The following is a 144179-nucleotide window of genomic DNA, read 5'->3' as shown; positions in this document are numbered from 1 at the left end:
CTGAGCTTCAAACCCTGTTACATAAACTGCTACAGGGAAGTAAAAATACAATTAAAAACTTTGTAAAACACAGGTCAAGCCTTGCTATTAAAGTTAACCTGTTCAATTCCCAGTAAAAAAATTGTAAGGATAAGAATCAGTTTACACAACAATCTGTTCTTGTGAAAAGCCAGCTCACATCTACAAAGAAAATCCCACCTGTGCAAAACACTCATTCCCCAAGAGACAAAAAATGTAAACTATGTAAAAAGAGAAAAATGTGAGAAACACATGCATTGGTCATTACCAGGTAATAAGCTGAGTTTCACTAATTTACTAATTAATTAAAGTCACACACAGTACCTTCTAACACCATATAAAAATCAACTCTAAATAAAAATTCACCTATTCTACATAAAAACCCCCACATGTCTCTGTCTATTATGACACCCAATCAGGCTAATTAACTAATTAATTACTGAGATTAATCAGGAGAGTGACGCAGGAGAGCAGAGACGTGCAGGGTGCAACCCCAACCCAGCCCAGGATCCCATCCCAGACTGGTTTGGACTGGGAGGGACCTTGGAGAGATCTTGGAGGGACAAAAAATTCCAGGCCAGGAGGAGCTCCCTGTGCCCCAAATATCCCAAACAATTCCAGGCCAGGAGGAGCTCCCTGTGCCCTGAATATCCCAAACAATTCCTGGACAGGAGGAGCTCCCTGTGCCCCAAACATCCCAAAAAATTCCAGGCCAGGAGGAGCTCCCTGTGCCCCGAATATTCCAAACAATTCCAGGCCAGGAGGAGCTCCCTGTGCCCCAAACATCCCAAACAATTCCAGGCCAGGAGGAGCTCCCTGTGCCCCAAACATCCCAAAAAATTCCAGGCCAGGAGGAGCTCCCTGTCCCCCAAACATCCCAAACAATTCCAGGCCAGGAGGAGCTCCCTGTGCCCCAAACATCCCAAACAATTCCAGGACAGGAGGAGCTCCCTGTGCCTCGAACATCCCAAACAATTCCAGGACAGGAGGAGCTCCCTCTGCAGCCTTTCCCTGCCCCAAATATCCCAAACAATTCCTGGACAGGAGGAGCTCCCTGTGCCTCGAACATCCCAAACAGTTCCAGGCCAGGAGGAGCTCCCTCTGCAGCCTCCCCCTGCCCTGAATATCCCAAACAATTCCATGGCCTGCCCCAGCAGCAACCTCTGCTCTCATTCCCCATTTAGAGCCATTCCAAAAGGAAAGGGCTGGATTAGCTTCCCCTGCAGCAGAACAAAGCTCAGAATTCCAAATTCCAGCAGCACCAGTGACAGATTTTCCCTGGATTCAGCTCTGAAATAACACTGGCATTACAGCCAGTCCATCATCTATCACTGAATTCATGTCAGAGTCCACAGGCAGGGAAATCCATCCATGGAAATGAGGAGCTGCTGGATTTCCATGGAGCCTGGAGTGCCACCTCTCCCCCCCCCCCAGCTCTCCCTGTGTGCATCCCTCATTCCTGACACCTTTCCTGAGCTGGGATGCCACCTCCAGTCTCACTGCAAACTGCTTGCAGGGATTTCTTCAATCAAAAATCCTAGGGAATTTGCTTTAGGGAGCTCTTCTAAGCAATGCATTTTCTCATAGATTGTGAAGTCAAGGTTTGGTCTGGATTTCATCTTCATGGGGGTCTGGAGTGCAGGGTGGGCAATGAGGGACACCCAAAAACCTCCTCTGGCCCAACAAATCCAAGCTGATTTGTTCCCGCTGCTACACTGTAAAACAAACCCCAAAATCCATATATAGAAATATCAAATACTATTAGAAATCCATGCGATGCTTACCTGCAGACATTCTGGGAATAAAGTTGGGTTTTTAACAAAGTCCTGGAGTCTGGAGTTGAAGGAAATTCCCATCAGGATTGAGGGGACAGCTGAGATGTCTCCTGGCTTTGGCTGCACAGGGGGACTCAGAGGGCCAGGCTGAACACGAGTTGGGAGTGCAGCACTGCAGTGACAAAGACAAATCAGACCAGGGGCTGCACCCACAGGGACACTGCCAGCAGAAATACAGATGTGATTGTCTCACTCTCCCCAGTCCTTGTTCAGATCATACCTGTCATCCTGCATCCTCTTCTGGTCCCCCACAACACAAAAAAAAAGGTGTTGATAGAGTGGAAAGGGGCCAAAGGAGGGCCACAAAAATGATCAAAGAGCTGGAGATCCTTCAGCATGAGGAAAAACTGAAGTAATTAGGTCTTTTCTTCCTGGAGAAGGCTTGGGGAGGAACCTCATCAGAGTTTTCCAGGACCTAAAGGGTCACTACAATTTAGACAGAGGCTCTCTTTACAAGGAGCCACATGGAGAGGGTACAAGTTGTAGGAGGAGAGATTTCATCTGGATATAACAAATATGTTTTTTTACAGGGAGAACAAATCAATCACTGGAATGACTCCCCTGGGATGTGGTGGAGCCTCATCGCTGGAAGTTTTCAAGATGTGACTGCACAGGGTGCCAGAGAAACTCATCTACACTCTCTGTTTCCCATGAAAGGTTGAACCAGATGATCACGGGAGGTCTCTTCCAGCCTGGGCTGTTCTGTGCTTCTGACACTGGTCCCATCTCCAGACTCCAGCTTCCCTCCAGGTCCTTGCCCCTCCTGACCCCTGTGCAGGGCCCCTCCCAGGCACTTTTCCTGCTACTCAGGGACACTGCCTCCATCCATCCCTCCCAAAATTCCCTCTCCCATCTCCTACCAGAGGGAATCATGCCTGTGCCCTGACCAGACAGCACGTGCCCTTGACCAGGAGCAGCATTGTCTCTGCTTGCAGACCCCTTTTCTGCTTCTTTTCTTCTGCAGAAGAATTCGGTCCTTTGCTTCTCCTCTCACCTCCTCCTGAAAAAGCAGAGAATGAAAGGGGAGACAAACCTGCCACTTTGTTGTCCATAATCAGAAGGGTGCAGGGAGTGGAAGAGAATGCATTTAAGAATGCACCTGAAGGGTTTTGGATATCCCACCCACATCCCCATTCAGCTCTTGGATCCAGAGTGTCATTTGTCCTAATCTGTGCCTTTGCACTTTGCAGCAATCACCCTTTGCATGAGATCACACAACTCCTACACCCACAGCAGCACACAAATCACCAGTCCCAAGCCTGTCCCAAATAAATCACAGCTAATCCACTTATTGTAGGGGAAGGGACACAAATCACCCTTAGACCAAAGGGAAGTGTAAAACATGCCCAACATGGAAACACAGACTGCAGCCACAGGGCAGCTCCCAGGACTGGAGAGGTGGTGGTGGAGGTTACCAAATGTGTGTGTACACATTCCCCCTGCCCAAAATGCCCTGCCTGAATTTGGAAACAGCCCCCTCCAGCTCAGCAAGGAACATTTCTACACTGGAGCCTCTGATCTCTGTCATACCAACAGGCACCAGATGTGGGGATATTATTCCAGATGCTTCATCCCACACTGTGGATCTGCAGATGGGATGGAGACAGAAATGTCTGATCCCAACCTGAACCAGCTGCCTCAATGGTTCAGAACAAGGTTTTGGTCTTAACCCATTACAAAAAGCTGGACAGTCCAGAGTGCCTCACCAGCCTGCTAAGGAAGCAAGTGCACCAAGGAGAGAAATATGAATCCCGTTTCTGTGCCAAAAGTGAATTCAATTTTGGAGAGAAACTGCATATTCGGTGCAGTGCATCCAGCGATCTCTCAGCTCCAGCCTGCTCTTTTCCTTCCCTAACAGGATTTTCCCAGCACTGCTTACCTCATCAGCCTTTCCTTGGGACTGAGCCAGGAATCCCAGACAATCTGTCCTGTTGCCTCCAAACAACTTTCTGTCTGTCACTAACAGGTCTGCAGCATCCATATGTCCTGCAGCCTTCAGTGCTAAAAACAGTCTTAATCTTCTTCCTCAGCACCAGTTATCAGAATATCTGAGGCAGAAATAGATACTAAATTTCAGATCATTAGCAGAAAACAGAATCAATTATGAAAAAAATAGCCAAGAGTAAGAGATCTTGCACTGGATTAAAAATAGATTGGTTTTATCCATTCTCACTGCTTCAGCTGAGCGTGCAAACTGCGGGCTTTGCAAGTTCAAAGGGGAGATGTGTCTGGCTTGGGGGCCAGCAAAGCTGCTCTGTGTGGGGACGTACTCACCTGGCTCGGGTCTGAAGCACAGAGGAAGGTTTGTGCACTCCGCAATTTTTGTTGTGGGCCTGGAATGCCTGGCAGGGGCACCTGGACAAGCCTGGCAGGGGAGTGGGCACGGTTGGCTTCTTCTCTGCTGAGCACGTGGGGCCAGAGGTCTGAGGAGGCAGCAAAAGGGGAGCAAAATTTGCTTTTCCCATGCAAATCTGTTCAACATTTTGGTCCCTGACACAGGTCATGGCCTCCTCAGGGATTTGAAATCATCTGAGAAGAAAAGCTGTCCATTAGGCTCCCCTCAGTGGTTTTGCTGCAGGAATGGAATATCCTCTGACAGCATCCTTCCCTCACACCTTGCAAAGCTTGGAGCTGAAAACCAGCACCAAAGGAGAGGCAGAACTTCTGCCACCACACATGTGCCCTTTTGATGGTACCAGCATGGCAGGCACTGACTAAACAAAAAATCTGTCCCAAAGCAGAGAGGAGGAGGAGGAGGAGGAGGGGAGGGTGCCAGCAAAGCAAGCACAAGGAGTCTCCAGGAGATGAAGTGTGCCTTCCATCTCCCTGTCAGGGGAAATTTTGAGAAAGAATGCTTTCCAGCTGTAAGGGAACACTGAAGCTCAGTGGGGCCAGGGGACAGTTTCAGCTGCTGCTGCTGTTCCCCTGCTAAGGATTTGGGCTCCAGGTTCAGCATCTGTGACCATCACCAGCCCAGGGCAGGCAGGAACCCCTGCAGCCACAGCTGGGGGACAAGCAGGGGAAAGAGTTCATCTGGACCCAAGCAAGTCAAGAGCTTCCACGTTAAGAGGGAACACTGACGTGAATATTATGTGAAGATGGATTGTTTAAATGCCTTGAGAGTTTATTTTGGCTGGGACAAGCACAAGGGCTCAGAGAAGGGAACAAAAAAAGTTATATGCAATTTCCATGAGGATTATTTGTCCTGCATCATCTCAAACAGAGTCCCAAAGCACTATTAGCACTAGGCTTAAGTTCATTTTTTGGGCTCTGTAGTGCTGCTGGGAAATGCTTGGAAGGGGGTCTACATATATACACCTCCCAAAATAAAAAGCTGGAAGATGTGAAATAAAGAGGAATATGTGAAATAAAGAGGGAATAAGAACATGGAAAGTTTGCATGAAGAAGAGTAGCTGCAGCTTGGCTACACAAGAGCTTCATCTTTTCCAAGTACAGTAAATGGAAATAAAACTCTGAGTCAAACCTCATTTGTCCTATTAATTCTGCTAAGAATAAAGTCACAACACAGAGGGGAGAAAAAGATATACAAAACAGCTTTAAAGAGCTTAAACTAAACCAAATCATTTAGCAGTACACACAATAAAAGCAATTAGCATGCAAAATATTAAGAACCTATCCTGTGTTTAAAATATCTGTGGGCCACAAACAGAGGTGCACAAAAGACAGATTATGAGCAAATCTCAACCTCTTATACATCACTTCTCAAATTAATTATCTGATAATCACCATGGCATTCATTTACAGAATAAGTATCTCATTTAAACTTAAACCTGCACATAAATAGAAAAAAAAAAAGTTAATTAACAAAACAATAAAGTACCCAGCAATGTAAAAACTCTGCTGACTCCACTCCCCAGCAGTGGCAAGAGTCTGATGGAACTTTGTGTTGAACTCTCAGATTGAGGCACTGGGGCCTACACAACTCTGACAGCAAAGCAACACATGCTGCCATAAAAAATAAGTTGCAAGTTTGTCAGTGACAAGGAAGCACAAGAAAACCTGGATCCCACTTCAGTGCAGCTTGTCCTTATTTCTACCTCCATCAAATAAAGCACATAAGCCTCCATGGAAATCACACACTTGCATCTTGAACTGAATAGGGATAAGCAAAGAACATGCTTAAATATTTTGCAGAATTAGATCCACAATCTTAATTTCATACTGCAGTAATTCATTCTCTGAAAAATCTGTTTCTATGGAAACTTATTTTGGATCCAGCAGAGAGATTTTTCCCTTTGATTCTCACTATTAGAGCCAGTCTTTTCTCTTGTCTCTTTCTCTAGAGATATTCTAAAAAAACAGATTTCCTATTTCTTTGCCTGTTTCACAGCAAACCCCTATCTTTAAGTTCCCTCATTTGTTAAGCAGAAAAAATTCTCAACTATCTTATTGTGATAGTGTGAAGTCTTTGAATGCTGTAGAAAAAGAAAGGATAATGGATAATCTAAAAGCTTCATCTTGCCTAGTGGCCTACAGATTAACATGATTTACTGTACTGAAAGGGAATTCTAATGCTTTTAAAAGCATATTTAGGAAAAAACCCAAAACTGTTTTCCAGCCCTCCCTGTGCCCTGGCTAGGTGTGCTGTCCTTTGTGGGGGAGGAGGAACAGCCCTTCATGGAAGGTGTGAATGCTCCCCAGGTGTACACAGCAGCAGAATTATCTTTTTGTCTTTATTTCCTGATAACTCACTCCTGGTTTTGCTGTCTTGGCTGTTCTGATCATCGTGCAGCTGTTACACACACCTGGCTATTCTCACATGAAGGTTTTGCTTCTGAATTACAGTGGTCAGCTCAGACCCCATCGTTTCATACCTGAAGCTAAGACTGGTTAGTTTTTGCCACCATGTCTCACTTTACAGTCACCTACACAAAAGTCATCTCCTGTTTCATTACCCAGCCACTCAGTCTCATAGCACCCCGTGAATTTCATCAGAGTCAGCCCTTGCTGCTAATGCCTTGATTAACTTAATATTATCTTTCTTTGTTTAGCAATCATCCTCTTTTCCAGCCCATTTCTGCGTTCGCAGAGCAGCACAGGTCTCATCGCTGGTGACCTCCCTTTTCTGTCAGAACCACTTACCTTCTTTTCTGCCTGGTATTTTTAACAAATAGCTCAGCCCTGCGAGGAGCTGCCAGTTTTGTCCCTCCATTACTTAGTTTCTGTAATAACCATGGACATTGTGGAGCCTCTTTTGGCTCCACACAGACTACAGCCACAAGATTTTCCCTATTTGCATGCTGACTCCTTCAAAGAACCTTACAGATTTGTGAGCCTTTTTCAATAGCCAGACCATTTCTTTGCTTAGTGCAGAGGTCAATCCTCCCTGCAGGTCCCTCAGATTTCTCATATCTGCCTGGTCAAGTGCAGCATCTTGCAGAGACATCCAAACCTCTGAGTACCCACAGGAGGCACACAACAAACTCCAGCCTCATCCTAGACCCAAAAACCTTGTGTTAGTGAAGACTATAATAAATATAAATATAATAAATATTTAGACATTAGTTCTTCAAGATAATTCAGGTCTTTCCCCAAAAGAATCTCCAGAAGATGCCATTGTCCAGTATCAGCTACCAGGCTCCCAGTCACTGCTTCTGGATTAATGACTGCATCCCCAGGAGCCTCTGGGTCTGTCCCAGAATATCTTTGTCAGTTATCTTGCTCATGTTCAATTAAATGCCCAAATGATAGCACAAAATGAACAACACCTAAATTCCCATGCCTTTGCCTCACCTGGAGAGCGCCCCAAATTGATGTTCTGAGACCAAAGAGCAGGATGCCCTTGCAGGATGTGTGCCTTCAAACGCGGGCAAGTGACACCAGGACAGCCTCCCAAGGACGGAAAGCAGGGGACACTGTGATAGCCTGCGACATCCCCCCTACCCTGGCTCCCTGTCTCTTTAGCTCTTCAGTAATTCCTCTCTGAATTGCCTGCCTCTCCCAACATTACCAGGCAGCAGCGCACGTCCCACTCCATTAAGCCTGTAAGCCACTGGCTGGATGATATCTGACTCGCATCCGCTTCCAATTTAAAATGGGCATTTGCTTCAGATCAAAGCAGCAGCGGCAGCAGGAGCAGAAATTAGCATCTCAGCCTCTCTCTCCCTGGTTTCATTGCCACAGTGTGTCTCCCTCATTACCAGGGAAATGAAATGTCTTTACAGTTCAGGCTGCCTCTCTGCCTTTTTATCCCGCGGCCGCCGCGCGAGGCATTGCCGCCGCATTGAACATCGATTGGTCATGGCCCTTCTCTTTCAAACGGGACACTGGACCTCTCCTCCCTATTAGCATCCCACGAGGGGGCTGGGAGCAGTCACAGCCCCTCCTGGTATGCCATACTGCTTCCAGCACTCACCCATTAATTCCCTCATGCTTAAAATAATGATGAAACCGGTGTTCTCCCCCCAGCAGGTCAATTTTCACACTTAGTCGACAGCCCCAGAAATGAAAGTTCCTCTCACCCCTACAAGGAGTAGGTACAGCACACTTACACACAATTATCTTGTCAGTCCCACACCACCACAGCCAGAATCTTTTCTGGGGAGTGCAGCTGGCTAAAAGGACACTGAGCTGGTTCCTCTTGCCTGCTGTGGCAGCAAACTGAGCCAGATTCCACCCTACCACCTCTCATCCATCCTTCCCACCTCTCATTCGTCCTTCCCACCTCGAGCCTCACAGCTGTGCTGCTTCTGCCCTGCAAAGCATTACTCCCTTCCAGCCCTGTGCAACTGCAACTATAACAATAATAATTACATAATGCCATATTACCCTCTGGAAGAAAAGAGGGAGGAGCAGGTGATTTGAGAAGGACCAAAAACATCCAGCAGGAGCCAGATGCAATGTAGCAGTTTCTTAACGGCTAAGGAAGGTTCAGAGTTCTGTCAGTGGTTCTGCTTTGTCTAAGTTGCCAGAGACCAAGGCCAAAGGATACACAAAACAGGCAGGGGCTGCAGGAACCAGCTGGAATGCAAATTCTACTCATGGAAAAAAATACATCCTAAACATTTAGTCAGCTAAAGGTTTGGCAGTGACCCAGCAAAGCCCAAAGAAAAAACAGGGGGAAAAGCCCACTGCTGCAAAAACACACATTCTCCTTGCAGACCCTTTCATCATGGCCCTAGGCACACTTACAAACTTAAATTAACACCTGCATGAATAGGAAGCTGCTACTTATGAGGCTCAGGTTAACTGAGCAAAAATGGCACAGAGGAAGAAAGTTGATGGAGAAACCTCCCTCTCTCTGCCAACCTTCTTCTCCCAGTCCACCAGACACAACAATCTCATATTGCAGCAGTCTGCAGCTTTTGGTTTGCAGAAAAGATCCCTCCACAGACCTACCATGGGCTCCTGAGGTGGCTGAGTGAGGGGGACAGCACAATTCTGGGGGGGTGCACCAAACCCTGGTCACTCAGAGAGCTCACACAGCTTTTGGAGATTGACCCTCACATGTGACCTCCACAGTAGGGTAGGGGCTGTCCCCAGGACTCTGGTAATGAGTAGCAGCCTAAATAATTCAGATTTTGACTAGAAAAATGGTCTTGATGAGGTTCATCCTAGGCCGCATAAAGAATGGGCTGTCAAGCCATCTATTAGTAGTTTGCTGTGTTAATATCTGAGAAGGTGTGAGATACCAAATGAGGCAAATAGGGCAAAATTATATTTAAAAAGAAGTGGAAACTGAGCACCATCTTTTTAACTTTAATCCCCATGGAGGTACAGGGACAAAGTACTTAAAAATACTAAAAAGAATGCAAGAAAAAAACGAACCCACTACTTTTCTGATTGTTTTGAACAAAACCAAAGGAGACCTACCTATCTCCCTTGCAATAAGACCGAAAACCTGGTGGGCAGGGATAAGCAGCAGGCATCACATATTCTTGACTTTACCAAGGTTTGTAGGCTCCCAGGGTATTCTTGGGCAAACTAAGGAAACAATCCAAATGAAAACCTGGATAAACAGCACAAAATTAGCAGATAAACTACGTGCATAGATTTATTGTTAACAGTTGATAGAGAAAAGCAGTTCTTTCCTTCCTTTCCCGTGCCCTTACACATGTGCATCTCCTTTCCATATCCCCTAAACACAAACCAGGCACCAGGTGGGCAGCTCACACTGCAGCCTTCCCTTGGTGACCTGCCTCCTTTCCTTCATCCACTTACCACTTTCCATGAAACCTGTAGGAGTTTAATATCCCGGGAGCATCTGCTTCTCTGTCAAACAGACGGAAACCAGCCCAAGAGTTAAAGCTCCACCGAGACAGGGCTATGACAGACAGCAGCATCTTCCACAAACTGGTGCCAAAAGCTGCTCAACACCCCCACGAAAATGGGGCTGCAGTTAGACAGGAACAGCCAACAGCCTGAGCACACAGTGGAGACACAACCTGCTAGACAGCAAACCTGCAGAGAGGGGCCTGACGGTCACGAGCCAAGCGCAAACAGCGCCGCGCCGTCACACGCCAAGAGGAAATCAAACATCCCACTGGGATGTGTAAACGGGACATAACCCATCAGGCAGGGGGGAAACCTCTGCAGAGAGCCCCACACGCAGCTCTGAGCGCTCACGCTGCGGGAGAGGCAGCTGGGGTCAGGGCAGCAAAGGGAAAAGCTGCACGGGGCCCAGAAAACATCCTGCAGGGAAAGACTGACAAAGCTGGAAGCAGCCCACACAGACAGAGGTGGCTGAACAGGGAAACAGCAGCAGATGTGTGCAAAAACTGCATTTTCAAGGGACTGAAGCACCTGCCAGTTCTTCAGGATAAAGTCAGGCAGCTTTCCTAATTGCAAAGAAAGTGAAAGAACAGGTCATCTAGAGGGGCTGTGGTGTCTCCAAATCTCTCTGTGGTCACAGGAAGCAGGTCTGTGAGTGTCTGCTGTAGTTTCTATAGAGCTGCTTTGGTCTGAGGAACGTGCTCAGAGTGTTGCCCTGATACCTGACCTTACAGCTTGCTGGGACCACATCCCATTTTGCACAATACCAGCTATTTATCAGGTAGCAGAGCTCCTCAGCCTTGAAAAGGTGAGCCCTGGATTCCAGGGTATAGAGGAGCTGCCCCACAAGCACACATATGTTTTTTTATTATATGGGACAACCTGGATGTGTCTAATACCAGATGCCAGCTGTGCAGCTTCCTGACCCACAGACAGCCCAGGTGCCAGGGGCTGGATGCTGTCTTCTCCTATAGCAGAAGCAAAGGAAGGAGCTGGAACTTTGTAGGCTCCTCTCCAAGATGGTCTGATGTCCACATCTTCCTTCTGGGATCCAAGACACCATGTCAGTCCTTTACTGGGTCAACAGGATTTGATTTTTTGTGAATGGCTGTGATTCCTCTGCTCTGGACTTTCTTCAAGCCCAGCCAGCCTTGCTCAGTCTCTCATGTTCCTGTGACAGGTTTTGATGAAGACCCATTTCATTTTGCAGAGGTGATGCTCTTTGGGCACTCTCAGGATGTGAAAACAGAGGTGTCCAAGAGCTTCCCCAGCAAAGAGTGGGCAAAGGCAAGGGTGATGACTGAAATGGGACACCAATATTCCACTTCCAGTTCTACCACTGGTTTTTAGCCTGGATACCACATAGCTTTGTCATGACACCTAAAATTAGTAGAAATGTGGTACTTTTGTGTCACAGCACAGAAAGAGCTGTGTTTTCCCTTTATTCCTGCAGAGGAATAACACCACTTCCATCCACAGTGGGAGATGCACATTGCAAGGGCCTCCAAATGTACCCCAATAAACAGAGCAGGAAATGGGTGAGTACCTAACCTAAAAGACAGAAACACTTGTTATGTAAACCCTATTTGCTTAGTAATTCTAAAGCTGCCTCATTATATCAAAAAGAAACACACAATTTCAAGGATTTATTGCAAGAGCTAATACAAAACAATAAAAAGCCCCTCTGCAAGTACTCAGTCCTCCTCAGCTGTCCAGCTCTGCTCATCCACAGACCAGCTAAGTTTTCTTGGCCTCTTCATTCCCGTCCAGTTCCATCATCCATCCAGTGATGTTGCTCTTCTTGCTTTTCCTGAATTTGCAGTACCAGCAGAAGACAGCAAGGGCCAGCAGAAGGATCAGAACCAGTGGTAAGTATAAGATGAAGTTCAGCAGTGGTGGGGATGAGCAGATCCTAGACAAAACAGTTGACTCTGAAAGAAAAAAGAAAGAAAAAGTGAGGCTCCAAGCTGGTTTGAGTTTCTCACTCCTAACTGCTGTTTTCTTAACACTTTTCCTTCAATCTTCAACAGCTACCAATTTTTAAGAATTTATACAGGCTACCTGAGGAGAAGGGAGAGAGAAACCAGGTAATTTACCTCAATTTCTTGTCTGGGGAGGTCAGATAAGGCCTGGCTTGTTCATCTGAAACATCCCAACAGAAACAGCCCAGTTCTTCTGCTAACCCATTCCAGACTGGGCTCAGTGAGGAAAAGCAACACACCCTGCCTGACACCACTGACAGCGGGATGAGGCAGAAGCCTGTCAGAGGCTGCACTGAGCAAGATGAGATAAGAGGAAAGCAAATAAAACCAGACCAAGAGGTGCCTGTCCCCCCCAGACACCTGCCCCCCCTTGTTATGCTGATCTGCTGTTGTATTTCGTCCCCAGAGAGCTGCAGGTAGCTGTGAGCACCATCCTCATCCCTGGCAGCTCCTGCAGAACAGCTCCCCAGCTGAGGGGGAGGCTGCTGGGTACTTCAAAGACACCTGCATCACTGGAGGAACACACATGCACACACATGGCCACCCAAAAAAAAAAAAGAAAAAGAAAGGGAGAAAGAAGAAACACCCAGCTAAGACTTTGCCTTTTGTGAAAACCATGAAAACCGCTTGGCAAAAACACTTATTCAAAAATTGGAGGAGAATTTACTACCAGTTACTGAGCAATTTCAGCAATGGTTTTTCCACCAGTAATGGGTAACAAGAGCTAGAGGGAGCTGATGAAGGAGAAATCTTGCATGCTAGAGAGCTGTGATGGATAACAGCAGCAACACAGCAGCAGGGGGGATGAAGTGCTGTCAGTCCTCTCTGTGCAATTAAATCCAGATTAGCTCTGCTGTAGGTGCAAAGCCATGAGAGCAGGCCTGTGCCTGGCTGTGGGAGCAGCAGGCAGAGGGGAGGGCTCTGCAGGGTCTCTCTTTCCATGCTGCTCAGCTCTGGGAATTGCTGCAGAAGCCAGAACTCGTGTAGGCACCCAGGCTGGCTTCAGGCATGGCAGCTCCAGAGCTGAAGGTGAGTACAAGTGCAGGATCCTCTCAGCTGGGTGCATCGTGATTGATCTCACAGTTTATATTTTTTCCTCCACATGGGTCATTTGAACCTCCTGTTTTCTCAAAGCAGCAACAACTCCTGCCTATTACCCTCCTAAAAATGCTGCGTGCACCTGACTGAAACCTTTGCTTTTATTTACTTAAACTTCTGTATGCAGAATCCAGTGATTCTGGATTCCTACCAGAATAGAATCCTACCTTGTGATATATATCTTATATTAAAACTATACTACAAGAATAGAAGAAAGGATTTCTTTAGAAGGCTAGCTTAGAATAGAAAATTATAACAAAGGCTTGTGACTGACCCAGACAGTCTGGACAGCTGGACTGTGATTGGCCATTAATTAGAAACAACCACATGAGACCAATCCCAGATCCACCTGTTGCATTCCACAGCAGCAGATAATCATTGTTTACATTTTGTTCCTGAGACCTCAGCTTCTCAGGAGGAAAAATCCTAAGGAAAGGATTTTCCATAAAACATGTCTGTGACACTACCTTTGCACCCAGCAGGCACCCTCACTCACCCCAAAGTGAAGTTTAGAGAGATCTCAGCCTAGCCAGACTTGCCAGAGAAGTCACAGCAAGAATTTTCCCCCCAAACCATTGAGGTCCTGGCCCCAGCATGGCTCTGTGGAGAGGAGGTGACCAGCCCCTGGCACCCAGCACTGTTACCTGGTGGGATGGTGACGAGCTGGGTGTGCCCTGAGCGTGCCAAGGCCTGCACAGCCCAGTCCTTGCCCTCGCCCTGCTGCTGCCATTGCTGCAGCTGGCAGTAATACACCCCAGCATCTCCGCTCTCCACGCTGCTCAGCGTCAGGCTGAAGTCGCGGGCGCAGGGGCGGCGCAGGAACAGCCGGGCTGCCAGGCGCCCCTCGGGGTACTGCACGGTGCCATCGCGCCGCAGGGACAGCAGGGCCCCGTCAGGGCCGCTGCCCCGCACCTGGAACCAGGTGGCTGAGAGCTGAGAGCGGGGCAGGAGGGCTCCCTGCAGCCGGCAGGGCAGCGTGGCCTCCTCGCCCTCCCGCGCGGAGATGCTGCCGTTGGCTTTCTCCATCTGCAGCTCGCGCTCTGTGCGGGGAGAGTGAGAGCACAAAGAGATGTTGTGGTGTTGTACAGCTGTAAAAACACTGCTGCCTGCACCCACAGGCTGACAGGAACCTTCTGGAGCGAAGTGTGAGGGATTGGAATGGCCTCCCACAGGCCACTTGCTGCTGTGACTCATTCTCCCTGGGTTGTTGTATCCCCACCCTGCCCATCATCTCTGGCCCCTCTGCAGTAATGCTTCCTACCCCCTCCAAATAAATGATAAAGGCATCTTTTGGACCAAAAGCTGTTTAGGAAGCTGGAATTCTCTGATGCACTTTATTTAGAGCTGGAGTAAGGCTGAGAGAGGGAAGAACTGAGCCAGGGAGACCCACCATGCACCCCAGAGGTACAGTGATTAAGGTGAGAGCAGCTGAACCTCCAGTCTTGTTCCTTAGCAGCAATGTGCTTGCTGCAGGGTAAGGAAAACCACGTGTTTTCCTTCAGGATGCTCAGCAGCACCAGGTAAGGGCAGCTTCTCGATTCACAGTGTTGCACAACCAGGTGTTGGAGGGAAAAGAAAAAGGCCAAAATTCACTTTGTTGTGAAGCATTCCACTACATCTGCCAGTAGCAAAAATAGCAGCTCGGTTGGCTTGGGAGGATGTGGTAAATCTTCCTAATTCCCTATTTCCCTTTGAGAGGCACTGACAACTCCTGCATCCCTAAGCCTCTGATCCAACACAGGAGCTGCTGCTTTTCCTAAGCCCTGCCAGCTTAGGAGAGGCCTGGCAGGGGCCTGTCATGAGTTGATCCAGCAGAACCTACACAAGGGATAACACCTGCTCACCTGAGAGTTTGAGCTTCAGCGTGGTCCTTCCCGATGTTCCCTCTCCCAGCTTGTACCAGCCATCCACCAGCCAGAGCCATTCCTCCACCACACAGTAGTAGCTGCCCTGGTCCCCCAGGTCTGCAGACAGGATCTGCAGCTGGAATAGGCTGCTGGACACCCTCTGGCTCAGGAAGCGGGACTGTTGTGCAGGAGAGCTGAATTCAGACCCGTACTCCAGCACGCTGCTGTGGTTGGCCCTGAGGATTTGCAAAGGTTTTGTGTCTGCCAGAGGAGGCAGGAGGTACCAGGTAACAGCAAACTGTGAATTTTCCTGGGCAAACACAATCCTGCACTGAATGGCAGCATTACCACTGGCAATTTCCACAGAGCTGTCTTTCGTATCAACCTGAAGCTTGTTCTCTAAAATGGAGAAACAAAACAGTCATGCCAGACGCAGCTGCCAGTACAGGGATACTGACAAGGAGGGGAATAAAGCTGAGAGAAACACACTGGAAGAGGAGTAAGGAAGAGGGTACACAGAGGAAAAAGGCTCATTAGGGGATGCTGGAGCAGAGGGAGGAGGGAAAGAGCAAATCCACACAGCCTTGTTCAAACAATAGCAGGGAATCACAGCTGGGTGTTAGTGGGCAGGACAGTAGCAGAGGAGGTGCCTTGGAGACCACGGAGCAGGAATGGGGGATGGAGGCAGCCATTGTGCTGGAGCTGGGAGGCAAAGCCTCTGTCTGAAGCAAATGTGTCTGTCTACCACTGCTCCCATCAGCAGGCTCACACATACATGACAAAAGCAGCCCACAGCTTTGGAGACTGTGAACAAATGTCTTTTATCATAGAGAGACTACAGAGCCTCTGTAGGTTTCACTAACAGTTGCCATCTCAGGTGTTTGCTGTGGTTATTAATCCAAAACCACACACCAGAGTCCTGCACACGCTCTGTGATCACACCCAGAGATTGTTCAGTGCTGTGCAGCTGAGGAGAGCAGAGGGAGGGTGCTGCCGGCAGCTCTGCCCTGGGCAGAGGGAAATCCTGATCCTGATGTGTCTGTGCTGCTCCTGCTCCAAGGGACCCTCTTCCCACAGCACATCACCTGTTGCTGGAACCTCTCCTCCAGCAGGGAAAAGGCTGCAAATCCATATCTTTAAAGGTCCTCCAGCCACCTGTATTTCCCCTCCACCCTCACCTCCATGCTCAGCAGTCAGGGGAAGGAATACACACAGGTATTACCCCCTCAGGTAGGGAGAAACTCCTCAGCAGGAGACACCATCAGGGTTTTAAGGGACTGTAGGCTGAGTTTCCATTCTTAGCCCTTTCCTTGCCTATGAGCTGAGCAGCAGGACACCCTCTGCCACAGAGGCTGGGGACAGGTGAGCTCCCTTAAGGCTCAGCCCTTAGGTGGATGCTGGTTTGGGGACAGGCAGCAGAGTTCACACTGAGATGGTCCCTCAGAATGTCTCAGACCCCTGTTCCTGTCCACAGGCTCAGCAGGGCACTCTCTTTCCCAATCCCAAGGGATGTGGTGGCAGCAGGTTGTGGAGAGGGCTTTGGAACAGGAGGGAGCTGTGGCTTCTCCTAAAGGGGGTGAGGAGTAAGGAGGCACTGCAGGAAAAAGCTTTCACATTTCCCCTTCCTTCAAGCATTTCTTCTCAAAACTCAAGAAATCCACTTCAGAGCCCTTCACTGCCTCTCTTGAGACTGGTCAAAGCAAAATATCCCAACTGCTATCTCTTTACATCCCTGTAGAGCCTCTGCCTCTGTGAAATCTGCCAACAAAACCTCCCTGCTTATCCTCTTCTCTTTGCACCCCATCACTCTTCCTTCTCTCTGCAGACACACACGTTTTCACCAAAAGTTTGCTCCACAGAGGCATTTGCACAAGTCCCAGTGTCTGCTTATTGTCTCAACTCAGTGATGAGGATTTCCACAGCAACACTCACTGGGATGAAGGGGAGGTGGATGCTCCCAAGGGATCACAGTGCTGTCCTGCATTTCACAGAGTGCATTTGCTGCTCTGAAGAAACAGGTATGGGCAAAAAGCAGAAGAGAGGGGACAGCAGTCGCCCTAATTAAGACATTGTGCAAGCTCATCAGATCCACCATGAAAACCACACAGACTTGAGCACACCTGGGAACTAGATGCAAGCTGATGTTTTAAACTTCAGTATTTAAAAGCACACTCGTCCCAGAGCTGGCTCTGTGGAAGCACAAATGTTCAGAGGGGGACACTGGAGAAACTCAGAAGCCATCTGGAGATGACTCTGGGCAGCCTGCTCTAGGTGGTCCTGCTTGCACAGGGAGTTGGACCAGGGCACCTCCAGAGGTCCCTGCCAATCTCCACCATCCTGTGTTTCTGTGACAGGTGAACTGAGCACACTGGAAAAAATAAGACACCTGATTCTGAACTTCATCTGCTCAGCACCAAGGATACCCCTCAGCAAGTCAATGAAGTGCCAGGGGATGAGGGAGCAGGCAGGGTCTTGCTGCTAGTATGACCTGGCCTGATACCCACTGGGGCAGAGAATGCTCCAGAGAAGAAAAAGCTGCTAGATCTCAGAGAGGAGGCACACAATGAGTGCTTGATTTTGATGAGGAAAATTGCTGTTACACTCTCCGAGATCACCTCAAGAGGAAGCAGAGCACTTGCTGCAAAGCCCTTTTGTTTTAACTCCAGGTCTCCTCTCTCTCTGCTGCTAAAGATCATTTACCAAAAGGGCAGAGGAGCTGCCTGCCTCTTCCTTTCTCACATAAATCCATGGTGCTGTTCTCCCTTTCATTTTCAATTTAATTAACCAAGCTGAGCACCTCACTGCCTATTTCCCTGTGAACCTTGCCTGCTGACTCTTGGCTTGAGCAGTGGAGCAGGCAGAGGGACACAGCTCATGTGGGCTGCTGGCCTGAGGGACACAAGGTGAAAATGCCCACTCCAGAGTGGGGGAAGCAGCTGCACTGAGAGGCTCATGGAGCACTAATTATGAGATCCCACCTTACATATTGGAAATGGAAAAGATCTGCCCTCCTTCCCTGTTTGCTATAATATTTCACAGATGTCCCTCCCATCTGAAGATGGTCCATAGATCACAGCAACATGTAAACTCTTAAAGCACCAACTGACATCAAGTAGTAAACAAAGTGCTGAAGCAAAAAGTCAAGACTTCCAGTATCTCTGCAGGCTCCAACTAAAAGGTTTTATATGAGGAGAAGCAGGCTGGTGATTTTCATGATTTGCAGCTTCATTTTTTGCAGCTACCCCTCAACCCTATATTGCTGCCTGAGCCAGCTTCCTCCCTAGACCTCTCTACCTTCCCAAATATCCTCCACTGGCTCATGCTGCCTTTCCAAGAGAGGTGGCATTAGAACCAACAGGAACCTCCCACTGTGCATCACCCTCTCCCAGTTCCCACCATCTTTTATGGAGTCACAGTCTCCAGCAGCAGCTGCAACACATTTGGAGCCAAATGCTGTGGTCTCACGCTGCTGCCATCTCCTCTGTGTAGATGCTCTGCAATTACACCTGCTCTTCTTAATGCCATTTACACTAGAGATGGGTGCTCAGAGATGCTGATTATTGTCACCCCTTTGCCTCAGTGCCACCCTGCCCCAGCTGGCTGTAGCTCCAGAGCATCCCAGCTCCACAGGGGTGAGGAATCAGTAACAGTGGAAGAGGAGAGAGCACCAGAGAAAAGAGCCAGACAGGGTAGGAAATGTATTACCCTATGCCACAGCAAACCCATCAGTTAAAATGCATGAAAAATGCATAATTTCAGTTCACTGGGTTGTGATTCCGAAAATCCAAGGATTTTAGAGGAAGGAACACTTATTGCAAGGGAAAAAAAAAAAAAAGAGCAAGAACTCTCCTTTGCTGGCAGAACAGACACGAGGGCAAAAATCCAAACCAGCCCATGTTCTCACGCCTGCCTGCAGGGCTCAGAGGCTTTGGCCAGGACAAACCCTGCAGCCCCAGCTGTGAGCAGGGCACGCTGGCACCGTGGTGCTGCTGGGGTGGCAGCAATCAGGCTGGCTTGGGGGGCTGGGGTCTGTCTGCTCGCAGCATCTCTCTTCCATACGAGGATGAGGCTCCCAGCGGGATGCTGGCAGGAGGGAAGGCAGCGCAACCCCTGCCTGCAGGGGTGGCCATAAAAGGGAAGCCTGGGCAGGGCCCTGGCTGTGCAGCCCAGCTGTGCCTGGCAGGAGATGCCTCCCCACGGAGTCCCTGGCACCCTGAGGCTCAGTGCTGGCTCCCAGCCCGGCAGGGAGACCTGGTGCTTTCTCAGCATACCTTCAATATATCCTGGTCAGGGAGCACAGGCATATCCCAGCATCAGCTTCAGGGGCTGGTTTCTCTCCACTGCCTCCCAGAAGCCCACACCATGGGGTGTACCTTGCACTCCAAACATTTAGCTGGGCTTCTTGAGGGGGACACTGCTTCTTTCCAGAAACCAGACTTAAAATCCTAGTGGCAAGGCTGATCCCTATATGCTTGGTATAATCTGCCAACAAATAGATACTGCTTACCAGCAATAATTTGCCAGCACCAAATTTGCCTCCAAGGTTTTGTCAGGTGCTGAGGAAGCACCAGAACAGGCAGCACCATCTCCTGCAGCCCTGGGGACACCCCAGACATCAGCAGCCCTGGTTGCCCCTGGTGACATTTGATGGATTTAAAGTTGCAGGAGAGACCTCTGCTGAAGGTTCTGCTTACCTGGCAGCACCACTCTTATTCCCACGGCATTGGAGCTGGTGCTGGCTGCTGGCTGCCGCAGGGGCAGGACGTTCCTCCTCCAGACCTCCACCTCACACTGGTACATGCCCTCGTTGGCAGGCAAGGCGCTGTGGACGTGCAGCCTGAAGGAGCTGTCAGTCTTGGCCAGCTGGGCTTTCCCCTGGAAGCGCGGCTGTGCTGTCCCCCAGAGCACAGTGCCATTGGGAAGGACCTGCACCAGCTCCTGTAAGGGACCCACAGGCGGGCTGGGCTGGAAACGCCACCGCACAGACACCGGCACCTCCTCCAGGGCGTAGCTGGCAGACACCTGGCAGAAGAGCTCAAAACTCTGCCCGTAAGTGACCGTGGCCATTCGGCTTCTCAGCGTGGCATGCAGACCCAGACCTGCCAGGGAGAAAAGAACCCTTGGCATGGGGACACAAGTCCTGCCCTGTGCCACCCCACCGCCACCCTTCCCTTCCCAAGAAGGAAGGACATGGTTGCTGCACACCACGGAGATGAGCAGCTCTGCACTCAGAGGTGAGGGCAGGAGAAGCAACCAGAGGCCAGCACCAGGGGTGTATCTCTGATCAATTCCACCAGACAACTCAGCAAGTAGCTTTGTGGAACTTAATTACTGCAAGTAATTATGCTGCTAGAACAGATATTTTGTATTCCAGCTTAAGGGGACAGGCCTGCTGAGCAAGATACTGCCCCTCAGGTCCCCCAGCATTTTAGCTGTTGTCTCCCACTGGTCTCTCCCAAAACACACCATGGAGGACTCTGGCATCCTGGTAGAAATGGGGAAATTGAAGCACTGCAGGGCCAAGTGATCAGCCCTAGATCACCCTGCAGCAGCAGCAGAGCTCAGAGCACAGCAGGCCTATATACCACTGATGTGTCCACCTGTCAGAACCCAGGAAATTCCTCTGGCTGCCCTGGAGGACTCGAGCCCCTGCCCAAGGGGCTCAGAGACCTTGGCACAGAGCCCAAGATCCCTGTGCCTTTGATCTTGACCCATGCAAAAACAATTACCAACCTTTATATGAAGAATTACAAGTCCAGAGAGTTTAAGTAGAATAATAGTTAGTTTATCATGGGGTTAAAAATAGATTTTTGAGGTTTTTAGAAAGGGGACTCGGGGTCCCAAGATGGAGAAATTTGGGTGCACCCTGTCCTCCTTCCTTCTTCTTCCTAACCCCCATGATCTGGGTGATGGTGGCACTTTTGGATTGGTTTAAGATAGAAACTCACTGTCTAACATAGGTGATAAGTATTGGGAAGTTATTGTAAATAACGTACACGTAGCTTTTAGTATAAAAGAATATAGAATAAGGAGTCGAGGGGAGTTGTAGTGGAACCATATTGTTAGTCCTGAGGTGGTTAGGAGAGCAGCAGCTGCTCCTAGGATGGGTCAGGGGCTGGGGTCTGCTATGTGATAAGAATGTGCTTGGTGTGCCATTGAGAATTAGATATTTTCTTGTAGGTAGAGGCTCAGTAGGAGCACGAAGACATAGGCTTGGATTATCGCTACTGCTACCTCTAGGATAGTTAGTAAGAAGAGAGCTAGTGAGTTAGGGGTGAAGCTGCTGGTATTGTGGAGAATAGGGCGGTTGTGGCTGTAGAGATGAGTTGGATGAGAAGGTGAGTTGGATGAGAACACCACCTGTGAGGGCAACCAGTGTGCTTCAACCCAACCTGCCAGACAGACCACAGCGGGTTGGAGAAAGAATGTTAGAGATAAGAAATAATTAACAACCTTGAGAATGAGAACAGAAGAATCCTGACTCCTCATTCAACTGCTGGGCTGGGAAAAGGAGATCCACCCACTTCTCGAACCCAGAAATGGCCGAACTCACCCATGGAGGTGACGGTCACTGCTGCCTCTCCCTTGCCTGTCCAGTTCCGGCCTCGGGCCCACTGCGTGGCTTCACACCGGTACTGCCCGCCGTCATCCTCGTCCAGCGTGCTGGGGATCACCAGGGTGAAGGTGCCAGGGCTCTCTTTCTGCACCCTGAGGCTGCCCCGAGCCCCCCCGTCCCGGTAGGCGCTGCCCAGGCTCAGGGTGCCATCCTGCTCCATGGCAGCCACCAGCTCCCTGTGCCCCGGCTGCTGCGGGGACAGGTGCCACCAGCGCAGGGACACGGGGCCGGTGGCTCCCTGCACCTCGCAGTGCAGCATTAGGGGGTCTCCTGCTGTCACCCGTGGGGTGCTGGTGGACACAGACAGGCGCAGGTGGCTCTCTGCAAAGGACAGTGACCGTGTTGGGATGCTGCGCTCCTTAGGAAATGCCAGAGATACTCTAGCGTTACATGTAAAGACCAGACAAAGCTTGATTTTGGAAAAGGAGTTGGAGTGTAGTAATTACATATCCTCTCAGCAGAGACAGACAGGGCTCTCCCAGGAAAATCCTGGGAAGCTGTTAGAAGCGGTGAGAAACTCAGAGGAAATAATTCAAACAATTAATCTCTCTTTCTGTAACTGTTGTTTATAGATATGGTTCTCCAGAATGTGCCATTCATAGGTAACCAACTCTGTGAGAGAAGATTACTGAAGGCCAATCAGGCCTTAAGTCCACCGTTGTTTCTATAAGAACTGTAGATTTCTAATAATAAGGTGTCTTTTCATGCCTTGTGATGATGGAGTCTCTGCATCACCTTTAGCTGCCCCTGATACTCCTCCAGTGATATAGGGGAATTGCCGGAAATTTTCAACCAGCCTTTTCATATAAATTTGGAGAAAGCTTTGTGGTTTCAGTTTTTTGGGTTTGGGTTTTTTTTTGTTTGTTTGTTTTCTTATTTTGTTTTGTTTTGCTTTTTTTTTCCTTTCTGTTTTATGTCTTTCTTGGGACATGGATACCTAAAGAATGAGTTAAGAAACAGAGTCCCAGCAGGCAGCCCCTGCTACATCAGAATAAACATTATCCAGCTATGACAAGGAAACCAAGAGCCTCCTACACACTTTCCTTAGAATGGTTTCTCACAAATCATGCATCCAAACAGTGAGAGCACCCTGATGGAAATGACAATGATCCCCCTCCCCAGACGTGCCTGTTCTGCTGGGTTTTCCTGTCATTTTCAGGAGCAGCAGCAGATGTTGCTCACAATTTTCAGTACCAAAGATACAGGAGGACCCAGACTCCTCAGAATTCTACCTATTTGCCCCAAAACTTACTGTGAAGAGACTGGGCTAAAGGTTTACACTTTGTTGACAGCTACTGTGTCTGCCATGCTAACATGGGCTAAAGCAAATGCTTTTCCCATTATCTATCAAAAACCCTGGCATATTTGCACTCTTGCTGCCCTTGTCAAGATGAGGCCAGACCTGAAGCACTTCCCAGTCCAGGATCCTGCAGACTTCACCCAGCAGAGCAGCTGTGAGGATTTACTAACCTGCTGGCTTCACATCCACTTGGATGCCTGATGACACAACGGTCTGGATGCTCTGCAAGCCTCCAGGAGTCTTCATTTCTGACACAGAGCACTGGTAGGTGCCCTTGTCCTGCAGCCCCACCTCAGAGATGGTGAAAACATAAACTGTGTTGCTGGGCTTGACTGCTCGCAGCTGCCCCAGCCTGGCTCTCTCCTCGTATTCTTCCTCCCAGGTCAACACCCCGTGGGGATCAAGCCTGGCCACTTCCATGCCATTGAGGAGCCAGAGCACCTTGAAGTTGCTGCTCTTTGGGGCTTCCAGCACACAGCTGAGCTGCAAGGTGTCCCCTTCAGAAAGGGAGGGTTCAGTGGCAGTGAGGTCCACGGAGAGCTCTGTGCCTGTGGGCAGCCCAAAACAAGGAGGGTGGTGGGCGGCCCTGCCCGTGCTGCCCTCCTGCCTGGCAGCACCAGTGGCCGTGCAGAGGGCAGCAGGAGGGAATTCTCTGTTAAAATGTTTGGGTTTTTTTCATAAGAAAAGTGGTCAGGATGGAAAACTTTGACCCTGGGGAGAGGGTTGCCAGCTGTGGGCACTAAGCAGCAGTTGCAGGTGGAGGGAGAGCCAGAGCCCCCGGGAGCTGAGCCCCCCCTTAAGAGCAGATAAACCCAACAGAGCACTCAGAGGGACAGCCTTGGGCCACAGCCTCCCCCTGCTCAGCTCAGGCATTGGAACTGGGCCCTGCCCTAACTCAGAGGCATCAGCTTTTGCAGGTGCTGCTCTGCCTCACCTCCTGGAGCTGTTTTATCTCATGGAACACCTATCCTGTAAGCCAAAAAGGGACACAAAGGGCTTTAATCACAGTGGCGGTTTTAACTCTGCTTGTGATAGAAAAAGGAGCATGAAGGGCCTTGTCTGAATCTACTGTGGCTCTTCCTGCATGCTGAAACCCCCGGTGGCTGCTGTGGGCAAGAGATGCTCTCCAAGCTGGAGAGGATTTGGGTTAAGTTCCTACAGAAAGCAGAAATGCCAAGACTTGTCACATCAGGCAGGAAGGAAGGAAGAGAAGGTGGATCCTGCTCCCCACACCAATTAGCAGGAGGTGCTGAGCAAAGAAGGCAGTGACAGGGGGAACTTAAAGCCATCTTCCCCTTGCAGACCCTCTGGGGCAGTCAGGCAGCTGTGTCTGAGGTAGGGACCCCATCTCTGGGTGCTGTGGTAGCATTCACCTCCCTCACTGGGCATTCAAGGCCCCTGGTTCCTGGCATCAGCCTGGCTGCACAGTGGCTGCAAGCAGGAGACCCACTGGTACCCCAAAACCCTGAGCCATGAGCCCACAAAGCACTGGAATGGCAAAAACCTGGAGGAGGGACAGAGCCCCCATTCCCTGGCTCACACCACCGTGTCCCTGGGTCACTGTGGTGCCCCCTGAGTCTCAGAACAAGGGAAAGGTTAAGTGCTGTAGTTTGGAAGGAAAACAGAGCAGCTCCCAGACCACAACTGGAAGGGCTCAAATAATTCACCTAATGCACAGTACCCTGTGAATTCAAACACTGGTTCATAAACAGTTTGTGAACAGGAATCCCAGCTGCTGCAGATATGTTTGGCATTCCTAAATATTTGCTGCAGAGTTTATAGAAGCCCCTGGAGCAGCCAGCCATGGTCACAGTGGCTGATGGCTCTCGGAGTGATGGGGTGCTCAGCCCTGGGGTCCCCCACTGGGTGCTGGAGGACAAAACCAGCCCTGCAAATTTGATGGAGGGCTTGCACACCCACTGCTGTCCCACCGTGGCAATACCAGGAGCACCAATGCTGCCACCAGAAATTCCTCTCACCACCCTTTAACACTTACCACAGGACAAATACCAAACTCTGACAAGGTTTCTAAACAATCCCATGGCACTGATGCCTGAATGCTCGCACTGCCAGTCATGCCAAGCCCTCCTCAACAAGAGGATGCACAGGAGTGCACTGACTGCCATTGCAGGCTGGGAGAGCCTTTGCTGCAAACAGTGCACAATGAGGGGAATAAAGCTTAGCCACTCAGACAGGTTTCAGGAAACAAAGTGACAAGAGAGCACAGTTCCCTCCCCCTCCTCCTGGTACCTTGCTCCCCTGAGCCACGTTCAGAGGGCTGAGTTCTCACCCGTCTGCCTCTCTGGTTTCCTGCTCTGACTCACCGCCCTCCCACGGGACACCAGTTCCCCTCGCTGCCCCAGCTCTGCTCTGAGGCCTCCTCCACCCGCCCTGAGCAGTGGGGACAGGGTACATCACCCCCACAGGCCGGGCTTCAGCGGGAGACTGATCCATTTTACTGCACCCTGTGTTAAAGGACACCCACTAGCCACAGCCTTGTCTTGGCAGCTTTGAGCTAAAGCTGACTGGTGAGAGAGAGAGAGATTCTCCCTTCCCCTGGGCACAGCTACTCACACACATCTGTGGGAAGGGCAGGGTGAGGAGCACAGCCAGCAGAGGCTGTGTCAGGAGGGATGGCAGACAGGGTGCTCAGAGGAAAGGCCTGACAAACAGCAGCCCCAGTTGCTCTGGAAACAAGCTGGTGGCAGCAGGGACAGAGAAACCACCCCCAACAAGAGCTGTGCAGCACACACAGGCCACCCCTGGGTCCCTGTGCTGAGGCACAGTGACGAGCAGCTGACTTCAAGGCCACAAGAGCCTTGAGGCAGTGTAACAACCCTGTTTGCCACACTCTGGAGTTAGCACTGCCAAGGATCCATCCAGGCCACTGTGGGCACACACTGTGCCCTCTGCTAACACCTCACACGGGTCTGTGAGGCTGTGGCCCCACAGCACTGCCAAGGATCCATCCAGGCCCCTGTGGGCACACGCTGTGCCCTCTGCTAACACCTCACACGGGTCTGTGAGGCTGTGGCCTTGCTACTGGCATCGGGATCCAGCTGCATGAGCAGCCAAAGCACCATCAGCTCCTAAGCCAGGGCTGCCATGGCCCTGAGCCCAGCCCAGCCCAGCCCACCCCTCAGTGCCCAGACCCACAGTGTGTCCCTGAGCTGTGGCACAGGCAGGTGAAGGGGCACTGAATTCTGCTGCTGTAGAGCCTGCAATGCACAGGGGAGCTGGAGCCAACAGGTGAGTTTGAGTTTGCAAAGGCCTTACCCCGGCTCAACACTGCCAGCCAAGTCCTCTGAGTTTGGTGGCGGGAGATGTCCTTCCATGTCTTGTCAGGATCCTCAATCCACTCGGCTGCCTCACAGTACAGCTGCCCCTGCTCAGATGGCTTCACTCCCCTGATGACGAGCTTGTACGTGCTGTTCCCAACCTTGTTCAGCTGCAAATCCCCCTCCAGGAACCTCTGCTCATAAGAGGGCCCTGGCTTCACGGTGAAGTCCTTGGAGAGGGTGAGGATCTCCTTGGCAGGCTGTTCTCCTGCTCCCTGAAGAAGGTACCAGCCAACGGAGAGATGGGTGTGCTGGGCAGTGGCCTTGGACACCTCACAGGTCAGCTCCACCACATCCCCTTCCATGTGACTGAGGGCCTGGGGTGCCATGGAAGCCGAGAGTGTGTCTGGAATCACTGAGCATGGGAAGAAACACAGAATTACAGAATATCCTGAATTGAAAGGGACCCACAAGGCTCACTGAGTCCAGCTCCTGTCCCTGCATAGGACAACTCCCAAGAAACTGCAACCAGGCCTAAGGGATCTGACAACACAGGAGAAAAATCTTCTGTAGCTGACTGACAAGGCTTCCATCACCTCTTGTTGAGGTGTGAAGTGACTAAAACCTCAGCAAACAAGAAAAAAAAAATTCAATCTCTTCACAGTGTCCTCTTCAGCCAGACTGCAGTCAGTAATAATTAGGCAACCCCAAGGAGATTAGAATCCATCCCCTCACTATCTCAAATGGTGATATCTATCACCAGTAGACTGGTGCGGCACCAAGATAAAAGAGAAAACAGGGCTGAACACCAAGTGGAAGCACCATACCACCATGCAGACTCTGTGGGCTCACAGCTGGGCCTTTCCCTCTGTACCTCCACCCCACTGCCTTCCCTCCCCATGGCCTGCAAGATCTGCAACCTCCCTCCATCTGAGGGTATCCCACTTGGGTCAATTCCCACACCCACAGAGCCTGGAAACTCCTGCCTTCCCAAGCGCTCAGCTGCAACACACTGGGTCTGTGTCAGGAGCTGAAGTCAGGCCATGGGAGGGCAGAGGCTTTCTTTCCCTCCCCTTGCTCTGGCTGGGAGGAAATATCCACAGAATCACAGAATAATGAGGTTGGAAGAGACCGCTAAGATCATCAAGTCCAACCTATGCCCTAACACCTCAACTAGACTACAGCACCAAGTGCTTTATTGCATTCCAGTACTTTATTATTCTTCCAGTGAAAAAATTTCTTCCTAATATCCAGCCTATACTTTCCCTGACGTAGCTTGAGACTGTGTCCTCTTATTCTGTCAGTTGCTGCCCAGTGGAAGAGACCAACTGTCCTGGATTACCAGGACCCCTGCCAGGGGGCTCAGAGACCCTGGCACAGAACTCAAGACACCAGTGACTTGGATTATGACCCATGGAAAAAGTTACCAACCTTATATGAAGATCTGCAAGCCACGAAAGTATAAGTAGAATAATAAATAGTTTGTCACGGGGTGGAAAATAGATTTTTTTGGGGCTTTTAGAATGGGGGTTCAGGGGGCAAGATGGAGGAATCTGGACATGTCCAGCCTTTTTCCTTCTTCTTCTTCTTGGCCTCCATCTTGGCACTTTTAGATTGGTTTAGAGTAGAAGTTCACTGTCTGACATAGGTGATAGGTATTGGAAAGTAACTGTAAATATTGTACACATAGTTTTCAGTATAAAAAGATAACACTGCCCTGGGGGTGGCCAGAGTGCCTCTGTCTGTCCTGCTGAGCAGACTTTGGCAGGCCAGGAGAAAGAATTTTATAGATAAGAAACAAAAAACAACCCTGAGACTGAGAACTGAAGAGCTCTGACTGCTTCTTCGAGTGCTGGGCTGGGAAAAGAGACTTTCTAACGTATCTTGGGGTCACTGTGAGCAGCTAAAGCCCCAAGAACCAACGCCCAACTGTCTACAACCTCCCTTCAGGAAGTTGTAGAGAGCAATAAGGTCACCTCTAAGCCTCCTCTTCTCCAGGCTAAACAGCCCCAGCTCCTTCAAACGTTCCTCACACCAGAGAACACACAAGGTGATGGATATCTTGACACACCTACCTCAGCCCCCACTCACCATCCCTTTCCCCAGTGTCCCTCTGACAGATGAGATGTCCCTGTGGGGACAGCAGCGACCTGTCCCACCGGGAGCAGGGCTCCCACTCAGGACCCACCTGTGAGGTTGGTCTTGGCGCTGTAGCTGCCGAAGTACCTCTCGTCGGTGTTGGGCGTGTGGCACTCGTACTGGCCGGCGTCGCGCTCCTGCAGCTCGGTGATGTGCAGCAGCACGGCGTCCCCCTGCAGCCGCTCCACGAAGATGCCGCGGCCGCGCACGCGCTGCGTGTAGATGGCGTAGGGGAACGAGGGGTCCACGGTGCTGACGATCTGCACCTCCCGCTCGGGGGCCGAGGGCAGGTAGATGGACCACTGGAAGTTCTGCTCCGCCGGGCCCTGGTAGCCGCTCACCTTGCACCACAGCGTGATGTGGGAGCCCTCTGTGCGGTACAGGGGTCCCTCCTGGACTGTCACCAGCCGCTGGGCACTGGTCAGACCTGTCAGCACACACGGTGTTTGCAGGAGGCAGTTACAAGAAAAAGCCCTGTGACAACAGAGCCCTGAACTTTCTTATCTCCTGTCACACTGAGGGTCACACGACAGAGCCCAGAGCATCGTGGCCAGAGGGCTGCCGAGCCTGTTCGTGCCTGAAGAGCCTCTCAGGCAGCACTACAGGGGAAGCAGCAACCAGGCTGAGAGCACTGGAGGAAGCTTGTGGTGTGTTAAAATGAAGAGGGCCAGGCTCACAAAGTGTGGGGGACAGGGAGCAGGGGTGCAGAGCTGATCGCTGCCAGAGGAGGAGATGCAACACAGAGGCTGAGGGACACGGGACAGTGGAGGTCAGCAGCAGGCTGGATGCTGCAGAGATGCTCCATAGGCAGAAATGGAGGAGAGCACAGGAGAGGGGGTCAGAAAGAACTCTCCTCTGAAGGCAAGGGGCACAAGGAAGGATCAAGAGCTACCTCCATTTCTGCTTGCAGAGGGTCTGGGGATTGCCACCCACAGACTCTCCCCTTCCATACAGCTCCCAGCAGTGACATTCGCTCTGTCTGGAGCTCAGCATGCACACCAAGCAGAATACCCACAGGACATGGTCCTGAGTTAAAAAACAACTGTGGTGGGTAGGGAAGAGAGCTGGTGACAGGGCTGCCGAGGAAACCTCCAGAAATTCCCTCCCAATGGGAGAGGGAGCGAGGTAACACCCTCCACACTGCAATCAGCCACTCAACGGGGACGTGCATGTCCCCTCACTGAAACCCTCTTAGGGCTTGGGCTCTTGTTTTGGAGTGAAAACACAGTGCAAAAGGAGCACATGCTGATGCACCTCTTCCCATGGCACCTGAGCCAGAGCAGCGCTGGCTGAGCCCCCCATGTCCTGCTTTCCCCACAACACTCCAAGAAAGCTCCGGCCACTGGGTAGGGCACTCACCCAGGAGGAGGAGGAAGAGGAAGGCAGCTGCCAGGCACTGTGCCAGCCCCATGGGAGTCCTCTCTGCTTGGATCCTCTCCCAGAGGGGTGCTGGTGGGTTCTCATGGGCGATGGCCAGGCCGCTGTTTAGAGAGCGGCTGGGAGGAAACTGTCTCTCAGCGGTGGTTTCCTCTGCTCAGAATGGCAGGGAGAAGTCACGGAGCAGGGTGCATCAGCAGAGCAACACCCCCTGGGAGGTGACAGCCTGCACCCTGTCCCCAGGCCACCTGGGCTAGTGTGACGATGCCCAAAGCCCCTTCTGTCACTGTGTCCATGCCAGATGCCTGCCTGTGGGCACCACTGGCTGTGGCTTTGCTGTCCAAGAGCAGCTCATGGGCTAAACCTCTGTCTCACTGCTTCCCCTTTATTGCATGGAGCAGCTTGCTGCGTGCTGACAGCGAGGAGGGGACAGGGGGCTGGGTTCCAGGAAGGGATGGAAGCAGATTTCTAGGGATGAAGGTTCCTCCAGCTATCGATTTCCCATGGCTGCAGCCAGCAGCATGATGCCTTGGGTACAGGCTAGGGTGGCACAGTGCTCCTTGAAGATGGCTGATCAAGCTCTCCCCACTGCAGTGCCCCCAGTGGGGCATCCCTCCCACAGCACCCCCACAGCCCATCCACTCCATGGTCAGGAGGATCACAGCAGCCAGTCCAGCAGCTTGTTGGTTCTTGAAGGATTCCCACAGAGCCAGGAATTGTCCAGGAACTATCCTGTATGCAGATCCCAAGGATGTGGGAGATCCTGGCCCAACATTTCTGGCAGCAGCAATGGGACCAGAGGGAGCTGCACTGGAGGGCTGAGGTCAGGAGGCTCCAGTGCAGTCCCAGGGGCTCTGGCACATCTCAGAGATAAGTGCTGTGGCTGCATCCCCTGGGACATGCTGCTGGCTCCTGCTGGCAGGTGCCAGGGGTGTCCTGGGACATGGTGGGTTATCCAGGGCCACATCCTAGGCAGGGAAAACCCAATCTCTGAGGCATGTAGCCAAAACACTAGAGATGGGCTCAGAGGCACTGCTGAAATTATTTGTTTGGTGAGGGGGTTTTTTTGTTTTGTTTTGAGGATTTTTGGGGTGGGCCTGTTTTCTTTGTTTTGGGGTTGTTGGGCTTTTTTTCCCCAGGTGGCACAAAGCATTTATCCCTGAGCCATGCTGCTCCTGCTGCTGCCAGAGGGACTGACTGAATGACTTAATTAGCTCAGGGATTCACAAGCAAAACCCAACCATAAAACAGCTCCTCTTGCTAGATCCCAGGGGGCTTCCAGAGGGAATGAGATTCATGTAACGACCCAAAACAAACACCAGGTCCCTCCTTTCCCCATTTAAAAAACCAACTCATATGATAGGCTGGGAAGTGGAGGCAGAGGCCTCTTGCTGCAAGGCTCCACCCTCCATCACCAGCTCCTCATCAGCTCCTCAGAAAACCAAATCCAGACCAGGGGATGGGCTGTGGCAGAGGCAGAGATCCCTGCAGGATCCCACCTGAGCCCTGTGGCAGCAGGACACAGCCATAACTGCATCGTAGGCTTACGTTCCGTGCTGCAGGATTAAACCTTCCCATTTCAGAACGAAAGGGATGGAGAGGTTTGCTTTCCAAGAGCAGCCCACTGCCAGCACTGCCCTGGGGGATCATCCTGTTGACAGTAAGCCAGCCCAGTTACCACTTTGGAGGAGGGAAAAGCATCAAAAGCATCTCTGCTACAATGACAGAGTAAATGGAAAGGAAACTTGGAGTTCAACCTCAGTGAGCTCCCGACAGCCAGCGTGCAGATAAACACACGCTTGGGGACAGTTTAACTCCAAGCTTGCAGCTCTAATGATGCATGAGTCGCAGTTTGCATTTGCAGTAAAGAAGCTGGGGAGAATAGGATTGCCTGGCCCAGCCCTAGCCCTGGCAATAATGGTGCTCTGTGGACAAAACCAACAGATCCCTCTTCCTGGGAATGCACAGTGTAAAACTCACTCTCTTCCTCTCTGGGAAATCAGAGCAACCAGACGTACAGCAGGGCAGGGTGAAGGGAGGGGACCAGAGAATTCTTCACAAAGACAGCATTGCTATTAGAAGCCACATCAGGGAGTCCAAATCCATGGGGAGAAAGATTCCCTTGCCCTATTTTCCCAGGCATGACACCAGACAGGAAATGACAAGGAAATATGCTTATTGGATAGCACAGAGGTCCCTGCCTGTACCTACACAGAGCAGAGGACTTTCCTCCTCTGAGCCAGGTGCTGCATGTGCCCAGGGCCCCACCTGGTGAACCGAAGTGCTGCACTGGCCCATAAGGATTAAGCACTCTTGGTCTCTGGCTCCTGGAACAGCCTGGCTACTGCCAGCACCAGAGCAGGGCCACCTCCCAGTGCACCCCAGCAGGGTACAGCTATCTCCCCCTCCAGAGCATAAAGCTGAGGATTGGGTTGCCCAGACTTTGTCTTTCACGCTGGTGATGACCATCTTGAATTGCATTCCTCCATTCTCGTTCCTCCTGCCTCTCCCTGGATCCCTTTGAAGGTGCCCTTTTAGGATGTTGCTCAGCCACTTTGGGTCAAAGCTTTGCAGAAAAATGCCACCAAAAGCACAGCATGGAAAGTTACCAAGCCCAGTACCAAGTTACCATGGAAAGTTACCAAGTGAAGTGGAGGCTCTGCTAAAAGAGCAGAGTAGCCATCAGCAGCATCCAGAGTGACTTGGAAACATCTTGGCTGGACAAGTGCTGACATTCACCTTACACACTGCAGTGAGCCTGAGGAGAGATGGAAATAAGGCAGACTCAGCCTCACATCAGGGTGGAAAGGCTGTGGAGGAAGCTGTTGAGGGTGAAGGAGGTGACTCAGTAATCAGTGTTGATTTTTGGGGGGAGGAGTCTGTTGAGACCCAGAAGGGATTAGGCAAGCACAGGGGAAAGGCTGTAGCCCAGATCCCAGTCTGGCTCCATGGCTCCCACAAGTTCCCTCACCCCATTTGGGCGCCTGGGCTTAGGGAAGCTGTGGTTTCCTGTGCCTGCAGCCATCACACTCACTGCTGGCTTCCACTGAAGTCACAACAAACGCCACCATCCAAAGGAAATCAGACCTCATGCCATGTTATAGGCAAATCCAGCTTTGCACAGGAAGGGTTTTCAGCCTGTGTGGCTGTAAACACCTCTGTGCCTTGCAAAGAGCACCTGCAGAGAGCTCCCCACATTTTAGGATGCTCTTGTGACCAAATGGGGAAGGGGAATACAGCCCAGGGGTGCAGGATGTAGGCAAGCTCTCCAAAAATGCTGCCTCTGCCTCAAAACTAATTAGATTGACAGGTCTCTGGAGCTCTGTCTCCCACCCAGAAATGCCACTGCTGTGTGCCCACAGTGATGTGGAGAGGCAAGAGGACAGGGAGGGATGGAAGCTGCAGCTCTGAAAGCAGGAGGCTGGCGCCAGGCAGGGTGGGGGGACAGGGGGAAGAGCACAGCATTAGCTGGGATAATCTGGCAGTCTTGGGGGACGCACCAGAAGCCTGCAGATAATCAGGGGAGCTGGTGCAACCGACTTTGAAGTCTGCCATCAGGTTTTCTCAGCCCGGCTCAGACATCAAAGGCAGCTGGTTGCTGCCCCCAATTACAGAGCGAGCTGGCCTGCTGCCTGCCTTCCCCAAGGCCGGCAGCTCAGCCGCGCTCCCCTGGGCACACGCTCACGGCCAGAAAGCTCCTGACGAAGCAGAAATGCCCAAATTCCCTGCAGCTCCTGCTGGAGCCAGCCTCACTTCGCTGCGAGCTCGCCTGGCTGCCACGTGGCTTTCACCTTGGGCTGTGGGAGCCAAGTGAGATCTCAGTGGATACTGATCTGCCCGCTGATGTGCTGTGGTGTTTGTCAGTCCCAGGAAAACCAGACAGCCACAAAAAAAAAAGGGGAAGACTAAAAAAGAAAAGAAAATAACCTTTTCTCATTGTGGTGGGAAGTTGCTGCCTTTAGTCAAATCTTGCATGGCCCTCATGGGACATGGCTCCAACACACGGCAAGGTCAGGATCTTCATGAGCAAAACTCCACAGCAGCACAGAGAGGCTGTTGGGGTCGGTTTGCACTGAAAAAACACAACACAGTACAGCAAGTGAAAGCAAATAATTAAAACCACAAACAAAACAAGAGAAATTGAAATCTAAGAGCAGAAGTGGCTGAAAAGCAGAGAAACACCTGTCTTGTACCAGCTGCAGCTTCTAAGGACTCTGGCCACGCTGAGTAGCAAACAGCCGAGAACACGCACAACTCTTTTTCAATGAACTGGTGTTTGCTCTTATTTGCACCGTCATTTCTACTGGGAAAAAAAACCTAAAAAACAAAACAAATCAAATCAGAGAGCAGCCTGCCCTCCATGAAGGCTGGTGATCCTCTCTGCAGCACACGCAGGGCCCGATCACGTCACGGTGAGGTCTCCAAGTGCAGCCCCCCTGCCCAGCCCGGCTCCTGCGCAGCTGAAGCAGCATCAGCATCTTTTACGCAAGCAGCATCATGAAAGGCTCTTTGAAGCACAGCAGCAGGGGGATGAGCCTGGTTGTTTCAGTTCCCCATGGACACAGCCCGGGCAGAGGCCGGGGAAGAGAGGAGGGAGGTTAACAGAGGGATAGGAGAGCAGTCGCACTGGAGTTTCTGGGGGGGAGCACAGGACGGTGTTACGTGTTGGGAGAGAAACTAGGTTTCCATATTAAGCTGCTTATTTAGGTCTCCAAGTTATGGAGATTCTGCACTTCAAAACTAATTAGATTGACAGAGCTTGGATTCGATTACAGGATTTCCAGAAGCAAGAGGGTTTGAAAAAAATGAAATTAAATAGCTGGCCTGGAAATGCTAGCAAGAGAATTAAACACCCATTGCTGCAACCAATTGTTAAATGCATCTAGGCTGGGAAAATGACAACTCCTATTCCCAAAACCCACTGCACCAGTGGCTGCAGCAGGGAGGTGCCCTCCTAACAAACCCAAGTGGAATATGGACAAAACCATGTTTCCCAGTCCTAGAGGTAGGCAGAGGGTCCCAAGGCACTTCAGGAAGCACATGCCTCTCCAGTGGCAGTGTGTGAATTGGGAAGGGTGTGGATTTTTCCCTGCCCTGAGGCTACTGCAGTGAGCAGAGCATCCAGGAGCTGTAGGCAGGCAACTGCAGGGCTGGGGCTGAAGAGGGAGGAGCTGGAGGTCCCACAGAGCAGCACTGGGGCTGGCAGGGGAAACCTCACTACATAAAACCAAACCACCTATGCAGAAATAAAGTCCCATCCTTACCAGCTAGGACACCAAAGGGTTTTCTGCACCAGAGAAAACTGGCCCACCACTGCCAACAACGTGGGACCATCTCACAGATGTGCTCCTGAAATGACAAAGCAAGGGAGCAATGGCAGAGCTGCACTTACACCTCACCTACCATCAAAGGCTTTGCTCATCTGCCTGAAAGAACTCCCTCTTTCCCACTCCTCTGAGATCACAGGAATAGCAGTGGCTTTTCAAGGCCCCACAGCAGAGCCAGAGTGGCTCTTTTTAAAATCCCAGAACTGCCAGCTTCAGTTGCTCTTGAACCTTCAAAAGCATATTTTCTCTCTTCTCCTCAAGCATCCACATGCAGGTGTCCAAAGAAAGTCAGCTTGGGGCCTGAGGGGTTGCCAGGGGAACTTTGCCTCCCAATGTAGGATGGGCTGGGTGTCTTTAGCTACCTGGCCATGCAGTAGATGCTCTGGTTCCTACATGTCACCTTTTCACCCTCCTTAGGTTTGGGTAGAGCACTCTGGACAGCATCACCCCACATTGTCACACCACCACAAGAGCAGAGCACATTGTAGGCAATTCTGGGGCTGCTGCTGCTGCTCTCCTCCGTTTGCACTGCAGAACGGTGTCTCGGCTATCGTCACAGAAAGGCTAAGTTGTGTTTACTCTGAGCCAAACAAATTCCCTTCAAACAAAAGGCAGGAGCTGCAGTGAACTCCAGGGAAAGCCTGCAGGGAACACTGCTTTGATTAAACAGAGATGGCAGGAAGAGTTGCAAATGTACACAGTACATCTCACTTGTTTGTGCTCGGGTTGTCAGTCTCAGTGTGAAAGCAACTCCCCCTTCAATGTTGCCACTGAAGGGCTTGATAAAGGATGTGCTCAGGACTGCAACACAGCAGCAGCAGCAGCTCTCTTCCTTTTGCCTGACACCTTCCACACAAAACAGCCTGCAGAACTCCCCTGCTACTCGCAGGAGAACACCTCTCACCACCAAAATGTGTGTTTCAGTCAAGCTGGGAAGAGGTGACACTCTGGCAACACGCTGCTGCCACCAGTGACACGAGGTAAAGGAGGGTTTAAAGACAGCAGCGCCATGCCCAAGGGTCCTGAGAGCTGTCTTGTTAACACTGTACACAGTCGGGTCGAGGAAAGGGAATTTAATGAATAGCAACTCACAAAAGACCTTTACAGACCTTTCTGAAAAGACCTTTTCTGCATTCATCCATGCAGGGAACTGTAGGAGACAGAAAGAAGAGAGGGGGAGAAAAAAGATAATGGCACAAGGCAAAGACATCTCAGCACGGACCTGAAAGGCTACAGGAAAAGCCATCAACTTCAAAGGGACCTTAACATCTTATTTCTAATGAAATGGATTATTCTACCAGTCCGAGCTCTCTGAGCTGAAGGGGCTCTCCCTGAAAAACCAGAGATGGACATTTCTGAGTTAGAGGAAGGGGCCATGCTTTTGTCAGCCTGCAGTGATGGGGGCAGGGGAGAGACTGGGCAGTGACAAAAACCAGCTAGTAAGGTCTGTCTCTGCAGGAGAAAGACAAAATCACAATAAAGTAGAAACATTATCCTTTTTTTTCTTTTGTTTTTTACTGGAAGACTCACCTTATGGCAATGATTTTGCTCTAAATACTCCAAGAAGCTTTGTCACTCACTGTTGGCACAGCCACTAGGAAAGACACCTTCAGAGGGACTGGACACTGTGGATAACACACCAGGGACTTCAGTGTGAGGCAGGGTTGATGCCAGTAGCCACAGAGCAGGAAAGCTGCCTGGCTGAAGCCTAGGAACCTGCAAAAGGATAAAAAACACAGAGCAGACTGAATTCATCCTGATAACCATCATCCAAGGGCTGTTGCACCTAGGCAGAGGTGTTATACCAGTAACAAAATGGAGATCACAATCCACCCTGGAAGAGTTTTCACAGAAACAAAAGCTATGTTTGGAGAGAATTTGAGGACCCATCACCTGTCTGTGGGTTGAATAATGGCCACTGCTCCCTACTGGGATTTATTCCCTCCTCCCCAGTCCATCACTAGATGGGGCTGCCATTACCTCATTTCTCAGCCCCTACCTGTTTGCCCAATACCTTTATACAAGTATCTTGCCTAATTCTCATGTCTTGGGTGAGCTGTGCTTTCCTCTACAGCAACAGTGAGAAACAAGTGCCTTCAGTTCTTATTCTGAGATGTGTATCTCAAATAGCTCAGATAAATTGCATTCTTTAATTACCTGTTACTCAAGTCCAGGGTAGCTATCCTGGGTGTTAACAATGAATCATGTTGTTATCCTGAAAAATGAAAATGTTCAGCACAGTGGTGGCTTGTCTGGAGCTCCTAGACACTGAGCAGAATTTGTGTTATGATAGCAAGCAGATGGAGCAAAAAGGCTAAACCATCTTTCTTAGAAAAAAACCCTATCCCTCCTGCTTTGGCAAAGAGAATATACATGTCTCTTTGGAGTCACTTCTTCATCAGAAATGCTTTCTTTCCTTGCATATTGCCTGGAGTCCTCGTGAGGAGAGTGGCTACAAAACATTTGTGTGTATGTGCACAGGGTGCCAGCCTTGCAGGTGATTCTGCAGCGGGCACTGGGCTGGAGCTCTGCAGCCTGAGCCCTCAGCACATAACAATAGATTCAAGAACACTGACAATGTACCCCTGCTCTCCTCCAGAGAGAGAAGCACAAAAGGCCATTGTCCTTGAGATGCAGAGAGACAAGGGCAAGAAAAGGCTCCTGAAATGAAGCATGAAAAACAGAAGAGATAAGGCAGAGGAAAGAAAACACAGATTAAATCAGCAAACAAGTTTCAGGACACTAAAAGGATGTACCTGAACACCAAAGGAGAGGTTACAACTACTGCACTTGCATTCAGAGTGTGCATTTGGCTGTAACCACACACAGATTTCATACATCCAGGCAGATGCTAAGCAGCATGGATATTTTCTCTTTTTACCACAGTCCTACACCCCAGCAACTGCACATTATGCCAGGGCCTTTGTAGAGCTGAAGTCAGCACAGAGGCAACAAGAGCTACAAAGGCAACACCAGTCCTGTCCTCTCAGACATCTCTGGATTCTCAGATGCCCAGGTATGTTCACATTGCCAGCTCTGCTGCAGGAGCTCCGGAAGCACATCCTCCCTTCTCTCCTAGCTTGACCCTTCAGGAAACTTTTAGGAACTTAGTGTCTTTGGCACTCCTTACCATCCATTAAGTATGTCAAACTATTGCCAGGATCACAGAAGGAAGGAACTAGAGGGCACAAGCCAGGTTAAGTTGCTAAGAAGAAACAGAACTTGGTGCTCATTTGTCTCTGACAACAACAGAGGTGTGCTCAGACTAAGTTTGTGCTCTGCTCTAAGGCCCAGCACACGCTGGAGGTTATAAAATCCCAGATGAACAAATATAAATATAAATATAAATATAAATATAAATATAAATATGTTATAAATTATAAATATAAATATAATATAAAGCTAGCTTGCTTTCCCAAAGCCTGCATTGCAAAGTCCTGCCTCTCTACCCCCTTGGCAGAGGTGGAAGCTCTTATGCTTCTGGCACTTGATGGAATGCAGCTCTGCTGCCAGGGAGAGGAGAACAGCTTGTGTCTATGGCAGCTCTCCTGAGGGACCTGGAAATCCACAGGGCCTGGTTTCCTCCGCCAGCCAGGATCAGTCATCTGCTGGCTACAGCACAATGCCATTTTCCTCAGTAGCAGAAGGGGACCCCTGGCACAAGGCTGTCTGACTGAAAGCTACACGTGGCATTTGAGGTGTATTTGGCACAAGGATGAGAAGTGGCTTTCCCTTCAGTTAGCACATCCCACAGCTTCAATCCGTCACTCAAGACTCTCTCCTGAAACACCATTTGTCCTGATACCTGCTGTGCAGGCCTCAGCCCCCTGCAGCCACAGAAGTGTGGCAAGTCCCACAGGAAAGGCTAAAGCCACACATTTCCTTGGAAGATTTGCATGGCAGGGCTTCAGCTTCACATGACAAAGAGGAGGCAGGTCTCCTCATGCATCCTGCTTGACACCAGCCAGCTCCAGCCCAGAGAGGGGCTTTGGACCGGCCCTGACCCGAGCAGGGCAGTCAGCCAGAGCCACAGCAGCACCAATAGGGTCTGTCAGAGAAAAAGGACAGCCAAGCATGTTGCCTGAGCCTGCTGTTATGAAAGCAACTAAACTCTCAGGCTCCGGCACAAAAGTGCTTTTCAGACTGCCCCTGTGGCAGGAGGCCATACCTCCATCAGCAGCTGGGAGAGCTGAGCCCATGGCAGGTACAAGGCAGTGCTAGAGACCTGACAGCTCCCATCACTCACTGCAACACCAAGGCACTTACTTGCCAGTACTCCCTTGCATTTCCAGACTTACATTTTCCAGCTTTCCTTCTTATGACAAAATCCAAGCACGTTTACAAGAATGGTATTAGACCCAGGTCATCCCGGGGGTGGGGAAGGCAAGTGAATTTCATAAAAACTAATTCAAACTTACCTGTGAGCTGTAACCTGCAGAGCTCGAGGCCAAGGACTCCTCCACCACTCCTTCCTGCTGTCCCTGTGTCAGAGGCTCTGCTGAGGGACCATTTGTGACATTCCTGGACATCGGCTGATGGCTCCTGCTGCTCCTTAAGGATTTAGAGCTTGGTGCCACCTCCCAGCCTCCTGCAAGCACACTCTGCAGAGCACACCTTTCCACCTAGAAAGAAGCCAAAGGAACACACTTTGCTGTCACCTGGCCCGCACTGCAGCCTGTCAGACACAGTACACACCACTCTGAACACAAACTCACCTTGCCAAAGCCTGCCTTGGCCTCCCAAAACCACTGCTGCCTCAAACAACTTCCTGCTGGAAAGGAAATGTGCTGGTTTTGGCTGGAATAAAGTTCATTTTCTTCACAGTAGCTAGCATGGGCCAGTGTTTTGGATTCATGCTGGGAGCAGTGCTGATAACGCAGGGATGTCTTCCTTAGTGCAGGGCAGAGCCTGCACAGAGCCAAGGCCTTTTCTGCTTCTCCCCCCACCCCAGCAGTGAGTGGGAGCACAAGAGGGTGGGAAGGGACACAGCCAGGACAGGTGACCCCAGGGATACCCCAGAGCAGACAGTGCCATGCTGGGCATGTAAAAGTGGTGGGAGGAGGAGGAAGGGGGAACATTCACACTGAAACGTGTTTGCCTTCCTGAGTCACCACTACTAGTGACAGAGCCCTTCTCTCCTGGGGATGGCTGAGCACCATGGGCAGCAGGGAATGAATTCCTTTGTTTCCATCTATGGCTTTTTTCTTTCCCTATTAAACTGTCTTTAGCTCAACACATGCATTTTTATCACTTTTACCCTTCCAATTCTCCATCCCACTAGTGGGGGAGTGAGCGAGTGGCCGTGTGGGGCTTGGCTGCCAGCTGGGATCAAACCATGACAGCAAGTCACTTCCTTGCTGTAGGATTTCAGTGTCCTTGCATGGTTGCTGGGGGTAAAAAAACATCCTAAACTCAGCCATTGGCAAAGAAAGCATGAAGTTTTCTTCCAACACTATTGATTTTCCTCCTGGTATTCTGGAAATGAGGAGCCTCGTGAAGGGGTCAAGGAAGACTCAACATCTAACACCAGGTTTTACAGCAGATATTAAATATACACTCCCAACTGTGACTCCAGTCCTTAGCTAATCAAAATAAAACTCTCCCAACAAAAAGGGTGACTTGTACTGGGGTAGAAACACAATAGACTCAGAAAATAATTATGCTTCCCAATTCATCCCAGAAATGTAGGCAAATATTTAAAACTTAATGTAAAAATAGGGTTCATGCTTATTTTACAGTGCTGGAAACAGGACTGTGAGGTTTACATTTCATACCTTCAACAACAGTGTCTGCACACATGCAGGGAACAAGGAAAGAACTGCCCCTAACTCAGACATCCAGACCCACAGCACAGACATAATCAAAAAGGACATAATCTTTATTTTAAACATAAAAAGGAACATTTTACACGGCATTGTTAGAACTATTCAGTACCTGCATTCCAGAATTGTGCCCAAAACTTTACTTTATAATTTTGAAATTAAAACAAAAGAAAGAAAATATCTTGCCCTTCTGCTGTATGATGTTCAAGGTTGCCCTGGATCGAAATTCCAAGTGCCTGGAGGAATTTACCAGCTTAACCAGGAGACGTGGCAATGCAAACAGAGGAAGATCAATGTGAGCCCTTAGGATACTTTGACAATACCACAGGTTGCAGCAGGGAGGATATGGATGCTTGTACTGCACCACAGGCAGCTTACTCTTCTGATACTCTGCAGGTTTAATACACAACCAGATGCACACACACACCTCCACTCACACAAACCCTGGTCACACACAAAATAATAATAACAGTAATAATAATAATAATAAAAAACATGAAAAGTGACCTAGATTTTTTTTCCCTTAGAGAGAAGATTCACACTCTATTTTTAAAAAAGGGGATAATACAAAATTGGCACAAGTAGAAGGAAACCTGGGGGCCAGGTTTAGCCCATCAGCTTCTAGCCTTCCAACTACAGCAAATACAGGGTGGGATGGGATGCAGCATTGCCTTCCAAGGGGCTGTCAGCAGTACAAGCTAGTGGCAAAGCTTCCTTCACTTGGAGTGACAAAGTTGGTTTGTTGTGGGCTGTGGAGGAAGGTCAGCATTGGATAAGGACATGGGGACCTTTCACTAGAGAAGAAGGGAGCCCTGACCAAAATAACCCTGAGTTTTTTTCCAGCAGGGAGGAAGTGTGCTATATTGTGTGTTTGGGAAGAGCTGGCTCATCCATTCCCTAGTTATTGCCCTGCTCATCCATTCCCTAATTATTGCATTACGGTCACGATCCTCTCCTCCTAAAACTTAACCAAGGGCATAGATAGACAAGGAGTCAGTCTGCCAGGACAAAATGTGACTGATACTGTGCTTAGAACTTCACCACCACTTTCACCCCTCCCAAGATGCCCCAATGCCACAAGCCTTCTGATAAGAAAGATATTAATGCAGGAAAGAAGTTGCTAGATCAGCCAGCATCCCAAACATCAGAAGAGTGTTTCATAACATCCCAGGAAAAAAATCAAGATTTCACTAGAGACAGGAGAGGAAGAAAAATTCTTGCTGTCAAAGTAGTATCCAAATGAATTCTTTCCTGAACTCCCTTCCTTTGGAAAGAATTGCTACAGATTTCTGGGCTTTCACAGTGGAAGCTGGAGACTGCTTCTGCCTCGTTCTTTAGGAAAGGCAGCTAAGTCTGCCTGCAACAGAGGCCTTGTCAGAGCTCTTCCAGAAAGAAAAACATCAGGCCAGAAAGAAAACTTGCTATGTACCTTCAGGACAAAGTCTTTCAGAGGTTCATAGGTCTGGGGGTCCCAGTTTTGGAATACTACATGAAACGTCTTAAATAACAAATTGAAAGCTCCAACTCTGCAAATTAAGCCCATTTTGAAGATGTTTCATACTCATCTTTCAAAAATCCCTGGGCACCTCTACGCACACAGATGTGACTGCACGCATGTTCACAGACAGGACACAGAGCAGCCTTCTGGAAAACCCCTTCACATCAGCCTCAGAACAAAGGTCACAATGCAAGACAGAACAAAACAATTCACAATAAGAAATCTTAGCACAAAAAACCTTCATAGGCCAGATACCAGACCTGCAGCTCCCCTGGAATATGCAGTGGGATGAGCTATTAGAGAAGCAGATTGTTTAGGACATAACTCATGTCTAATTAGCAACAGCACACCACAGCCACTACCTTCCATGGATGGTCTTCTTTACCATCTTTTAAAAGCCATGGTAAGGATTGAGCCCTGGCCTCATCTCTGCATTTCTCACCCTTCCTGACGCAAGCCAAACCACGGCTGTGACATCAGACTGCGGTGAGGTCCCACTTCCTCGTTGGTTTGTACACAGCATCTTTATTCTGACCCTTATTGCTTAGAACACCAGCCGTGCTGGGAAGACAGAACTGCCTGGCAAAGATGCTGCTCCCCCTCAGGAGCCAGGTCAGTGTATTTGGAAGACCAAAGCAGGAGTTCCACACTATAGCACCGAGGAATAGGTCTCAAGCCCAGGGGAAAAGCCCCTCTGAAAGGCTCATGCTCAAGACCAGGGCCCTGGGAGCCTGAAGGATTCTTGCTGCCCTCTTGGGCTTGCTCTTATTCCTACCCTGAGCTGCACTGCAGCTACTGCAGATCTCAGGTTCTGCTCACAGGTTTGAGGTTACCAGTGAGTGACTGGCAGAAGCAGCACTGAAGTCTGGTCTGTGCATTTGGTAATACATAGTTTATGAGTCTCTAAACATGATCAGTTGGCCAACTGCAGATGAAGATCCATCTCTTATTATTTTCATAGGTCACACCATCACCCGGGGAAGCAAGGTCTCCAACCTCCCTGCAGAGGCCAGCAGCAGGCTGAGCCTTGTCCCTAGATACCACGTGCCCCCCTGCCACAAGCAGGACAGGGTCTCAGGCACCATGTGAGCAGCTGTAGTGGGGGGAAGAGAAGGTGGAAGGGTGTGGGAGAAGGCGACCATAGGCAGACATCCATCAAATGTTTGAGAATCGACTCTTCAGGGTTGCCAAGTCAGTCCCTACTCACCACAGCTAAGAGATTTGAGCACTGAAAAGAAAAGGTTTTAAAAAAGTGCTTCAGACCTCCACCAGGCAAGTTAGGTGTCAGGATTAACTGCAATCTCTTGGAAAGCCAGGGAAGAGAAGGCATACTGACAACCATAAAACAATTCTTTGCTGGAACAGCCTCATGATGGCTCCAGCACAGGAACCTTCCCCAGCCTTCAACCCAACACAGAAAAATCTCTAAGATACCAAGGTGGAAAGAGAAAGGGAACAGGATGGTGTGATGGGGACAGAGGGGGAAGGTAGATTGGTTAATACAGTGAAAGTCTAACACTTACCAGCCTCTTTCCCATTCATCATCCTGCCCACCTTGCTTTCATATAGGGACATCTTTCCAAAACCAAGAGGGGGAGAAAAACAAATGAACAAACAAACATTAATGAATTTTGTCACAGGGCCCTGCTGAAAGAAGGCTCAACAGTTTGCACATTAGAAGGACATGATCCCTATGCAGAAAGTGCTGCTGGAAAAGGAGAACTCCCAAATTGCTAAATATGGCCTGATTGTTCTCAGGACATGGCGTGTAACGAGGAGAAGCTGAGGTCCAGGCTGAAACCAGAGAGCAAACGCACTGTCTTGTCTGGGCCTGTGAGCACGTGTCTCAGCACAGTCCAGGAGCCCTGTGAGTCTCTCCTGAAACGCAGCGTGCCCAGCTGGGCGCTCAGTCCATCTCCATCGACATGAGCCGGCGCCGCTCGCGCCGCGTCTCCTGCACCTCCTTCTTGCAGCACCAGCGGGAGCTGCAGTAGCCAATGAGGCAGGAGAGGAGTCCGATGGCCGTGGCCAGGCCGATGCCGATCAACAGCGGGTACTTGAAAGCGTTCAGAACTGGAAAAGGAAGGCACAGTCGTTAGATATCGCCGAGAAACTCAGACATCCCCTTCATTTCTGCCTGCCTGAAAAAGGAGAAAGTTCCACGTTATTCAGTCAGGGGCAGATTAATTCTCTCAGAAAGAAATTACACTAATTTTCCTTCTTCATTTTCATCTTCCCAGGTTTGAAAAATTGGTCATTTAGTCTCTCCCTTTCCTCTTCACCCTAATTCTTCCTCTATAATTTCAAAGCCTTCAAGAGGCTGGAAGCACCAGAAGAGCCCTGGAGTGAGACAGCAAAGTAGAGTTTATTTCAAAAATTATCCTCTCACACATTTCTCCAAACAAAATATTGGATTGTTTCCCCATCAGAGGCAGAGTGTGGCTGCATTCTTTGTAATTTCCAAAAAGCAAGGAGTGGACTCCTTTGTGCTTTGAATTATGAGAATTACTATATATTTACTCTATTTAATCAACCATCAAAGCTGGTGCCTAAACAAAAAAAAAAAAAAAAAAAAAAAAGATTTTGAAGTACCTACTGCTCAGTTAAAAGGCAGTAAGAACTGAAAGGGGTTTGGAAAGTACAGTTACAATAGTTATCAGCACAGTGGGGAGAACAAAAGCTTCTTGTTCATTTCAAGTTCAGGGAACTTCCAAAAATGACCTCTCCTGGAAATATCAAGAAAGCAACTAGTTCAAAACCCCTCCTGTATTCATTTTATTCCTTAGCTAAATTCTGAATGCAGTATCTAGTGTGCAACTTCCTGCTCATGAAGTCTAGCAACACTTGCAACTCCGGGTGGAAAGCAGACAAGGCACAAAGTGCAGGGAGCAACAAGTCTTGTCATCAGAGAGGGAGGAAGGAGGCAGAGCTCTGATTTTTCTCTTCTCAGCTTTGACTTCTCAGCTTTGCAGATGGGGTGTGTGAATTAGTCACATCACGCTTTGACACTAACCACGATGTGACTAATTCACACACTCCATCTGCAAACCAAGGCTTCCTCCAGCAGGCAGCAAAGGGTTAACACTTGGAGAGAATGCTGTGCCCTTGACTGGAAGATGCCTCAGCTATGGAAAACATCACCAAGAGGTGATCAGGAAACAAAACGCTCCAATCTTGTATCTATCAACTGTTTAGGCAGAACAGATTCTTCCACTCTGAAGAATCTTGAATCAGAAATTGCTAACCATAAAAAAAAGATGACAAAATTGTAGTAGATAGGGTTAGGTGCTCAGAAAATCTCGCGATGTCATGGAAAGCAGCAGGATTCCTCTCCCCCTAACGCCTAGTGATAAGGGATCACCCAAGAATGTAGTCCCCCCCTAACATTAGTAACTTTCTACTCCTTACTAACCAATTACAGTAGAGAAGAAACCCCTGACGTAGAGAAGAAACCTTGCCGAGTATAAAACCCGATGAGACGGGACAATAAAGGCCTTGGACCGTCCACCATACTGGTGCTAGCATGTGTTCTTGGCCCGAGCGACCCTGGAGAGTTTGGGTCGCCATGCCGTTTCCTCAGAACCAGGTCACCTTGCCTTGCATCAGAAGGCAACACAAAATCTAATGAGATTACCAGAGGCACCTTTAAAAGCAGTTATGGGGAATGTTTGCCACAAAAAGACATAAAAAGGCATTAAAACCAAAACGCTTCAGCGTCTCACCATCCATTTTGACAGAGAGGAAGATGGGTTTGGCTCTGATGTCGGGCTCGCGCTGCCACACGCCCGTGGCAGAGCGCACCCAGGGCGTCACCAGGCAGTAGTGGTTCCCGAAGTCCTGGTCCTCGCAGCCGTGCACGCGCAGCCGGAACTCCAAAGGGCTGATCCGCTCCAGGCTCAGCTCGCTGCTCCCGTTCCTCCTGCCCTGGGACACGATGCCCCTCCTGTCCAGGGAGGCCAGCAAGATGGGCTCCCTGTCCAGGGCAAAGGAGCGCACGGCAAACCAGGAGACGTCAAAGGACATGTCATCTGTGTGTGGGGACAGAGAAGAGTTCAGACGCATTGGTGAGTCCTGAAAAGCATCCACAGTGCCATTTCTCAGCAAAAACATTAATCTGTAAGCAGCACAGCCAGCACTGGTCTAACAGCAGAGGAAAAAAAAAAAAAAGAAAACAAAGGAAAAAAGAGAGTCCCCTGAACATGTCCTTTCTAGGAAGATTCAAGCAGTGAACTGCAATGAAACGCATTGACAGGAAGAACGGAGTTGTACAGAAAGGGTGACTTACCACAGGGATGACACTAAAGTGATTTCTTGCCTTTCTGCCTGCTATTCTGAAACTTGTATTTAACTCTGATCTAAGTTTTTACCAAGCAGGCTTAGTGTGTGTATATATATATTTTTATATATATATATACACACACATTTATACATAACTGTACATATACATTTATATATAAAGGTAGAAGTTCTGCAGTTATGCTCCACCTATAGTGAATGGGAGTGGGAGTGCTGGATATTTGCAATCACTGTCTTCATGAGGGCCTTACACAAGCACAAGATCAGAAGGCTCTATCCTGAAGGCCCCTTCCTTACATTTAGAGTTTGCCTAAATGAACACATATTCTGCACAGTGAACAAAAAATACCTGCAACAGTACAAAACATTCAGGAGCAAAGCCTGACCATGCTGCTTTTATACATTTTCCCCAGAGTTGTAGGTTCCTGTGATGCACAAGGTGTAAGTTTCACCACCCAAAGACAAAGTCTATAATATGGATTTGCAGAAACTTACACTTTTGACACAGCTGGCAGGCAGTCAGAGTCCATCAGCACATCCAGCTCACTGTGTTCATGCAAGGTCCTATTGATCTCATTAGCAAATCTCAGCCCTAAGCCTATTAGGCAGATGTAGCTGAGTATCTACTTTCAAAATCACCACACTATTCTTTGCCATCATGAGCCCAGCAACATCTGTCAGAGTCTGAAACCTGGCATGACCCAAAGCCTGCTCACTTGTTTCCTCACAGGTCCTCCTTCCTGGTACATCAGCAAACTAATGGGCCCAAAGTGGAAACAGAAATTACTATTTCTGTCCCGAGTTTGGAGTACTGGTGCAGTGGGTGCACACCTAAGGCAGTCCCAGTGATTCTTGGCAATGTATCAAACCTCCATTTTTCTAGTATTGAGAGCTCTGAAAAATACAGTACTAGCAATCTGAAATTTGAAACTGATGTTTTGGCTAAATGAGGGGTTTTTTTTCCTCTTAAACTTTCACATTTGACCTCCAGGCTAATGGAAGCCCTAAGCCTGCTGTTGTACTGAAATTGTTTACAGAGCTAAGTGAAGATGATTTTTAAGTCTATCAGGCATGCTAGCACTTTGGAAAAGAAGGGAACTTCCATATTTTAAAGTAAAGGGAAATAAAGGGACAGCCTCAGCTCTTTCACTTGAAGTATATTATCAGCTGGCCATGTGGGACATTCCTCCTTACTGCAGAAAAAAAAGCCAAACAAACCAGTGTTTGGGATATAATTAACTCCTTCCTAAGGTGCACTGGGGTTTTACACACACCTACAGAAACAAAACAAAAACATGAGGAAGCACATGTTCCTAGCAGAGACAGTGTCTGACCAAGCTGTTTTGGGACACCAGCCAGGTTCCTGCCCTGCCTGCCCCAGCCTGGTGTTCTGGGCAAGGCACAGGAGCTCGGGAGAGCACCTGGCCTGCTGTGCAGCCCTGCAGCAGGAGCGAGGGTCCCAGCCCTACATGGGGCTCAGCACAGGCCACATGCACCAGCAGCCCTCAGAGCAATCCCTCCTGCCCCCCATCCTGCAAATCCTACTATGAGTTACTTGGCAAGGCACTTGGACCACTTCCCTTGAAACCAATGTTAATAAAAATTACCATAAACACATGTTCAGTCAAAGAGACCAAACTTTGACCTCTGCTTTGTGCACTCATCCAAATGTCTATGGGAAACAGGGCCTCTGCTGGAGAGAGCTCTGTTTATAGAAACCACTCTTCATCCCTGCTGTCTGTTTATGCCAAATATAGTAATAGCACTGGTCCACAGGCAGCACGTTGGGAATGACCAAAGATCCAAGACTGACACTTGCTCTTGTGCTTCCAGGTGCTGTAGGAGCACATGGACACCTTTCAGGATAAGTCAAATTATACTTAACACACCACTGACCTTCCTTAAGCAATAAATTTAGATATTAAAAGATAATAATCTAATCTTCAGATCCTCAGGCAGCTTTGAAGAATTCCTTCTTTTGCATCTCAGATAATTTGAGGTTCCTGTCCCTTCACATCAGTACAGGCACTTGCTGTCATTTTGAAATATTTGAATCTATCTTCTGTAATTACAACGTGGGACAACATTATTATGCCAACATATTTTATTAGCCAGTACACAGTTTGCAATTAGTGACTCACTACAGACAGTCAGAGGGAGGATTTGGCTCCGAGCACTCTGTCACTATCCTCCTTGAAATAGCTTAATATAGCAAAGTCATCTGATTCATTTCTCTTTATCTCTGGGTTTCATGCAATAAAAACAGAGGCAAATATAGCAAAGCCAGGACATAAATCAGGTGCTCCCTAAATATCAGAGATGAACATACCTAGCAGCTCCCAAGTGCTAATAAATATGTAGATTCACTGACATAAAACAGGGCACACACTAGGCATCTGCCTCCTTCCACACACCTTGCATCAATGCTGATGAGCCACTCCATTTTTGACCCAAATCTACAAAACCTCCACTTCAAGAACCACACTCCCACTCAACAAAGGTTTCTTTTCCTGCTTCTGTCTGTGCCACATTCAGTAGTGTGGGACACAGTGAAGTGTCACATCCCAGTGCCCACAAGGGCATCAAGGACCTCAGTGGCACCAGGACATGCACCCTAAAGGAACAGAGAGCACGGGGAGCTGCCCCCTGAGAGCTCTGAGCAGAGTTAGCAGTGCTGCTGGGCTTCCTCCCCTCCTCAGCCAGTGAGGATCATCAGCATGTAAGGCACATCTTTAGGCACATTTCGATTTGACACACAGGGCTAAGCTGTCTGGGTCTTAGCTACTTCCCTGACCAATCACCCCTCAAAAGAGGGAATCCTATTTCTAGACCAGCTTCTTAGGAACCATACACTTCCACTGCTTAGAATGGAGCTCTCTCAGCATCCTGTTACAGTGTTGAATCCCAATTTTGAGACCCTTTTTGTTTACTACATTTAAATGAGGTTGAATAGGGCTTCCTAGAGAGCTGAGCAAACCACTTCAAGCCATATAAGGGGTAAACAAGCTGGTTTTGTTAAATTCTCCAGAGTGCTCATTGGGTCTGGCTGGAGCAGATAAAAAAGCCCCACATCTCCTTTCAGACACAGTAAGTAATACTCTTAAATCCCTAAGCATACAACCCAAGAATGGGTGATCTGGGAAGTCTAGAGAGATCATTTGTGAAAATGTGTATTCAACAGAAGTATCAGAAGCAGCTTTTATATCTTCAGGGCACAGAAGAACTACTATTCCCCACTGACACACACACATATTCCCCTCGTACCAATTCCAAACACCAAGCACAGCTGCCAAAGCAAAGGAGCACTTCTTTAGAGGAGCAGTTGCTGCCATGTACTGGGCTTAGTAACACACACTCGATTTCAGCAGGGTCTCAAAGAAGCAGAGGAAATTAAAGCATGTACAGTCACGCCAAAACCTTTTCTACCCTTTGAAAATTTCCCACAAACACACACTGGAAGCATTGTGAGCTGCCTCTACCAGAAAAAGATTCAAACCATAAGTGATGCCTCTGGAATAAAAAAATTTAAAAAAAAAAAATCAATCTAATGAACAAATGGCACTGACAAAGATAACTGGTCATTCAGCTTTTCTTCAGCTCCTTGAAAGTACTAATTTTTTTAATTGTGCATACAAAGAGGGAGAAGAGGTAGCCCCTGAAACCAATGTACTACAGGAGGCATACATACTAATGCACATGCATGCCTGCAAAGTTGAGTGTCTGTGTGCACAAGAGCAGAGCTGGCTGGCATACCAAATACATCCAAAGGATGTGCATCTAACAGGATATCTTGGGAAACATCCTGCTCCTCCTCTGCTCACAGGGGATCCCATACCACAGCCCTGCAGCAGATCTGACACAAGAAGTACAGATGGCCTTGAAAGCCACCACGGCCCTCAGAAGGGAGTAAATCCATTTGCTCTTTTCTCCTTTCTCATCACATCCCCAAATGGAATGACCATGTCTGTACTGCAGTCATCTGTTTTCTTCCAGAAGATGCTGATAACTCTTGCCTTGTTTCTCTAAATGCCAGGTGTAGGCTTTCCCTAACAGCGTGCCTCATGTCCCCAGTGGGATGAGACAGCCCTGTATTTTCAGTCTGTCTAACATTTGGCACTAATTTAAAAAGCAAGTCCTCCATTCCAATTGTGAATTTAATTGTGATAGTGACACAGCATAAAGACAGATCAGAGATGGGACACAGAGGAATAAGGCTACCAGTGAGGAATGTGCTACCATACAAGCCCTTAATCCCTTCCTCTAACCTGCTCCATCAGCCCCCTCCAGCTCCCAAGGCCAGGAAGGCAGATGGATGAGGGAAGTCTGCACACCCTGCATCAATTCCAGCTGTTGCCTGCAGCTCTTCTGCCAGTCTCATCCAGAGGACCAGCAAGGACTGTTTCATCACACAGCATGACTCGTTAGGCCCCAAATCCTGCTCATCCTGCAACTGGGGACTCAGAGCAGGGACTGAAAAGCCCCCTCAAAGCCTGCCACAACCACATTTTACTCCAGTCTAGGTTTACTTGTCTGTGCCTCATCTGCCCCATTACAGACTGAAAAACAAAGAAAGCAAACAAACCACCAACATGAAAGAAACAAGATAAAAAAACCACCACAGAGGTCTGCCATGTCCAAGATGACATTACCCAGCCATGGAACAGATTACAGTGCTGACATTTAAGACTCTGCTCTGGTTGCCCATGACTGCTGGAAACAGCATCACCTCCAGCTCCAGGGGTAATCTATCAATTCAACAGACACCCACAAACCCTTGTGAAGTTGCCAAGTTAAAACTTAGCTGTGCGGCTATGAGCAGCTCCTCAAAAGGCAACACCTTTTTGATTATCCTTATACTGTCCATGTTCCTCCCAGTCTCAAGGTACCAAATACACACAAACCCATCCCAAACCCAACTGCAGTGAAGTTCTGACAGGAGAGCCCCACTTCTACTAAGCAGCCTCTTTTCACAGCATGGATAATGCTGGAAGGGATCACTGGAGGTCACCTGGTCCAACCTCCCTGCTCAGGAGTTATCCCAGAGCACATGACACAGGATTCTGTCCAGAGAGCTTTTGCATCTCTACAGAGAAGGAGCCTCCACAACATCTCTGGGCAACCTGCTCCAGTGTGTGGTGACCCTCACAGTAAAGAAGCTCCTCCTCATATTCAGGTGGAACTTGTTGTGTTCCACTTTTCAAGTTTTAAGTGAGTCAGGGGTGCTGAGGCCCCTTTCACAAGGCAACGCCGAGCTCATTGAGGCTGTCGAGCACCAGCAGAAGCAGCAGCTGCTCCCTGTCAGCAATTATTGCTTTGGAGAGGAAGGCAGCTGCTCTGGGCACTGCCTCACAACAATCCCTCCAAGAGCTTGAGCACACCCCAACGTGCAAGAGGCTTCCTGCAGAGCAGAAGCCACAGGACAGGCTGAGGTGGATGCACAGCACACGCTGCTGCTTGCTGTGCCCAATATCCCAGGCTGTGGGTCTTTTGACAGCAATAAGGTTTACTCAGCTTTTCCTCCCTACCAAGCATTTCAATAATACAATCTACAGACTTCTATCATTTTTTCACAGGCAGCACACGACTGTAATCTGGCAAATTGCTTCCCTGCCACGCTCAGATTTAATGTAGAACAGACATCTTGTAATTTCAAAGTGATGGGCCTTTACTAAGCCTAGTACCTCACCTCATCAGCCACTACATCATAAGTAATATTTTCTGCACAGCACCTCTTTTGTAGTGGTTTATGTGTAGGCTTTTAAGTTTGGCATAAATCATGACAACTTTATATTTAGATATATTCACATATATTTATATTTACATATATATTAGTAGATTTATTTTAAAGAGATGCTTATATCCATATACATAATGACTCAACTGACTCCGAACTCAAATTTTGGGTATAAGAAAGAGAGTTACTCTCACAGCATTTTGATGAAAAGCAGCTCAGACAATGCTTGGCAAGCAGCTAGGTTTTGAGCAATTCTCTGAACTTTTCAGCTCTCCATAAAAATTTGCTTTTGTGTCTGCTGCTCTTCCCACAGGAACTAGGTACTGTATTTCTTTCTTCCACATAAAAAAGGATGCTCAACTCTGAACATTCATTTTGGCATTTAGGCTGCAGCAGTCAATTATTATGATTTTTAGATTTACCTTACGCCTTAAATTCACTCTGAAGTAAGAAGCTGACTGGCCACACGTCTAAGACTTCTTTATAGATGACCTTTTTCTTCTAAATGGTTTAGTCAATGGATCTCCTTTCCACTTAAAGGGAATAGGAATAGTTTTCATGGCCCATCTGATGGATGTAGGTTGAGAAGACTTGCAATGGGGTCAGTTGGTGGGGACAGCAGAGGGGGATTTGATGGTAAGAACATTTTTTCCCCTCTCCCCTCAGGAGGTGAAAAAAACCCTTGCTTTAAATTGAGCTGTGTAAAAGCAAGCACACTGCTCTGTTTTATCTAGTGATGCAGAATTGTTGGTTCTCAGCTCTCCAGCCTCACTCAAAGGACATGGGGCTGTAACTTCTGAAGGCAAATGAGTTACAGGTGAAATAATTTTGCTGAAATACCTGGCTCGAGTGGCATTCCTTCCATCGTGACGATGCACAGCAAATCTGCCACCTCACCCTGGTAAATCGTGGGGCTGTCAGAATGCACCGAGACATTGAACACAGGACCTAGAAAAGAGCAACCACAATTATTCATGACAGGCTTTACTTCACTGTCCAACACCTTTATTGCACTTTTTTGAAGTATCCTCTCCTAGTTTGTGGAGACAGAGCTCTGAAGTAGGGACAAGCAGACATTTAAGTTTGTTGTAAAATAGTTTTTCATTGTTAGTAATTTAATCCTGTACTAAAACAAAGTACCCAAACCATCAGAGGTTTCACCCAACACAGAGGCTGCTGCCCCAATCTGCCTCCTGCTCTCCAGCACAACAGCAGCTGGTCTTCCACTGGTGACTCCTTTAAGAGCATGGGAGTTCAGATCTTCAGGCTAATCCAGAATGGATCTTTTTGTGGAGGCTGTCAATAGGAATTCAAGTTCAAGCAAAACAGTATCTTAACAATACCAATGGTTCTACACTGGAGCAGACAATACAAGAAGTGCATCTGATAATACTTTTCTGTGGGTTTTCCTTCAGGCTCTGCCACAGATAGCATCTTCTGAAGATGTCTCAAAGCCCAAGGGTACAGTAACTCCTTCAGCTGCAAAGTGGTGATGATATCAATGGAAACCATTAGGCTGTTTTGAAATACTCAGATCCCATGACAACACTGTGATGTTTTAAAAGACTTCTGACATGCGTAGGTTAAAATCCCCGAAACTTCTCCAAATTTTGACAACAGTTGCATCTCTAGTGCAAAAGTAACAAAATCACAATTCCTCAAATATGCCAGCACTGTTAAGGCTCTCTATTTCACAGGGCAGAAACTGAAGAATGTACCAAAATACCTCTGTGACTTCTCTTGCTAATCAAGGAATGAATAGAAGGAAAGCTGATCCCAACAGTGACCTCCAGGATGACTTTGGGGGACAGAGCCAGGGAAGCCAAGAAGAAACTTGGGACTCAGATTAAGAAGTAACCCTTTTTACACTCCCTAGACTCCCATTATTACCTGGCTCACCGACTTCTGGCACAGCAGCAGCAACAACAAGCAGAGAAGGGTGGCTTGGGAGGGAAAAAAAGTCTGTTTATTTGCTCTCTTCCACTCTCTTAGTACACGAACCCTAAATTTCAAATCCACTGAAGATCAGTGGCAAATAATGCTTTTAATGAAGAACACTTCAGGAAATCATCTAAAACAACCCACTTGTGCCATGCCCTCTCAACAGGTTTCTACACTGATAGCTCACCACATGGCACACATTTACCACATCACTCCCAAGCTGAGGTTTTGGAAAGAAACTTGGATGTATCATGAAGCTAGAGCTATAATTTTTGGTGCAATCTTTCTAGACTACAAGGGCCTGGCTTGTTTTGGTCAACAGAAAACATACAGCACGCTAAGAAATTAATTCCAACTACAGTGAAATAATTACTTCTCCAGCTTTCAAAATCCCCTCTCCCCCAGTTTCCACCAGCCCTCTCCTCTGCCCCAGAAGCAGCTGTACTTTTATATACTAGGGTAGTATGCAGACATACAATCTGAGAGTTTGACACTAGAAGATTTTTCTTAAAATTAACACTGCAAATTAACCCCCCAAACAAGGATAAAAGGGTGGTAGAGATGCAATAGAGGTTATACATGGATTACCAACCAAGACTCCTACATGTTTATGCTAGAACACATTTAAGGAAACAAGAGACCCAGAATACTGAGATCAGCTGCTCAGGTAGTGACTGCACAAGCAGGCTGCAGCCCTAACTTAAGCTCAGCATGATGGGATCCTTTTCCCAGGAGATGAAGAGAGATTAATCTGAATGCTTCCTCAGCATCTGTCTCAACTGGTTTTGTGTGAATTCAATTTGTTTCCTGACATTCACACACACACACCAATCTATATTCTCCTTGCAATCTATTTGATTATTTGATAAATCAAGACATTTCCATCCTCTTGTTCAGAGTTGGGCAGACAGAAGTTCAAGGTCCTAGGGGATTAAAGGCAGCATGGACCAGGGCACTCCAGCCAACTGAAAGCAGAAAAGTTTCAAGCTGTGTGTGAACTGTCAGAGAAAAGAAATAAAGAGACTGTCAAAATCTGCTAGGAATGTCCCTGCATTCCCAGCACAGTCCCTCTGCTGCACTGATCAAAGGCACAACAGCACCACAAAAATCCTGATACTGTCCATAGCTCAGAGCCTATCCTCAGTCTATCCTGCAGCAGGTGAGGTGACATCCCATCAGGAATACAGGACATGCCCTGCCCAGCAGACAGGCTGGATGCTGGGAGGGGTTGGGCAAGAGAGATGAACTGCATGGTTCCAGCTCTGTCAGTAAGGATGGGCTACCTTGCCCCTGGCAGGTTAAACAAGAGGGCACATGGGATTTTTCAGGCCTTATTTCTAGGCTGAAAGTCCAGGTGGATCCTGCATTGAACAGGCACTGCCTTCAAACCCTGGCAAACCAACAAACCACTGATGTGGAGCAGAGTCAGAGCATTCCTGGCCACTGGATGTCACAAGGGTAAAAGCTGAGCTTGGCTGGTCACTCAGCCATGGAAATGCAGCACTCCCAACACACTCCTCAGTTTGGGTCACCAAGCACCTCTCCACTGAGCCTCCCACACCAAAGCCAAAACTTCCCAGGCAGGAAGGCTCCAAGGCATCAGCTGCACTGGCATTTCAGGATTGTGCTTTCCCTTGGTAAGGCACAAACAGTTCTTGCCCTTCAGGTATTTCCCTAGCAGGCAACATCTCTTGCAAATTACCTTTTCTACCTCCAGGGACAAATCACTGTCCTGTGCTAGGACTGGTTATCAATAGTCAAGAGGTGTGTTGGGGGTTGTGTTCTTCCCTGTTCAGCTGAAGAGGGAAAACAACATTTAATTATTTATTAAAACCTAAGCAAGATTAATTGCAGTGACAGTTCCTCAGTTCAGTCTTGAAAACTGTGTGGCAGCAGCTTCCTAGGGTTATATATTCTTTGGGTGTATCTCAGGACTTCTGCCCACATAACCCATGCCCTGGGCCTCAGGCATGAAAGGACAGAATAAAGCACCTTCAGAGATTTATTGCCCCCCTTAAAAAAACCTGAAGAGGCAGGAGGCTGAGTGCCCCATTCCCCCAGTGTTCAAGAAGCTCTGGATCTGGACCACGCCAAGCAAGGCTCAGAACACAAAACTCAAGTACACTTTTCTCAAGTTTTTGCCCTCAAACATAAAGCAAACAAAAAAAAAACAAAAAACAAACAAACAAAAAAAAAAAACAGAAAAAAAGAGAAGACCCCAAAAAAACCAAACAAAAAACCACCCAAAAAAGAGGCCACACATCTCAGTGCCAAGGTTACAGATCCAGGCATTGGTAAACAGGCCCAGAAGACACTGATGACACTGGCCCAGGGTCTCAGCACCGCCACGCTCAAGCACTTACAGTGTCACTGGGAGGGCTGGGGAGGTGACAGGAACTCTCTCCTTCACTGAGATATGAGTTCATGCTACATTAACACCGAGAAAAACAGAACTCTGCAGATAACAGATGATGTGGCTTTGGCCATCGTTGCCACCTGCATTTAACAGTTTGAAATACTGTAATTGGCACCTAGTGGTCACTCGGGAGAATAAACAAACCAGAGTTTAGTTTCAATTGCAGGGCTGACAGATCAAGCATGACCTATAAAACTCATCAAGAACAAAGCAAAGTTAAATGCTGAAAAGCTGTTCATGAGCTTGAAAGCTGAGAAATAACTGGATTTTAATAACTTCAGATTTGAAGATAAGTGTCATTCCTTCAGGTAATTTGGAAGCTAAAGAGCACAGATTTACAAAACAAACTAGCATTCCCAATTCTAAGAGCTAAGCATCATAAATTGCCATGTTCTGCTGAGAACTTTGATTTAAAATAAGCCAAAATATCTGCTCCTCACTATAAATAAGGCCTTACGTAAGTTTAGATAAAACACCTAAAGAAGTTTTCTTCCCTATTTAACTAAGAACAATTTTATATTAAAAAGCATCGGCAGTCAGGATGGTAAGAGTTTTCAGAGTATTTCTTGACTCCTGAACACTTGAAAAACACTACACAACTTTAAACAGAAAGTGAAGAAATTGAGGTCAGAAGTTTACTAGTACAAATCCAGAAGTGCTTAAGAGAAACCAGGTTCCAGAACCAGGATTTCTTCAGTGTACTTTTCTCTGAATGTTCCCTTTTATAATAGATCTCAGTGCTCAAACTGTTGATTTCATGTCACCAGGAAGGTAACTCCAGGAGCCAGACCCTATAGTGATACAGTTTTCAGCTAAAAAGTGCTATGCTAATTCTCTACACATAAAAGTGAAAGGAAAAGGTGTTTGTAAGCTGAACCAAGATTTGTTTAATATTTTGTGCTCAATCAGATTCACACTGAAGGGTCTGCAGGGTGGAAAAGAGGAGTTCAAGTTGATCAAGGTAATTTACTCAACTTCAGGATTAAGACAAATTCTGAGCCCTCTTTACCTGATGTCACCCTACTTTCTCCCTGCTTCCCTTCCCTGCTCAGTAATCTGAACACTTTAAATCTGCAAGAAAAATGGGAAAATGAAAGACAATAATCAAGAGCCAGTTAAAATCCAGTCTGTAACAGAAGAGGTCCTAATTATCTAGGGTCCTGGGTGATGTTTTGTCTTCTTTGATTATCATTTTACCCTGTACTTCTCTGCAGAAATAAGGTATAGTCTCCCCACAGACACAAGCTACCTTTATTTCCCAGCCAAGCAGAGAAGAGAAAGGTCAAGTAATCTGACAACAGAGACCTGGGGCAGGCTGTTCCCCCCAGGAAGCCCATGCCCAGGCCATTACTGACCAGGGGGACTGGAATTCCAGCACACAGCTGCCCTGCTTCCAATCACACAGCACCACAGACCACAACGGGGAAAACAACTGATGCAACCCACGAGCTCTGCATCGTCCAAAATATTACTCATCTCGGCCCTGGCACCAAATCCTTCACTCTTCAACTGAGAATTCCATGACCTGCTTTTCTCCAGTTAATAAGTTTCTTCACCTTCACTTTTCCAGACCCCTGCCCTTTCCCAGTTTCTCCGTGAAGCTGTTCCCTAACAAGCTTTGCCCCCAGCCCCATAATGGCTGTTACTGGAAGAAGCCCTCAGTAGTTAAGTCTGTGGTTTCTACTTCCAGCTACAAATTAATGCACACAGGCACAAAGGCACACAATGACAAAGCACGTTCCTGCCCATTAAGAGTGGCTGGAAAATACCAGCCTTTCCTGCCAAAGAGTTTCTGCTGCGCTGCTTTTCATTCATTTCCGTGATTAGGCCTTCTTTCCTTTAAGAATCTTTCTATTCGCCCTTCTTGAAATTGAGTATCTCTCGGGGTCACTGCAGGGCATCATTTCATTTTAATTGCAAGCTCAACATCAATACTCAGCTCATATTTCAGCGGCTCTTGGTTTATCTCAGTTTCTTCCAAAGTGGACGATAATACATTGCTGTGCAATGAGCTCACATGCAGATGTAATCCAGAGTCGAAGATTTCATTGAGATATTTCCCTTACAAGTTCTCTTTTATTTTTGCCTCTCCAGAACTTTCTGCCCTCTGCTGAATGGCACAGAGCAGAGACGGCTCAGAGCACAGCCAAGCTCCAAATGGATCTCTCACACAATACACTTCTCAACATGAGATTAAAAGCTTCCTTCTCCCTGTTTCCTTCAAGGGAAAGGAAAATAAGTCACTTCTGTGAAAACCCCTGAGAGTGTGTGGTGGGCAAACACATTCTAAACACCAACCTGGGTTGCCCAATTCATGGTGAAAGGGTTTGAAGTTTAAAGGACATATGCCAGAACAGAGTTTATGAAGCTGTCTTCATACACTGGCTTGAGAAGAACACAAGGGACAGAAGACTGGTGTGTTCCAGGCTGAAAAGAAGGATCTGTACACATGCATCAACAAATAGCTCAGGAGGAGAGAGGATGCACTGGAGTAGAAAATGCACAATGAAATTAAGAGAACATTTCAAGACAGGCACTGGCAGCTGCTCTTGTTCCTCACATCACTGGGCAACCTTTTAAAAAAGACATGGTAGAACCTCTCTGCCCTACACTGGGAAGACAAACAAAAAAGCACTGAGGAATATTAAATTCTTCACATGGGACAGCTTTCCCTGCCCACCAGATAAGCTTATTTTGCTTACAGCAGCTGGACATACAGAAAGCATTCGTTTTATGAAACTGGTCTTAGTGATCCATGTTATCCATGAGGTCATACCAGAAGATTCACAAGATCCTCTCTGGCATTAAAATATATCCAGCAGAGAACAATCTGCCATTGATTGAATATTTGAAAACTAATGGCCTAGTAGGCTCCTCCTCACCACACTCCCCCACCCTCACTTCCAGTTCATATGGTCCAGTGGACAAAATCCACATTTTCTTTTTTTTTTTTTTAGTTCAGGGTGTTTCACACAAATGCCTTTACATTAACATTTCAGATCATTACCAAATTGAATAAATACGCCCCTCTGCAACAGCAAGTGGAGAAAGAAGAGAGGAGATCTCTGCTTGCAGCCAGCAAGTTCTGCCCCGAATGGAAAGAATCTGAGCAAGACATTTTCCACAGATGTTCATGGAAAAACATTTCAGAGCACTGCCACATTTCAAGCCTATTGTGGCAGGAAACACTGAGGTTTCACATGTGTGCAGTCCCCAGCTCACATATGAAAAGCTCTGCCACTCAGAGAGATCACATGGCACAGTGTGTATGCACGCTTAAAAACTCCTCTTTGAAACATCACTCGGCTCGGAGAGATCTGGGAGTGAGTCAAATGAGAGAGAAGGATTCCCAGTCCCAGCAAGCCTCACCATCCCCCATCAAAGGGGAATCAATAAAAACAACTGAGAAAGAAATTCCTCCTAGGAATAAAAGCTTCACGTAAAACCCTTTAAGGGCTTCCTTTTGCTGAAAATGCTGCTTCCCTATTGATCCCCTCCCCACTTCAACAGCCATGATGGAAGCTGAAAATGCTGCCCAAGCCCAAGATTTCAAAGTTTGGAGGAGACTGGAATACATTCTATTTTTCAAAATTACACTGCTATATATATTTCCTCCAGCAGTTATAGGTAAGTTGTCTTTCTGTTACACTTTGAGAAATCAGTGCAATTGACTCCTTAACAGTTTTCCTATCAGGGACAAGCACTCATAAGATACCACACCCCACCCTCCCTACAACTCAGGATTTAGCACACTGCTTCTCCCCAGGTTTTGGGGATTTTTTCCCAGTTGCCTGGAAAGCTGCATGCCCCTCTTTTTTTCCTGCACCTTTCCTGTTAGTATCTTCCCTCCAATTTTGAGGAAATTTTCCTGACAAATAAGTAGCTCTCTCAGCACTTCTGCCTTTCACCATGCCCATTAGGGAAATTCTGGCACCAACTTATTTTTTCTGAAGAACAAGTCTGACAGCTGCTTGTGCCACAGGATGCAAGAGAAGGGTGTGATATCTGAGCTGTGCTTTCATAGCTGCTCCACAGCTTTGCCATTTACCTCTGGCTCCCTGACTCAGTCTGCATCAAAGACAGGAGGCTTCAGCACACAAAACCAAAGTAACACACCCACGAAACATCTTCTGTCTTGTGTACTTAATTCCAGATGATTTCCCAAATAATAATTCCAGAGTTAGTCCATTCTAACTGTGCTCATCACATGTTCTCATCGTGCCCAGAGGTGAATATCCAGCAGGGATATCTGAGTAACAACTGAAGGACACAAAGTTCATCCATTAATTAAAGAAAATTGCAGGTATTTCAAAACAGATTTTGCTACATGTCAAGATTATTTTGGGAAATAGCACTGCAGCAAATTGTGCCTGGGATCTCATTTCTTTCTTCATTCTTTGGTGAAGAATGAAAGGCTGACAGGGCTTCAGGACCATCCCTCCCCCTGCTCCAGCCCTGCTACTGGAATTCACACATTCCCAGGGCACTTCTACACGCTGCCTCCCTTTCTTCACTCCACGCTCCAGAAATCCTATCTGGGTGGGGGGGCTGGGAGGAGAGGCTGGCAGCAAAGAGAAGCCAAGACTACAACACGCACGCTTCCCTCCCTCGCATTGCTCGCAGGCTTCCCTCTGAACCCTGCCTGTCAAAGCATCCCAACAAACTTTCTGGATGGGAGTTCAAAGTGACACAAGACCAGCAATATTGGGAGAGGCACAAACCACCACTTTGCACTGTGCAGGAAAGCCTCCGCATAGGAGCTTGGAGGGGCAGGGTGGGGTGTTGTGCAGATTTCATTCTTGCTGGTTTCTTTTATCGCTCCCTTTGCAAATACTACTCTCCCACTGTGTCTGACCCAGATATGAAGAGTAATAAGGCTAAAACTGCAGCCCACTAAACCATCTTGAGAAATTACCTAAAACTGAAAGAAGCTGAGTCAATGTCCTCTGTCTGGCCAGCTCAGATCAAATCTACATCTCAAAGCTTCCTATGAAGTGATGTCCTCATTGCCAGGCTGTCCTCCTAGGATCAGCCCTTGTCCTTTTCCCAGTGTGCCACATGAGCAAGCTCAGATCTTAGGAACCACATCATCTAGAATAATTACCTTAGCTCTGGATGCAGCCAGAAGCCAGGCTGCTCTTGCCTAGACACAGACACATCTCCTAAATATGCTACAGCCTGCTACTACCAGCAGAATATGAGCATGAAAGCTCCACCAGCTCAAAACTCCACCAGCCTGGTTTATCAAATCATGAGAGGAGCCCTTCACTCATTTGTGCACCAGTGTTATAAAAACAGCTCCCGCTGCACTTCCCAACAATAGAACATGACAGAAGTCAGAGTTAATATGCATCTCTGATGATCCAAATCAATGCCATCCATCTCTCCCTCCCTCCAACACAGTATCAGGACAGGCACATTTCTATAGAAAAGTCTCAACAGGCAGGCTTAGTTACAGCTGAAGGTAAGAGTTTCAGCAAGCAATTGAGAAACAGGATGTCCTTCTGGGTACTGAAATTCCTCCCAATTTGTGGAGCTTTGTAGTTCAGTCCCGAGGGACCTCTAAGGTCTTGCAGTGGCAGGATACACTTACTGAGATGGCTGAAATGTTACCCTGACCTGGCCATTTTCTGCAATTACATCAACAGTGAGGTGTGCTCAGGGAATTTAATGCTATGCTAATAGAGTCTGTTTTGGAACAGAAATCCAGTTTATATTAATGCTCTTCCAGAGCAGCCACTACTAACAATCTAGTGATACAGCTGGCAAATGCAGCAGCAGTTGCTCCATACTGAGAATGAGCTCTGAGCCTGCAGGACCATAAAAGCTGCATTAGCAGAGAAAAACCCAGGGGTTATGATTACAGCCAATTCATTAAACATCTTTCTGTAAACAATCAATAGCACAAAGGACACAAGTACCACCAAAGAAGACAAGCACAGCTCTCAGCCATCATGCCATTTGTTCCAAAGAGCAGATATTTCTGAGACACGGGGAAATCAATGGGAAAGCGTCACAGAATTCCCTCCCTGTCTGGCTTAGGCACGGGGCTGCCAGGTTCTGTACCAACCTGATGTCTGGAAGTCTATCTGGATAGGGTTGGACAAGCCATTGACGGCCTCACGCCACATGCCCCCGCCGCCCGGAGACCAGGCGGTCACCACGCAGCGGTAGAGCCCGGCGTCCGAGATCTGGGTCTGGTACATCCTGTAGCGGAACTCGTTCTCCTGCACCTTCTCCAGCACCACCCCGTCCACGCGCGTCTGGTCCGTCCAGTCCTCCAGGCGCACCACCGAGTCCTGGTTCAGGGAGATGATGCGCGTGGTGCCGTTGGGACTCGACTGGTCCGCCAGGGGCTTCTCGGCCGTGATGAGCACCGAGTAGCGCGGCGTCTTGATGTTCTTGGAGGACACTTTGCACGTCATCTCAAAGGTGTGGCCTGCTACAAAGAATGGCTTCAATTTCACCGCCTCCACTGTGAGCGTGTAATCTGAAGAGGGAAGGAAATAAAGCGGCAAGAGAGGGTTAACAAGCAGGCACGGGTATTTCTGCAGCACCATCCAAACCTAGGAGGTCACAGACAGGCAAAGTTTCTTTTTTGGAGGAACAAATCCCAGCACATTTATGTAAACATGTGGACACTCCAGAATGCTACTCAACAGTACACAACAGTTTGGGTCAAGATGCACAAATTCAAACAAACACCAAATACTGAACAAATAGAATACACAGCTTGCCACAAGACAGGATCTCCAGGATTGCTTTATTCAAGAATAAAGATAGTAGACAAGATTCATGTGACCATGTTCGCAGGAGTCTTAGGATGAGGGAAGAGACGAGGATCTGACTCCATGTTTCAGAAGGCTTGATTTATTATTTTATTATATATATTACATTAAAACTATACTAAAAGAATAGAAGAAAGGATTTCCTCAGAAGGCTAGCTAAGAATAGAATAAGAAAGAATGATAACAAAGGCTTGGGGCTCGGACTCTCTGTCCAAGCCCACTGTGATTGGCCATTAATTAGAAACAACCAACATGAGCCAATCCCAGATGCACCTGTTGCATTCCACAGCAGCAGATAATCAATGTTTACATTTTGTTCCTGAGGCCTCTCAGCTTCTCAGGAGGAATAATCCTAAGGAAAGCATTTTTCATAAAAGATGTCTGTGACAGATTCAGAGTCCCAGTTTTATACTGGCACTGGAAGAGCACCCTCAGTGACGGGGTAATAAGGGCACTGCTGAAATACTCATGACTAATGCCAAAAGCTGCCACTTGCTAAATTGGCAGCACTTAGTGTAGTGTCTTTTATTTCCCTAGAAAATCCACCCTAACGGCATTCCTAACGGCAACCCAGAAACATTCAGCTGAAAACAGGTGACAAAATTCGGTGTAACAGAAATCTCCACCCCAGGCACTCCCATACAGATTTACACACACCTCTGCCTCTGTGCCAGTCTTTCCTCCCCTTGCTTCTCATACATTTACTTCCATACAAGCCTACCAGAAGTGCTGACATTTCCCATTTGACATCAAGAATTCCAGCAGCACTTACTGCTTAGTTTCCTTCCATTCTCTACTGTCTCCTCAATCCCAAGAATCCCTTAATTACAGGGTTTGGGAAAATTATACATGTCGGAGCACAGCTCCAAGACACACAAAATACAAGCTCACAGTGAGAAACTGAGAAAATGAGGAGTGACTGAAATCAGAATCAGATAAAAGGAAAGGGAGTTGCTAGTTTCCTGGCATTGTGACGAAAAGACACTCTGTACATCATGGTTCTTCTTAAGGAAGGGGGGGCTGGGGCAGAATACATAGGAATAACAATATTGCAAAAATACAGCCAATCCAACTCTCTGGACTTACTTTGCTGCACCATATTCTCCCTTCTCTCCTTTATTAAAAAAAAAAAAAAAAAAAAAAAAAAAAAAAAAAAAGTGTAGACCTGTTAAAGAGCTCCACAGAACCTCTTTATGCAAGACAAAACTTCTCAGGAATGGCGAGATTGAAACACATTTCCCAAAACTGAACTTAAATGCAGTAATATTTATGTCCTCCCCACAAGAGCAACAAGATACTTGTCAAGATTACATTTTGCAGTGTTTTGCCTTCAAGCAGCAGTTTTCACAATGAGTAAACACAGCCCACAGGATGAGAAGCCCGGTATGACAACTTTAAATCAGTACTGTATAAAGCAGATCACAGTACAAAGCTATATAAAGAAACAGCAGGAGCAGTGAAGGCTGAGATGCTTCTAGTGGTCCAGCTGAGCACAGAATTATTTGATACTCCACACCAAACCCCCCTCACACTTCCACCCACTAAGCAAGTGACAATACAAGAGTTGCACATTCAGCACTCGGGGTACAACCACAAATGAAGTTGTACAGCATCAGAGTCATTCTCCTCTCTCTTGTGAAAAGACTCATCAGATACCAAATTCCAGTCTTCAAACCCCTTTTTTTGTCCTCATTCTGTGTCTGAGAGACTCTGATATTTCCTGCAGTATTTAGGAGCCCAGCACAGATCAGCTTTTCACATACTTTTGGGAACATAGTAGGCAATTATATTTTGTCCCAAAAGCAGAAGCACAAACAGCTAGTTATACTTTTCTGGCACATATTGTAGCTTTCTAGGCCGTATGAGGAGGCTCTGGGCAAAAATCCCTCCTTACTTAAATGTTCTTTATGTTGTTGGTCTTCACATCAGAACACAGAGTCCTAGACATCAGAAAGGAAATCTTACATTTGGTCTCTGTTATATGTGCTTAAGATTAAACACCCTCACATGTCCAGAGCAGTTCAGCTACAACTGAGATAATTCTCCCTACTACCTGAGCTTCAAAATTCAAACACCTTAGCTTCCACTACTCCCTGAGCCACAGGTCAGGCAGCAGCACAAAGGGCAGTGTCTTGTCCCTAATAAGGACAGAGAAAATTGTGTCCCTAGACATCCTTTATTGGTTTTCCATTTGAGGTCAATAGCAAATGCTTTTCCCTAAGTATTTCTGCTAAAGGAAAAGGAGAAAGGAGTGGTGGCAGCATGGGACAACAGCAGAAATGCCGCTGGTAAGAGTTTGTGGGAGAGAACAACTAAGGCCCAGAGATGCAGCTGGAGAACAGTGATAGAGTCCAGAAGGGTTAGAAATTACATGCTGAACTAAGAACAAGGAGATACATTCTTATGAAAGTTCTTTCAAAGCATTTTTCTACCTTTAAAACCCCCTGAGTTTGGATGAACACACAAGGCAGAGGCACCCCCTCTTGTGTTAGACCATTAGAAATTTAGAACAGAACAGAGAAGGGGACACACAACCCATAACATACAGGTGCTGAATATTTCTTTTTGCAACAAAGTCAAAAAAAGATCAAAGGGATGTTTCTGTATGTGCCATAATATTAGAGACCTGTATATGTAGCAAAGTAAAACAACAACAACAAAAAGGCTCCATAGCCTATCAACTAGAAAAACCTGGATCACCATTTTTAATATGCTGGTTCTGTGCCAATATTGTTCTCCTTCAGTAGCAGCAGATGAAATGTAATTAGCACTTCTTCACCCCCACCTAGAGAAGCGTGTAGCTGTCTGTGTGTGTGAGAGTCCACATTATGAAAAAGAGGGCAGGCCAAAGATCTGGCACTTATCTTAGAAATAACAGTAATCTGCACAGAAAATTAAGAGGGAAAGGAAAGTCTCTTCATGTTTCCTATGTTAGCAGAAATTACTCATCAGATCTTGCAGCATAAGATGAGCCAGAGAGGTCATATGAATGTTTTCTTCCAAGAACTGCAGCCTAAGGTTTCATTTCTAATCCTTTGGGAATTGCCAAGGAAGCAATGTGTGTCTTGACCGCTACTCCACACACTTGCCTGTCTGCACACACGCCTGCAGTCCCATGTGGAGTCTCATCTCCTTCTTGTAAAGCTCCAAGAACGAAAAGCACAATAAAGCACACCCTGCTTGGTCATATACAGGAGGCTGCAATCTGCAGTTTGTTCTGGAAAGCAGTAGGGGAAGAGTTCCTAAGTAAACCATACCCAAAGCTTGGGCACTACTCCAAGACACAGGGCTAGCTACAGAAGAAATCCTGGCCAAATGACTCAAATAAAATTTGAGTAAACTGTACTTTGGAGCTTGGCAGTGCAAGCTTCTGCCTTCCCTCACTGGCCAGTCCAAGTGACCAAGCCACACTGTAATTCTCCTGTTGCTCTTCCACCACAAAGTTTGTGCTCAGCTTCAAGAGCTTTTCCTGGGTAGTGATCAAAACCAGTTTGCACCTCATCTACACCAGGCAAATTTTTCGAGAAGCCCAACAGCTAAAAGGGCAAGAAGACTTTAGAATAAACAGCAAACACCTTCCCTGCACTGCTTTGACTCCAGCTGGCAAAGCAGCACTTTGTCCAGGGCTGACATCAATGTTGGAGCCTCAAAGCGCTGATTGAGGCTGCTGACAGGAATCCTGGTGTTCATGAAGGCCCCTCCATCCCCAGTGCAGCGATGGGGCTGCAGGTGCAGGGAATGCAGCAGGCATTAATGCAGTGACAGTTCTGCCATGGTAGGAGGTGGCTGTACCACACCTCGAGGTACAACAGCAGCCCCAGCAGCTCTGGAGGCACAGCAGGCACAGCAAAGCCTGCACTGCAGCCTGCATGAACACAGAAACACACACCTGACTGCACAACTCCTGTCCCTACAGCCAAACTGGCACAGGCACACTCCAGCTCAGTGCCATGGGGATCCCTGTGCCTGTATACATCAGCAATGATCAATACAAGTAATGGCAGAAACATTATCTGCTCTCTACCTGCAGGACTGTCTGAAAGATTAAGGCACCCTTGCTCCCAATTAAGTGTGATGGGAGGGCTAGGCAAACATTTAGGACAAGTAACACGATGTTAAATATAATTATTTTGTAAATTAAAGACAGAAGTATTAACAAAACCCCAAATAATAGTACCTTTGGGATTTGGAATTTCAATTAAAAGATAATGTTTTCTTCTGCTAAGTACTCCATGCAGATCCAAAGTTGACAACACTGGTTTAGGAAAAAAGCATTGATTTTTTTTTTTCAATGCAAACAGTATCTGTGTTCTAAATGTAACTTGTATTCAAATAAATAAATAAAATTATCTTTTAGAATATCAAACTCTTTTTCTGGGTTGAAATAATTTCCAGAGCTAGTCAGAAAAGGTTTCCTCCCTTTCTTTACCCCTTTTCACTGACTGGAATTTGTACTCTAAATAAGCAAAATATAATACAACTGATGTTTTTAATTTCTGAGATGAGACGGAGATGCCTTCTTTGTCACCTTGGCAGGGGAAGTAGTAGAAGGGGGGAAGAAACATATCAGGCAGACTATGTCAAAAACAATGGTGATCTATGATAGCAATTGGCTGCACTTGCAAAGCTGAGTAAGCAGAAAGATGCGCGAGCATTATTGGCCCCCGTAGAATAAAACAGAAAACAGAGACAATAAAACCCCAAGTTCAAATGGGCAAACACACAGCTTATTATACAATGCACAAAAAAAGGGTTTTTTACATGTTTACATGATGTTTACATTTTGAATAAAGGCTCTGAACACCCATCTTTGCTGAAAGACCCACAGACACAATATAAACCCATTTCTCCTTTCTCAAGAACTCAGAACAATTGTTTTCAAAGTCAGATTTCTCCAACATCCTCCCCCAAAGCAGTGCTCTAAAATCAACAAAGAAGATGCGAGCAATGAAATAGATGGAAGAAAAGTCTCTGTATAGGCATAAGCCATGCAAGGAAGAGGCAAATTTCTCTTCTCTCCTTAGGCAAACACGTGGGAGCCTGGCTGCTGGCTTTTATAAGCACTGGGAGCAGTTAGGGACTCAAATCACCAGAGATACTTGTCAAAACAACAGTCAGAGAGCACAGGCAGCAGCAGATTAACTCCTTCATAGCTGCTGGCTCCCAGCAGCCGGGTCTGCAGCTCACAGAAATGGGATGTGGCAGGGGACAGGGCACACAGGGAGAGGCATCTGGGGCTGCACTGCTCAGGGGGGAGTTGATGGGGGAAGAGAAGGGGAAATCAAACCTACATTTCACCCTCCCCACCTCATATACATATAACATTCTTTTTCAGGAGGGGAAGGTATTTTAGGAGAGCTCACTTTCACATAATAAATCCCCCAACCCCAAGCTTTGCCAACAGAACGTACTTTTCAGCACGGGGACTATAACATTTACATTTGTGCTGCAAAATTAGCAGAGTTTCTGGAACAAAACCAGAACCAAGGGAATGTTCACACCTGTCACGGTTTGTTTTCCCTCAGAAATGTCAACACAGGCTGAGACTTTTCAACTCCAGCTGGTCTCTGTAGCTGCTCCGAAGGCGACGATCCATTACACTGGCACGCACATGCACACACTCCGTGCTGTGGCATAACACTCAACTAATTGTGACCAACATCCAGCATTAATGAGACTTCTCAGTCCTGCTGGAGAAGTCAGCTTCAGGGGTAAAAAAAAATACAAACGAACAGACACAAAAAAAACCCCAAACCTTTCCCTGGACCACACATGTGTAGTACCGAGCATCACTTCTGTCTCCACTGAAGCAGAATCACAGCAGAAGATTTCCAATTTGCTGTTCAGGGATTATCCCTAAACAACTTCAAAATTATTTCAAATTGCTTGTCTCTCAAATACAGTTCTCTGCCTGTGGATGCCTAAGCTATACTGTTAAACTAGTCTATCAAGATAAATGCAGCTTAGCTAAACACAGATTTTTGACAAAGATATTGCATCCCAGGTTATCCTAACCTTTCTGATGCTCTCCAACAGACTCTCTTGCATGACTTCACTCTGAGCCAAAACAGTATCACTGTACAGCACATCCAGGAAACACAGATCCCATTTTAAACCAGAGTTAAGCAACTTCAGGTAACTATTAAGCTTCTAAAAATCCTCCCAGAATAAGTTAAGTACTGACCAGAGCTAGTTCACTTTCCCCTAAAAAAAGGTCAAGATCCAAGCAAACCACTCCATCATTTTGTTCAGCTACCCACTTATTTTTTGATACTCTAGTAGTACTATGCCCATGAACTTCCTCAGATGTGCCTTTTAAACACAGGCTTATAGAAGAGAAAAACAAAACCACAGGTCCCAAACTGTCAGACAGAGAAGACAAAGTGACATTCCTCTTGTCACCTCGGTACAACCCTGCTGTTAGCAGCAAGATGCACCCTAAAGAGACCAAAATACTCCAAGCCACAACAGTGGGCAATGACCACAGCAGCAGCACTGCTGGATGCCACCCCGCCCACTTCCAGCCCAGCTCCTGGAAGTCTCAGCAGCTTGATGGAAACTCTCCTTTGATGGTGTCTCCTCCTTTGCCCTTCCACTCCAAACTGTTGCATAGAAGTGGTAGTGATGTAAAATAAAGGAGTGATGTAAAGCAGTTATTCCCCTCCACAGATAAGAAGCCTTTACACAAGTTCACAGCGCTTTTAAACCTTCCTCAACACAGGACTCCATTTCCAAAGCCCACTAGCAGGCCTTCTGGCTGAGAAGCCTACTCTCAGCCACCCAGGTGTGAAGTTCCTACCTTGTGTAGCCCAGAAGATGTTGACAGATGCAGAAGCCACATCCTTGCTCTTCACCCAGCTGTTGTTGCGGTGCCTGCTCCACGCCGAGATGACACAGAAATAATCCCCTCTGTCATTCTCCGAAGTCCACTGGATTCTCAAGCTGAAGGTGTCTGCAGACTTTTTGGCCAAGATGATTTCCCCGTTCTGAATCCTCTCTCTGGCCCTGTCCCCAGGCAGCAGAGCCCAGTCTGCATCCATGGAAGCCAGCAGCTCCTCCGGCTCCGCGTCGTCACCGGGCAGGCGCTGCCGGTAGTACCAGGACACGGAGAAGCGGATGTTTGCCTCGGTGTCCTGGACGTTTGTGATCCTGCAGTTCAGCTCTGTGGGGTCATCTGAAAACTTGGGTGTTTTAGAGGCATTCAGGAACACGTCATAGTCTGGCTCTGCAGGAGAGGAAACGCAGAAGAAACGGGTTAGGAGCTACAAAAAGGGAGAAAATGTCAGACTTAATTAAAAGATATACTAACTTCTAACATCCAGTTTTAGCATCCAAGCTGAGTGCCACAATATGCATTTTTCTCACAAGACTGGAACTTTGACTCTGGTTCCCAGACTTGCACCTCTCTGACACAGGTACCCCTAAGCCTGCATTTCCAAACAAGACACTCCATTTCATAGGTCTAGTCAGACCATTTCAGAACAACCAGGACTAATAGATCTTGCTGAGCAAAATAATTCCCTTCTTAAGCCTGTCCCCAAGAACCCACCTGTGGGTTCGATTTCAACACAACCAGACACTTTTGCATCTGTCAAATGCCTGGGGCAGCCTGCAGCAGGACACTGGTTATCCTCTAGCTTCGGACTGACTAGAGACATCCCATTTTCCCAGTATCTCTCCAGGATAAGAGGCCATCTCCCATCATGAAATGCCTTATTTTTCACACTTAACCGTCCCATTGTGTCTCTACAACAGCTTAAGAATGGTAAAAAACAGCCAAACAGTTCACCCAAACCAGGGGACACAGAACACCACTGGCACTGGCCAGAGGCAGCACCAAGAGCTGAGCACAGTAAATTTCAGAGATCAGCAGTTTAAATACTACCTAGATCAAGAAATACTAAGTAGGATAAGAGTTGAAGATGTGTAGATCAGAAAAAGCTTCACAGTCTGAATAGAGAAGTCTGTGCTGTGCAGCTGTGAGGCTGGAATATCTCAGGCTGGAAAATCAGTGCCTGAGTTTCACGGGTTAAGAATGGGGCTGTTGTATTTAAATCTGAAATAGCTGGCTGCCCAAAGCCTAAAAGCGATAAGGGAGCCGCATGACTATTTTCTCTCAGACTACACAGATAGTAAAGGAAAAAGATTACAGCAAGAACCTCACACCACAAAGGAAATACATATTTATTTACTAGTATTAGAATATTTTTGTCTTGCTGTCTGCTATAATTCAGAAAAATGACCAGCTTCCCAACTGTTTGGCCAATACTCATCACACGGCTTTTACAGCCTAACTGTATTCAGCACTCTGTATTTATTTCCTGCTTTATGTTTTACTTGGCATTTTGCCCTCCTAGAAACAATTAACTGAAGCTATAATTGGGACAAAGAAGGCAATCCAAGGCTAAAACTTAGGCTTAGCTCACCAACAAACCATAATAATAAAGCATCTTAATAGAACTGCTGTGGAAACTCTGTGTGCATATGCACTTTTGGACTTGAGATGCAAAGGATAAAAACAATTGTAGCAAACAAGCTACAATTCTGCTGCTTCTATGTCAGCCTGCAGAAAAGATCTCTCACCAGTGTCCTTGCATCCAGCAAGAACAGGGGCAGCAATACACACCAGACCCCAGAGAATCTGGTAATACTGGTGGGGAGTTTCTGTGACATTAGGCAACATAAAATCATAAAAGCACTGCTTACAAAGACTGTGGTACCTACTACCAGTGAGCATGTGGAGATTTCTGCACTATTTCAGGGCAAGACAAATAAAAAGAAAATGCACAGAATTTTGCTACAACCAAAGCACAGATTAATAATGATGGCCAAACCCCACTTTTGGTGTAAGGCCCCTTAGACCCTACAGCTACACTGCTTTTCCCATTCACAAAAGAGTAGTTTACTCCAGGGCCTCATGATGTATTGCTCACACTCTACAACTCTCTCACCATTTCCCCTTTGCCACGCCCTCCCCTCAAAAAGAAAGCATTCAAGACCAACTAATATCTTCATAGCAACAAAGACTATGAAAGCAGATGCACTTGTCTAGACAGAGGCACAAGAAGGAGAAAGCCACAAGAATCCCAAGTTCTAAGAAAATTGCTTGAGGTTTGTTTCATTTGTGGGCAGGGGAAGGACCCTTAGAAGAGAGTTTCTCTTTGATAGCACCACTCCAGATAGGCGCTTCACCCTGACAGACACTCTAACAGAGGATTTAGAAAGAATAAAAGGCTGGCTGGATAAACCTCATTCCTCCACTCTGTCAGCTGTCAAAGAACAGCCTCACTGACAATTCAACGACTTAATACTCCAGGAGCTCTTAACTTCCATTAAGGAGGAGGAGTTGGTAAATTCTGGATGCAGTTGAAAACCTCAAACACTGAAAATTTATTCTGCTTTCTCTCCCCCTAGCAACCAAGCATCTGCATCTGCTGAAAAGCAGATTTTATTTTCCCTGGTTCCCAAATAATGCTAAATTAGAATGGAAAGACTAAAAAGAAGTCCTACAGGTACAGGCACAAAAAGAGAGCACACAAGTGTGCAAGTGCATCTGTACACACATGGACACATGTGCATGACTGCACATGCACACAAGTGGGGAAAGGAGGGAACACTCACAAGTGAAATGCGCAATGTGAATGGCTGAAGGAGGACAGGAAATGAAGACATTAATCACTTGTGCACTTTAGTACACATTACAAGTGTACTTGGAGACGGCCACGGCTCAGCTGCTCTGCACAATGCTAAAATGCAACATTTAAAGTCATTGTTGATGGGATTTAACCTTATGGCACAGCTATTTATTGCTGAAAAACAGGCTCTCTATATGCTAGCCTCATTCAGCACTTTCGTGTTGGAGGAGCTCTGCCTTTGTAAGTGGATAGTACCACCAGTTTCTCATGACAAGAGGATCTGAAAGGGTACATTGAAAGGGTTTGGGCCTGGATGCTTGCCTCCAGTCAGAGCTGGGAACAGGCACCAAGCACTACAGCTCTGCCTGTTCATATCCAGCTTCATTCATGCTTCAAATATCACCAATACCTTGCACAATTTAGCAGGTGCACGTACCTTACTTACACCATTCTGCAACAACATCCTGTTTCACTGGAGTTTCACTGTTTTAGAGGAGTTTCACTGCCTCTAAATTGCAGCTATTATCCCCTCAAGAATCAACTACAGAACAGATTGGGTAGGCTGACATATCTAGACCTATCTGTAAAACAATAGGCTTTTTAAGAAGTTTTACTGGAGTTTCATTTTTAGTAATTCTCCCAGGTAACTTTGCTTCTAAGGATATTTGCATAAAGAGAAATATATGTGAGAGAGAGATGCCTACACACAGATAATGGATGCAAACAAGAGAAACATTTGTGCAGAAGAGACTCTGCAAGGTCCTCTCCCGTTTCTGACGGGGCCAAGGATTGAGGGATACACTACCCATGAATCTGACAGCACAATCACTCACCCAGTGCTGTCACCACTACGCTGACTGGTGCAGAGGTCCTCTCCACCACCTTATGCCAGCTCCCATTGTGCAGTGGCACCCAGATAGCAGCTTCACAGAAGTAGTAGCCAGAGTCCTCCACATCCACATCGCGCACCAGGAGGCGGTAGGAGTTCCTGTCCACGTGGCTGAGGCTGATCAGAGTTGAATCACTGACAACAGAATCGTGGTCCATGCTCAGCAAGAGCTGAGCATCTGACAAGGTGTCATCAGGTGATGCAGAAAAATACCACATCACCTCTGCTTGGAAAATACCGCTTCTGTCTGTCGTGATGTTGCATGTAAGATCCAGGGAGTCTCTTTCGGTCACAGACACATTGCTGGTTGAGATGACCACATCTAGAGCTTGGAAAGAGAGACACAAAAATTCAAACAAAAACTTTTTTTTTATTTGTTACTTTAAATAAACATAGCTCACTCTCACATTCTGTAACAGGAGCTTCTGAAGAGGCTCAGCAGCCCAACCTTCAAATGCCTATTGGATATTGAGCCGAGTGATCTATTACAAGGGCAATACACATTATCAGTCAAGCAAGGGATGTGTGATGAGGGCAGAGGGGAGAAAGGGAGGGAGAACAGCATTTTTATAACCCAACAGCAACTGGTCCATGAAGGCTTTGTCTCATCCAGAGACTGCACATCACCTTTGCACAGCAGTAAAATGTGTATAGAATTTTTCAGTCTCACAGGAGGAACAAAATGTTTTGGGACTATGCCTCAGAAGACCAAGCATCGACAGAAATCACTAGGAACTACACTGGAACTCAACATGGCTTCTGCTGACATTTTTGAACTCCTTGAATGGAGCAGATTTAGATGAGAAGCAGCCATGGCCACATGCTGGAGTCCTGACTGACCTCAGGTGGGCTGCAAAAACATGAAATGGAAGCAAACAGAAGGCAGCAGTAACTTCTATACTGCTGATTTCTGCACTTACTGCTCAGAACAAGACACACTGGGGACTTCAAAGCAACACCAACAGCCACTCCAAACACACTCAGCAACCACTGGCCTGTGAATATTTCTAATATACATATCACATATGGTCACAGCCAGCATTCAAATAGGACTAGATACAGAATATTAAAAAGAAAACCATGGAAGCACAGTGTCAAGATCAGGCTACCATGTATCTTCACTTGCTCATTCACTCGTTCTACGCTGCCTGAAGATTAGATCTGGGTCTCAGTGCAGCACCATTCCCACAGTGTGTAATGCAGCTACTAAAGCCTCCACTGAGGCCAGTGGACAGGGCTGCTACAGCAGTGGCTCTTCTCAGCACCGGCAAGAATAGAAATACCTGCTTTAAACCAGCAGCTGTGTCTCTGCTGAGATTCGTGACTTCTATGTAAAACCATGTTCTGCTAAATAATAGTTCCCCATCTGCATAAACTTCCTTGGACTATCATCTAGAATGAGACGACACATGAAGGCTAGAGCCAAACAGAGTAGTCAGAACTACTGCCAATAAAACCAAGCAAGGCTCAATCTCACCCCTCACCACCTGATAACACAGAGCAGTCAAACTGGACAGAGGGCAGCAGGCCGCACCTGAGTGCTGAAACCAAGTCCAGATGAATCTCTCACTGGGACTTGCCTTGGGACTGTCTTATCATGGGATTACAATCAGTAGGAAAGCCTAGCTAATTTAACAGACTAATACCAGAATGCAAACTAAGACTCATCTGCAAGGTTAAGAGCAGCAATTCTCCAAGCAACATTTCTGTCTTCATGAAAGTGATGGGCATTCACAATCTGGCAATATATGCACATAGAGGGACTTGGAGAGAGTGTACCCATAGGCATATAACCATTTACATCTCAAGTTCTTTTAGCATGCAAGTGCAGAGATTTCAGATGTCAGCACAAGATGCTCTTCAAGTCCTTCTACAGAATGTGTATACAGCACTTTGCTGGAGAATTATCCATCCCCTTTAGCATAACTTTAAAAAAGACTTCATGCCCCTGATATAGTGCCAGTGCTGCTAATGACAGAGTTTAAAATGAAGGCAAAAAACCCAAAGAAAAACAAAATCCCCCACAACAAACAAACCACACACCCAAACCACATCAAAAAACTGTACCACTGCTGGTCTCGGCCAGCCTCATGCTGTTTTCAGCCACTGATTAAACCCCACCTACTTAAACCAACACTGCAAAAGTTGACAAAATCGAGAATTACAGCTCTTAATTAGGCAAGTCCTGTGTCAGCAGAGAGTGCCTGCAAGCTTAGCTGTGCAACAAACACCCTGAAAAAGAGGGGACAGATCGATCCAGCAAAATTTCACAGGCTAAGTACCACCAAGACACTAAAACTACATCTAAAGGAGCCAATAAAAAAAACCCAGACTTCTGAGTTCTCCCTAGTGACTAAAGGATTAGAAAAATGAAAAGATACCCTTTCTGTCTGAACAGTTCTAAAATACTGTGATAATCTCATATTTCTGAAGGACCATCACTGCCTGTTTTTCCACCCATTGAGTGATAAGGTGCATCACCCCCGCTCTCCCTCCTCCAACCAGCAGTGATAATGCTAATGCAATCAAGTGCTTAGTGCATCTAGTCCTGGAATCTGTATGGGCAGGGATATCTGGATATGCTCAGCACAGCGCTGCATGTATTTCTGTCTCCTTAGCCAAGCATGCAATGATGTGTTTAACAGAACCATTACTGTCCTAGACCCCTGCCAACAGAGCAGAGAAATCAGACCAGTGATAAAAAATCATTGGGTAATTTGCCCTGTTAAATTATCACTGCCTTCCTCCTTTCTCTTGATCTTTCCACACTATTTTAATAAACAGCACACAGAAGAGCTCCGCATCTATCACTGAATCACAAGCCACTTTCACAGGGGAAGTGCAGCTGTTTAGTGCTATGGAACCCAGTGTTAATAAGAGAGCAGAGGGAAGGCTTTGGGGGACCAGGTGTTAAATATAATGTTTATTTAAGAAATATAAAAAAAAATATATAAAAACCATGAGCACTCTGAAGTGAATGAAGGATGAGATGAAATCTGCGTCTAGGCAGGAACCTCTAAGAGGTTCCAGGCAATCATTCCATGCCCTTTTCTCCAAAATAAAGCTAGAAAAATTGTGTCACAAATTTAACAGGTGTGAAAAATGAATGTATTTTATGATTGGCTTTTTGCAAATATTAAAAGGAATATTATATGTGTTGTGTTAGAAAGTAATGCTGTATTAATTCTCTTAAGTACTGTGTTAAATATAGTTTTAGGTTATAAAAAATGTTAACGTAGAAACTATGCTATGTAGGATACTTTTTTTAAAGAAAGGACTCGCAGCAAGATAGCAGCCACAGGACACCTAAATCTTTGAGAGAACAGGAATTTATTGCCCTCTTATCAGAAGAAATTAACTTCTTCCCACCTCGAAGGTGCTGTTAGGATTTGGAGGAAGAAGTTGATGATGACCAGACAGAATCCTGTATTTAAATGGAATTTATGCATCATGTATGAAGTGTATGAATATGCAACAGCCTATTGTTTTTAAGGGTTAATCCTCTGTTAACGTGTGCCCTTTTTCGGGCTCGTGCTGCCCAGAAAAAGGTACCCGCACGTCTGTAACTCTTTGTATTTATTGTCTCATATTGTCCTAATTCAATTTGTACAAATTGTTATTACTCTAATTCTATTACTATTGTTTATTACCATTTTATTACTATTAAACTCTTAAAATTTTAAAAACAAGTGATTGCTGTTTTTCACAACAGGCCAGCCATCCACACAGCACTCCAGGTCCTGCTGGAACGCACCCTCGCTTCGTTCAGTGACCCCAAAGCACCGGAGCCGGGACACAGCACCACGACCAGGAGCACTCACCGGTCCTCTGGATGGACACCGTGGCGATCTCCACGCTCTTCTCCTGGATCTTCTGCCACGCGCCGTCGGCCCCTCGGACCCACTCGCTGACGAGGCAGCGGTAGGCGCCGCCGTCGGCGGAGGAGGCCTGAGACACGGAGAGCCGGTACGTGTCGTTGGCGCCCGTGTCCAGGCGGATGTCCCCGCTGCGGTAGCGCTCCTCGTAGCCGGGGCCCGGCTGGAACTTGCCCTCGTGCGTCAAAGAGAGGACGTCCCGCCAAGAGGAGCCGCTCCTGACCTGCCAGGTGACGTGCAGGTGCGTGTGCTCCGGGGACGCGGTGGCGGCTGAGCAGCGCAGCTTGAAGGAGTCGCCCTCGGACAGCCGGAGAGACGTGGAGGAACGAGCTTTGGAGCCGCTCACGGACAAACCGTCGGAAATCACTGTTTGGGAAAAAAAAAAACCCCAAACGACACAAGCATCATAAAACAGAATCAAATAGAGAACACCCACAGTGAGCTGTTCAGATGTGAGGCAATAAAACCACCACAGAGCAACACCTTGCCAATCATTCCTTCTCCCACAAATAAATATATTCCAGGAAGAAGGAAATTCAGCTGAAAAAGCACTAAAGGAAGTACTCTGCTTTAAACAAGACAAGACAAGAATTCATTTATCCTTCCACTCACTTTAGTTTCTCATCCAAACATCATCATTTTGACTATTCTCATACAAAACTGATCTTGATATTCATGTGAGTAAAAAATAAGATATGGGAAAAGAAATAGTGTCCAAATTTAATACTGAAAAATGGTAAGTGATAGAGGAAAGCTAGGACAAGACTGTAGTATCAACATGCTATAAAGGAGAAAAGGAAGATTACCTCCTTCATACAGAGAGATCCCTAAATGACACTAAAACTGAGAGAGAAGGCAGCCTGTGGTTTTTACCTGAACATAGCTTCTCTACCAAGAGGATTAGGGACATGAAATATTTGCAAACATCTTCAGAAAACCCACCACTTAGTGTTTTATTTACATATTTACTAGACAGAAAAAAAAAAAGTGGTGTTTATAGTAAACAGCCTCTCTTCACTTCTTCACCTCACTTGCCTTTGCTATCATATTTCCCAATTTTAAATGCTGGCTTTAGGAGAATTAAAGAGGAATAATAAGAAGAAAAGAAACAAAAAAATCACAATGATCATAAACAACAGTAAAATCAACATTCTTAAGGGTACATCTATAATCATTATCAAAAACAAATTTAAAGCACACCTCACTCTTCAGAAATACCTTTCACTTGGACCTCTGCATCATAATTTCCCTGAACGGTGGCATCAGTGCTGGGCGTGGAACATTTGTATCTCCCTTGGTCAGCTGGCTGGATGTTCCTAATCACAAGTTCCACAGCATCGTTGCTGCTCCGTCTCAGTTTGATATCCCCGCGGCCCACGCGTTTTTGGTACTCCTCAGAGGTGAAGGTAGAATCCCAGGTACTCACTATCCGCACGAAGTCAGTGTCCCGGGAGAACTCCCAGTCAAAGTTCTGCTCACTGGGTCCGTCATAGTCACTCACGCTGCACGGGATGGCCACCTCCGTGCCCACCACTCGAATGAGGGGACCCGGGGGCACTCTCACAATGCGCCCTCTGCACAAAGCTGGGCGGGAGAACGGAGAATAGGACACAGTTAAGGACAGGCTTCAACCAGGAAAACACCAACAATTAAACATGCCAAGGTTGGGCATCCCACTCTGCAGTTAAGTACAGGCTTCAACCAGGAGCACACCAACAATTAAACATGCCAAGGTTGGGCATCCCACTCTGCAGCTCTTGCATTCCACTCTGCAAGAGCAATATTTCCCATTCACATTTCATCTCACTGAAGCAGGAGCCTCTAAACACACCATTTTTAGTGTGGGCCATCTTTTTTTCGCTGCTTATCTAATACCACGTGAGGTAACAAAATACTAACTGAGAGAAGACTGTAAAGAGAAAAAAAAAGAAGAGAATTAGCCATAGATCCAATGGATAATAGTTTCTCTACCACAAGGCAAGTGTTACATAAGATATTTAAACAACATTAATAAGTGGTTTTCATTACTACAATGAGGGCATAATCTAATCAGGAATTTTTATAAGACTTCTGCTGATACCACTAGAGAGTCTGAAGTAGGAAATTAATTCTCCCTTAGATTGAGGGCCAGGAGAATTTTAAGCTGACATTCTCCCAAAACGAGTGTAGTCACAGCTGCCCTAAAGAGTCATGGCTTCTCAAACACAGGTGAGATTCCTTGCCCTCCAAATTGATTCAAAAGGAAGAACTGATTAAAACAGACACAGTTTGCTTTAGCGGATATCTGCAACCACAAGTTTGCTCTCTGGTGAAGGCCCAGAACCTGGGAGCGTGAGCAGAGCAGGATCCCTCCAAAGCACAGTGCTCAGACTGTGTTTTCTGGGACCGTCTCACCAGAAGGAAAGGACAACAGCAGTTTTCTGCAGGAGCTGGCAAAGCAAAATGTTGTGCTCCAGGCAGAAGTGTGAACCACTTAAACAAGCCAGAGGACCTGGCAGAGACACAGCAAGAGACTCTTCTGGTTGATTTGGCTCTGTAGTCCAGAGAATAACCCCAGCAGCTGCACATGGATTTTGGCAGGTCCTTACTTCTCCAAAGAGCAAACTGCTTTGATTCATAGTTCCAACCAGAGAAATCTCTCAAAAGATGAGTACTACTAAACTCAGCCTGCAAACACAAACAGCTTGCGGCATCCCACCACCTCCATATCCATAGCAAAATATTTTAACAGCCAGGTAGAACAGAAGCCAGAGCACTGAAAGACAGCTCTTGATACAATGAAGAAGACATCTAACAATTGGACCAAAAAATTGATCTGAGATACCACAGAGGAAAAGACAAATAAACAACCCTCCAACATGCAAAGTACAGCATTCCACATCTGCTACAATTCACCAAGTCCATTGGGAAAGCCACCAGCTAGTGATATGAAGACCAATATATTTGCTGAGCCTTTCCCTCCTATCACTCTGCACATCTTCCTACTGTAGATTAGGACTCCACTTGCTGGCTTAGGCTCATCATGCCAATGGGTGTCCAAGTGTGGGCAGAAGAGCCTTGTGAACAGAAATCCCCACTGGGGAACCTGCTATAAAGCACAGCTTGTCCACTCCAGAGCAGTGTGGAGAAGGATGTGTTAAAGAATAAGATTTCTGTGGGCATTTTAAAACTACACAAGCAGCTGCACACACTGAGCATAACTGCAAGAGAAAAAGTATAATTTTATTTGCAGTTATAGTTTGGCAAACAGTTGAACCAAGGACTAAAACTGCCCAGTTCAGAACTCTTACCATGCTCTTTGCTTTGCAGGCTGTTCATGTGGACAGGCTCAGTCATAATAGTCCAACTTCCTCACTGCCATGACCTTCTGTATTCAACATTAGTACTTCATTAAACTTATTTGTAATGCAGACTGGGGTTAATCTCCTACCCCTTCTATCCCTCCCAGAAGACTGCTATTATATACCTGATTAAGTGATTGACTAGTCCTAATAAGGAAGCTGGGCTTTGCTGCACCATTCACATGTGCATTGGAGAGGAAAACCTCCACTGACAATGCACTGCTCCACAGACAGATGTCTTCAAGGACACCTCTCCTAACCCAAGCACCACGCTAAAATCCTAAAATCATCCACAGAGAAAAACAATCAACAAAAAATAAAGCAAGCTGCAGGGCTCTGATATACTTCCTCACAAAGCCTTACGTTGCATTCAATCCTTCAACTTATCCTCTTACAGAAAGCAGTAGCAGCTGCAGGTAAGCTTTAAAGCCTGACAGTCAAACCAGCTTCCAGCAAACCAGTGTGAGAAGTCAGCTCAGGATCCTGACTGAGGGCACTCCTCAAGCACTGACATCTCTAGAAAATACTCTCTGGTGACACTAAAACAAGCAGACAACACTGTTCTGCATGTGTCTTCAGCTGCAGACCCACACACCGTGCACTGCACTAATCCAATCTAGAGGTGACAAAGGCATGACTAATGTGGCAAGGGCTGCACATTTGTGTTTGAGATTAGCACAGACAGCTCAGTTCCTCTTCTTCCAAGGTCACTAAAGACCCTTTGACACTAAATGAAGGTAGGGGGTGATTAGCACCTTCCTGCAAAAAGGCAAACCAAAGTGAAAGATAGGAGCACAGGGAGTCCTCACCAGATCTGTAAAGTCGTGACTATCCCCCTCCCACAAGCAATTCCTGCTTAACCCAGGGCTGGAAGGAAGGCAGTGAAACAGACTGCAGGAGAGAAGAGGGATGAGGTGTAGCAGAGTTTTATACATTTCAAACAATAACACTTGTTATTGCTAAAATAAATCAGGATTCTGGTAAGGCAGGAGCAGAGGCAACATCACTAAATAAGAGATTGAGAACTTCCTGCAGAGCAGCTGCTCTGCCCTTCCCACAGTGAGGATGAGTGTGCACAGGGCAGGCACCCCAAGGGTAAGCTGCATTTCTAAGGGACCCAGCAGGCTGTGAATTTAAGGTCCTGCCATCCCTAGAGACTAAACAAGGTGTTCTTTGCCGTGCATTAGGGATTAACATTTCATGTAACTGTGGCAGAAGTAGCTACAGACACAGTGCTACAGACACCGATCTTGGCAAAAGGTGAACTCCATATTACTCTGGCAGATAAGTGAGGAGCTTTTGCAAATATTTTATTCTTAGAGTCCTGTGTTAATTACATACACCCCCTCACCTTCCTAGAGCAATCATGATACAAGAGCTCAAAACTACGTAAATTTGTTGGAAACATTTATTTTTCATGACACCAAATATATTTCACTGCTAATATAAGGTGACAGGTTCTTGATGAATTCATCTGAATCTCATTTAACTATAGAAACAGATGGAGGAAGACAAAACAATGTATACACTAGTGACAGAAAGCAACAGAACTTTGACAAATCTGTATTTCTCAGCATCACTGATCCCACCGAAGATGTGAATTTAGTGAGAACTCAGTAATTGGATCTGAGTTAGTGTTGGACATCAAATTTTCTAAAGCCCAAGGTTAACTGTTAAATACAAAATTTTATTTTTATGGAGTTACCAGACCACCAGATGAAATTGCAAGGAACTGTTTTCCAAAACAAAAGGTAATGGAGCCCCTGCAAGGAGGACAGCACACAAACACAAGGCATGGGACGTATTCCTTGGGTTCATGAAACAGGTGACAGCATCACCAGGCAACACTGGCCCTTCTGCAGGGCTGGGCCAGAAACACACAAATGTAAGGCAACCACAGAGCCCTTGTGGGTATTTGTCAAGCACTTGATCAGAGGATTCTCCTACGGGAATGCATGAAATACTTCACCAGAAACCTGGACAAAGTTGGCTCAAGGTAGAATAATACACTGGGGTCTGTCATGTTAGTAAGATGGGGCAAGACAGCTCAGACATAGCCAAGGCAGCTTTGAGATGGGATTTTTTCCCTAGCAATGGTTTATAAATTTGACCCACCACCCAGATGCACCATCATTGCACTTTAATGCTGGCATTAAATGAAATCCTTCCAAAAAGGAGAACAAGGAAAGCAGATGATTGAATAGACGGGTTGTGAAGTTAATCTGAGTATAAATAGTAACCTGTCATTTTTAGGATAACCAAGAAAACAAGGCCGCAAAATTGTGCAGGACCTACAGAACAGGTAGACATTTAAACTCTCAACAAGCTAGAAAACTCCTCAAGGAAAGGGCTGGTTAAGGATTTCCCCTTGCACTGGGGACATTTGGAACGTCTTCTAGGAGCTTCATTTTTATATACATTTTGCATCTGTGTATCACTTACGAAAGGACAAGATGAAAAGTAACCTGTGGAGCCTTCCACAAGGCTGAGGAAGTATTATTGCTGCAAAGAACACACTTGTGCTTCAGCACTCTCTTTCCCAAGGTGCTTCCCCCAGCCTGCACTAGACAGCTCTCTCTAATAAGAAAACATGTTCTCGTGGCAGCCCGGAGAAGGAGGTCGCCTCCACATCCGCCAGCTGAAGGAAAATGCAATCTGACATGCAGTAGGAAGCCAATTAAAGTCAAAAAAGTAAGAGCTAACGAATGAGTAAATTGGCTCAGACTAAGCACTCGAGCCTGTGCATCAGAAAGACTTGGAACACACAGTCCAGCTCCTCAACCAAGGCAGTCACAGGAGACACAGCGACAACTTTGCTGACGCCTTTCATCTCAAAAGAGCCTTCCGAACAAAAGGTTGTTTCATTTGCCAACTGAACATTACCATGTCTGGGAAGGAAATACCCAGCAGCCCTTTCAAATTCTCAACAGTTTATGACAGGAAAAAAAAATACTGCGGCCAACTTTGCAAATGGTGGCAACAATCCTCCCTCCCTGGACTCCTCCATCTATTTCCAGTCGAAGCAACACTTGCTGCAGCACTGTGGGAGTGACTGAACCGGGCAGGGGCAACCCCTCCTGTGCCACACTGGAGTGTGAGCAATGAATCCCCTACCACTAAAGCCATTTCTAGCAAAATCCCAAACCTCTCACTTCTCTACCGAACTGCTTAACCACAGCCTTCATGATGTGTAAAGCCATTTTCCAAACTGAAGGAAAAAAGTGATTTTTGCCTATTTTTTTTTTTTAGCCCACCAGAGTCACATGCACTCAAATACTCTTCCTCCATTTTCAAAAAAAGAAATTATCAGGCTCTTGATGGAAAGCATTCAGCAACTTTCCCTAGTGAGCAGGCAGGTGAAGGCACAGGCAGCATGCCACACATTCACAGCCTCTCCTCCTGGGAAGGAGAGCCAAAGCATATCAGCACAGGAGATGATAATCCTTATCTCCAATCTGCCCCTCTTCCCCTTGCCTATCCTCCCAGCTTCAATTATAATCAGGCAGCTACACATCAAAAATGTCATCAGTGACTAGCTAGGAGAGAAAGAACAAGTTATACCAACACGCCTAAAATGCCTGAAAATCTTTCAAAACTTTCAATAATTGTTACAGCAATTATTTTTTTCATATATAATTAACATGAATTTCCTAGAAGAGGCATATTTAAACAAACATTTTACTTTGGTATTTCCTCCACTTTTTAAATGCAGTCAATTAAATTTTCTACGCTACACTGTGTAGTCTGAGAGGAAAAATCAGAGATTAAGCAGGAAAGTTCTTGAAAAGCCAGAAAGGCAGCTAACTATCAAAATTTCCATATTAGTCTCAAAAAGAGAAGGAAAAAACCAAAACTAAGTAAGTGAGATCCCTTACCATTGCTGCTTAAAACATGACATTATCATACCCTTCTTTCCAGTGCAGACACACAGAGCAGGGATTGGGATGTATGCTAAATTAAGTGGTAGGCTATTTCTATTCTTTCCAAATTACCTAATTCAGATTGCCTTAACCAGCAGAAGCAACCCAGACTTTACAACTGGCCAGCCTTCACAGGAAAGAAACAACAAACAAAAAACAAATTTGATTGTTCATGTCAAAGCTGTAATCATCTGAGGCACACAGGGTTCCCTCCATACCTTGCAAGAAAACAGTCATGTTACACCTCTCTGACTGTAGAACTGCCTTACCTAAAAACAGTCTGATAGATTTTTATGGCTTGAAAGATCTGCAGCCTATCATCTGAAGATATCAGAGAAGAGCAAATGAAAGAGTCCGTGACAGAGACATTTACATTGTTCTTTCCCAGGCGGCTAGGATTCTTTTTTTAGATAATGTAGAGCTCTTATCAAAAGGAATTAGCCTGGGTGTAATTGCTTAAAACCCATTATCTCTATCAGGATGAAGAAACGCATACTGCATCTTAAGTGGAGCCTCAGAAAAGCCATCAAACTGCAAGGCTGCTGGATTGCTCTTATCTCCATACCATCTGAGATCTCAGAAAAACCACATCTCCAGCACAGGGTGAACGAGCAACTACCTTCCCAGCTGACCTCCATGTACACCACGTGGACTAACATTCACATGAAAGCACATGAGTGTTAATTTTGCAGCACAGGAACAACCTGCTTTCTTCACCACTCATGCCCTCACCCACTGCCACCAAGCCATGGGATTACAAAAGCACCTGAACAAACCATGAGGCTTTCACTAGGGCACAGTTCTCAGTTATCACAGAACCACAGAATGGTTTGGGCTGGAATGGACTTTTAAAGATCATCTAGTTCCAACACCCTGCCATGGGCGGGGATGTGTTGCACTAGACCAAGCCGCTGGAAGTTTCAGTCAACCTGACTTTGAACATTTCAAATCATGGGGCATCCACAGCTTTTCTGGGCAACCTGCTCCAGTGTCTTTCCACCCTCATCATAAAGAATTTCTTCTTAATATCCAAGCAAAACCTGCCCTCTTTCAGTTTAAAGCCATTATCCCTTGTCCTGTCACTACGTGCCGTGGTCAAATGTCCCTCTCCATCCTTTTTACAAGCCTCTTTAGGTACCTGAAAGGCCATAATATGATCTCCCTAGAGTCTTCTCTTCTCCAGACTTAACATCAGCCTTTCTCCATAGGAAAGGAGTTCCAGCCCTGACAGCAGTCAGAAGATCTTACTGTCCAAAAAAACAGGGACAGTAAGAGAACAATACTTCACCATATGAACTACACTCTACCACTGCACGTAGTCAGCAGTTCATCTGCTCACTCCCCAAAAAGATTCACTTTGGAAAAACATCAGTGAACCATCTCACAAAAATGAAAGCCACCTTCTGTCTCACAAAAATGAAAGCCACCTTTTGTCTCTCTCCCAAGGCAGCTCCAATAGGCAGCATTGCCTCTCCTGCCATCTCAGGCTTTGGGGAATGAAGCACTGGTCCCCTGTACAGCTCCTCTCCTTTGAAGACAAGCTGACTGGCATCTTTCACTCCAGCACATCACCCATCTCAATCCTGTACCAAAACAAGCTATGGGAATTTGCTGCAAGTGCTTCTTTGGATTACTCATGCTACAGCAGAAAGAGAAGAGACCAGCAAACTGCAGTGGAAGCTGCAGGGCAGAAACCAGGTTGCATGTGCAGGTATAGTTTAAAACAGTACCACTGGCTGCAGATAGATCCCTCTGTACACCACTGATTCCTGGCCATGGGGAGAAGTTTGCTACTGGAAGGTAGACCAAGGTATATGGCAGGCAAAAGGGAAAGGAGAAGCCATACAAACCTTTCCCAAGTGTGCAAAACAGGAGGCTACCTTGTAAAACAGAGCAGCTCTGGGCAGGCAGAGAACTGAGCCAGTTCAGAGATCTGGTTCAGTTCTCTCCAGGCAGAGAACTGAACCAGTCCAAAAAAACCAAAAAACCAAAAACAAACCCAAAAAATCAACCACCAAACCAACCAAACCACCTAGCAGGCAAAGATAACACTGAAGATCATGTTTTAGATTCCCTGGATGTCAAACAATTCCATCACATATAATCTCTATTCCCTTTCCCTATCACTGACTGACAGTTAAAGATAAAAAGCTGTATCTAAGAACTACTTCTGACAAGTCTCTAAAATGCATCTGGGAGTGAAAAAGAAAGCGGATAGGACAAAACCCCCATGAAATGCCAGAATTAACATGGCACTTATTCCTGGGTCTCACCTGACAAACCTGTCCCTGCTAATGGCCTTCATTTATTGTCCTCCAAATTGTCTCCATTTCTATCCTGCTCTGACAGAGCAGCCCATTTAGGTTACCTGGTGACATCTGACCCAAAAAGTCCAGGCATTCTGGAAGTGGCATTTAGACTGCCACACAAGACAGGTGATTTTCTGTTGTTCTTCCTCAGAAGCAATTTGTGTTGCAGAGGAGAAGTTCAATATGTTGCATTCTAAAGAAAACAGTTGGCAAAGCACTAAAGCCCACAATGCAAGGCTTAAGAGCATAGTTGGAAACCAGGCTGCAAATATTTCCAGAAATGCTGTATCTACAGTATCTTCACATTTCCTTTAGTGGGGAGGAAAGACACAGGTTAACAAATACCTACTACTAATGCCAACTTGAGCAAGAGAAGTATTTTTTAAAAGTCCCCAAACTGGAATATACAGAATTAAAATCAGTGCTGTTCTGCAACATCATTAACTTGCACTTATCTCTCATCTTAAATCTTTCCCAAAGCATTTGGAACTGAGTTGAGCAGTCCAAATCCATTTGTTCTATTCTGCAATTTCCTCTGGGCAGAGACAAACCATTTTCTTTGCTCTGTGTGGAATGCAGCATACCACTAGGATTAAACTGAACTTTTGGGAGATTTAACTGGAGTAAACAATTGAAATAGATAATTTCTAAATCTGCATCTACATTAACTAAAAATCATACATTGAGTGAAAATCCAAGACAAAAAAATGTAAACCCTAGAAAGATCACATTAAAACTCTATAAGCTACTATGTTTTTTACCAACATGTCTTTCAACAGGACATAGCTCATAACAGAGCTGATAAAGCTGGAAAGCTAAGAAAAAGCATTTGTCAAAAGACTTTTTAAAAAGCTGCATGAACAGCAATAGCCATGTGTTTCACAAGTCTGTAATTCATATAATATATATGTATATTTTAGAAAGGAAATCCTGAAACACTCCCTTCTCTCTCCAAAATAATTTCCATTACCATAACTCTCTTTTTCTCCCAAAGCAGAAAGCATTGATTTTTATTAACATGAAGTAATCATTTGTTTTCCAAGTCATCTATAATGCTAGGTAATATACAAAAAAAACCCTTTAAAAATGCTAACAAATACAAGAAGTGCTGAAACCAACGTGAAGTCTTTTATTTTTCATTAAGAATTATACTAAAATCAAAAAGCAAAGCAAGAAAAACCACAAACAGGTCCTGGAGGTTTTTTTAGGGGGAGGTTCTTGAGTGATTGTTTTGCCTTGCTTTTAGATGTGAGCTTTTTATTTGGTGTTTGGGATGAAGGGGGGCAGGCTGCAGGTTTTTGTTGGTGTTTTTTTGTGTTCTTTACCTGCTTAAATTTGGTGGCATTTGTCTACTGCAATTTAACCCAACACTCCACTCATACCAGACAAGGTCCTGTCTAAAGCCAAGTTAAATCCAAAGGGGATTTGGAAATGAAATTTAAAAAGCCAAATACTTCCATAATCCAGATATGACTAATCCTCACCTCCCCAAGAATTATGTTGGGGTTCACTTCAAGTCTCCACACACAGGCACTCATTTCCTAACAAGCATTTCACTGGATGAGCAAAGGCATCCTGGGGGCTCCAGCAAAAGCAGCAGCAGCGGCCCATCACACAAGTCAGCAGCCACAACACCAAATGACACACACACACACACACTTGGGCTCCCAGACTCTCCACTTGGGATGCTGAAGGGCAGCTTCCCTCCGCCTGCATCTGCTGCTGTGAGAGATGATGGCATGAGGTGGCCGGGCTGCTGGAACTGCTCAACAGGGCAGCATATGGCACTGGCCCACCTTGGCTCCACGCTTGACAACTGATTTGCAGCCACAGGAGCCAGTGGGGGGATGGAGCTCAGTGTTTTGGAGCAATCCTTTTTGCCTGTAATTTAATTTTCTAACGGTCTCGTCTTCACCGTAAATAATCTCCAAGCAAGCGGCCACGTTAAAAATGCCAACAGCAGATGCACACAGAATGGGTGTTATGGCATGGAAATGAGTGCCTGTGCCTTGCAGGACTGTGGAGCTAAGTGCAGTAGCACAGCTTTTGCCAGGTCCTTTTGCAGCAGATCTTCTTGGACAGATTAACCAACCAGACCAAATTAAAAAGCTAGGAACGGATAACAGGCATTCCTGGTTTCAGGCTTAGTGCTCACTGTATCACAGCTTCTTTACATAAAGATGAATGCAAAGAGCCAGGCAAAGATGACATAAGCCAACAGAGAACAGTTATCTAACTTGTGCTCTAGCAACTGGTGCCCCCAGAGGACTTCACTTGGGCCCATACACAGCCACCACATCCATACTGCTGCCTGAAACCTGGAAAACTGGAGGCCAGTGCTTTCCAAGCCCTCCTCCCAAAGCCCACAGATCCAATTAGCACCCAAAAGCCAATTTCAGGTCATGCAGAGCAACAATGTTTAGTATGTTAATCTCTGTGGAGCCTGCGTGGTATTTTTCTCCTGGACAACGAGGAATTGCACGCATGCGTGCGCACAGAGTATGATTTAAGAGACATCAGGGCTCTTCCTCCTTTAAGACAAGATTTACATAACTAATTCTGTAATTGAGAACAGGACTGCAAGGTATTTACACTGCTTGATGCTGCTGAGCTTTTATTATTTGCTATGGGAGAGACAATGAGAGACTCTCTTGCCCCAGAAAAGATAGGTAGTCTCATCTGTAGCACAGAAAAAAAAAAAAAAAGGAGACACATGAAATTACCCATTTCAGGAAGAGATATTTTCCATTACAGAATCATTTCTCTCTTCCAAAGCAGAGGGTCAGCAGTTCAGTGGGAGCAAGGGAAGAAAAGAGGTCTGGATAAGAAAAAAGATGAGAGGTCAGGGACATAAAACAACATCTAGAAGGCACACAGGGATTCCAGTCAAGGTCTCTGTGCAACCCCCACGCAGACTGTTAAATAAAATTACCCCCAGATGGGTCTGCAAAACAGCTGGCTTTGAAAACAGGCATGCCACAGCACTCTTCATTATTTGAAAGGGACAAATACCAACACAGGACACTTCTGGAAACAAGAAAAAGCCTCACAAGCAGCATTCAAAACAATAATGCTGGTTTCATTAAGACTCCTGAAAATTCAGAATAAAGTTTTAGGTTAGTAGCTGGAACTCAAGATGGCCTCCTTATTTACTTCACTAATATTTAAACAAAAAAAAAAATATCTGCATCACAAAGAAAAATAAGACTACCACAATTATCTACTTTGGCACCAGCACAGTCTTTAAAAAGAGAAAAGGCTGCAGAGGGCAGCTGGTGCTAAGCCCCCAAAAATCATACTGCATCTTTGGAGGGTCGCAGTGTACCAAAAATCCAAGACACCTGAAGCACAGCAGATATGCTCCTGGAGTGACACTTCTGGGTCAGTTACATCCCAAGGAATACTCAGATTGCTTCCCAGCAAAAAGCAAAGTGAAGAAACTGGGATTCACCTCAGAAATTCAGTCCTGAATAACAACCAAAATGATAATGAAGATGCAACCTCTGTGCTCATAAAGGATGCTTAAAGGACTGTTCACATTTGAACTTCAGTGTGGAAATAGAAGCTCTTCCCTAAATCACAAGTGTGAGCCAAAGCCATGAACACATGTGTGGCCAGGATTTGAAATCCACCCACACTTCTCAGCATCACTTATGCCTGCTCAACAAATTTAACAGCCAAAACTTCCCAAAAAAGCATGTAAGAGTCAAAAATTTCCTGGCATTCAGTGCCTCCAAGAGCTTGAAGGCAAATTAGCTGTGTAATTAGCTGTCTGTGGCCCTGAATCCTACCTCTAGAAAGCTGTTCTCACACGTGAAAGGAAACAGTATTGCATGTGGCTGCTGTTTAATTTCCTGGAAGATTAATTTTACTGGACAGAAGAAGAGGCTTTCTGGAACAGGTGGGCAGGTATGTACATGTGGGCAACACAAAAGAGATCCAGAAACCAGCAAAGCATTGAGCAAGCATCTGGTGAAATTCCACTCCAAATTACCCAATCCTGGAGAAAAACAAACATTTCTACTTGTGACTTATAGAGTAAGCAAAAAAAGAAGAAAAAAGAAGCACTCTGCTCTTGTGTGACCAAAGTTAGGCAGTGCTTGAATTGAAGAAGTTCAATTATCAAAAATGCCTGAGCATTCATCTCCTGGGGAACCAAGCCTCCTTTCTAAAGTTCCAGGCTCACAGTCCCAAGCCTTCCATCACCTGTGAAAACCCTGCCCTGAATCCAATGCAGGCACTTTGTTACCTCCAGTAGCAGAACAGCAAGGCTCATCAATTCAGCACCTGGCCAAGGAAGACCAGCAGTCATTTCATGTTCCCCACCACAAATTTAAAGTCTTTTCTCCCTTTAGATTATATGCCAGTAAGTTATCTCTGTTATCTGCTTTGATTAACTTGCAGCATTTGCTGCAGTATCTACTTCTGCCTCAACAATCAATCCTCAACAGCCTCCCTGGCACACACAGGAGCAGGTAGCACTGCAGAATGTCACACACATTTAATTTCTGGGGAGAATTTGATGCCATTAGACATGAGAAAACCCACATGTAATAAAAGTCTATCACAGTACAGCACCACTTGGAGCCTTGGCAAAGTCTGGGGTTCAGCCTTTAGCTACACACTTTCATTTAAGCATGACCAAATACACATCTTAAAATGCTTCCTGTTCTCCCTGCTTTCAAGAAATGTATCTCTCCTAAGTAGATACTTTGCTGCTGTCATTGGCATGCCATGCATTGCACAGTCAAGTCAACACCAGAGGTGATAAAAGAGAAAGGTAACACAATAAGATTATCTAATAGGCGCCAACACCCAGAACATCTCAGAAACCAGCTTCAGAGTTAGCCAAGTGCAACACCCATGAGCCAGCAAATACTTGGGGGAATTAGCCAAGGTTAAGCACATTAAGGTGAGGTTGGATGGAGCTCTGAGCAACCTGGTCTAGTGGAAAGTGCTCCTCTCCATGGCAGGTGTCTTGATTTTGCATGGGACCAAAACCACTACAGCAGGGGGGTTGGAACTAGATGATCTGTAAGGCCCCTTCCAACCCAAACCGTGCTATGATTCTATGAGGATACCACCTCTGATTTAGGAAGCTTCCAAGCTATATATGATCATGAAATGATACACCAGGACAGTAATGTGTTCACTCTTCCCCAGGCTTCCACTCATGGCCACCACCAGAGGCAAGACCTGAGGCTAAACCCATCTTTGGTGCCAGCCTTCCCCCTGCTTCCTCAGGAAGCAGGAGCTTGGAGGCACTGCCCTCTCATCACTGCTGCTCCTCAGTGCAGCCCAGGCTGGGCCCAGCACTGAGAACAGAGACAAAAAAAAAGGAGTGAAAGAACACAGAATTTTCGAGTAACTCCAAAATCAGAAGCGAGGGAATCCTTTTGAGCATGAAACAAGAGTGAGAGGCGGGTAGAGAACCAACATGACATTAAAATAGCAGGAGGAGGAGAATACAATTTTTGAAAGACACCCAGAGGGAAAACGCCTAATTGTTTCTTTTCTGCTCCAGTCTCCATGCAGAACTATTCTAGGTTACACTATTTAACAAGACAACCTACGCACAAAATAAGTAGCTGTTAATATTTGGGTGAAACTTGGGATATGCTGAAATTATTCTGTAACTAACACTTATAATCAGCTCACATTGAAACAGACAGCAGATTGCATGCACCCCAGGCATCCTCACATTTGCTGCACTGGAAAGAAGAGTTATGTCCCAGAGTACATTGTTCAGCAGAACAAAAGCCTCTGCATCCCAATGGACAGCACACCAGCCATTTTGTGGGTCCTACACTGGTGCATGTGTGTAGCACAACAACCACAGACAACACCTCGAGTGCACATTGCAAAAGGAACAGTGCAGGGCTGACTAAGCCTCAGAAGTCTCCACCAGCCCCTGTGTTGATGCAAACAAAATTTTAATATCACCTGAAATGATGTCTAGTGCAAACACTGAAGCTGTCTGTCACCGTAAGAACAGAAGGGGAAAGTACACCATCAATTTAGAAAGTCAAGGGTGCTAAAATTCACCTGGAGAGCTGTAGATGGATTTGGCCACAAACATTAGAATTAGCAGTCCATGCTTTTAAAAAATGAGGGAAGAGCCTTGGTAGCAGCTTTTAAGTACCTTTGGGATTTCTAATGAGCAGGTGTCTCTCTGAATTGTCCCCTTCACTTGGGGGCAAAGAGCCCTGGGGTAACAAAGGATGCACCCGCTGCACAGAGAGCCCTTATTCCCCAGAGGTACTGGTTCTGATGGGCCCAGAAAACCAAAGCATGAAACACTCCTGCACAACGAGCAGAGCCAGCCCTGACCCCTGAACACATCCTGGAAGCCATGCCAAGCCAAAGAGACCTGCTCACCAGCCCTAGCACTGGAACCACAGGAACTGACATAACCCTCTGAGTGCAAGCACAAAACACAGACCCACACGTAATAAAACAGAAAACAGAAATGTGACACCAACCTAAACTGGACAGGTGCTCATTTGGCACCTAAGCCTTTAACTCAGGCTGTAAAAAAAAAAAAAAGAACTGAAAACTTGATCTCATAAGCATTAACAGCAAGAAAAAAACCCCAAACAAACAAAAAAACCCAACTAAAAAAATCCCAAAACGACAAACAAGCAAGCAAAAAACCCCAAATAAAAAGATAAGTAAGTAAGAGACTGAATTCTGTGCAGCACCGAGAAGTTCTCCTTGCTCACATACCTCATGATAACATCTGAAAAGATAGCATTGTTTAAAAAGTCAGTGCTATATCTAAGCCCCCTTGGGCAAAAGAAAAGGAGTTATGCCTTCAGTAATGCTCAGAAAGAAGCATGGTATACATGTACTCCGAGTTCTCAATGGATAGTTTAAAAATAAAGTATCCTCCTCTCCCAGGTCTGCACCTAGCCATGTCCAATGTCAGCAATACATAACAATGAGCCCGACAAGCCTGTCATAAATAAATACAACAAATCTGTTTATTTCCCTTTTAATTTCTTCACTGTTTATAAATTCACACTTTAAACCTTCTAAGTACTACTTACATGCCCTGCTCAATTTTTATTTTACTACACCACATAACCAACTGGGTTTCTGTCTTGATGGAATGACAGTCATAAGTCATGCTAACAGCACCACTATCCTATAGAAAATTTGTTTATTATTAGAGAGCAACCAGTATTACTACTGTTACAAGAAAATAACCAAGTGGCTAAAAGGCACTCCTGCTGCTAGTGAAGACCTAAATAGAAGGTATACACAGAATTTACAGGGCTCTAGTTAACTGTACAACTCTGCTCTCACCTCCTGCCTCCCCACTTAATTTTTCAGAAAAAAATAACATGTTTTTTAGAGATTAATAATCTGAAGAGCATTTCCCAGGAGCTTAAACCTGTTCAAATCCACAACGCCAAATCATGACGTTTCAAAGAATTCAAGCAGAAGATCACCTGCCTTAATGGAATGTAAGAGCAGCCTACAAATGCCTCCACTGTTCGTAGTTTTATAGCCTAAGCCCACCTGTAGTCAAAATGCAGGGCACAAAGCACACAGCTACATCATGTTTTGCCTTTCCCCAGACAAAACACAGATTATTTCAAGATCTTTATTCCTTTCACAAAGAATAAGCAAGCCTTGGACAAGGGATTGCCAGCAAGTCTCAAAGTACAGAAGTCCAGTCTGTCCCTAGATGGAAAAGCAGCAATCTTTGCCTTTATTGTAAAAGGATATCCTCTTTACCAAACAGAATTGTGTTTAAAAAAAAATTCTGTTTAATATCTGAGTAATTATCTTCCCTGGGCAGTTTTAAGGTATTCATATTTCTGCCTACCCTGCTCAAACTTCACTTTCATCTCTTAACAATTCAATGCAAGAAATTCACTACCTGTCCATCACCTACAATTGCTCAGTACAATCAGTGAGTTCTCCCAGAATTCTCTGAGATCCTATTGAAAAAAATCTCTCTCTACTGATGAAAAGAACCATCTTCATTAATCCACCTGGCAGATGCATTCTTCCCTTCTAATCATTATGTGAGTTTACAAATCTAACAAAGCTGTACTCACATCACATTATTCAGATTACAAATTCTCTGGGAGAAGAAAGCCCGTGGGCATGGTGCTGTAAATCATCAAAACCACTTCTGACTCCTAGCTGATAGCCACTTTGAGAAAAGGTATGTACACAGCTGACTGCTAGGGAAGAGTCACAGGCATGGTCAGTCAACTGGTTATCACTGAAACAAACATCTGTTAAGCAGCACTACTCAATAATCAGAATATTTTCTGCAGGAAGGACACATTTATACAGGGCAGCTCAAACTTTGAGTGAAACCTACCCAGAGTATTGTAAGCCAAGGCTGTTAAGTTATCTGCAGAGAGCCTGAAACAACAGCAGAGGCAAAAGCTGCATCCTTGAATGTCAACACTAGAAGCCAATAACAAATTTAACATCACTACTGTGGATTGTTTCAGGATTTATGTATTTTTATGGAAATGCACAAGAGTTGAATGTTCAATTGCCATTATCACAGTCAGGTTAAGTCCATGAGGCAGGACTGGGGTTACAAGAAACATCCAGCAGGAAAAGCTTAAAATGAGGCTCCCTAGTTTCTGTCAGTAAAAGAGAAGAGAACAGACTTGAACAACCTAACTTCACAAGCTCCTGCTAAGCCTGGATGTCAGTCACTTAAATGTTTGTCCCTATTTCATCCTTAAGTGCCAGAAATGTTAAAGGACAAGGAAAGAAAACATTCACAGAATCACAGAGTATCCCAGGTTGGAAGGGACACATGATGATCACCAAGCCCAACTCCTGGCCCTGCACAGGACACCCCAAAAGTCACACCACGTACCTGAGAGCAGTGTCCAAACACTTCTTGAGCTCTGTGAGTCTTGGTGCTGTGATCACTGCCCTGGGGAGCCTGTTCAGTGCCCAACCACCCTTTGGGTGAAAAACATTTTCCTGATATCCCACCTAAACCTTTCCTGACTCATCTTCCTGCCATTCCCTTGGGTCCTGTCACTGTCACCACAGAGCAGAGAGCAGTGCCTGCCCCTCCTCTTCCCCTCATGAGGGTGTTGGAGACCACAATGAGGCCTCCCCTCAGCCTCCCCTTCCCCAGACTGAACAGAACAAGTGCCCTCAGCTGCCCTAGCGCAGCTTCCCCACCAGTCCCTTCACCATCTTCATGGCCCTAATTCCAATTAGTTTCTATCTCAACATAAAACATTTCTGTAACAATCTGAGGTAGATGGTGCTAAGGAGGGGGAATACAGAAATGGACAGTGGAATTTCTGTATGACCCCCACCATAAATTCAAATAATGTTCTGCCAACTAATTCATTTTTAGAGCTCATTTGGTTTTAAACTCCAGTTTTATTATCACTTGAGACTCGTGACAGGAGCCTCCATGCAATGCATAACTCAGCATTCATGTGGCAAAAATCATCAAAATTACAAGTCACAGAATAACTGTGTAGCAGAGTGGCAGTATTTCTGTAACCACAGTAATATAAGGCAATATTCTTTAGGAATCTTTCATTACACCAGCTGTCACAGTAAGAAGAGATGGCACACATGTCCTTTTTCTGAACCAGATACAATAAGAAACTTCTGTAAAGTTTCACAAGCACCAAGATCCTAGAGAAAAAATATCTCTACTGCTATACCTTGCCTATCATTCTGCCTCAATGAGCTCAAACACAGCTCAGCTCACATCCCACAGCCTCTCACAGCTCTGCCCATCACAAGTGTACACTCCAGTGCTTCTACTCACAGTGACTTCCCTGCAGAACAAAACACCCAAGATGACCTGACAAAATCCTTGCTGGCATTCACACTTCTGATGCTGCAAAGAAGACTATTTAGACAGAAGTGGATTCAAATGGAAGAAAAAGGCAGGCAAAGGATGATTTCATGCACAGAAACAGATGTTCTGAAAGAGGGCAAGAGAGAGATCCCACTCTCCTAAGAATGCCAACAATACATACCACCAGATGAGCAGAATTCTGTCCAAGTGCTATTCAGGTTTCCCAGCAGGTACTCACTGCCCTTCACCTACTCCAACACAAAGCACACATGCCATCTTTTCCAAGGAAAAGCAGAACTCCTCAGCACAGGCAGGCTAGTGAGGAGACAGTCTGTGGCAGAGGCTGCTGAAGCAGACCCACAGGTGCCCTGAAGCTCCCACCAACCTTCCAAGCTATGCTTACTGCATGAACCAGGCTCATCCAAGAAATGCCACAGCAGAACAAGAACACAGGCAAGCCATGCTTGCTCCCCTTTGCACATCTTAAAAGAGTGTCCAAACCCAGCCTGACTTACCCAGACACATCCCTGCCTCTGAAGAAGTACTGAAGAACTATCTGAAACATGGTAAATGTACCAAGAGGAAATTTTATATCAAATTTCAAGAGAAGGGTACATGAAATTACCTGTGAGGAACTTAGAGATCCTGCAAAGACACAAACAATCAGACCATTTCCTATCATGATCTGGTGACATACATCCAGGACAATACAGAGGTCTTACAGGTAGGGCATTAATTACCACAAGTTAAAAATGTGCTTGGCTTCATGTATTGAAAACAGTTGTCACTTCATGAGCCTTTCAAGTTTCTAATGCATACAAAACCAGCAATTGCTGGGGCGCTGCAGAAGGAAGTGGTGGTGTTAACTAGTGCCAAGGAGCATTCAAATAACTTCAAAGGTCGAAGTTCTTCACTCACCCATGCAAACAGAACAGTGAAAACCAGGGCAGACAGGGCTGTCCCTCCCTGTGCATGTGTCAGCCACAGCCAACACACATCTGGCTGTCTTGTATCAGGAACCGGGTTCTGAGCTCACCCAGGAGCCAACCTCAGCTGCAGGGTTTTAATTCCAAGAAACATCTGTGGACTCGTGAGAGTCACTTGACCAAAGCTCTGCTTTGGACTGCAGTCAAGATCCCACAGCAACAAGGCAGCCCTGACACTGGAGGATTAGAGCTGAGCCCAGACTGCCACTCGTGTGAAAGCAGAACTCACGCTGGACCTGGGCCAAACCCACATGTGCAAAGCGTGTTCTCACCCCAGTGCACCCATACCAGAAGTGCAACCAAAAAAAGAAATTACAGAAGAAAGCCAGCACGTTCCTTTGATGACAAATACATGTTCTGTCAAAGTCCAGCTAAGGGGACTCATTCTGGGGTAGGAATTGTTAAAGCAAGGAAAGGACCCACCTTACAGGTTTGAGTACAGAAGCGCCCTGTGCACTGCCCTGCACCCACCTGAAGGTTACGTTACTACCCTTGCCCAGATACACAAAGAGGTTTAAGTGTCTGCACAGCATCAGACAGGGTGGAAAATCTCTCTATATACATACAAACTAAAAGCTGACAGCTCACATCAAGAGGGGGATCAGTGAAAAATACTTAAAACTACCTTTAACAGCTACTTTCTAAGAAGCTTTGGCCTATCTCTGTTGATCCTTAGAGGTTCACAAGGCAAAGTCCAGAACAGGCACACGCCCTGCGGCCTCTGGTCCCAAGCAGGAACAAGGCTACCATGTGAAGTCTCATTTGTTCTTTGGCTATTTTGGAAGGAGATCCCCACCCAGTAACTCTATTCACAGCACTGCAGCCTCCCCCCCAACCCGCCCTTTCAGACTTTAAAGGCAGACACCAGCAACAACTCAGATGCCTCAGCATACCCTGCAGCCACATGCATCACACTTCAGTCCTTGTTTTAAACTCTGCAGGAGTCTACAATTAGATATTCCATTTACCTGCCAGTGGTGAGCAGAAAACTTTGCTGAGAAAACCAGGGATTTTCAAGATTCAACTGCAGAGCTTTGAAAAACTGGAAGTTTTTTACAAATGCTGTTTTGTGGTGATAACTGCCCCAGCACCACCATCTCACGCAGACATACCTATAACTAATTCTTCCATTTTAAACAAGCTATTCCCCCATTTCCCTTTCTCTGTGGAAAGCATGCCCTGCTCCAGTTATCTCTCCTCCCCTTCCTTCTCCCACTTCCAATTTCAAGCACCAGCCATACTTCTGTGCCCAGTGACCCTGGAGGTATACATGCTATTTTCTCAACTTTTTGTTTTAATAGATAAACCTACAGACCTAGGGATGTGAGCAGCTTTGCAACTATTGACAGGTGCCTATCAATAGAGTTGCCAGCAGACAGGGCTCAGTCAATAGCTTTAGTGACCATTCAACCCCGCTTGGTGGTAAGACAGGGAAGACCCAGCCTTGTGTTACTTCCCACTTCCAAACACTGAGTGATTTTGTCTCTAACAAGCTGTCATGTTCTTTATTTTCTCACTGATGAGGCCACCTCCAAGCACTTAAGCTCTGCTTGCCCAAAGGTACAGCATGCCTTGTCTAGAACCAAGCCCTGAGATCAAACAGGAACAAGGCTGATGCGATACACTTCTTACCCCACATTAACTTAAAGCTCTGTATTAACTGGGTGGGAACAAGAACACAGCACACACACCATAAAGGCTCTTCACACAGACAAACACCATCCACAGACATCACCTCCCCAACACACAGTATATTGCTGGGCTTCTGAAGAACATAACATCTCTTTTGGGGGAAGGCGGATGTATCTGGGTAAATATTATGGGTGAAGCTGTGAAAGCACAAAACAGTCTGTGGCAAAGGCAAAAGGCAAAGGAAGATACATCACCCCTCCTACCCTCTAGGAAGAGGATTAGAGCGCAGACAGAAAGACTAACACCTCACTGCTTATTCTAACAGTTTCCATTAACAAATAAGTGCCTATTTTCACTATTTGGTCAGTATTACATGCTGCATTCAAGCACAAATACATGTACTGATTAGACATGCATTTCTGGGGAGGAAAATGGGCATTGAGACTTAAATTACCATCCACAAACCAAGCAAATTCTGAATTTTTGCTCCAAATGAATATGTTGGGTACCCTGAAAACCTAGGAAGCATCCTCCATCAGTTCAGCATCTGTTTCATATTTAGAAGCTATTCTTTGCAAATGCAGGGGTCACACTGCTTTTAAAGCAGCCTCCGCCAATTCCCTTTTGCGGGGCAGATTTAATAGCGAATTGCACTGCCACAGGATTCAGCGTGCAATAATGAAGGGTAGCGTGTCAATAGATGAAACTGCACACATCAATAAGGAGCTGGCAGAGGTCCCTGCGGATGCCTCTCTCGCAGCAATCATTCCAATGCGTGTAGGAGAACAATGGTTGCAGCCCGCTCAAAGATTCCCCACAGCCGCGCCGCATCAAAGGCTGGCTCAAACACCGCGCTGAAGCTCTGCTCCCGGAGCCAGCCGTGCAGCACGCACGGAAACAAAGTCCTTTACAATGGCAATTGTTCCTTTTAACACTGGCAAACCTGAGCAGAGCCAGCTTGTTGTTGGAACTGGACTCTTGCTAACCAATGACCCCCAGCAATGGCTCCGCCAAACTCTTCTCAGAGGCTGCTGATGTGGCAAGGAGAGAGTGACTCAAAGAGCTTGAGAACACAAATTGCAGTCACAAAGCAAGCACTGAGCAGCACAGCTAAACCACATCTTTAAGAAAGGCAAGCCCAGACTAATCAAGCCTGTTAAAAAGAAAGAGTGGAATAAGAGCAGCTACAGCAGCAGGAGTTGTTTTACAGCCAGTGCGAAGTAAAGAATGGTGATGGATATCTGGGAAAAAAGCCTGAGAGGAGAACTGAAGCCAGGGAACAAAAGTTAAAAGCAACACAAAGTTTACATTGATTTTTTTTTTTCCAAGCTACACGTAAGAAAGATGATATATATATACACTTTGTGTGCTACAAGCAGCACTCTCACAGCAGCTCTGATCAGCGATCCACACAGAGCGGTACATCAATCCAGCATTGGCCAATTTGGCAAAAGCAGAGAAAAAAGAACAGAAGTGGGGGGCAGGGGAACAGGGGGAAAGGCCTTCACACACATTTACAGAAGTCTGAAACTGGAATAAAAAGGAGGGCTCCATTTCTCCACCCCCAATTGCAGCTGTAATCCTTTGACACCTTACAAGCAATGACAGAATGCTTTCTCTAGGGACCTGAGACTAATTCCCTATTAAGCTTTTACAAACTGATGCTTTTCCAAGTCTATAATGTGGCCAAATTTGGACATTTTCCTAAGAACAGCAAAAGCCACATTCTTGATGCAGACTTAACACTCCAGCCAAATTCCCAGTTCTTGTTCTAAACCACAGCAGGGCTGTGCTAGAACTTCCAAACTTGGCAGCTGAGATTATTATTGATTCAAGAGTGACAAGGAAGAAATAGCTAGAACCTGCAAGAATCAAAAAGGAAAAAAAGAATTCACCCTGCTGCCTTCCCAAGTGTAACTATTGGAAATACTGGAGCATTTTAAAGAAAGAGAGAGCGAGGGGAGCAGTGTTTCCTGGGGGGGGAAAAAGTCAACCTGTGGTAGATATCCAGCCCAGAAAATTTCAGCACGAATGCCTGAAGTCCTGCAGAATAATAAACAATTTAAGAGATGGCACTCATAACAAACAGTAACAAGCAGATATACTACAGGCATTGCTGCCAGCCCTGCTTATTGGCAGCTGTGACAGATAGCCTGGGAGCTCCAGTCTTTAATTAGTTCTCATTCCTGAAGTTCACAAGTCAATTAATTCTAAAAACCACCCTCAGATCCTTTTTTAAAGGAAATCCTGTCCAAGATCCTCTGCCTTTCTTACCTCTTCTTCCCATAGCTCAGCTAACAGTTCAGATCCTTTAGAGCATCCATGCAAATTCCATCTGGCCGTGAAGATTATCACTAGTCAAATACTTCAGCTTGCTTCAGCAATTCTTCATATTTCTGCAGCAGTATTTTGCCTCTGCTGCACACAACATTTACTGCTCCCCAGGCTGCTTCTTCAGCCCCTCTTTCCCCACAGCTTGCCTCCTCCAGGGTAATGAACAGCAGCACCAAGTGCAATACTCCAGCGCCAGTTTCAAGCAGTCCCCATGGCAGTCACATGGACCCAAATCTACAAGCATTTACCACACTGCTTTGTAACTTTTTCAAGACTCAACAAAGGCATTAAGCAACACCAGTTCTACCTAACTCACTTTAAACTTGGTCAGAATGCCAAAGATTATTACAGTTTTCACTGGAAACCCAGCTTTGAAACTACTTCCAACTCTGGAAGGAATGGGGAAAAAAATCAAAACCAAAAAAAACCATTCTTTTTTTCTGTCTCAGACTTCATTAAGAAGATATCAATTATGCTTTACAATTATGACATCTTACATGTAGATGAATAAGCCAGCTTGCTTCTTATCCTATTTTATATACGCTGATAATTTGGAAAGGCATTATTGAAGACTTCTGGCACAGTAGGTACCTGTCAATTTATCCAAAAGCAGTTTGGTCTGAAACTGATTTTACCCCTTTGGCCTTTGCAAGACACAAGGTGTATTAAAAGTTTCTCATTATTTTTAAAGTCTCTTCTCAGTAGATATTTGAGTCTTGAAAGACAGCTAAAATTCGAGGCTTTCTAGAGAATCAACTGACAAAAAAAAAGGTAAATTTGAGAACCATTACTATCTCCCTGTAAGCTCATTTCTTCTTTAGAACAGGAAATTCTAACAACTTCAAACCTGCTTATGACACAGTCTCTCCCTGCCTTGTTCAATCCAGTTTTGAGGTACCTTTTGCAGGTTAGGAACTGGGGTCAGGCTGGAAACTGCTTATTATTCTTGGACAGAAATGGAAACATGCCTAGACAATTTCACCTCACAGGTCTCTATAAAACTTTAAAGTCTATAAGACTTTATCACTTACTATCACAGATCTGAGAAAGCAGAACAAATACGAGAGGCCTGGTAACATCTCCAATAAAAGTAAAAAAAAAAAAGGATTAAACAGATATTTTTATTTGCATTCCAATATACAGACTGACTCTATACTCCATCTAATATCTTTCTTTTGACAGTACTAGAGAGTTTTATAGACATTGACATAACCACTACTTTGACCCAGCTTCTTGTCTTCCTCAAGTTCTTTCCAACTTAACTTTCAATCAACTTCTATACATAATCAGAAAGAATTCACATTTTCAGACAATGTGTCCCCTCTCCCTTCCCTCTAAAACACAGAACTTCACACACCATAAAATATATCACTGAAAGGCATCTAAAACCAGACAACTGAAAGGCTCACTTTCTAAAAATACCTTTTTCAGATATGTACCCATTTCCCTTCTAAAAAAAAAAACATACATTTCTGTTTTGCAGGTTGGTGTTTGACAAGGATTATGGAAATGGGAAAAAAAAAACCCCAACCCACAACAAGAAGAAACAACCACACAGAAACAAATCAACCCATGAATACATTAGATGTGAAAGCTGAAATCTCAAACGTCCCTGAATGTTTGTTTATATAACTAGACAGGGATGGATATATATTATTTCTTAAGCACATTCCCCTCTAATCAAGCATGTGGCTGCATTTTTAAATGACCCCTGCTGCTTACTTCAAATCTTGTTCAGGCAGGTTTACACCTCAGTTCGGGGATTAGAGCCAAACACAACAGAGGCTACCTAAAGAGAGCAAGCTGTTGCTGTGCTGAAATGCAGCCATCGAGAAACCTGGGGAACAAGGTCAAAGAATTTCAGAAAAAGCACCTAGACTCCCTAAAAAGCAGCCCCAAACAGGCACCTACAAAGATGCAAGAGAGACCGAGAAGGTGGCTCAGCCATCATCTGCCAAGCCTAAGGAACACAGGACGTAAAGGAACAAACACTCACTCCACTGCCCACCCCTCGATTCCCACATGTTCCCACAGCCTACACACCAAGAAAATACATCAGCATGACAAAGCCACAGGGAAGGAGCTTCCTCCTCAGCAGCACCACCTGCCCTTCCTTCAGTGCCTCACCAACCCAGTTCCAGTTCACTTTGTGCTTCTAGTGCATCAGCAGTCTGCAATTCCCTCTTGGAAGCCTTTTTGGCCACGTCCTAAGTCACAGGAGATAGGCAGGAGTAGCTGTAAGCCTTCTCTGAGCACCAGCGAGGATCTGAGCCTGCCTCCTCCCAAGAACAGGCAGGCAAAAGCCACCAGGGCCAGCCCTGGGCACACCTGCAGGTGAGCAGGCAGCAGATTCCACTCCAACACACCTCGAACACTCCGCAGGCAATCATCCTTTCATTGCCTCCCTGCCCTAAACCTCGAGGCTCTCCCTTTCTCTAATGCTCCCACTTCAGCTGCAAACGCAGGAAAAGATTAAAGCGCGCTTTTCCTTGAAGTGCATGATCACAATAACTTACACTAATTACCAAAAGCCTTCTATTGCAGAGCTTGAATTAAACCTCGATTCAAATGACTAATTGTTGTAGCTTCTGAGGAAAAGAAACAAAAAATAATTTCAGACACGAGATGCAGGAAACAACTCCATCCATCTAAACACACAGCTCCTGGGGTTCTGGCATGCTGGAACTGACTTTCATCATAGCAGACAGCGAGTGCCACACAGGTCTAAAAGGTGAGTAAGAAAAAGGCCATCTCTGGGAAACCCATTATCAGCGGTTTTCCCCCAGGATCCACTGAGTACATGCTCTCCTCATGCCCCACAGCATTTAAATGAAAACCTTTTTTTTTCAGATCCACTGAAATTATTACCTTGGACCTCAAACAAGAACCAGGAAAAAAATCCAGGAGGTGGAATGCTTATTGTTTACTTCACTGTCTGAGCCCTGGTAACAATCAGATGCTTGTTTTGTTTTTTGGCCGTCTTGTCCTAGGAGAGATGTTTGGTTTCCAGAGCATTTCACAGGTCGATTAGGTAGATTGGCTGCAGAGTGAAATCACACATGAAACAGACAGAGCAAAACGCTCTCATAGTGCCCTCCTTTCTCAGGATCTAACCACACCAGAGGAAGGAAGAAAAGAGAGACTAGATGAAGCCTCAGTATCAGGATCCCACAATCTCCTTACCAAACAGATTATAACTGTACTAGATCAAAAAGAATGTTTTAACCACCCTCTCTCATTTGTCACAGCCAAATACTTCAGCCATTTGCATCCTTTTGCTGGATTATTTTGTAAATATCTGAAGAAAATAGTCAAGTCTAAGTACTCACAAGGGATAAACTTGTGTATGCTTCAGCTCCTTCCCTCCACCTCCCTTACACAAGAATTCCTCAATACTTGCAGCAAAAGCTCCAACCCATCTCTCCATTAAAGACCTGCCAGAAATGGTTCACAGGAGTGTACTTCTCCCATCCAGAGTGTGAAAATTACTACTTTCCAAGCCTCTTAACCTTTGGAATATTTCATAGAAGTGACCAAGTAATGATATCAAAAGATAGGCACTCTACAACACACACTACAAATAAGACCACAGTTCAGAGATTTTTCTGCACACAAAAACACTTTCAGTTTTAAAAGCACCATTCCAATTACCAAAAAGAAATCCCCAAGAGACAACTCAGAACATCTAGACAAACCAGATCATGAACAATGGCCACATATCTCTGCATGCACACTTTAAGTTCTTCAGATTATTTCATCTTTAATTAAGAAGGAAACGACTTTCCTGTTGTGTGTCATCCGTGATAGTTTTTACTTTTTGCTGCGTGACCTTGAGCATCTGAGAGTCTTGATTTTCCGCTTGTCCTATTAAACCATCCTCTTGAAAAATCTTATTCCCTTTCTGTTTCTAAACAAAAATACTGAAGGTGAGCTCTCCAGCTCATGACTGTTTCCCCAGCTGGCAGCATGCCTATATTGTAAAGATAAACGAGATGACTAACGTCAGCTGCAAGTAAGAGAAAGCACAGTGGGTACTTTTGTCTGGTGGGATCTTGCAGACAGAACACCCTCTGCCCCAACAGCCTGCAAGCAGCCTCAGGAAAAAGACTGGGACAAGACCAGGTTTAGGAAACCGACTTTCCAACTGCAACTCTCAGCTCTGCAGACCTGGCTATGAAAGATTCAACATCTAAACAATGAGGAAAGTGCTCTGGCAGACTTAAGGAAAAAAAATAAAAGTCGCAGCAAAGTCAAAAGTACAAGCACAAACTAAGTCAGCGAATAGAGTTTTGTTTAAAGGAGAGTGTTGGCAGTGTCGGGCTGGGGCACTGTTTAGTTACTCCTTCCACCTGAAATCTGGAAAAGGCTCCCACTCACTACCTGCAATTAATCAAGTGTCGTGAATCATGAACTACGTAGGATAGCTTGCTCACCTGTGGGACATGCATGCTCACCTGTACCTGATGTCCTTCTGGCTGCCCAGAGCCGACACAAAGCCACTCAAATACTACCAGACAGAGCTGTCTAACCCGAATAACCTTCTAGTTCTCTACTTCTACATTCACTGCTACTTCTGTAACAGGGTTAGCAACATCACTACAAGTACAATGTTGGGGGGAAAATAAGGGGGGGAAAAAAAAGGGAAAGAAAAATCCCACGACAACCCACCACCCACCCTTTTGTGTAGAGCTTGCTTGTCTTTATTCCTGCACGCTGCCTGGCTGGCACTGACACCAGGAAGGAACAATGCCACATGTCACGCTAACGACAGCTACACAATTACCTGAACACAGCGTAAACCATCACCTACACAATTACACGCTATCTCCTAGCGGGAGAACTTCCCGGCAGAGGCAGCAAACCCCGGGAGCCCGGCAGGAGGGCTCAGGGAAGCGCTGCCTCCCCCGCACCCGGTGTGCCCGGAGAGCCCGAGCAGGGTGAGGGCCCCGGGGGACAGGCACAAGGAGGGTCCCCACTCAGCCAGCGCTTCACCTCCGCCAGGTGAGGTCTCAGAGCGCTCCCACCTCACCGCCAACACAGCCCCGCACCGGCTCCTTTATGGGCAACTACGGCCCCACCGCCACGTTCCGCGGCGCCCCGGGACCCCGGAGCCTACGGGAGCCCCCGGGCAGCACCCCGCGACCCGCCCCCGCTCCGGGAGGCCCCCTAAAGTTTCGGGGAAATGCCCGGCAGCGATCCCCCGGAGGGAGCAGCGGGGCCCGGGGGATCCGGGCCGGCCGATTCCGCCCGCTCCAGGGGCCGGCACAGCCCGGCGGGCAGGCGGCACAGCCCGGCCCCGCCGAGGGCAGCGCCCGGCCGGGCTCCGCGGGCGGCTCCCTCCCTCCCTCCCTCCCGGCCGGCCCCGCCGCGCTACCTGTGGGCAAGGTGCCCGAGCACCCCCGGCCGCCCTCCCCGCCGCCCCCGGCCGCGCACCCCCGACTCACCGAGCAGCAGCAGGACGAGGAGGAGGAGAGGCAGGCAGGACGCCCTCTCCCCGCGGTGCCCCATGCTGGCAGGGCTGCGCGGCGCCTCTCCCTGGGCGAGCGGGACCGCGGGCGCGCAGGCTGGGCTGGCCCGGGGGCACCGGCGGCGGCAGCGCTCCTCGGCCGGCCGCTCGCTGCCCTGCGAGCGCACGGAGCCGCCCGCCCGCCCCGACCGGCCGCGCCGCGCGGCGCAGCCAACCACAGAGACAAACTTTCCCAGCGCCCGCCCCCGCCCGCAGGTAGCGGGGGCGGCGCGGGGTCCGGCCCGGCCCGGCCCCTTCCCCTCAGGCGGGAGAGGGAGGGAGGGCGGAGAGCGGGGCCGCGGGCTCCGGGGGAGCGCCTCGCCGAGATGGGCCCAGCGGAGAACCGCGCTGCCCTCGCCGCCTCCCTCCCTTCTTCCCTCCCGGGGCCGCCGCCGCCGCGCACACGTGGCTTGGGAAAGCGCCGGTGCGGGGAGGGCGGGCTGGCCCGGCCGGGAGCGGCCCTGGGGCAGCGTGGGGCCGGGACGCTGTTTGGCCGCTCGTTCCTCGGGCTGAGGAGCCCGTCCGGCCCCGCGCGCGGGTGGGGTTCCCCCGTGTCCGCGGCCGGCGCTCGGCTGTGCCCCCGGTGCTCACATCCCGCGCACGGAGCCGCCGCACACGTGTGGGGTCACTGCCGGCCCTGTGCCCATCACTGCCCCAGCCGGGGCTGCCTGCTGGGCTGCCCCATTCCATGCATGTGTGACCTCAAAAACCGATGCCGGGTGTGCCCATCTTGTGCCCTACCCTTCCACGGGCAGCACTGGCCTGCCCGTGCTCCGGCGATTCCATCCTGCTCATGGCCTGGGTTAGGAGCTGGAGAGCACAGACACTCAAGTGTGTCCTTACCCCAAGCACTTCATGGACAAGGCCACCGCTCCCTCACCCACTGGTGCCAGACAGCCCCCCAAGCAGCATTATTACCCTTTTTTGAGACTCAGTTTCTTTTCCCCTGCCTGAGATCCCAGTTTAGTCAATAAGGGGCTGCTGCAGCATGGCATTCATGCCACTAACTCCACCACCTTCCTTCCCAGCCTGCTCAGAGATTTTTGTTTGCTTGGGGATTTAATTTCCTGTTTGTTTGTAAAAACAAAGAGCGGAGGCACAGGGCGGCTCTCTAGTAGCCCGGACAGTTATCTGCTCTTTCAGTCCCCTTGCCACATTCTCTGGGAAATCTGTGCTCTCCTTGGGCACGTCTTGCTGTCTGTTGTCCAGGCTCCGTGGTAGAGAGGGATCTGTGTTATACATTTTCCTGTGGGGAATCTCTGGAGCCCATGCATGGTTTGGGACAGCTGCTCCTGCACAAAATGGCTGGGTTAGGTTTTATTCCAGAGTCTCCAGTGCACCTTACTCTCGAGCATGACTTGGCTTGGGCGAGGTTCAGGAAGTGCGTGCTGTGTTCTTGACTGAGCATGATTATCAGACTGGATTTTAGGCTGGACTTTGTTACTCCTTCCGTTATGCTTTACAGGAAAGAGGGTGTTGCCTAATAGGAATGAAATGAGACCCTCCTAAAACTGACGAGGAGAACTTTCACCCTCCAACCACAGTTACCTGAGCTCCTGCAAGGCATAGATTGACATCTTTGCAGAGCTTCAGCCACAAGTTGTCTGGAGGACACTTGGTCCTGTGCACAACTGAAGTTTTCCCAGCTCCCAGACAGCAAATGAGGCTGAATCCACAAACGTGACTGAGAAAAAGTTTGTGGATGTATGAATTGTGGAAGTATGAATAAAACAAGGCTGTCTTCAGATATGTTCAAAATGCCCTCATATCCCTGCTTGTTCTTGCTGCCTGTTTCCAGTCATTCTGCTCTCCTCCTTTAGCCAGCATCTAAACACACTTTTTCTTCACTGGAAGATGTCACTTCCATAAACAAAGACGTGTCCCTTACATCAAATTCAGAAAGCAGGTTAGATGTCTCACCCTTACCAGTCAGCTTCCACCACACAGGTCAAACTCCTGATCCTTCATCGAGCTTTAGTCCTGAAACACTGCTGTCCTGAGCCCTGGGTTGTGTTCTCAACAAGCACCTCAACAACCCCGCTGCTCCCACCTCTTTTACTTCAGTAAGAACCACTTTTCCCCCACATATAGTCAGACTTCCAGACAGAAGGGCCACTATAACCCATTAATCTCACCCATATACAAAAGCCAGAGATTTTTTTCCTCAGCAGCTGGATCAAAGTGAGTTAGAAAGACAACACGTCTTAAAGACTCCAAGTAATGGCAACTGCTTCTTCCACCTACTAATTTATTCCAATGTTTAATTATCCTTGCTGCTAGGAAATTGCTTCTTTCAAGGTTGAATTTGTCTAACTTCAACTTTGAGACATCAGAACTTGTTATGCCTTTGCCTACAAAACTGCACACCCATCCCATTTTCATGGTTAAGTAACTATACATTGTGCTTCTATCACTTCTTGTTTAACTGAATAGATTGTTTCCTTTGAAGCCTCACATTGTAAGATTTCGTTTTGGTCACTGCAGATATTTTGGACTCCAGTGTTTCTGAGTGTTTTTTTGACTTGCAGGCACCCACCATGGGTACAATGTCATTGTGGTCTATACACACATGCTGTGCACAGAGTAATTTCTCAGTCATTGTTTTCCCCCTTCTCTCATAACTAAAAATGGAAGTAGACCATTTCCTGTGCTGTGCAAAAAGCTTGTGGAGTTCATTACCCATGTTGAGTCCCCAAATCTCTTTCTGCATCTGTGTTTTTCCTGAAAGCATCTTTATCCTGCCATTCATCACTATGCGCTTCCCTCCTCAGCACATGGCCTTGCAGCAGGGCGTGTTAAAATACATTCTGTAACATTGTGACAATTTAAGCAGGTGTCTGAGATCCTCATTCAATTCGAGAGCCGTTTCTCCAAGGCTGGTAAATTGCCAGCACAGGTGCCAGAAAGAGAAGGTCTGAAACTGACCGCTGTGTTAGTTTACCTTCTCCTTCAAAGCCTGTTTTCTTCTCCTTTTTGTGTGTCCTACTTTCAATGGATTGTTACATGTATGTGATTATGTCATTTTTCCCCCTTGCCAATTCCATTTTGTATCGTTCAGCTATGAGAGCCAGTCTGAGCCAGAAGCTTTCTCCAAGTTGAGACAAATATCTTCCTCTGTTTTTGTGCATTTCCAATGTTTATTCATGAGCTGCAGAGTAAATACATGGTCAGTTGTTTGTTTCTCAGGAAGGCATCCCATTTGACTTTCAGTGTTTAGCATGCTGTTGATTTGAGTAGATAGCACGTACTTATTTATTGATGATGCTGTAAAAATGCTTGCTTACGTTTCTTCATACCTACATTTCTGCATAATGTATAGGCTGAAAGTGCCTCTCATTTGGGGTAACTAGGTTAGCCAGCAGAATTTCGGGGAAGGATCAAGATTGGAGTGTTATATTAAACACACTATTATGCATGCACATGTTCATGAAACATGAACACACCCTGATCCTAAAGAAGCCCACACGCAACCACTCCCTGCTTGCACCACTCCCCCAACATACACTTGCTAGCCTTTGCAGTTTCTCTCTTGGCAAACATGGATAAACAACTTTTGTTCTGCCCACCTTGTTGCCTGAGCAGCAGAGGACAGGATGAAATGTCTCTGTATGAGGCCCACATCCAACACAGAGTGCAAGAATAAAGGACATTTAGAAGGGCTGATCAACAGCAGAAGGACCTGGCCTGATGAGGACCCAGCTCTCTGCTTAGGGGCAGAGATGCAACAGTGCTCCTCTCATGCAGTGCAGACTGCAGGCTGCAAACCTTAACCAGGGGAGAAACCTTTTGGTGCCATTGCCTGGCGTGTGGCAGCCAGGAGCTCTCCACAGCAAACGAGAGGCGTGGGCAGACAGACAGGTGAGGCCGTGCTCCACTGCCCCGGCAGCAGCACAGCAGCCTCCAAGGCAGGAAGAGGGCTCTCCGTGGCTTCCAAGCTGTTTGCTTGAGGAGCCTGGGGAGAGGGAGCCACAGCACAAACGTTGTCCTGGAGACATCTGTGCAGGGATGTGCCATCTCGTTTAAGGACCCTTTTCTCAAGAGCTAGGGACTTCATCCCCAGCACGCTGGCGAAATTCCACGTTGCTTGATTTCGTTCCACCCCTAGGTTCCCTTTGTGTCTCCAAGCAGGCACAATACTTGTCTTCATTTCCTCTTCTCAACTCTTGTTAAATTTCGCCTTGCTCCAGTGAACAGAGTGCGTGTTCCAGCCAGCGGGCTGCCCCATCACGGCTGTGGCTGACGTGAGCCCCGCGCTTGGCTTTGTGAAATGTTTCTGAGCATACCTGGATGGAAAATACATGCCCCCCCTGTCATTCCCCTTTAGCAGCTGAACAGAAATATGGGCAACAGTAGAGAGCTTACAAAGAACTGTGAAAAACTCAGCTTAGCCATTTATGTATTATGCATTAAAACCTGTCTCTATTGAGCTGTCCAAGATAAAGTCCTACTGGCATGTGATCAAAAGCGTAGGAAATTACCTTGATTTGTCCTGGCTAGAGCTGGCTGCCTCATGTAAAAGTATTTGTGAATAAATTATTTGCAGATTGATGAGGAAAAAGTGAGTAATTTATTTGATGAATATTGTTCAGCTGGCTCTTGAGCTAACCAAACCATGAGGAAAAAATATTGGTGAATGATTTATTTGAAAATCTAGTTGAAATCTGACAGGAGAAAATGGTCAAACAATCTGCCACAATTATTCAAATTCCGGTAGACCTGGATAATGTTCACACGCTACTAAAGCACACCCCAATGCTTCAAGCCATGATGGTAGAGAAGATATTGAAATCAGAATTCAAATCTTCAAATCTATACTCACCTTCTTCTTCAAAGAGATTCTCCTCAACCACAGACCCAAAAGTACCTATTAATGAGCATAGAACAGATTCTACAGTTTGCAGTTATTTATTCTTATTTATTATTAAGACACTCTGGAAACTCTCTTGCTTGATAGAACAGCAATGAAAATTGAGTACCTTTTACTCCTCTACAGCCTCCCTTCAGTGGATTTCTAAGCACTTTACAAATTTCAATGGGTTTAATGTTACAGCTGTTCTGTGAGGCAGGAAGGCATAATGAAATCCAGGAAAAGGGGAAAGCACACCACACGCTACAGGTTTCTTTACAACATAAACTGAAGCTTCATGAACATCTTTAGGCTAGATTCCTTTCAACAGAGCACATCTTTCTAAGACTGACTAGATTTTTCAAAAGTGACTGCCTGAGCTTGGGTTCCTAACTACTTAAGCACTCATAAACATGCTATGTGTTGAAATTTGTTGGAACTTTTGAGCACCAAACACACAAGGAAAACCCCCATGTGTCGTGATATTTCCGTGCATACAGATTTACCAGCATATCTCTAGATGCCTGATGGTCTCAGGTTAGAGCCATCACAGCTGCAAAACAGGTGGGTTGCAAAAAGCTGCCTGTGGCTGTGGGTTGCACATCATGTCGCTGTCACCACATGAGCAAACCACATGCAAAAAGGTTATCCAACCTGCTAAGCAGTAAATGACACCTCCTCCTGCCTCCTGCCTCCCTCTTGCACTTCCAGCAGCAGGGCTGCAGTCCCTCTGTTGCTTCTTGGTTGAGATGGTGAATGAAATATGAGGGGCTGCACTTCAAAGCACTGGAGAGATGTTAAAGATCTGCTGTTAGATGTTATGGCAGTTCCCACTAGGGCAGGAACAGCAAGGATAAAATCAGCACCCTATTCAAACTACTGGACATTTTCTTGTCAGCTTGAGTGCAGACAGGATTTGATCTGTAGTACCTAAGCAACCAAAGAATTAGGGAGCAGAAAATACATTCTAAAGCAGTACATAACAAAATTATCCCCCCAACAACTTGCACTCCTAACTCCTACAGAAGTAAATAATTAAATAACCAATCTAAAAGATGCAATTTTTTTAATAAGGAAGACTGAATATCAAATTAAAATCTGCTGTTGGCCTTAACACAAATAAACTATAAAACCAGAAATAAATATTTGTATAATTGCTGTTGATCATTAGAGGCAGTTTAAAATCCAGATTTACTCAGTGTGATTTTTATTCTCCTTCCCACTGGCATGTCTCCTCTCTTGAACTAGGAAAAATCAAAAGGAGTCAATTTTGCTTTCAGGTTTTCTCTCTTTCTGCGATGTGACTGCAAAAAATCATAGGGGAGGATATTGCTCTGTTTTAAAGGAACAGATTTCATTAGATACAGAGAAGGAAAACAATAGAAACATTTCTCTTGGCATTTATTTGTTTTTATATGAATTCTCCTAGGCAAAATTGAAGTCACGAGAGAGGGGAGTCTCTGTTTATAACGTGGGCAGGTACAATTCCACAATTCTTACCCTGCTCCAGATTCACTTCATGATACTGACCAGTTACACTCCACTTTGGGAACTTGCTTTTTTTTCAGTAAGGTCAATCTGAACTTAGCTCTTCTTTGTGTTTTTTAACCTGTGGGACTGCTGTCTTCCCACATCAGAAACAGGCTCAAATCCTTTTCTGACCTTGATTGCAGGACATCCATGTGATGAGAATAAATCAGATTAAATCAGAAGCAGGAACACTGAATTTCTTTGGCAGGTCCCAGGACTTCACATATTGTTGCCTTCTATTGCACAAGGTGTGTAACCCAACCTTGACTTTAGGCCATTCTGAGGCGCAGAAATTATGGAAACAAAAGGCCAGGAGGTCTCTGCCTATGCTAGACTGAAATGCTACACATAATATACACTGAGCTGTCACCTATTATCCTGAGATGATTTAAAATAATCTATAATCCAGGGATGAAAAGTGAGCACCATAGGATGTGGGAAATCCTTCTCATACAGCATGACAGTGCTGTCATTATACCAGACCATGAAAGAAGAAACACACTGTCTCCTCAAAAAAGGACTTCTAATTTCTTGAACACTACAGCTAAAAGAATCTTTTCGAGTCCATTTACATTAACAGGAATTAATTAAGAGATTAGGCTAAGGCTGGTGATTAGGGCCCTGTCTGAGAATGTGGGCACACTCTTTATTAACAAGAGCCTAGAAACAGGAAGGAGGCTCCACACCCCCCGTGCATATAAGCTAGTGCAGTCACTGCATTCCAAGGAACTGAGATCTCAGTACAAAGGATGATCCAGAAGTCAGTCTTCTGGGGATCTTCCCTCCCCTTGATGGGACTAGAGGAGATGCTATGAAGAGAGCTTTGTGTTCTCAGACAAAAAAAAAAAAGTCTGGGAAAGTCAGTGAAGTCTCAACGTGTGTTTTTCAGGTTAATTTCTAACTTGCAGTGCCAAGCAAAGAGAATAGAGATGCAAAATACATGCAAAATAAAACCAACATAAAAGTTCAGTGACAACTGGCATATTGAAACCCCGCTTTTAACAGAGTTCCAAAAACCAACTCAGAGAGCTTAATGCACAAATAATAAAGCAGAGCAAAGCAACCTCTGTACTTACATATTTCCAGTCCTTTTGGCATCCTAATTGTCCAGCATCTCCTGCCTATTGCAATTTGCTCTCCTTTCCTCTGTTTTGTTTTCACATTGAATGACCAGCTAACTAGCTATTGAGCCAGCAGAGACAAAAAAAAGGTCAAAAACTGCAGATGTCTCAGTGTTTGTGCCCAGGGGACATCAGATAACAAGCTGTTACAGTCTGCCTGCAAATCCACTGGTTGACTTGTTATTCTTGAGTGTCTGCGTAAGGCCTCATTGATTCTGGTTTGGCACTGTGCTGTTGACCCTGCAGCGTTTTGAGGAGATCTGCAGTACAAGAGGCTCATCAGCTCATCCAGCACATCTTCTGTGAGTCTTGGATAATGGTCAGAGAAGTAACTCAGAGAAGCTGCATCTCACCCCAGACCTCCAGCTGAGGGCTCCTGCTCTCTGCCGGGATGCTCCGTCACCTGTGCCTGGCAAATCTTCATCCTGGGAGATGGGCACTGTTAGAGGGTGCTCCTGTGTTGGCAGAACAGGGAATGTGTCTGCTGATCATGTGGTTCCTCAGGACATCCCAACAGCCCCAGAAGTCACAAGGTAAACCACAGCACGAAGTCCCCTTGCCTACTCTGTGACCGCAGGGACTGCGAGCAAGGAAACGCATTCAGATTCAAATCACGATATACGAAAGTCTCACTAATTTAGACCCAAGGGACTTCAGAAGAGGGCACATTTTGGCTCTCTGTTGAGAGCACAGTGTGTGCATATAAAGTCAGTGGAAAATGTTCAATGAGGCTACACATACTGTGTCCTTCAAAATACAGTTCTGTGACTGGGGAGCAGTGGCTGTTATTCATGAACTGCCTTATAGCAGAATAAGAAGGGTTGATAAAAACAGCATGAATAAATCCTATTAGCATTGTTTTAAGGAGACCTCCACTCCAGCCTTGCACAGATGAGTGAGCAAAGCTGGGCAAGGCTGCACGGGGGCTCTGGCTATGTCCTTGTATCCCTGAGGGAAATGGCATTTCTCTGTTGGTGGAAGGGATGAGAGCCTGTCCATTCCCTGCCACTCAGACCCCCCATGGGCTTTGAGGCCAGCTCCTTACCCACCACCATGCTGTGGAGTGGTGTTTCATGCAAGCAAGATGACTTCAGAGCAGGGAGGATTGAGGAGCAGGGAAGGAGTAGTGCAAAAGGAAGTATCACTGCATTTCCAGAGCTTGTCACGGAGGATCACGACAGCTGGGTAGCCTTGGAGACAGAAATTGAAGGTGTGTTATGGGGATTTACATGCTGGTTTTGGAAGTCCTGTTTCAATTTAAGATGATTAGCAATATCTGTGAAAGCCCTCAGGAAGCTGACTCCTTTACATTTCCATAAAGGAACCAGACAAGGCATAGCCCTTTTCTTTTAGCAAGAATTTCCTAGCCAGTGGCTGGAGAAATGTGCTGCTTTTCTCCTTGCTGCGAATAGGCAGCTGCTGTGCTCACTAGATTATAACCCAGGCTGCATGGGAAGATTTGATTTAAGGCAAGCCTGGCTGATGACTCTCTGCATGCAAAACTTCCAAACAAGGAGGAGGGAGCAGCTGCAATTACAGTTTTCAATTGGGAAGTGAGAAAATAGAGATAATTTCCGTTTCTACAGCAATGTGAATAATTATCAAAAAGAAAATGGTCGACTGGCAGCTAGAAGCCTTGCTCCTGCTACCTAGAGCAATGGGCCAGGAAGAGCAGCACAGGCAAAATCCAAAAGTGGACAGAGGAGTCCACTTCTAAATTTTAAATCTCCTTTCCCCATTCTCATGTTTGTTTGTTTTTCATTTACACGTACTTGGAATGTACATTTCCCCACCCTGCCCTGAGAACACTGTGTATTACAAGGTTTGCATGTGAATATCGCTTCTGAGATTTCACTTTGCCTCTGCTTACATCTCAGCACCAATCAAACAAGACTGCAAGGCATTCAGGCACTAAGCCTCCATAAAGCATCCCTTTCTAGATTAAAATCAACACTGGTTATTCTCAAGAACGTTTGAAAACCAGCCATGTTTAGCAGGTGTTGGGCACTCCCCACAAAGTTGCTTTGACATAGCACTAGTTTTCAGGTACTCTCCTGTCTCAGACAGCAAATCCTAGCAAATTTCATTAATCCAGAGACTGGCAAATCCATGGCAATAGCCTTCTGAAGTGCTAATGAAATGCCAAGCCAGTTCTGGAGTCATACTCTGGCATACGAATTTGGGCTTGTTTATTGAATGTTGTGATGCTTCTGCTGCCAGCTAAAAGAAGGTGGTGCCCCTGTGAGTAACACTGGCTCAGCTGATCTACCTGGCCACTGCACCAGAAGTCCAGTGGTACTCATCTAGTCTGACTGCAAATGCACCGAAATTCACTTAGCTAGCAACACTGAAAATCCACAGGATCCTAATTAGAATGATCAAGTAGTCAACTTTAAAACATTGGTATTATCTGCTACTGAGCCCACAGGCTCTCAGAAATAATGAGCATTAAAGGAAAAAAAAAAAACCTCCTCAGAAAGGAAGGTGTCACTGATACCTTAGATAGCAGGTCATGCCTTTTGCATTTCTTGATGAGCTTCTGTAGCCAGTCTTCTCCGACTGCTCCTGCCAGCACATGTTGGAGCACATCTCATGCCTATTCAAACAAACAAAAGAGGATGACTTGTCTTTCTCCTTCCTCCATACTGTGGGGAATTACTGCTCTTCTCCATTCTGCTTCTCATGTGGAGAGAGTAATTTTTAGTTTTTTATTGCAGTAAAAATAATACAAAGCTTCATGAATGAAGCTGGCAAAATACAGAATTGGGCTTTACTCTTCATGCACAAAGATAAAATGGTAACATAATATTTAATCAGGGAGAGAAAGAAAGAGAAGTGAGTTCATTAACTTTTCCCTTGAGTGAAAACTCCTGTTTTCATTCTTCTTTTATTTTTATTCAAATAATTTCCAAGAGAACACCATCCATATGCAAATGCATATGTGTTCTCAGAATACAGCTTTCTTTTATATAGATGATCATGAACTCACTTCAATAAAGGGAAAAATGTCAGGATTTTTTCATAGAAATAATCGGCCAGGCAGCCAGCAGTAAAATCTCTATTAACCTCCAATTATCTCTCCCACATTCCCAAGAGCTTGTATACTTCAGTGGACAGTGTTTTGCAGAGCTGGACATTACAGATCCAAACTGCTTTTACTCAGTCCTTCTGTGGGAAGAATCACATGCTACTTTTTGGGGTTTGTAGGGGGTTTTTTTCCCCACTAGTTGCTAATGACAGCAGAAGAAGAAGGAGCAACTTTGTCATGGAGTTTTCCAAGAAGCAAGATCCATGCTCTTTGGAGGCTCCATAATGCTCTGTGAAGATCCATGTCTCCACTTCTGGATGCTGACAGGAGGTTTGGATTTTTGCCAGGAGTGAGCTCAGAGGCAGAGCTGCCTGTGACACAGAAGGACAGGGGAAGGGCAAAGACGCTTTGATGTTGAATGATGGGCAAACATCATTCAAAAGATGACATTTGAATTGTGCCCTCATGCACCAGAGACCAGGGAATGGGAATGTGATTTGTCCGGGGCAATGGCAGGGAAAAGGCTCAGGGTGACAGCTTCCAGCCAAATTGTGAGGGAATGCTGAGCCTTGACACAATTACCCATCTCTACCCAAATTTTGAGGGAATGCTGAGCCTTGACACAATTGCCCATCGCTACCCAAATTGTGAGGGAATGCTGAGCCTTGACACGATTGCCCATCTCTACCCCCTGCCCTGTTTAATAAGCACCAGTTGCCAGATCCCTGAATGGGTTCAGGCACCAGCTCTGCCTCTCCTGAGGCATCCACACTACAGGGAGGAACATTCTTACTGAGGAGACATCCCAGCTAAAAGAAGCCACACAAGAAAGAAAAGGGAAGTTCAGCCCTGGGAATGCCTGCTCAGAGCCCCTGGTCTGGACTGTGCTGCTGAGCTCCACTCCAGCAGCTTCCCCATCCAGGCTCTGGTGGCTGCACACTCCAGTCCTAAAGCACAGAGCACGACAGCACTGAAATAACTGCAGAGTTAATATGTCCTGAAGGTCTCCCACTTTCACAGGAGCATGTGTAATGTCTCTTCCAAATGATCCCTCTTATGGGTGTTGCCCCCGGATACGCCCATTTGGGAAGCAGTTTGGTTGTGCAAAAGTTTTTGAAGAGATGCAAACACGACCATTAAAATAACTTAAGCAATTCCCACACCCCCTCTGTGACATAAAAAACCTACTTGTCTCCCATTACCAGGACATGTGATTTTTTTATTTTTCCTCCTGTTATTTCCTTTTAGATAACCACATTATCAGAACCCACTAATTTATGAGGAGCAGACAAAGACCAGGAGAATCAGTCCCTTCCCTGAAGATGTTGCTTCTGTCAGATTAATGTGTGAAAAACAGCCAGGAACTTCTCAATGAATCTTTCTGGAATATTTCCTCAGCAGCTGCTGATTCTTTCTGGGTAATAACAGAAAAGAAATCTGAGAGGAGAAACTGCAGCTGCTGCCACAACAGAAAGAGCTTATTATGAGACATTGCGCTCTTTTGTTTTTTCACTTCATTTGTTTGGGTTTTGGTGAGGTTTTTATTTTTGCCAAAGTGATAAATTGCTAGGGAAAATCCACACCAGGAAATTTTTATATATGCATACATATATATATATATATATATATATATATATATATATATATATATATGCCTACCATCATGCAGGTTCCCATACAACCATGGATGATGTCAGCTATTTGGGTTAGTAATGATTTCGTCCCCTGTGGTGCTTTGATTCCCTTGCTACAGGACTCAAATTCTGCGCTGGAGGCACTGGGCTGGAATTTGAATGATTTGCCACCAGTGCCTCTCTCTTTCCAGTGCACTCTGGCTCAGGTTACTTCCATTTACAGTGCCACAGTGCACCCCAATCCCTGTTATCTTCTTTTCTGCCTCCATGGTTATTGTGTTCCAATACTAAACCTTTCCAAGAAGGGATCATACCTTCATCAGATTTTTTGGCCCTATTGCATTGCAATAACTGATAAGAGGGAACACCAGCTGCACAAAAATACAATTCCCAAAGCTGCACTTAAGGCAACATTTCAGTCCTTAATTACCCAACACTGAATCAGAGAGGAAAGAAATAAAACCAGCTCCAGGCATCTGCTCCCTCAGTCCCTGAGGGGGAAACCTGAGCTGCCAGCCCAGAGTCCACCACCATGCAGCATTCCTGCTGCTCAGAGAGCACGGGGGTCCTGTGTTTGCCTTATACCCAGAACTGGTAGGAAGTAAGAGATTATGAAATGTGGTGCTGTCAGGGCAGACTCAGCCCAGCACTGCCAAGAAAGTACATTTAGAAAAGCTCAGCATTTTGAAAAGAATCACCAAAACTTTTTGAGTTCCACAAAATGCTACTTTGCATTCACATTACAAAACTGTGTGACACCGAGGCCAACAACCAAAACAAGGGGGAATACCTCATATTGTAATGCAGTCAGAATTCAGGTGGCTGTGGGCATGCTACCTGCATGCCAACAGAAAGTGAAGATATTTCTAGTCACCAGCAGGCTTTTCTGAAGCACCTCTGACATCCTCCAACACCCTTCTTTACTGCCAAGCATCTAAATAAAATAAAACAAATGTTACCATTGAGCAAGTAGCTTATTTACCCTCTTAGGTACTCCATGCCCTCCTCTGGAGGCTGCACACTCTTTTCTCCACCACAGTTCACTTGCTGTGCAGGTTCAGTTTGGTATTTGTCAAATCCTCTCCAAATCTGGAAACACTGATGTGTCACGGAAGTATTTCTTTGTTCAGAGGTTACTGGGTGGATTAATTGCAGTGGCTTCTCAAAGGACAACTTAATCTGCATTAGCAACTCACCTGCTTCTCAGTGCAGCTACTGTGCACGTGTTGGGAAGGATGGATGGGAAATTGGGACACTGAAATAATTTTTGCTGTGTGTTTCTTGAAGTGTCTCACCCTACTTGCCTAAATGGCTGGCAAGCATTTGCCACAGTACTTAAATGTCTTATGAAAATGAGTCAACAGAGAACCTCAGGCTGGTTGGGAAATTTTTTAACTTTCTCAGGCAATCAACTAGATCATATCCTCCTAAGCAGTTGAGTCCCTATATTATTTGTCCATTAAAAAAAAAAAATGTAGTTTTAACCAGCAGTGTGACTTTGCAAACAGTCCATTGTATGTCTTGGAATCAAAACTGCTCTGTGACACAGACATGTTTCATTATTGATTCAACAAGTTTCAGTTCCATATGGCTTCAGTTACAGAATAACTAACTGGAGCCTTTCCTTCCTTGCACAAAAGTATCATCAGCTAAACTCCAATAACAGAAGTTTTATTTCAGGCATGTGCAAGGGGTGGAAAGAGGCTAATTGAATCTGATCTGATAGTTTTTCCAGTTTTAAAAATTAGTGTGGATTGCCATTTCTTCTAGATGAAGGAGGGGGGGAAAAAATCTACAAGAGGCCAGATTCTGAGCTGGTGCCCCAGCTGATGACCTGGTCCCATTTTACAAGTAGGAAAATAGTAGTTCTAGAAGGGAGACTCCCTACAAATGGGACAGGATGGTGTGGGTAAGTGGTGAGGGTTATGGACTAGCATGCAACTCCTCTGCAGATCAGAAATTAATGGGAGCACCACAGCATGGGGGTTTTGCTAAATCCATACCTCTGATTTGGCAGCCACAGTGATTCAGACTTCCTCCTGCAGCTTGTGGTCCTCAGCCAATGCCCACTCAAGTCAACAGAAATTTTTTGTTGATTTCAAAGGAAATTTACGTGGCCTTTATTTTCAGCCTTTGAGTGCAATTAAAGCCATATTGTGTTCAAATGCATGGTGGACACCATTCCTTGGATGATGCTTTTCTTCCATCACTGCTTGGTTGGTAGGATTGGTGGTGATAATTCCAGTAAAAGTGGAATCATTCTGCTTGTGCTGTGAAGCTGTCAGTGGCTTCCAGGTGTTGGGAGATTTGAGGATTGAGGGCTTTGCCTCAGTTCCAGCTTTACAAAGATGCACAAGGAGAGGAGTTTAAACCTTCCCTGCCTCTGGCATCCCTTCACTTAGTTGCGCTGTCCCTTTCTTTTCTCTAGATTGTCCCACTGTTGCTTGAGCCCTGTAAAGTAGGACATTACAAAAAGCTTGGTGCTAGAAGCCAGTTTTGCTGAGATTGACATGATTAGTCAGGGTGGCAGTGGGGTCCTGAGGGAGGGACCCAGATCACTCTGAGAGCCAAACAAAATCTTTCTGTGGGCAGAAGTGAGGTCTGAAGAGCTCCCTGCCTACAAGCCCAGTGTCTGCAAGGTTTCACTCCAGCTCTTTCCCTGGTGACCCTTACTGCTTTTGACAAGTCACCAGGCAACTGCAGATCAAAATCACAAGCTCAGCCCCAGCTCCAGTTGGCAGTGCCTTAACCAAGACTGGCAGAGGCTGATTTTCAAACCAGTGAAAAGGTATAAGAACCTCACCAACGCATTGCTGGGAGGGACAGGGCTGTGCTTGAGGCTCTGGGCAGCCAGGAAGCATCACAGCTGTACTCAATGCAGATCCAAGTGTAGACACACTCATGGCCAAGTCCTGCTTTCAGGTACTCCTTCAGTACAGAGGAAACCCTGTGGCAGCTCCTGTCTTCTAACCAAGAGCAAGTGACACTGTCCTGCTTTTCTCCATCAGCCTGCAGGATGGGGTGACAGCCAATCTATGCATCCTGCCTCTTGCTGCCTCATGGCAGAGGTTGCAGGATGATGCTCCCACCCCTGAGGTCTGAGCAGGGTGCCCATTCCTATGGAAGGACTTCTGATGTGTTGTATGCTGCACTGTGTTCATTGCAGGGACCAAATGTTTAGTTATCTCACAGGGTGCATACATTCAGAGCTGAGCTAAAAATGGACTGGATGTGTTTGCTGCATCTTGAACTGCCTGGGTGCAACAAAACATGATAGGCTGTTCCAGTTGTTCAAACTTGTATCTGTGTTTAATCAGCCCAGGTGCCCAGCTGTCTGCTAAAGGAAATCCTTCTGGAAGCCTGTGAGATGGGCTTTTCTTTATGAAATCTCATTACTGTGATAGGTGGCAGCAGTGTCTGTTCTGCAGGTTGGCATTACCTTCAGTTTCTTGTAACGCTGCCTGACTTTAACTGGCTGGGCTGACATCTTCTGTGAGAGGTCTTGCCTAGGGCTGATGGATTCCTCAGCCTTTTGTAAGACATGCTATTCGAATCTGGTTACTCTGGTTCTGTTAATTTCCTCTTAGGTTCTTCTAGAATACCACTGTAATGCTGAAGTGCTTACAGCAACTCCTGCATTTATAATCACCAGCTCACCTGGTGAGAAACAGCAGCTATTTCTGCCAGCCCCTCTGAGCTGCCCAGGGTCTGCCTGCCCAGGGACCAGCCTGCTGGCACAGTGCATGGAGGTTGAGCAGGACTCTCACTGATTTCTGTCACTGCACCCCTGCGATTTCAATGGGCACTGGGCAATGAGAGCCCAGAGAGGCAGTGATTGCCTACAAATGCTTAATGAAGTGATGTCCATGATATCCCACAGGTACACAGCACTGCAGGCAGGGAGACAGTCCAGTTCTCTGGGACAGAACTCTGGTGTCTCCTCAGTGAGACAGGGCCTTCTTTCAGCCTCCACATCAACTGTTACACACTTTCCATCTTCTCCAAAGAAAGGAGCAGAGGTCAGCTGGCAGCAGCCTCCTGGGTCCTCATGCTTTGCTGTTCAGCCCCTCCACAGCTGCAGTCTGGGCACTAAGGCAGGGCTCCAGGGGCTAAAGGAGCAAGCTGGACACTCATGGGGCCCAAAATCAGATTGCACAATGCCACCATCATTCTGGCTCTCCTCCACCACCTTCCTGCTTATGGAGGGCTTGCTTTCCACAATCTTTAGCATTGCGCTTTTAACATCTTTTTCCTTGGGGGGTGGTGGTGGTTAGAAAGATGTCTAACAGAAGTTGACCATCTTTTGGAAAGATTTCTCAGTGGTAGCTCAGGAGATGACAGGGGAAAGCCCCAGAGACACGTACCAGTCACCTGGGAGGCCTGTCCCTCCTTGGGAAAGCAGGGTGAGGAAATCTCAGCTCTTCTTCCTGTGAAACTCCAGCTGAGGTTGGGCTGCCGGGCCCCAGCTGTCTGCTGCATGCCTTGGATGTGTGCTGTGGCTCTCCTCAGGGTCCTGGCCACCCAAATGAGCTCCCACCCACAGATATGACCTGGAGCTAGCATGTCCTCCAGCATGGAAATCAGGTGTAAGGAGGTGGAGACCACTAATCTCTTCTGACCTGAGCAGGTGATACACAGCCAGGATGGGCACCTAAATTCAGGTGCCAGAAAGGTCAATGGCTGACATGATACAGATGAGCTTCTGGCACCAGAGATTACATGCCCAGGAGCACTACTCTCTATCCATCCTGGCATCAGCTCCTGCTGGTTTCAGTATTTAAAACAATGTTTCAAGCCTAAATTCTTCTTGCAGCCATGAAATGCCATAAATGGAGGCTGCTGGCTGACATGCAATCCCTTCGTCCTCTTTCATGTGTGCCATGGCTGGTCCTACTTTATCAAGCCTAGCACCTTCCACTGGGAAATGCCAGTCGAGATTTTCCATTTATAAAAATGCATCGTAGCGGATCTCGCAGTCTATCAGAGCATGTGGTACTCTGTGTGCTGCGAGCCCATCTTCACTGCTGCACTGAGCAAAATGGGCAATTCTCCTTCTGCAAGGCAGCTATTCAGATCCCAAACAGGGCTGGTTATTTTTTTCCTGACTTGCAGTTATTAAAAGCTCTGTCTTTTGCAGGCGCCTTGTTGTGCTGGATCAGAAATAGCGATGCAGGGGCACTGAAGGTTGAGCCCTGTGTTTTGCTAACACTTAGGAAGACGATGCCATCTGTGACATGATTCAGATCAGTGGTTCAGTGAAATTCTGTTGGCAGGGAGTTATTCACCAGATTAATGTTTCAGAAGTTCTCAGGCTTCCAAAATGATGCTTTGCCTTCCATCTCTCTCTGCTGTTTTCTTTCACATCTCCAAAGGTAAGCCCTGTCAGAGTGCCTCATTAGCATGTCTGGACAAGGCAAGAAATACAACCTCTGCTGGCACAAGCCCATGGTGCACAGCTTGAAAGGGTGCACAGAGGTCCTGATGCTTGGAGCAGGTCATGCAGATGCCACCACAGCCTGTACCATGGGCACACAGCAAGAGACCCCCCTCAGACACCTCTTCCCTACAGCATCCCAACACAGGAGGCATCCCCAGAGCACATGCAGAACACTGCGTGGATAGGAAATCTGGTTCTTTCAAGAAAAATTAATTTTGGCCATCTGAAAACCTCCATGGCAAATCATCATGTGCCTCAGAGCACATTTGTGTGAGCAAGAACAAATTGAAAATGCCTTTGATTTTGATACCCTCTCCACAAACACCAGCCTTCTCTGGTTTACAAACAATCAAAGTATTCTCAATAATCACTTGCAGAGATGGACTTTGCAGAGGTGCCCTCAGGCCAGGAAGCCCCGTGGATTTGGGTGCTGCTCAAACACCTCCAAAGCCATCAAAGGGCTCACAACCCTGTGAAACACCTCACAAGCATCCACCAGACAACCTAGACGTGGGAAATTAAATTCTGCAGCATCTCTGGGGGCACCTCTCCCCAGCTATTTTCTGAAATACATTTTTCCATAAAGCACCAGCAGTGTCAGACACTTCAGAGTGGCTGCAGCATCCTAAAGATGTGGGGGGTGTTTTGAATTACACCAGACTTTCTCTGGGCAATCTGATCTCCACACAGCATTATTTGTAATTGAAAATGAGAGGTTAGAGTAAATGAATTCTCATCACCATCACAGATCTTCATAAGCTGCCCACTGCCACAGTAATTAGGCACAAAAATTAGGCAATAACAGCAGTTGTTTCTGAAGTATTTTGAACATCATAAAAATAGTTTTAATGGTTAAAACCCAAAATGCTGGGAGCCATCACTGTGACAGCTCTGTAGATGAGAGCTGCAGCCCAGCAGTGAGATGCTGTAAATTTACTCACAGTAAATCTGGATCACTGGAAAAAATAGTTAGATAAAACAGAACATTTTCATACCTGTTAGTTTCTAGTTTGGTGTTGATTGGACAGTGCGTCTGATCATTTTGTGCAGCAGAGTGACAAATAACTTACAAAATTATTTCTCTGAAATTGTTTGGAAATATAGCTCTTCTTGCCACATATTTCATCTGGAAGGCAATTTTTTCCTGCCCTTCTGCAGATCAGCCTGGAGTTTCTGTTAGAGAGAAGTGGTAATACAGAGAGACATCAGCATCATTCATTGAATGAAAATACTGAAACAGCAAACAGTTTCTAAAAATAAAAATATAGTGAATATGTCTTTAGGTCTTTGAGGCATTATATGGTGACTAATCAGAGCAGTTTTCCTAGGAAAAAGGGACAGAAGCAATAGAGATGGCATCAGATTTAATAGTACAAAATGCAAGGTCGTGCCCCGAGGGAGTAATAATGAGAATTTCTGCTACCAGCTGGGAGCTCATCAGTTGGAAGTGACAGAGGAGGAGAAAGACCTGAGCGCACAAGCTGATCAAATGTCTGTAAGCTGGCAGCAGCATGCAGATGTGAGAAAGACAAATGTGAGCCTAAGACATGTCAGATGAGGGATTTCTAATAGAAATAGCAAGATTTTAATGCCATCACAGAAGTACAGAATATTGTATGTCCATATAAGAGATGAATTAATTTCAAATTGCCTTTTTTTGTGCCTTTCTCTCTTGTCATGACCTGGGAGGAGAGAGGTTTCTTTCACAAGAAGAGACTAAATGAGCTTGGTTTCTTGAGTCTAGCAAAATGCAGGGTGGAAAAAGATATATTTGTTGCTACAAATACCCTGGAGGGAAGTACCAGGAAGAGAGAAGAGCTATTTGAGTGAAAGGGCAATGCTGGCAGAAGAACAAGTGCCTATAAATTTGCCAGGAATACATTTCAGCTGGAAATTAGAAGAAGGACCTGACTGTCCAAGAAGTGCATCTCTGGGATTGACTTGCAGGAGATTTTATGGGGACAAAAAACACCAACTTGTTTTAGTGCAGAAGTGAGGTAGTTCTTTACCTCAGCTACCTCAAGCACCAGGAGATTGGACAATATGGTCCAAAAGATCCCTTTTGGTCCCTGTTTTCCACTGCCCTCATGTGCCTATCTTGTTCAACAACCTAAGATTTCACACTGATGGTATTCAGCTACCTTTGAGTAGCTGAATAACCAAAAAAACTGGTCTTTCTTATTTTGCTGACTAGAAGAACTCACAGCCAAGGCCTGGTGCTGTTCCCCTGGGTATTTTCTGGCCCATTTTGTTGAAGAAATTGGTGAGGACAATCCCAAGCCTGTTTCTAATGAACACATGCCACATGAGTCAGACCATCCAGAATGTCTGTGGAGAAATGGGCCAAAGGCTCAGAGCTGCCCTTTGCACTGAGATCAGCTCTGCTCCTGCCTGGGGTGGAGAGAGATCACACATTATCCAAATGTTTTAATGCACAAGTGAGGCATTGCACATAAAGGCTTGGTTCCTGCAATGCAAAGAGCTGCATGGGCACATAAAAAATTACTTTTTTGGTGTCTTTTTGTGACCCTTCTTTGTGTTAAAGAGCTAGAGATGAAGTTTGGGCTTGGAGAAGGGTGGAAAACCATGATGTGCAAGTGTCAGGTAGGTGATGAGCAGCAGCTTGGGGCAGCTTGCTTGCTACCTGCCCAGCACTTCATGCAGTACTCACTTTTGTAAGGTCATCTGAAATGTGAAGAAGCCCAGCCCAGAAGCAAAAATTAAAGTGAGCAGATATGGCAGAGGATCAGCTAGGTGAGGTTAGGCGTGTGACATTGAAGTCCTCACTTAAAGCAGCTTAAATGGAACCATGGGTGGAATTGGCAGGTGGGAACCTCAGCCTCAGCCTGGAGGAAGTTTGCTCGATGGTTCTTACCATCAGTATGCTCTGAGCACCCCTGAGGGACAAGGAAGTTTGTCCTTCCTCTGCCTGTAACCAGAGATTCTGGGCAGATGATCTCAGAAAGCATCTGGATGCAAACCATTAGATAAAGACACCTTTTGTGTACATTTCTTTGCTTTCAGACTTAATAAAACACCACTGACCTTTGTTTCCTTTACCTCTTCTCCCTGGCACATTATGTCTCTCAGATTGCAGTCCCATCAGGGTGGTTGTTCTCTCCGTGTCACACTGTAACTTTACACAGCAATTTATCACCGTAGATAAAACATCTCTGCTGGCCCAGGCTGTGTGCAAGTTAGAACAGGCATGGCATGCAAATCCAACCAACATTCAAGAGTTCAAGTTCAGAGGAGTCTGGAGGAGAGGAAAGAAGGGGGAGTGCTTTAGGAGGACAGCTTTGCAGAGGGCTGCCAAGGCAGTGATAGTGACGAGAGGAGGGAGGGCTGTCCAGGAACAGGAAACACAGCACAGAAGGGCAAGAGTGGGAGCAAGGGATGCAAGGAGGGATGTGGAGGAGAAATGCAGGGGAAGGAGGCTGGAGGAGAAAATTAGAGAGCTAGCAACACTGCTGTTGTGTGCTCAGAAACGAGCAGGAGCCCAAGGGCACTGTAGATAACAGAGTATGGCTGCTACATCCCACCCCAGAGCCTCCCCTTCACTGCTGGGCAAACGATCAAATGTATACACAGACACACAAAGCCTTTGTAGAGGCTTCAAGGTGAAAGGCACCTATAACAGGAATTATTACTGTTGACATTAAGTAGCTGAGGAAGTTTTCACTTGGAAATCCACCTGGGCTTTGTCTCTTTTCAGCACAGTTATTATTCAATTGCAAACCTGCACAGGAGTTTCTTAAGTGCATATCTTTGTATTTAACTCAGCCAGTTGGTTGGGGTTTGCAGCAGCAGAGAACCTCCTGTGTGTTTGAACAGCACACACATAAAACCTCACTCTTAGCACAGCAACTGAATGTATATGCTTTGGTCAGTTTTATATTCCAAGCACTGAGTAAACCCTCAACAAATGCTGACTTCAAAAACTGGCCACACACCCACGCCAGTCAAACTTTCCATGGAGTCAGAACCTCAGAAATCCCTCACCAAGAAAGAGGCACTGGCCTGGTCTGAATTCATTTTACGAGAGGAGGGAACAAAGAGAACACATACATCAAATTTTGTCTAGGCTAAATGATACTGGCCTGAAATTCAACCTTCTACTTTTGTTAGATTTTATAGCCTTGACAACCAGCAGCATCTTACTCCTAAACCCTACATGGAAGCAATCCTGGGAGTAAGACTAAAAGGAATCATACTCTTACTCCATCTTTTTGGGCACAAATGCATCCCTCTACAATGAGCTCTCTGTGCCCCTGAGGACCTGGGGTCTCTGGGGAGCCCAGTTTGTGAAACAAACAGGGATGAGGCAGCCCTTCTCCACAGGGCCTCAGGTTGTGCAAACAGCTCTCCTCCTCCTCCTTCTCCCATGAGAAGGGAATTCATCACAAGAGTTGTGCTGCCCTGCAGCAGGGCAGGCAATGAGCAAAGAGAGGCTGGCAGAGCATGCTGAGCGAGGCACGTTCTGGACATGGGTGCAGGAGTAGGGAGGGAGCCATGGGGCAGCAATGCAAGCAGATCTCTGGCTGCACATGGCTTTTTACACCCACTGAGCTCAAAAACCCTTTAGGTGGGTACCCAGGGACAGCCTGGTGAGCACAGAGGGAGCTTGTGCTGCTCCATCCCTCTCCTGCACTTGTGACTACAGGCTGGTTGGGAAATAAAGTTATATCTTTAGGCTGAGGATAGAAGGAGAGGACTGCATGAATGCCTTGTTGTTGATGTTATCCCCTGGAGAGCCCACTGTGCCCTTGGACAGGCCTCAGCTCTCCAGGGAAGGCAAATTTCTGCTGTCAAGGGGCTGTGTGAGGGCACAGAGCTGTGTAGGCAGGCAGGCTGTGTTTGAATGATGCAGTGCACAGCAGATGTCCCAGAGACAGCCAAGAGGTGGGACTGAGGCAAGGCACAGGGAATGAGTCACCCACAGCTGAAGCCAAGCAAGGCCTGAGCGTTGAGACAAATTGTCTAAAATGAGCCAAGTGGGAAAGAGAAGAAGTCTTCCTATCAGGGAAACAGCCAGAGAGATGGAATGAGGAGGACAAACAAAATCAGAGAACTACAGAAGTGCAGGGTGTAATAAGGAGCACCCTTCACCAGACTGGTGGGCATCCAGCTTGGTACACTGCAGCAGTGGCCAGGAGCAGATGTCCAAGGAAAAAGTGCAGAAAAGCCACAACAGGCGTGGAGTGTGACTTTCCCCAGAGGACCCTCCCAGCCTCTGGCACTCCACAGCACAGCAACTCCCCGAGCCAGAGGCTGTGCCTGCAATGTTCACAGCCTTCAGGGAGTTCTCTCCTCTGAACCTGATTGCTTTGCAATCCCCTCTGTGCTCTTGGCCTCTGTCCGAATTGGCAGGAGCGAGCTCCACAGCCTGAGGGTGCACAGGGGAGGGAGAGAGGGAGGGATGGAGGAAAGCTGCTGAGGAGTGAGGGAGGATGGAGGGGAACCTTCTGGGAAAGGACCCATTGCATCAGCCTGTCCAGCCATTTGCAGAACCCTCCTAAAATGGCAAATTGAGGTCACATCACTGTGGTGCACTCCTAAAGCTCTTGTGTCAGCCCCTGGGAGGGCCCAAGACATCAGCAGCGCATTTGAGTGGACTGCCCCAAGCGTAGCTCTGTCAAAAGGGGAAACTGTTTCTGAGAAAGCAAATGCCAAAACCAATGACTTCAGCACCAAGAAGTTTGTTTTCCCTCCCAAGGAGCCTGCAGTCCCCACGAGGCCAGTTCCTCTCCAAGAGAAGAGCTCCAGGCACTTGGACAGCCTGCATTGGTGCTCCTTTCTGGACACCTCTGTGCTAATCTGTGTTAGAGAGACAAACTTGCTCTGGGCACAGCAGGAGGATAGGACAAAGGCTTTTTTTCCCCCCCAAATAGTAGAGCATTTCTTTTTTCCTCCAGGAAAGGGGCAGCAAACGAAGGTATTATGCCAATTAAAAGAGAGGAGGGGGCAGGATTTGAGCTACAAAAGAAACCAGCACATTACAGCAAGAGAAGCTGCAAGGTACAAGGCCACACTGTAAAAGAAAAAAAAAAAGAAAAGGCATTCAAAGCCTCTCCAGCATCCATCAAAGCGATAACGTTATTGCATGGTACGTTTATAGTTCCCTTGCAGCTGCGGCAGCAGCTTTTCACTGGGGCTGGGCTTAAAACGAGACCAGAGTCGGTTCTCTGCTGCTCCAGCACCAGCAGACAGGCCTTTCCCACCCCCTCCTCCATGCACAGACATGCACAGCCTGTAGCAGTCGCTCCAAAATTCATTTCACCCTTTAATTGGATTTCATGGAGGAGAGCGAGGCGCGGAGGGGGAACGGCCGGGGCTGCGGGGGTCCCTGGTGCCTGGTGGGACAATGACAGTGCAGGGGAGGACAGGGCTGGGACAGGGCTGCTGTGGCAGGGTCCTGCCCCGTGCAGGACCCACCAAACACGGTGTGGGCCAGGCAGGCGGCAAACACTCTATTTCTGGTGTCAATTTTCAGCGAGCGCGAGTCGCTTCCATTTCATCGCGCTCAAAAACGTCTGGGCTTAACTAGGTCACATTTCCTAACTGCATCAGAGGCAGAGGCTTCTCTTGCTTGAGTGATTTAACTAACCACCCTGGAAGAATTTTACTGAGTGGTGCCACGAGTGTCCATGATGAGAGATGACTCCCCCTGCCTTGCTCTGGAGGAGTGAGGACGACCTGTGCAAGGGACCAAATGCTGTTTACAGCCCCACTGCTTTAAGATCCTAGGTGAGAGGCAGCTCCTTCCCAGCAGTAGGAATATGTGTGTCTCTGAGACAAGCTATTTCCAACTTGCATTTTTACCCCATTAGGTGCCAAGGCACAACTTTTGTACGTTGTGTTTATCTTGCAGACAACGGCACTAAGCAGTGAAAGCTACAGGGCAAAGAGATTCTGCACCCCTAGTGCAGGTGGAAAACCAAACCTCAGTCCTGGGTGCCAGTGAATAGGGGGGGAGGCAAGAATTAGTAGACATTTCAATGTAAACCCCAATCTCTTGTGCCTCTTTCCCCCACTGCTGTGGGTGGCATAGCCCAGCACCTCTGCCCTCTTTTGGGAAAAAATCAGAAGGGTCCCACATGCTGGCTGATGGTTTCACCCTGCTGGGGGGACCCCTCAGCTTCCCTTCCAGCTCAGCATCACCTTTGCACTGTGACCACTGCCCTGCCTCAGGGAAGAGCTGCAGGGAGCCTCCAGGGCAGCCCTCTGGAGCTACAGCCCAGTCAACCTGCCCTGCCAAATCCTAACCCCAGCACAAAACAGGATTCACCTAATGTACAGCTCTACCCTGAATCATGCTGGACTCTTGGTGTATCCTGCACTCTCATCTCCCAGGCTGATGCTACACAACTGAAAAGAATCCATCCTTTTGCCCACATTAGCCATTTTGGCCCTCAGTGTCCATGGGTGTGTCTTTGATTGTGGCTCATTTAGGGGGATAAACTGATTTGTCTTTGTTTTTCAAACACTTCACCTCAATCCTCCTGATACAGGTGGGAACAAGACAGTCACTATTTTCAGCCTCTCTGCATCCATCACTTTCTCTGCTCAATTTTGCTCCACATCCTTCATCTGTTACTCATGCAACAAGAGAATGTCTCCAGTCCATAATTCACCTGCTCTGCCTAGACAGCAGAAGGGTGGTATTTTCAGCATGGCTTTTTTTTTTCCTGCCTTTTTTTCTTTTTTTTAATGCTGTTCTTTATATAGCCAGCCATTTTGTTCTCTCCTGAGCCAGCTGCTGCAGACTGAGCAGATGTTCCCAGCGAGCTGTGTGTGGTGACACCCAGCCTCCCCTCAGCATCACCCAGGCAGCTGTGGGTGATTGAGAACCCACAGAGGTGGCAGTGCCATCAGGGCAGCCTTCCCCACCGTGTGTGTCAGCAGCAAGGGTCACCTGCCCCTTACCTTGGCTAAGTCCCACTGGGTGCCTGAACAGCCTTCTCTATCCTAAATTATTCCATGCCATCTGCAAAACTTGCTGCCTCACTGCTTCCCCCACTTTTCCAAGTCGTTAATAAATATTAAGCACCAGCAGTGTGCTCACAGCTCACTGCCCAGTCTCCATCCCTGGAGGGAGAGTGCATCCCTTCCCCCTTTGCCACCAGTGAGACCCCCAGCATCCCTTCCCATCCATCCCCCATCATCCCCACCTGGCTGCAAGGGGCTCCAGCCCGCACAGAGCAGTTCTGGTGGGCTGCAGGGGTGTTTTTTTTGTCCCCGGTCATCCCCTGTTTCTAAAAATGGAGCACAGGTTGCCCGACCTCAGCTGACTCACTCAGCTCCTCCACATTGCAAAGCACTCAATAATTCACAATGCTAAATGGCCCCTTTGGTTCAGGCTGAGCTTCCCATCCCGGGGGATGACAGACACGGCACCGCAGCTCCTGTTACCCTCTCTGTCCTGCAGCCAGAGCAGCACGTACAGAGGCCCCCAGGCTGACCTCCCACAGGGCCTGAGGTGCTGCTCAGCCCTCTGAGGATCCCCCCTGCCCATGGGGGAAGGAGCATGCAGGGGGCTGTGGAAGGGAAGCAGTCAAGAGATCCAGAAAGACTGGCCCTAGTAGGGATTTCTCTGCTGACTTATTGGGCAGGAAAAATGTGAAATTGGGAAAAATGCCACTGAGGGCACCCACCTTCCCTCCCCACATCCTTCTGCATACAGTCCAAGAGATTGTGACAGTCTCCCCCTTGTCATACCCAAAAAATCCCTTTGTGGGGCTTGAGACCCTCGTCCCCCTTGCCCAGGGGCTGGTGATGGCCCCCTGCACAAAGCTGCTGTCTGTGGGGAGCTGCAACCAACATTTCATCTCTGGTTTGCAAGGAAGGGAAGGCTTGTTTTGATTTTGGTGATTATCTATTTTAAAGGAACACATAGGCAAAGTAGGAATTTTAGTCTGCATGTCTCTGAAGCACTGCTGCATACCAGAAGTAGCTATGGACATCATGACAAATATCCCTGATATTTCACCACCTCCCAGAGCTTTGGCTTTTGTATCTCTTGTCCGCCTCACATCCTTCCTTCCAATACCTAACAGGAGCCCACAAGAAAGATGTAGAGGAACTTTGTACAATTGCATGTAGTGACAGGACAAGGGGAAATTGATTCAAACTGAAAAAAGGCAGGTTTACATTAGATATTAGAAAGAAATTCTTTACTGTGGGGGTGGTGAAGGACTAGAACAGGCCACCCAGAGAAGCTGTGGCTGCCCCATCCCTGGAGCTCCACCAAGGAGCTGCAGTGCAGGGTCTTCTGCCCCTCTCCAACCTTGAATGAGGCTGGGGCTCTGTCTGCATTCTGCTCAGCCCATGATACATTTAACCAGACTTGTCACTGTGCAGGCAAATCAGCCACTCATGCAGACTGCAAAGCCTTGTTCAGATGCTCACTTTGAGAGCTTAGCCACAGAAAAAAGTACCTTGCATGCACAGTACATGACTTTAAAGCAATCAAAATGTGCTCAAGAAAAAGTCAACTTTAAAGACATAAGCTGAGAGAGATCTTCATTGCAGAGGTTACTTCCCTGCCTAATTTCAGCCTTCCGTTCTCTGGGGTTTTGGCCAAAAATCTGCTAAGAACATCACTACTTTCTCCCTAATTGGTCGAACCACATTTCTTTTCCAGAGAAAGCCTCCTTCCTGCACAGACCCAGGCTGGGATAATCACCACTGCTTGAAAGACAAGCATTTTGAGCAACTGGGGAGCAGGGGATTGGAGAGAAAACGAGTGCCCTGGCTGCCCCTCAGCAGCCCCTAGGCCTGGTGCTGTGTCCTCACTGCCTGCCTGTCCTGCAGCAGGGCACTTCCCTCTCTCCTTGGCAGAGCTGTGGATGCCTGCAGTGGCAAAGCCTGTTTTCCCTAAACACAGAAGGAAACAAAAGAGAGATTTCCCAGTCACTCTTTCAGGACTGCTTCCCCTAAAACTCTCTAAAGCAGTGCTGCAAGCCCTTCTTTGATGTTTGCTTACATCCTCCTTTATCTGCTTCTGTGACACTTTTGTGGCTTTTCTGCCCAAAGTGATGCAGCTCCCTCCCTGCTCTGCAGTGGCCTCCTGTGCTTGCTCTCAGTCACTCTGTCCTCTGGTCACACCTCTCCTGACCCTCTGTGAGCACCGTTGGCAATTTGGATAGCAGCTCCTGTGTTTCACAAAGGGAATCTGTATGGGGGGTTTTATGTGTATCTTGAAAGAGAGCAGCTTTTAACAACAGCTTTTGCTGACCCCTCTGCTGCATGCAATTCGTTTTCATATAACTCATCTAGAAGGACTAAAATCTATACAAAGTATCACATGCTATCCATTCCTGAACGTTTTTGCCTAAGGCTTTCTGTTACTTTGAGGTTTTTTTTCCTCATGTAGGGTCAGGAATGGCACTACTGAGAGAGGGTTTATAGATATTGTGCTATTTGTATTATACTACAAATCAAACAGGGGAGAGGAGGATAGAGGGAGAGAGAATGACTAAAAACTCTCTTTTTTTTTTCTTTTTTTTCCAAATCAGCTTGTATTGAAAAGGCAATTATTATTTCAGGGTAGTTTCCTTCTCTCAGACCTCTCTATCAAACTTTTCCTATGCACATTCCTCCTCATTTGGTTAGCATTCATTACTATGAGCCTGATCACAGACTTCATGGTGCTCCTTGAAGAAATTCATGCCCCCATCCCATGACATCTCCTTGATCACTTGACTCTGCACTTGAATACAACTGGCAATGCTTTTTCTGGCACAAATGCAAAGCTGATGGCACCAAAATCTTCATGGGCTTGTCACAGCCTAGATAGGTTGATATTTAAAAAAAAAAAGAAAAAAAGGAAATAAAGAAAAAGGGGGAGAGGGATGACCAAGCAACTCTACAGGCAGCCAAAAGATTTCATTTCAGTATTGTCAAAATGAAACATTCAGAACAATTTTTCATTTCTTTCTAAGCCAGAAGGTCTTAAATCCTCATAGATGGAATAAAGAAAATGAAATACATGGCTTTGCCTCTTTGCTTTGCCATGTTTTAAGTTAGAGTGTGTTTTCTTAATTTATTGTCCTGCCATGGGGTTGCCAGGAATTGCCAGTCACTACAGACTGCCGAGTTTCCAGAGCAGAGGAATGAATTGCTCACAGATTCCCTACCCATGGGCTCTGCTGCAGTCCCCACTGTCCCATGCAGTCCAGCTTCCTAGAATTGTTTCTGCCTTAAGAGAGGTATTCTTAATATTCCAATGATTTCTCATGCAGGTGCTCTCTGCATCACCAAGGACCTTCAGCTGCTGCTGTCTGCACAGCAAACTGCTTCCTGGGTCTGAGCAGTGCAGGCTCCCCTCCTGCACTTTGCCTACAGGTTATTCCCACTGGAACGCTCCTCCAGCCCAGCACTTTGCTGGCCTTCCCTCCAGAAATGCTCAGCAGTTTGTCAATACAGAGCTGGCCTTGGCATGCCTGAAGGACAACAGCGTTGTAGTTGCTGCCCGTAAACCCCATCCTCGCTTGCCCACTGCAGCAGAGTCCTCCTGTGCCCTCTCCAGAGCCCATAATCACTGAGTGATGCTGCCAAGCAGCTCAATTGCAAGTTTACAGCCCAGCTAAATTGCCCTGTGCTCCCCACAGTTCTCATTCAGCATTTCCGCCATCACCCTCTCACTGGATATCTGGTTCAGATTAATTGGCCCGAAGATGGGGCAGCCTGCATTTGTCTGCATTGTTTCCTGCCCGAGCTGCTAACCTCAATAGATATAATTTTTTGAAAAGGAATGCATTGGCAGACCATCAGAAAGGAAAACTCCCTGACAGCGCAATTATAGTTTAATGTGTAATAGCCATCTGGGAGATGCTGGGAAAGCCCAGGCATTTTGGGCGTATGGAAATACAACTTGCTACTACGCATGGAAAAAAAGTGAAAAAATCACTGAAGGGAACTTTGCAATAGCCAGGGGTGAACAAACTCTGTGTGAACCAATAGCCCGTTTCCATCTCCACCCCTGATACCTTGTCCAGGGAAAGCTCACAGAGAGAAATGTAGGCCATGCAGGAAAGGTGGGATCACCTGCAGGCAGGGAGAGCCATTCCTGCTGGCGATGGGCTAAGTGAGAAAACAACACCAACTTGCCCTGATCTTCGGTTCAGTGACATTGATGGAGGGACTAATTCAAACTGATTGACCACAACTTCAGACCTCACATTGCTGTCACATATGATTAAAGCTGATCAAGTTGCTCACTGCAGATAAATCCTGTGACAAACGCAGTGCCGCTATCTGTCCCCGCGTTATCAGCCAGCAGCCTGGCTGCTCACGGGCGGGCTCGCTCCTCCAGTGGCTGTGACAAGTGCTTTGTGTGAAGGCATTTTAACATATGGCTGAGCTGAGACCCTTCTGCTGAAAATATCCTGCTCCTCACTCAGCATTTATGTTGTGCCATTGGTCATGTAATTCATCCTAAGTCGCCTCTGGTTAGGTGGCATCCCCTGCTCATCGCGAGTGATTTGCAATCACGCCAGATTGTTCCACGAGCCTATTATGCAACTGATAGGGCTCTTCAGCCTGGCTTTGAGAATAAACACCAGCCTGAGAATTCAATTATATTTATTCACATTACTCCAAAAGATAGCTTGCTTTCGTGAGCATCTTTGTGAGTAGAAAATTCTTTTCCAGCAGAGTGTTTGGGAATAAAATGGGTCACAATCGCTAAGGAAGACAGGCTGCATGTTTTATTCACAAGCACATTTTGTGAACGTTTATTGCTACATACGCCCAGCTCTAGTGAAGATGGACATCTCTAGTTTCCCTTCTCATTTGCCCTCCCTTAGTTCTTATTTTTGTCTCCAGGTATTAACTACATCCTATTGACATTTTCAGCTACCAACTGAAAGGAGGGAAAAAAATTAATTCTGGGAAACTATGCAAAAAAAACCTTTTACTCCCTCCTAAACCTTTTCCTTAAATTCAATTATATCACTCTCATCCGCAACAGTCTAATGGCCGTTTACAGAGTCTGTATCAGATGCAGCCACACGGTTTCTGCTGAGCAACAATTTCTCTGGCAAAATGCCACTTCATTTACTGGTGAGCTGGTTTGCTCAGTGCATCTCAGCTTTGACAGATTCTCACCAGCTACAGCACAGGATTGCAGGATGAGTTCAGCCACAGTGCTGACCCCTCAGGGGGTGCCAGGGACCCTCTTTTGCAATCTTGGCCCCAGAAGCTCTCCCAGACATTTATTTTCCCTGGCCAGGTAGCAGCAGTAGCTGGGATTTTATGGAAATTTCTTTGCATGGTTCTCACACTTCCAGCTTTTCAGGCCATGCTGAAATGGGGGGAGACACAATCTCTGACCAAATGCACACACCACTGGCCACAGTCCAGCTCAGCCACCCTGCATTTCAGGTGGATTTGGACACTAGGGTTGGCTTCTTTCAACCACTAAAGACTGGAGATGACTTCCTGTGTTCCAGGAGCCCAGACTTTCATTCCTGAACTGTCTTGAACCTCAGGCTTAGCTCATCAGTGTGTTGGGCTCAGCAGGAGTAAAGAGACGAAGAAAACATCAACCAACACAGGGAGGGACTCTGTATGTGTGTTAGAGCCTGTCAACCAGGAGGCAGAAAGGAGCCCATCTCCTTCTCCTTCTCTAGAAATCAACACCAACAGTGAAGGATGGAGAGAATGAAGACGCAGTGGCCTGGCTGAGGAGGAAGATAAGGCAGATAGGGTTTCTGGCTTAACCAGCCCTCTTCTCTAAAGGCTGTTCCTTTTGTCTGCCTCAGAAAGGTCAGTGTGGAAAAGGAAAAAAATTTTTTAAGACCAGCTCTAAGATAAAGATAAGTTCAGCAAAATAAAAACTCTCACATAAAAAAATAAGGAGGAGCAAGAGGAAAAAATAAACAGAGATTCTTGGCTTTCACTTTATGTTACTATCTGTGGAAATATTCCTATCTTCCAAGATGCCTTTTTTCCATGCTACTCATGTCTCTTGGAGCAAGCATTTGATGTAGAGCACGCACGTGCAAGGACGGCTGCATGGGAGGGATCCAGTTTTCCTCACAACCACTGAGAAACACACACAGATGGCTACAGGGATAGAGAAACCATCCAACACCTCCCTGGGTGGGACTGATCTTGCCCCACGTAGTGTCACCACAAGGGCTCTGGGGTATCCACTGTACAGATGGGCACAGATGGGTCACCCTGCTGCAATGTCCCCATCTGGTACAGCAGGGCCCCAGAGGTCCCTGTGTGGTCAGGGGCCACTGTGCTCCAGTGCCTGCCATCCAAACATCTCCTTCCCACCAGGAGCATGGGAAAAACAGACTGGCAATGCTCCATGCCACCCAGCATCTCCTTCCCACTGGGAGCAAGGGAAGAAGACAGACTGGCAATGCTCCTGCCACTAAAACACAACACTCTCCTGCCACCCCTCCTGCATGAAAGTCTGCGAGCATTACACAAACCAATTTGTTAAGCAAGGCTCGCTGCCCTTCTTTGAGGTACTGAATTATTATTTCCATTTTACAGGCAGGGAAACAGGACAGAGAGAGTGAGGGTGTCTGTGTGAGATCCCATATGTTCTCCATTACAGGCCATGGCGCTTCCTGGCTGCAGCAGGACCTGACTGAAGTGCTAAATAACAGCCAACATTTGTTCCTTTCATACATCCACACCAACCAGTAGCAGGAAGCACAGTTGCAAGCTCATGGAAACCTGGGAGGTCTGGGGAAGGGTTTGGGCTCCAAGCATATGTGCTCTGGGATCCAAAGAGCAGAAATGCTGGATGCATTAACCTTCCCTGCAGTGAGATGCACCTCCTACCAAGGGTCAGACAGGACACCACTGCTTCTGGCTAGCTGGAGCGTTTGCTTTGCAAAGAGGCAGGGTTCCAAGCACTCTCCTTTCCTCTCCCTGGGAGGAGAGGTGCCAGGACACCACCAGGAGAAGGGAGCAGGAACAGCAAAGCAAAACCACCACCCATGCAAAGCCACAGAACAATCAGTGGTGGCCTCCTCACAGCTTCCATGTCCAGACATGCCTGCCCCACACACCACCTTCCTACCACCCTTTCACCAGGATCAAACCAGCAGGTGAAGCAGCTCTTGTGCCTCCTGCACTGCACTGCCACACAGTAACCACTACAGAGGGGCAAAGAGGCCATTATTTATCCAGCCCAAGCCAGGAAAGCATAACCATGATGATGGGCACAGAGCACACTGTCCCAGACAGACATAGCTGAGAGGAGTGCAGGCAGCAGAATTATAGATAAGGAACTGAGTGATTATGCTTGGACCAGCATCACCACAGTTCTGGAGGGTGACTTGGGCCTACAAGAGTCTGGATGTGATCCTCAGCCAGCCAAACCTCTGGCCCCTCTTATATTACTACAAAAGTCCCACTTAACCCCAATTAGCCAGGATTTATTTTCAAAGTTTCTCTACTCAGAAACGCGATGATGCCTTACAGTCTACCCACTGCATTTGGAGTTCATTGGGGATTGGACTAAATCACCTCCAGGGGGTCCCTTTCAGCCTAAATTAAGCTTTGATCCAACAGCTCTCCAATTCTGAGGGAAGAGGTCTGAGCCAAAGCACCACTCACTGGTCTTTACCACATCATCACTTTTATCCTCAGTGCATCTTTGAGGGAATTGTTCTTGGTTTCAGCTTGTAAAAACAACATCCCTGTGGAGACACAGCTGCAGCTGTGTTAACATGGCTGGTCACCCAGAAACTTCTGAAGGGAAGCTGAACCATTTCAGCTCACTTCACAAAGAGGATGCTGCCTCACCCTCTGCTTTGAGCCTCAGAGCCATGGCAGTGGTATGAGGGAGGGCTTTCAGTGTGTGAGGCAGATTACCCCCAAAACACACATGCAGAGCCTAACTGGATTTCCCAAGGAGCCTAAAAAGCTGTGGCCTTCCTGTTAGCACCAACAAATCACCCTGCTTAACACAGGTGTTTCACAGTACCCACAGTCACACCCAGCCAGACTCCAGAAGAATTATTATGTTAGAAAAAACCTTTCAAATCTGAGGATGCAAGGGGCTCTGCAGAAGAGATTTTCTCTCCTTGGGTAGCCAGAATGCTTTTCTGTCCCACAATGCCAGTCCAGAAGCAGAGGGAGGAGCTGTACACCAGACAGCAATTGCAACTGCCCAGGTATTGGGTTTGTACCCTTCCCCCTGAACATAAAACTGCAGGTGACAGGAAACCTGTGCAAAGACTCAGCTAATGGTTAAAACAACAACATGCTGCCCCAAGAGCCTCCTGGGGCTGTGGGCTTTGCAGCATCCTTTTGCCAAGACCTGACATCCACAGCTCTTTCAGCTTGCTTTGAAGGTCACTCCACAAAACACAGCCGAGCACCACTGACCCCCATCCAGCCCAAGGCACTCATCTCCTCAGCCACAAGACAAATACAGTGCTCCAGCTCTGACCTGGCTTTCTGCTCTGCATCATCTGGGCTAGCCTCTGGCCTTCCCACACAGAACAGCTGGCTCCATGCAGGCTCACGTGTCTCCCAAGGACCTTCTGGGGGCTGCACCAATTTTCCACTAACGCTGCTCTTTGTTTATGCCCAGAGGTCTCCAGGTCAGCAAGCTGCTGGGGGTGGGGAGCCAGAGCCATTGTTTTAGTGTACACAGGAAAGGAGAGGCAGAGCAAAGCCAGCTGAAGATTCTCCCCACCGTGGTAGCACCAGCTGCCATCGCCTGACTGAGCAGATGAGAGAGCTCACTAAAAAATAAAACAGCTTATGCAAAACCTGGCTCTGTTAGACATAAACACAACTGTTGTGACTCACCATTAGGCTGGGACAAAGGCATGAAAACAGGGATAGAACTGGAAGTAGCACTGGTGTCATTTCTCTGAGGAAGCTGTCCTGAGGAGACCATGAAGGATGCACAGCACATCTTGCTTCTTGCCTCATGTCTGTTCTGAAGAGAAAAGTATAAATATTAAAAGGTGAAGAGCACAAGACCAATTTAGGACCCTAACCCCAATGAGACACCCAGCAGGCTGAGACCAGTAGGGGAGGAAATTGGATTGAGCAGCAAGGGTGCTGCTGGCACAGCACTGCCGGGACAAGCCAGTACCTCTGCATGCATTTTACTCAAAGGCTCACCCCCAGTATCACTCTCATGGTGAAAATGTTGCTTAGCACAACATGCTAGCACCCTTAGAGGCAGCACAGAGCCTGGCTGTGCCTTCCCCACAGGAGTCAGAGACGTCCTCAGACTCGGGACTCCCTCCCACACCACATCACATTGCACCACATCCCTTTCAGGTGAGTTAATATCTGTTCAACTGCTTCAGGGGGGCCTCTCACAACACATGGATGCATTTGGGGTCAATGCAGACTGGGAAGAGGGATGGAGACACTTGGCACAGCTCTTTTTGCTTCATGTTGCCTTAGCACAGGTCACCACTACTGTTCAGGTATGCACAAGTCAAATCCCATAAAGCCAACATTTCTCAGTGTCCTCCACATACCTCCTCACAGGTCTGGTCTCTCAGTCAGAGGCAATTCACTCTGAGCAGCAGGAAGCTGTTATTTAAATGCAGAGCACAGCTGGGGGAGTAGCTGAGCTCTGGGTGGAGCTGATGCCCTTTGCCCAGGGCTCAGGCCCTGCCCCTCTGCAGAGACTGGCAGCTCTGGGCAGGGACACCATCACTTGCAAAAGCCCCAGAAATCTGGTCCTTGAGAGCCCTGGGCAAGCCAGGCAGCAGCGAGGAGCAAGGATGGGGACAGTTCCTGCACACCAGGAACGGCTGGTGTGCAGTGCTGAGCGCTCAGCATGGGAGTGAGGGGATACCCCATGTTCCCCCTTCCCTGGTGCTGCAGCACAGCACAGCCTGGCTGCCTGTTCCCATTCCACCAACAGGGACCCCCTACCACAAGCTGTGCCCTCCTAAAAGCCACAAACCTTTGCTGATGCCAGCAAGCCGCCCTGAAACCCCTCCTGGCTATGCACATCACTCGCCATCATCGCTGCTGCTTGTTCCACTCCAGCTTTCTGGTTCTCCCTCAGCTCCTGCATATGAGCAACATCTCCCACCCATCCAGCACCTCACCCAGGGCACAGGTGTGCTTGGGCAGGCTGGGTACAGCCACCCAGTCCATCCAGGCAGCAGCAGGGGTCTGCAAAAGCAAAAATTGCCAGGTTTTACCTCTTACAAGGAAAGATAATACACCTCCCCGAGGGGAGCTCCCACCTGAGCACAGCACAGAGCATCCCTCAAGAGGAAAGCATTTCTGTCAAAATGCTGCATTTGTACCCTTAAAACAGGGCAGGGGGGTTCAGTGAGGGAGCACACAGGGAGCCCATTTTAACAAGCCACACGTCGCCCCAGGAAAACGCCTTGGACAAACGTGATTTCCAGTGGCACATCTGCAGCACCTTGCAGCTTTAGCTGACAGCCTGAACAAGCAGGAGAGACAGGCATTAGAGAAAACAGAGTCAGAAACAAGGGGGGAAAGAAAGACCAGAGGAGCAAAGACAGCCTAACAACAAAGGCTTGTCTTTTCCAGAGAGAGGAAAGTATGTGTGTGCCTGTGCAAGGAAAACAATTTTTTTTGTAACTTGAAGTTGTATGGAAAAGGTGCCTGTATACACACAGTCTGTAGCATGAATTTTTACAGAGCAGGCAGTGCCTTTGTGCTTAATAAGTGAAGATGTACACATAATATGAGTTCTATGAGCACTGTCTGGGCACATGAAATGTTTATTGTGTCATGCATTGACTGAGAGAGGGGGTGCTCACCTGAGGAAGGGAGCTGCAGGGAAGTGACGCAATTAGGGCGTAATGT

At 46.8% G+C, this 144179-nt stretch overlaps 2 protein-coding genes across 2 annotated transcripts; both read right to left on the bottom strand.

Annotated features, from left to right (window-relative positions):
- Positions 1 to 11822: 11822 nt before the first annotated feature.
- On the bottom strand, positions 11823 to 29756 carry CD101 (CD101 molecule). Its single transcript, XM_054270294.1, has 9 exons — positions 29705 to 29756; positions 28395 to 28772; positions 26205 to 26621; positions 23099 to 23476; positions 21566 to 21949; positions 19707 to 20111; positions 15010 to 15411; positions 13810 to 14205; positions 11823 to 12016 (listed from the first exon to the last, which is right to left on the bottom strand). Exons 1-9 carry the CDS (start codon positions 29754 to 29756, stop codon positions 11823 to 11825), a joined length of 3006 nt encoding a protein of 1001 aa, XP_054126269.1.
- Positions 29757 to 42621: 12865 nt separating this feature from the next.
- LOC128933301 (prostaglandin F2 receptor negative regulator-like) lies at positions 42622 to 110468 on the bottom strand. Its single transcript, XM_054270229.1, is given in 13 exon segments — positions 42622 to 44442; positions 46092 to 46397; positions 53240 to 53347; positions 62827 to 63246; positions 70344 to 70769; positions 74013 to 74396; positions 77890 to 78309; positions 79162 to 79527; positions 107724 to 107873; positions 107876 to 107982; positions 107984 to 108020; positions 108023 to 108088; positions 110465 to 110468. Coding segments are annotated over 13 exon segments (2961 nt in total). The 3' UTR covers positions 42622 to 44275.
- Positions 110469 to 144179: the final 33711 nt, after the last annotated feature.

The sequence above is a fragment of the Melozone crissalis genome, unplaced genomic scaffold, assembly GCF_028551555.1.
Source record: "Melozone crissalis strain CALT ecotype California unplaced genomic scaffold, PUWL_Pcris_2 ptg000009l_1, whole genome shotgun sequence".
Classification (NCBI taxonomy): domain Eukaryota; kingdom Metazoa; phylum Chordata; class Aves; order Passeriformes; family Passerellidae; genus Melozone; species Melozone crissalis.
Note: the sequence above shows the minus strand (reverse complement) of the source record. Positions and strands in the feature narration are given on the sequence as shown.

Bases quoted from the DNA above. Each gene is read 5' to 3' on its own strand.
- CD101 (XM_054270294.1), bottom strand. From the start codon at position 29,756: ATGGGGCTGGCACAGTGCCTGGCAGCTGCCTTCCTCTTCCTCCTCCTC. The intron at 28,773-29,704 runs GTGAGTGCCCTA...GTGTGCTGACAG, and splicing joins CCTCTTCCTCCTCCTCCTGG to GTCTGACCAGTGCCCAGCGG. The intron at 20,112-21,565 runs GTGAGTTCGGCC...TCTCCCTGGCAG, and splicing joins AGTGACCGTCACCTCCATGG to GTCTGGGTCTGCATGCCACG.